The sequence below is a fragment of the Lygodium microphyllum genome, chromosome 26 (genome assembly GCF_053477565.2).
Source record: "Lygodium microphyllum isolate KBCC chromosome 26, Lygodium_microphyllum_v1.1.10, whole genome shotgun sequence".
Lineage (NCBI taxonomy): Eukaryota > Viridiplantae > Streptophyta > Polypodiopsida > Schizaeales > Lygodiaceae > Lygodium > Lygodium microphyllum.
The window spans coordinates 78,938,356-79,082,534 of NC_141160.1; the positions used below are offsets into that span (position 1 = coordinate 78,938,356).

General features: G+C 41.4%; 1 protein-coding gene across 1 annotated transcript; it reads left to right on the forward strand.

Moving 5' to 3' along the window:
* Positions 1 to 49,006: 49,006 nt before the first annotated feature.
* Positions 49,007 to 86,989, forward strand: LOC148013455 (villin-4-like). Its single transcript, XM_087667479.1, has 23 exons — positions 49,007 to 49,547; positions 49,704 to 49,838; positions 49,937 to 50,036; positions 50,417 to 50,485; positions 50,629 to 50,853; positions 50,948 to 51,125; positions 51,206 to 51,338; positions 58,917 to 59,079; positions 59,186 to 59,336; positions 59,434 to 59,531; positions 59,637 to 59,792; positions 59,876 to 59,944; positions 67,693 to 67,761; positions 67,834 to 67,917; positions 68,214 to 68,342; positions 76,886 to 77,033; positions 77,199 to 77,209; positions 77,304 to 77,444; positions 77,543 to 77,668; positions 84,972 to 85,028; positions 85,235 to 85,706; positions 86,162 to 86,412; positions 86,513 to 86,989. Exons 2-23 carry the CDS (start codon positions 49,783 to 49,785, stop codon positions 86,624 to 86,626), a joined length of 3,000 nt encoding a protein of 999 aa, XP_087523605.1. The 5' UTR covers positions 49,007 to 49,547; positions 49,704 to 49,782; the 3' UTR covers positions 86,627 to 86,989.
* The last annotated feature ends 57,190 nt before the right edge of the window (positions 86,990 to 144,179 follow it).

A 144,179-nucleotide genomic window follows, 5' to 3' on the forward strand; every position in this document is an offset into this window, starting at 1 on the left:
ATAACGATGCCAATAACAACGCATGCCGTAAATTTGCGATGCTAATAGCAATGGTAATAGGGGAAAAAAATTTGTGGTAGGGAAGCAAACTGCCTTGCCACAAATAGCACTATGTGCTTTATTTGGGCCATACAAAATAGTTTATGCACTGTGTACAATGCTCGTGTAAACAGAAACAAAGTATACTGAAATCATAACACTGATACATGAAATAAATACATGATCGCATAATGAAAGCAACTGGTACAATCATGACAAGATATCACTACTACATAGAAAATGTCTACACAGATCAGGGAACCAAAAAAGAAGGGTGTGTGAGCTCCAAGGATCCAAGGGCGAGCTACATATCCTCGCCATCCAAAAGCTCTTCCCGCCGTAAAGGAACATCCAACGGACTCTGCAAAAAAAGAAATAATAACACATCAGTCCACCATACAATAATGCATTCTAATTAAACATGGTAACTACGGACAAGAAAGATGAGTGACTCACAGGGCCGTCGCATCTATACAATCGGTCGATCAATGCAGTGAGACCATGCCTCTTTGCGTATCGAGTCTCAAGGCCGATCGGATCGCGATTTGTAATGGAGTACTACAAAGAAAACAAAATACTAACTTTTAGAAACATGATTGTTAGTACAAATGATATTGCAAAAAAATAAGCAAGCAAAACGAAAGAAAAACTTACAAAGTCCTCCAGATATGTCCTGTGGCTGCCACTCGCAAGATGATGGACCCCTCCAGCCTCTAATCGCGCCCTTGCCGCCTCGCGCTGCTGACTCCAATGTCCTGGAGAATCTGTAGCGTCGTCCCTCAGTCGGCACCAGTTGTCCACGTCTAGCCACTCGGACTTTGCAGCCCCACTCTTGAGTGCTTTGCATGTGTTCGATCGTCTGTATGACATATATGCACGAATGCAATCCATCATCCAGCCCGTAGAAAATCTATCTGCTAAGGCTAGAACCGGAAACTTCTCATGCAAGGATGCTACTATGTAGTCCTTACTCCCCTCCAATATGTTTTTCCAATGATCTAAGACGTTGTGCCGAAAAACTTGTTAGCACAACTCTCTCGTGCGAGCCACCACCCTCCTCCCCTCATCATTCATGATGATGGCTCCTGACCTATCATCGACAAGATAGGCATATCCCCCTGGGGTATGCCTAAGATGGGTCATCTCCCACCTACGTCCACGCTCCTGGGCATATCCAGGAGACCCCTATACATATGGTGTACTGACCGGGGTAATATCTATTGGAATGACACCTATAGGGGTGCCACCTTCTATAGACGGCTGACCAAAAGCCGAAGTAACTGGAGTAGACGTCCCCACAGGTACGACAAATCCTAGAGGTGACGCAACTCTAGTAGAACTACGAGGCGGAGACACAGCATCCGTGCCTCCACAGCATCCACCTGAGCTACGCTCCCTAAAACCACCACGAGAGTGAGGAGTCGCACATGTATCCCGTGCCGACTGCGGGCTCACTGCTTCCATATCTCTACAGCATCCCCCTGACCCTGAAGCACTCCCTTCCTCTGGCCCAAGTCTAGAGCATCGACCTCGTTTGCTCGAAGCTGAAGCATCTGATCGCGCTGAAGTAGATCTAGTAGAGCGGCCTGACGATGTCCAAGATAGCTCCTGGTCTGCCATGTCTTTGAATCTCGCGATCTGATCTGGAGACATGCGTGTGAAAATATCTTGTAACTCCTCATCGCTCATCCCTCGACTCATCTTGAAAATGTCACCTGCACAGACAAAAAATGATGTTAGCATAATCAATTTAAATCATACAAAGCATGGTAATATAAATCCTTAAAAAATGATCTCACTTAAAATGCATATCTTATGTACCCTTATAAGCGATTAGTCAATAAATTGAGTAAGTGGATGCTCCAAGTATGAAGTATCCTATGGGCCCATGTCAATCTCTTGACACAACTCCGCATACACTGGAAGGTCGATAGACATGTCACCACAAAAGGATGAGTCCACCTCATTCTCAAAGAATTCTTGGACTCTTGTATTTCCATCATTGTTAGTCAATGCTGGCTCCTCTACATGCTCCAAGCTTTCGGTGGCCTCCACCCCTTGCAATATCAACCCCTCTATTTGCATATTGTCCTCATCTATGCTCTGAACATCGCTTTGATCATATACTCTAGCACTTCAAGGAGCTGAAGGTATAACATACCACCATCGAGGTTGTCGGGGGTTTGGATAGAAGATTACTTGTTCCAACACCATGTATACGAGAGATTAAACTATTGTGACATGTACCATGTCATAATACAATTAACAAACAAATGAGTTCATGCACCTGTCACAATGGGCTGGCAACACAAAGGTGTCACGCAAATCTGTCCATTTTTTTTCAGAATCTATTTCGAGAAATCCAGATGAACCTCGTCGAACTATTGCTTCAGCTCCTTCAAGTACTACTTCGAACCACTGCACATCGAATAGTATCATGGAAAAGCTACGGTAATCCATCATAACAATACTTTGCAAGTTCCCAAAATACTCCATCTCATCTATAACCGTGTTTGGATCCGTTGCTCGTCGCCGACTCTCCTGATCGAACCTTGCCATGATACCACAATCCATTGTGGAGCACATTTTGTCAATACACTCCACGCGAAAATGCCATCCACACAATCATGTTGCACTATATATTTTGTACTGTATATTGAAACACTCAAATTAGTTGTCGCATATAAAATATATATACGACAAATGCTAAACACTTCATCACCTTTGGACTACATCCCCTCGAGAATTCCCACTCCTCCATTGAGACCTCTGCCCCTTTGCGAGACGCTGCAGTCAAAGTTCCATGCAACCATCGCGTTGACATGAACCGCGGCATCTCCTCCATGCCCTCGGGATATCGAATCGATCGATGGCACGTACTACATCGAAATTCCAGATCGCACTTCCTCTCAATCTTGCCTAGCGATCTGGTACTTGGCGAGCCACATCTCCATAGAGGTATGGTGCAACATACAAAAGCAATTCACCTTCTCCTCCATTGTAGCATCCATTCTTTTTTCTACCCCATTTCCAACCACCACATCTCCAGTTAGTCTATCATCGTCCTTCAGTGACCATAGCATTTTGTTGTCTGGATCCACTGTTGGTAGCCATTGTGAAATATGCACTAGTGCCTCAGACACCAACCAACCTTCAGCCATGCTACCTTTTGGCCGAGCTCATTGTCACACAAAGCCTTTCAGGGTTTTCATGAAGCGCTCCAAGAAGAACATCCATTGCATATGGACAGGTCCAGCAATCTCCACTTCATCGACAAGTGCACAAGAAGGTGGATTTGTATCGTGAGCATGCTGGTAGGCAGGTATTTCTCAAAGAGACAGACCGTCTCCACTGCTCCCCGCCTCGCGGATTCAATAGAGGATGTCTTAATCTCCTTCTGTGAGATCCATTGCACCAAATTCGACAACCTGTAAATGGCCCCGCATATTTCTGGAGTAAGGTATCCTGCGATCGCGATCGGTAGTACAAATTTCCACAAATGAGAAAGCATTATGAACAATGGCTACACTCCAAACAGTAAAATGTGCACTCCAATTACAATCCATTCATAGTATAAACCTGACATATCTTATGCCAGTCATAGGATTTTAGCCTTGATAATTGGTCATCTTTAGAAAATGCAGACCTGAGAGAATGCGCCATACCTGTCGGAGTGCGGATAGACTTGACTACTTGCTTTACAATGTGCTCTTCTTTAGTGGACAAAACCCAAGGAGCGCGAGGTAGCTGCACGTGACCATCAGCACTCGATTGCTGCCAAAGCACCTCCATCTTGCCTACCTCCTTCAACTCCATTCGTGCCCCTATAGTGTCTCTCTTTCCTGTGATGTGTTCCCATAGCAAGCTGCCCACATTCTTCAAAATATACATGGGATCCAACAAGTGGTTGACCTGTAAGTGGGTCCAATATGGCAACTTGTAGAAAACTGAGAACCGTTGCATTCCGTTTGGATGTGACTCCGTGTGGACCATTTTCAGCTCGTACAGCTTGCAGCATTCATACATGTTGGAGGTCGTTCAAGAAAACCTTCCCTGAGTTCATGACCCTCTAGCAAGAAAGCGGCGTGTCCTTGATATACCATCTTCTTCATGGTTCGTGACCTTCAAGAGTCTAATTTTGGCCCGCACAATGGACATGCATGATAACCTGAGGTAACTAGACATGTTCCAACACCACGACCAAGTGAATACAAGCTTGAATGAGATAAAATATAGATATTACCAACGAGAACGGAAGCCTATTTACCTGAGCACTCTCCGAATCCCGGAAAGTCATGCATCGTCCAAATGAGAATGGCTCGAATATTGGCAGACCATTGACCATCGTGCTTGCTTATATCTTGCACGGTGACCCCCTCCTCCCACAAAATCTTAAGCTCATCGACTAATGGATGAAGATACACGTCTATATTTTTGACTTTGTAGCGGCCGGGGACGAGTAAGCTAAGGATGAGATGTCCTTTCTTCGTAGAAAGCCATGGAGGGATATTGTAGTTGACAAGGACTATAGGCCACACACTGTAAGAAGTTGAGCGCAGACCGAATGGGTTCACGCCATCCATTGCAAGATCGAGCCGAAGATTCCTTGACTCTCGAGCAAAGCCTGGAAAGGTAGAGTCAATGTGGCTTCATGCACGTGAATCCGCTGATATTCATTGAACTATATCTGTGGACCTATTCTGTGCATGCCGCGTTGTCAAGCTCGCCATACCGGACGTACGAAACATGTGGTTTATACGGGGGATAAGCAAAAGCGTCTGAGAACTTTTTGAGGAATGGTTTGCCCTTGCAAGTCCTATCGATACCTGTGAGCACCACACTTTGGACATGTCTCCATAGTCTCGTATTCTCCTCGAAACAATATGCAATCGTTGGTACATGCATGGATGCTGTTGTAGTCCATGCCAAGCATTCGTAAAACATATCGTGCATCATCACGAGACTCGGGCATGGTATTTGTAGGTGGTAATATATGATATTTCAATAACCTGAAAAAAAACATAAAACACCTTGAAAAAGTACAAATGTTTTTAATAATAGTGCCGAAAAGAAATCAACAAAGCATATGTACAAGGTACCTGAACAACTCGGTCACACTCGCATCGCTCCACCTGTATTTTGCTTGCACACTTAAGAGTGCAAGCAGTGACTTTAGGCGAGATACTCAGCACCCATCATATAATGGTATGGATACTTCCTCTCTAAGTGGATCAGAAGTCTTGACATCCATGGGAATCAATGCATCGATCATTGCCTCCATCTCAGGCTCCAAGATTGTAGGTAGATCTGGAAGGCTGCATGTCTCCTCTGGCATTGACGGTATAGATTGGGTAGTGCGGTGGATTGGCTCATGCACTCCATCCATCGCACACCCAACTCTTCTAATTGGCCGCATAGGGTGCACTCCTCCTTGGGGCGAGATGTCACCTCCCTAGATAGAAAATTTGCTAGCCACACCCAATCTTCTTATATATGGTATTCAATTAGCTTGCGAGTACAATGCATGATTGATATTAGCTTTTCTTACCATTTGCTGAAAATCCGCAATCGCCTAATCAATGATCTCAGATTGAAACTCGTCGAATCTTCGTACATGTTCTATAGACAATCGACGTTTTCGTCTAATTGCCAGCTTGCATTGAGAGCAAGGACATGGGACACGCTGATTAAGATACGCCTCACGATCTTGAACAACAAGACCATCGTTTTCCATTTTGTCTATGTTACGATGTCGTATTGCTGCGCATTCGAGATGTGAAAACCACCCGAAAGTAGTGTGTGCGATTTCATACTTTATGCACACTTAGTTTTTGTGATTACATTTATGCTCTGCGTATTCAATCTATGTTGAACTGGGTCAAGGAGGGAAGACATTACAACTATTTGAATAAATGCATGAGGAGGATATCTCTCTGGATAATATCACACTTGTCTGTGCTTTAAAAGCTACAAAGAAAGTAATTATATTAGCACCTTTTGCAGATGCCCCAATGTTGTGATGGGTGTTAATGAGGAAAAATACAAACCAGAGATGCAAATTGTATCAAATGCCAGTTGTTCAACGAACTGTCTAGCTTCGTTTGCAAAGGTTATACGCCAAGAGTTTGGAATTATTGAGGGTCTGATGACTGAGGTCTATGTAACTACTGCAACTCAAAAGACAGTGGATGGTTCTTCTAGGAAGGACTGGGGAGGAGGCTCGTGCTGCACAGGCAGATATGTATGAAAAGGGAATGCGTGTCAATAGTAACATTTGGCAAGTTATAATTCAGTATATTATCAGTATTAAGTGCATGGAATCAGCTGAGGAGATTTGGAAGCTGGTTCAGGAAACTCAGTTTCAGCCCAATGCCTTCCTGGGCAGCCATCTGATCAGAATGTTCAACTTGTTAGGTAGTTACTAAAGCTACTGCTTCTGAGCTTCCATCTCTTCTATCTCTGCCAAAGGCTGCAGGTGAGCATAGACTCAGGTATGCTGGTGTTTTTGGGAATTTTCGGAAGTTAGTTGAAGAGAAAAAGTGGGAAGAAGAGCCGTGCTTTGAGGGGAGAATAACGACGGAAATAGCTGGGGGAAGAAAAGGAGCGAGGCTAATTGGGGGGATGAAGAGATATCAACGAAGAAGGCTGCTGGAACAGAGGGGAAAAAGGAGGAAGACGTGGCTGTGAAGGAGGTGAAGCCGAAGGTGACGAGAGGGGAAAGCAGAACAGAGTATAGGGGAGAAGGGGGAATACGCAGGTTTTACTGTTTGTTTTTTATGAACTTCATGAAGAAAGAAAGGCACATGGCAATTGAGGTCTGAAGGCTGCAGCCTCTCCGTAATCGATGGCATCCCAACATTCCCCTTGTGGTTCAAGTGGCAGCCGACGAGGATCTCTAATTCGAGGGTGATTCCTTGCTGTCGTCCAATATCAAAGCTGATCTGTACTATATTCATGTGGCGCAGTGCATTCAGCGACGGATGATAGGTCTTGCAAGTATATTGCCATGTCTCTCCACACGGCGCTGCATGTGTTTCATTCAACAGAACATTATTTACATGACACACATGATGTCTGATGGCGTTTCGACACGAGGGACGAGAAAGCAATACACACTCCTCAGCGTTCTCTTCACTCTCTGCGTTCTCTTCACTCTGTAGAGGAGGCATGAGGATGAATCAATGAATGAGAGAGAGAGAGAGAGAGAGAGAGAGACGCCTTGATGCATTGATGGGCTTTCATGCATCTGCTTCTTCTCGATTCCGTCTCAGACGTGAGAATTGCAGCTTGAGCTCTTAAGAAAATGAAGCTTTTGCAGACCTCTCCTGCAATGGAGTCTTCCACGACTGTTTCCTATCCGCAGAGGCCAGAGCAGCCGGATTGTGCATATTACCTACGTTGTGGTTCTTGTAAATACGGCGCAAATTGCCGCTTCAACCATCCTATTCTGGACAGAATGGTGGAAAAGTTGCACATCGCCTCTCCTTTGAGCGACAAGGGAGAACAACCATAATACGAAAGCAACCACTATGATCAAGCCCTCGTCAACACTCTTGACGTCTTCATGAAAGCAATTACGGTGGCACGGCATTAGTCAAGGAGATTGAGAATGCCAACGGATCGGGTTCGTGGTCTCCAATGCCTAAACGCCCCCTCTTCTACGTCAATCTTGCCGAGTGGCTTTTGATGCAATAGTACAATGAAGTGGAGTTTCTTGGAATATTTCTGACATCCTTAGAGAGCTTGACGAGTAGTGGACTTACTGCTGTGAAGGATAAGCTCAGCAATCATGATCATCAGCAATCTTACTCTTCAGAAGTGCTGAGTTGTTTGGATCAGTAGAAGTCCGTGATGCTGATGCATATTGATATGGCACTCTGATTTGCCTTAGAATATAAGTTTGTGTATTGTTGTTCTACAACAACACTTCTTCCTTATATGATGACAGTTCTATGACTTGCGTATTCTAATTTATAACATAAAGTGGTTTTCTTGCAAGGTTTTTGGTTGATCCGTCTTGTTACTTGTACTTGAACCAAAAATTGTAATACACCGAAACCCTGGCATCATATTCGCTTGATCTTTCATCTTGGAATTTCTCAAGAACCTCTGTGGTTGTGACTTTGCTTTCGAAAACCCTTCGACATCTTTGGTGAACCCGACGTGAAAGCGTCGCAGAAATTTCAGGATGGGAGATACTTCAGCCTCTATTTCAGCTTCCTCTACAACTCCAGCTGCGTCTACTTCAGCTCCATCAATGACTGCTGCGTCAAGTACTTCAACGGAGGATCTAAAACAGATTTTGCAGAATATGTCTATGTATATGCAGCTCCAAAATCAGCAAACACAAATGTATATGCAGTAGCAACAACAATTGCATCAACAGCAGTTGTCTCAGCAAAGGCAACTCTATTCGGAGCAGGAGAATGCAAACAGCGCGACTAAGGCTATTGAAGCAGTTGAGAGTGAGAAGAAGCTATTTGACGGGCGTAATGTTTCAGCATATTTGAAGACATATGAGATCAAGATGGGGTTTTTTGGAGTTCCTGCTGGACTTATGAGTAAGTACTTCCTTCGTCTTGTCACACCTGCTTTGAGAACAAAAGTGACTGATTTGTTTATTCAAAATACACATTGGCAAGATTTTAAGAAAGCCTTGAAAGAAGAATATTTCCTTGAGGATTTTGGTATGGCTACTCGGCGGTCATTCCGAGAGTGGGTCTACATGCCAAACAAAGGTCTTGCTGCTTCGGAGTTGATTCGAGAATTTGAGGAAAGGTATAGTCAGCTTGATGCCATTGAACAAAGAGCATTGGATGTTGAAAAAGTTGAGCTTTTCTTGCAAGCTGCAGATCCTGCTCTTCAAGAAGAATTGGGTGAGCTTCTTGAAGATCGCACGAAGCCTATGGGTCTTAAAACTGATTGGCAGGATGCTCAGGATGCAGTTTCGACTTTGACCAAGAGGAGGATATGGAAGACTCGCCTACAGAATGGTTCCATGACACCTACACCATCATCTGCTCCTATGCCTACTTCTATCCTTGTTATTTCTTCTCCTCCTCAGCCAGTTTCTTGGCCTATGCCAGTGCCTACTGTTTCTACTCCACCTATTCCTCATGTTCCACGTCCGATGCCTACACCTTCTGCTCCAAAACCATCCGCTCCATCGGTGCCTACTTCTCTTGATGATATAATCAAAGGAATCACAGATTTGACACTTGAGTCAGTCAAAGCGGAGTTGGTGGGTAAGTTGAAGGAGCAGTTTGCTTCGACTGCGCCTGCTACTTCTTCTAGTGCTCCTACTGCACCTAGGAGTGCTCCTATTGCTCCTAGGAGAAATCGGAGATGTATTTGGTGTGATAGTACGGAGCATCAGCATTGCAGGGATTGTGACTCTTTCCAGGATGCAAGGAGGCAGAATTTGGTATATTGGGGGCAAGATGGTAAGATTTGGTTGACTGAGACAGGAGCTCCACTTGCTACCAACTTTGGTAAAGGTGGAATGAAGAAGTTAGTGGAGGACATGGCTGCGCGTACTTCTTATGTGACGGCTAGAGGTGATGCTTCTGCATATGGAGTACAGATTGAGAAAGGATCGAAGACTCAGTCCGCACTATGGACTTATGCTATGGAGACTGCAAACAAGGGGAAAATTCAGCAAACTATTTTGACTAGCGCAGGCTCTAGCATCAGATCAGAGACAGGATGGGACTCGCCTGTTGACAGGTATTCTATTTATGCTTATTTGGCTAAATCTCATGGTGCAGATGTATTTGTTGAGGAGAAGCGTAAGAGGGATGAAGAAAATCCAAGTGCAGCTAAGAAGACTAGAGGGGGTGAGTTTGTTACTCCACCTACTGCAGGACCGTCTTCAAGACCAGGGCCAGATCGACAGATGGAGGATGCTCAAAAGAGGGAAAAGAGGCAAGAGCCTAGAGAGAGAAAGCAGCCAGGATTCAGATTGATGTCCGACATTGAGACATCTACAGACATGAAGAAAATCTTTAATGATAAGATACTTGGCAGTGAGGTGACTTTCACTATTTCTGAGATTTTGAGCATCTCGAAAAGAGAGTTTCAGGATCAGTTTCAGGAGGTCCTGAAGAGGAAAAGACATGCATTGGCTACTACTGATATACAGGGAGTTTTGATTGGAGAGTTGGATGATGATGATGATGAGGTTATGGTTGATAATGCTTCTGTTTTGCCGCAGGTAGAGAAGAGGGTTCAGCATATGCATTATGCTGAAATTGATGAGCCTGTTTTGATACCGCGTAGTCACTTTTCGCGGAGCCATTGGGCTAGGGCAACTACAGAGACGATGGTAAAGGTTGGAGAAAAACAGGTGCCTTATGTTGCATTGGTTGATCATGGTTCAGAGATTAATCTCATTGTTCGTGGAGTTTATGAGAGTAACAGATGGCCTATGGATGTAGAGCATGGGTGGCGTATGAGAGCCGCCAATAACACTGCAGGTGATTTATATGCTGCTTGCCCTAGTGTCAGGGTTTCTATTGGTGATGTAGAGGAGGATTTTCATTTCTTTGTGCAGGATTCATGCTCGTATCCCATAATTCTTGGACAGCCATTCATTACAGAGATGCGCATGGAGACAAAGGTCATGGATGATGGATCTGCTTATGCACGGATTCGCAGTAAAGATGGTATGAGAGCAGTTCAGTTTATGACTGTATGTGTGAACCATGTTAGAAACAGGGATACTCTCAGAGATGCACCCTTGCCCACTGTGAGGGATTCGGGTTTTCATTAGGTACCGCCGTTTCGCGAGACGACGGTGGTACAGAGGAGAAGAGATTGGAGTTCTCGCCTCCTGGCAGCGGTGTTTTCTCCTCCGGTTATGTTGGGATTTCAGCAAACAGTTCAATGAGTTATCAGAAGACTTCTAGGTTGCCTAGAGCTGCCAGGCAGTATATATGCAGGAAGGAGAAAAATTTGAAAAATGCAGGAATTTTGGAGGATGATGAGCACATAGATGGTATGTATGACAGTGTGATTTGTGCAGATACGATGACAGAGATGGGAGATATGCTGAAAACTGATATGCTGAATTGTCATGGTAATGTATTAGTGCAGTCCCTGGACATGTTTCATGAAATTGCAGATTTTGTGTCACAGATTGAGTCAGAGGCTGAGGTAACTCAGCAAAGAGTATTGAGTGCTGAAGAAATTCAGCAAACAGAGTTTCCAGCTGGTTATGATCAGCTTTCAGAGAGACAGAGGGCTGAAAATTTTCAGCCAACAGAGTTTACTGCTGAAATATTTCAGCATTCAGAGTTTGGGGCTGTTTCTATGCAGTCCATAGAGCAGAGGGCTGAGAATATTCAGCCATTGGAGTGCAGAATTGCTGATTTACAGCAAGGTTTATGTAATGCAGAAGAGCATAATGAAGCCAGGGTTGACACGAAATACAAGACTGTGGATAAGAAGGTGGATTTTATAGGCAAGATTATGGAGTATTGTTCTACCACTTCAGAGATACAGAGATTCATTGGAGCTTGTGTGTTTTATATGATTTGGATACCTCATTTTGCACACATAGCAGATTGTTTTTATCAGCTGTTTCGAAAGGGGCAGAAACTATTTTGGGATGAGAGCCACACTAGAACCATGCGGAAAATGAGGAAGTTATTGCAGATTTTTTGGAAGATGATGAAAAGATGGTTTGGGCCGTACATAGTCAGACATGTCTTTGATAATGCAACATATGAGCTGACAGAATTGGAAGGGACAGATGATATGGCTGAAAATCTTGTTGATCTACCGGAAATGCAAAACGAAGAGATTGATTTGTTTGTGGATCTTGATGATAATGATCATGGGTAAGTTGGCCCATCCGGAGGATGTGCAGGATTAGAGGGGGTGGATGTCGTATTGCTGCGCATTCGAGATGTGAAAACCACCCGAAAGTAGTGTGTGCGATTTCATACTTTATGCACACTTAGTTTTTGTGATTACATTTACGCTCTGCGTATTCAATCTATGTTGAACTGGGTCAAGGAGAGAAGACATTACAACTATTTGAATAAATGCATGAGGAGGATATCTCTCTGGATAATATCACACTTGTCTGTGCTTTAAAAGCTACAAAGAAAGTAATTATATTAGCACCTTTTGCAGATGCCCCAATGTTGTGATGGGTGTTAATGAGGAAAAATACAAACCAGAGATGCAAATTGTATCAAATGCCAGTTGTTCAACGAACTGTCTAGCTTCGTTTGCAAAGGTTATACGCCAAGAGTTTGGAATTATTGAGGGTCTGATGACTGAGGTCTATGTAACTACTGCAACTCAAAAGACAGTGGATGGTTCTTCTAGGAAGGACTGGGGAGGAGGCTCGTGCTGCACAGGCAGATATGTATGAAAAGGGAATGCGTGTCAATAGTAACATTTGGCAAGTTATAATTCAGTATATTATCAGTATTAAGTGCATGGAATCAGCTGAGGAGATTTGGAAGCTGGTTCAGGAAACTCAGTTTCAGCCCAATGCCTTCCTGGGCAGCCATCTGATCAGAATGTTCAACTTGTTAGGTAGTTACTAAAGCTACTGCTTCTGAGCTTCCATCTCTTCTATCTCTGCCAAAGGCTGCAGGTGAGCATAGACTCAGGTATGCTGGTGTTTTTGGGAATTTTCGGAAGTTAGTTGAAGAGAAAAAGTGGGAAGAAGAGCCGTGCTTTGAGGGGAGAATAACGACGGAAATAGCTGGGGGAAGAAAAGGAGCGAGGCTAATTGGGGGGATGAAGAGATATCAACGAAGAAGGCTGCTGGAACAGAGGGGAAAAAGGAGGAAGACGTGGCTGTGAAGGAGGTGAAGCCGAAGGTGACGAGAGGGGAAAGCAGAACAGAGTATAGGGGAGAAGGGGGAATACGCAGGTTTTACTGTTTGTTTTTTATGAACTTCATGAAGAAAGAAAGGCACATGGCAATTGAGGTCTGAAGGCTGCAGCCTCTCCGTAATCGATGGCATCCCAACATTCCCCTTGTGGTTCAAGTGGCAGCCGACGAGGATCTCTAATTCGAGGGTGATTCCTTGCTGTCGTCCAATATCAAAGCTGATCTGTACTATATTCATGTGGCGCAGTGCATTCAGCGACGGATGATAGGTCTTGCAAGTATATTGCCATGTCTCTCCACACGGCGCTGCATGTGTTTCATTCAACAGAACATTATTTACATGACACACATGATGTCTGATGGCGTTTCGACACGAGGGACGAGAAAGCAATACACACTCCTCAGCGTTCTCTTCACTCTCTGCGTTCTCTTCACTCTGTAGAGGAGGCATGAGGATGAATCAATGAATGAGAGAGAGAGAGAGAGAGAGAGAGACGCCTTGATGCATTGATGGGCTTTCATGCATCTGCTTCTTCTCGATTCCGTCTCAGACGTGAGAATTGCAGCTTGAGCTCTTAAGAAAATGAAGCTTTTGCAGACCTCTCCTGCAATGGAGTCTTCCACGACTGTTTCCTATCCGCAGAGGCCAGAGCAGCCGGATTGTGCATATTACCTACGTTGTGGTTCTTGTAAATACGGCGCAAATTGCCGCTTCAACCATCCTATTCTGGACAGAATGGTGGAAAAGTTGCACATCGCCTCTCCTTTGAGCGACAAGGGAGAACAACCATAATACGAAAGCAACCACTATGATCAAGCCCTCGTCAACACTCTTGACGTCTTCATGAAAGCAATTACGGTGGCACGGCATTAGTCAAGGAGATTGAGAATGCCAACGGATCGGGTTCGTGGTCTCCAATGCCTAAACGCCCCCTCTTCTACGTCAATCTTGCCGAGTGGCTTTTGATGCAATAGTACAATGAAGTGGAGTTTCTTGGAATATTTCTGACATCCTTAGAGAGCTTGACGAGTAGTGGACTTACTGCTGTGAAGGATAAGCTCAGCAATCATGATCATCAGCAATCTTACTCTTCAGAAGTGCTGAGTTGTTTGGATCAGTAGAAGTCCGTGATGCGGATGCATATTGATATGGCACTCTGATTTGCCTTAGAATATAAGTTTGTGTATTGTTGTTCTACAACAACACTTCTTCCTTATATGATGACAGTTCTATGACTTGCGTATTCTAATTTATAACATAAAGTGGTTTTCTTGCAAGGTTTTTGGTTGATCCGTCTTGTTACTTGTACTTGAACCAAAAATTGTAATACACCGAAACCCTGGCATCATATTCGCTTGATCTTTCATCTTGGAATTTCTCAAGAACCTCTGTGGTTGTGACTTTGCTTTCGAAAACCCTTCGACAACTATAAACAATTTATTTTTGTTATCATTCTTTTTTTCTTTCTGAAATTATTCTCCTCTCCTTCCATCTCTCTCTCTTTTTCTCTTTCTTTATTATGCTGTATGTATTTCCTCTCCCTCTCTCTCGTTCCTTCTTCTTTTTTCTCTTCCTCCCCCTCTCTCATTTTCTTTAATGATCACGGCTACGACTACGATGAAGACCATGATCACGACCACGACCACGACCACGACCACGATCACGACTACGACTACAACTACGACCACAACCATGACCACGACCACGACCACAACCATAACCACGACCACGACCACAACCACGACTACCACGACTACGACCATGACCACGACCACGACCATGAGCACGATCACGACCACCACGACCATGACTACGACTACGACCACGACCACGACCGTGACCATGACCACGACCACGACCACGACTACTTATATAGAGATGAAGAGAGAGACAAGAGTTAGGGAGAGAGTAAAGTTAGAGAAGAAGAGGAGAGAAGTGAGAGAGGTAGAAATAGAAAGAGAGATAGAGAGAGAAAAGAGATAGGGGAGAGATAAGGATTTTGCAAGAGTATAGGAAGAGAGAAAGAGGGAAGATTGAGGGAGAGAGAAGGGTTGAGAGAAGAGTGAGGAGAAAGAGAAAGAGATCCGACTAGAGCATTTGACACCCATAGTCAACACACCATGGAAAACACAAGCACAAATTGACATTGAATTATGGCAAGAAAATCCACCACAAAACAATAGCTAAATACTCGATGTAGGATTTCAAAGTCTTACTGATTTCAATCGGTCATGGATGCCATACTATGGGTTGGTTCCACTCACTAAGAATAGAATTGGTGATTCACCTCATCTTCTCTCCATCATCAATAGAATTCTCCTTTACCGTTTACAACTCACCCACCTTCTCTCCACACTATTGCACACTACAATCTCTATGAGGGCATGAGATTGGGATCTCCACAGATACCAAAGCGTGATCTCTAGCTTGATGGTTGCATATATACCACTACTACTCATGGAATAAACCTTAAAATAGTTATTATGCTCAAATATATGCTTGTTAGAGCAAAAATTTGTTCCTAAGACTATTCTAAGGAAGAAAGAGAGTTAATGATAAATTAGTATCCTTCCTTGCAAGTGATTTTATATTATATTTTTTAATTAAAATTGATAGTTGAATATGAGTTTCTTAAGAGATCTTGTGGTGATGTTGTTTTAGTTTTGTGAAGTATATGAATGATGCTGTTTTAGTTTTTTGTATTTGTCTTTTTAAGAAGAAATTGATTTTTATGGAATATCCAAAGTTATTTTTGGATTTACGTTATGAAAAATGAATGTTTTTCTAAGTGATAGGCTGATTGCCTTCGTTGTATACTTGCATGGTGGAGGCTAGGACAAGCCCCATGTATGAGAGGTCTCTTTGTAGAAAGAACATAATGCTAGGAGGCACAAGTGTACTAGGGTTCTCTAACCATATATCCCTTAGGTTTGTTGAGGATCAGCCTAACCCCTATGAGCTCAGGATGAGCTTATTGTAAGGTCTTATTTCCTTTTCTCTCTTTCTCTCCCTCTCTCATTTCCTCTCCCTCCCTCAACCTCACCCTCTCTTTCGCTCTCTCCCTATTAGGTTTAATGATTTTTCTCTCTTTTTCTCTCTCCTCTCCCTCTCTCATTTTCTTTTCTCTCTTCCTCTCCCTCCCTCACCCTCACCCTCTCCCTCTCTTTCTCTCTTTCTCTATTATGTTTAACATCTTTTCTCTCTTTTTCTCTCTCCTCTCATTCTCTCTTTTTTTCTCTCTCCTCTTCATCTTTCATTTCTTCTCCCTCCCTCACCCTCTCCCTCACCCTCTCCCTCTCCCTCTCTCATTTCCTCTCCCTCCCCTCCCTCTTCCTTTCCCATTTCCTCCCCCTCTCCCTCTCTCTCTCCCATTTCCTCCCTCTCCCTCTCCCTCTCTTTCTCTCTCTCTCCCTCCCTCTCCCTCTCCCTCTCTTTCTCTCTCTCTCTCTCTCTCCCTCCCTCTCCCTCTCTCATTTCCTCCCCCTCCCTCTCCCTCTCCCTCTCTCAATATACACAAATTATACAAAAAACAAGTAAAAGAGAGAGAGAAAACACAAAAGCAAAGCAAGAATGGACAATGCACTCACCGTAAAGACTCAAAGAAGGGTTTGGCGGCTCCTCTTCGTGACCTCGACTCCTCTTCGCCCTCCGTACACCTCCTCCTCTTCTTCGCGAACGATGGCGATGGCGGGGATAGCAGTGAAAAGCCTTCTTTCTCTCTTTCTCTCCCTCTTAGCAAGACTATCGCTCTCCCTCTCGCTCTCTTTCGTGAATGCGCGAAATGTAACATGCTCGGGTTTCGGCCCACGTTTTTTTGCTCTGGGTACCTCGCTATTTGCATCGCTATTAGTGTCGCAAATGTGACGCTAATAGCGACACCGCTATTTGTCGTCGCTAATCGGCATCACTATGGCCTGATATCCTTGTAGTGCTTCTAGCTCTATCATGGAAGAAGAAAAAGACATTGATTTTCAACTTGGAAAGGGTGAAGATTGCATGGATCTGGGGGCACCATTACTACTATTGGACATGAAGTAATCTTTCCATACCAAGCAGGAACCATAGGCAACAAACTCTGAAGAGAAATGGAACCATCAAAGCTTGATGTAGGAGAGTCTAGGGATGGGTTTTATACGTTGAAATAGAGCATGTCACTATTTTGATTCAAGGAATTTCAAGGTAGCCACACTGCTATTCATAATTTTAACAAATTTGAATGCTTCTCGATCATTCTATCAAGCATCTAATAGCGAGGTAGTAGGATCTCTCTCTCTCTCTCTCTCTCTCTCTCTCTCTCTCTCTCTCTCTCTCTCTCTCTCTCTCTCTCTCTCTCTCTCTCTCTCTCTCTCTCTCTCTCTCTCTCTCTCTCTCTCTCTCCGATCGTCTCTCTCTCTTCCTGACTAGCATGGCAGCAGTAGGAACTAGCATGATAATAGCAAGAACTAACATGGTGGACAACGTGGCAGACTGATGATGTGGCGGGAGGCAAGAGTTATTAATTGTTAATTAATTAAGTTAGTTAATTAGTTAATTAGATTAAAAGTTAATAGTTAATAGTTAAATTAAAGTTATTATTATTGTTGTTGTTTTTGTTGTTAAAATAATATTAAGATAGGATAAGATAAGATTATAAAATTATTCATTATTATTTTATTATATTGTTAGTTATTTTTATAGATTAGTAAGTTAGTTATATTATATTTTATTTAGTTATATCATTAATTAGTTAATAATTAATTAATAGTGGTATTAATTAATTAGTTATTTTTATAGATTAATTAGTTAATACCATGATGATGATGATATTATTATCATTATTATTATTATTATTATTATTATTATTAGTTTGTTAATTAATATTAATACATAAACTTTACATTGTTTTATTATAATAATAATATGATATAACTATAACTAACTAATAATAGGTTGAAGATTGATTGATTGATAATTAATTAGTTCATTGTTATTTTTTATTTTTTATTCCTTTCATTAGTTAGTTAGCTATGAATTAATTAATTGATTTATTGGTTAATAACTAGTTATTATCATTATATTATTAGTTATTACTTAGTTTATTGAAGTTAATAGTTAAAGTTAATTAGTTTATAGTTAATCATTAATGGTTATTATTATTAGTATTTTATTAAGTTACATTATAAGTTAGTTAATAATTAATTAATGGTGACATTGATTAGTTATTTTTATAGATTAGTTAGTTAATAATAATATGATGATATGATGATAATGATGATATTACTATTATTATTTAATAGTTTCTTATTTGATATTAATAAAATAAACTTAATATTTTTTTGTTATAATAATAAAGTAATATGATATAACTATAAGTAACTAATAATAGTTTGAAGATTGATTAATTGATAATTAATTAGTTAATTATTGTTTTTTATTTTTTTATTTTTTCATCTAACTAGTTAGTTATGAATTAATTAATTGGGGGGGTCTGTGTGTGTGTGTGTGTGTGTGTGTGCATGTGTGCGTGCGTGTAAAGTTAATTAGTTAATTTTAAATAGTTATTAGTTAAATTGAATTATTAGTATTAGCGCTATTATTATTAGTAGTAGTTATTTTTATTTAGTAGAGAGAGACTAGTTTTTATTATTAGGTTAAGATTATTTTATTAGTTTTATTTAGTTATTATTATTAAGATAAGATTGTTACTATTATTAGTTTGTTTAATTTAGATATATTATATTAGTTGATTAGTTGGTTATTATTATTATTAGTTAGTTAATGAAAGTTAATTACTTAATAGTTAATTGACAGCTATTATATTATTATTATATTATGATATAACTAAGCAAGTAAATAATGAATAGTTAGTTTATTATTATTAGTAATTAGTTGAGTGATTGACTATTTTTAAAATACTATGTGTGTGTGTAAAATTTATATTGTATTATGTTATTATTGATTAAATTTTAATTAATTAGTTAGTTAGTTAGTTATATGAATAATTAAATTTTTATTATTATTTTATATTTTTGGATTTTGGTTGCTTGGAGAGAGAGAGTGTGTGTGTGTGTGGTGGGGGGGGGGGGTGTTAGTAATTAGTTGATTGATTAACTATTTTGTGTGTGTGTGTGTGTGTGTGTGTGTACAATTTATATTATATTATATTATATTATAAATTAGTCAGTTATTTATGATAAATTATTATTTTTAGTATTTTTCTATTCCTTTATATATATGTGTATATAGTTATATATAGTTATTATTATTATTACAGTTACAATGGATGGCTATTTTATTATTTTATATTTTGGATTTTGGTTGCTTGGAGAGAGAGGGCGTGTGTGTGTTGTGGGGGGGGGGGGGGGGGGGGGGTTAGTGAGTGGGTTTTGCTTATGTTTATATATGTGTGTGTGCTTGGTGTTGGTTATGTTATTAAGTTGGTTTTGTTGGTAGGTTGGATATTATGTAGTTGGGTACATTGGTTAGAGAGAGAGAAAGAGAGAGAGGGGGGCAAGAGGAGGGAGAGAGTTTATATTTAATTAATTATAGATTTTAGTTGCTGAGAGAGAGAGAGAGAGAGAGAGAGAGAGAGAGAGGGTGTGTGCGTGTTAGTTTTATTCATGTTAGTTGTGTTAGTACATTTAGAGCTACTCTCCAAGGGAAGGGGGTGAAGGGGGTGTTTAAATTAACTATGGTGGAACGATGGAAGTGTGACCAAGTTGTTCAGGTATATTCTATGTACACTTCATTGATTTCTTTTCGGCACCATTATAAAAAATAATTGTGCTTTTTTTTATGATTTCTTTTCAAGTTGCTAAAGTATCACATATTACCACTTGGAAATACCATGCCTGAGTCTCGTGATGATGTGCAACATGTTTTACGAAATCTTGGCATGGACTATAACAGCATCCATGTATGTGTCAACGATTGCGTGTTGTTTCAAGGAGAGTACGGGACTATGGAGATATGTCCAAAGTGTGGTGCTCACAGGTATCGACAGGACTTGCAAGAGCAAACCATCCCTCAGAAAGTTCTTAGATACTTTCCACTTATCCCGCGCATACGTCACATGTTCCGTACATCAAGCATGGCAAGCTTGACAACATGGCATGCGAAGCAAATAGATCCACAGACGGAGTCCAACGAATATCAGTGGATTCACGTACATGGAGCCACATTGTCTCTACCTTTCCAAGCTTTGCACGAGAACCAAGGAATCTTTGGCTCGGTCTTGCTATGGATGGCATGAATCCATTCGATCTCCGCTCAACTTCTTACAGTGTGTGGCCTGTAGTCCTTGTTAACTACAATATCCTGCCATGGCTTTCTACGAAGAAAGGACACCTGATCCTTAGCTTACTCATTCCTGACCACTACAAAGTCAAGAATATGGACGTCTATCTCTGTCCATTAGTCGATGAGCTTAAGATTTTGTGAGAGGAGGGGGTCACCATGGAAGATATGAGCAAGCGTAATGGTCAATGGTCCGCCAATATACGAGCCATTCTCATGTGGACCATACGTGACTTTTCAGGATTCAAGGAGTGCTCAGGTAAGTAGGCTTTCGTTATCGTTGGTCATATCTATCATAGCTCGTTCAAGTTTGCGTTGACTAAAAAGGGGTGTTGGGATAGGTCTAGTTACCTCAGGTTATCATGCATGTCCATTGTGTAGGCCATAGTTAGACTCCCGAAGGTCACGAACCATGAAGAAGATGGTATATCAAGGGCACATCTTTTTCTTATCAAAGGGTCATGAACTGAGGGAAGGTTTTCTTGGACAACCTCCAACACAAATGAACGCCCAAAGCTGGTACGAGATGAAAATGATCCACACGGAGTCACATCCATATGGAATGCGACGATTCTCGATTTTCTACGAGCTGCCATATTGGACCCACTTATAGATCAACCACTTGTTGGGTCCTATGCATATTTTCAAGAATGTGGGCAACTTACTATGGGACCACATCATACGAAAGAGAGACACTGTAGGGGCATGAATGGATTTGAAGGAGGTAAGCAAGATGAAGGTGCTTTGGCCACAGTCGAGTACTGATGGTCACTTGTAACTACCTCGTGCTCCTTGGGTTTTGTCCACTAAAGAAAAGCGCATTGTGAAGCAAATTATCATGTCTATCTGCACTCCAACGGGTATGATGCGTTCTCTCAAAACCGCTTTTTCTAAAGACAATCAACTATCAGGGCTAAAATCCCATGATTGGCATAAGATATGTCAAGTTTATACTTGCCTCAATTGTAAGTGGCCTATGTATTTTGCTATTTGGAGTCTAGTAGGTGTTCATAATGCTTCTTCATTTGTGGTACTTTGTACTAAAATAGATTGCGATCGAAGGATGTCTCACTCCAGAAATACGCGGGGCGATTTATAGGTTGTCAAATTTAGTGCAATGGATCTCACAGAAGGAGATCAAGTCATCCTCATTGAATCCGCAATGTGGGCAGCAATGGAGACAATCTGTCTCTTTGAGAAGTACCCGCCCACTAGCATACTCACGATACAAACCCACCTCCTGGTGCATCTTGTAGATAAAGTGGAGATTGCAAGACCTATCCATACGTGATGGATATTCTTCTTGGAGCGCTTCATGAAAACCCTAAAAGGCTTTGTGCAACAATGAGCTCGACCAAAAGATAGCATGTCTGAAGGTTGGTTGGTGTCCGAGGCATTAGTGCATACAGTGGATTTAGACAACAATATACTACGGTCTCATTGAAGAATGATGATAGATTGACCGAAGATGTGGTGGTTGGAAATGGGGTAGAAAAAGAATGGATGCTACAATGGAGGAGAAAGTGAATCATTTTTGTATGTTGCACCATGCATCCATGGAGATGTGGCTCACTAGGTACGAGCAAGCCAAGAAAGATCAAGAAGAAGTGCGATCAGATTTTCAACGCAGTACGCACCATCGACCAATTCAATATCCTGAGGGCATGGAGGAGATGCCGTGGTTTATGTCTATACGATGGTTATATGGAGCTTTGATCACAGCCTCTCGCAAAGGGGTGGAGATCTCTAATGAGGAGTGGAAATTCTCGAGGGGATGTAGTCCAAAGGTGACCACATGTTTTATAAGCTGTCGTATCTAAATTTTATTTGTGACAACTAATCTAATTGTTTCCATGTATAGTATAAAATATACAGTGCGGGGTGGTCACACATGCAACATTTCTACATCAAGCGCATCGACAAAATGCGCTCCACAATGGATTTTGGTGTCATGACAAAGTTTGAGCAAGAGAGCCAAATGGCGAGCCACGGATCCAAACACCATTATAGATGAGATGGTGTATTTTGGGAACTTGCAAAGTGTTATCTCAATGGATTACCGTAGCTTCTCCATGATCATATTCAATGTGCAATGGTTCAAAGTGGTATTGTAAGGAGCCGGAGCAACCGTTTGACAAGGTTCATCTGGATTTCTCGAAATAGATTCCAAAAAAAGATGGATGGATCTATGTGACACGCTTATCTTGCCGGCCCATTGTGAACAGGTGCATGAACTGTTTTTTTTTAATTTTATTACAACACAGATATGTCACAAATATTGAATCTCTCTTATATGTTATTTTGAACATGTAATTTTCTATCCAAACCCCGAACAACCTCGATGGTGGTATGTTGTGCCTTCAACTCCCCGAAGTGCGAGAGTGTATGATGAAAGTAATGTTCCAAGCATAGATGAGGACAGTATGTAGATGGAGGGGTGGAGGTCAAAGATGGCTTGGAGCATGTAGAGAAGGCATAATCGAGTAACAATGAGATGGAAAGACAGGAGGCCAGGAATTCTTTGAGAATGAGGTGGACTCATCCTTTTGTGGTGACATGTCTATTGACCTTCCAATGTATACGGAGGTTTGCTAGGAGATTAACATGGGACCAAAGGCTACGTCATACTTGCAGCATCCGCCTACTCAATTCGTTGATGAATTGCTTATAAGGGTACTCTAGAATATGCATTTTAAGTAACATATTTTTTTTCAAAGTTATTTTACCATACTTTGCTTGAATCTTTATATTGATTATGCTAACATCACTTTTTGTCAATGCAGGTAACCTTTGATGATATTTGGATAGCAAGATGAGTCAAGGGATGAGTGACGAGGAGTTGCAGGAGATTTTTACACATGTGTCTCTAGATCATATGGCTTGATTAAGAGATATGGCAGACCAAAAGCTGCCTCGGATACCATCAAATCGTTCTGTTAGATGTCCTTCGGCATGCTCTGATGCTTTTATTTCCAATAGATGAGGTCGATGCTCCAAACTGGGCTCGGAGTGGTTTTGGGGGATGTTGCGGAGACGTGGATGCGGTGAGCCTACGGTTGGCTCAAGATACAGGTTCTACTCCTCGCTCTCATGTAGGTTCAAGAGAGGGTGGCGCAAGTGGTTGTTGTAGAGGCACCGATGCAGTGTCTCCGTCTCATCGTTCTGGTGGAGTTGCATCACTTGTAGGATTTGTCACACCTGTGAGGATGTCTACTCCAATGACTCCTTAGTCATCCACAGGTGGCACCCCTATGGCTGCTACTCCAAGAGATACCACCTCTATGGGTACACCAGATATACAGGGATCTCCTCGTTATACCCAGGAGCATGGTTATAGATGGGAGAGGACACATCTTAGACCTACCCCAGAGAATTATGGATACCTTGTAGATGACAGGATAGGATCCATGATCATAAATGATGAGGGGAGGAGGGTGATATCTCATATGAGAGAGTTGTGCCAGCAAGTTTTTCGGCACAATGTCTTGGACCATTGGAAGAACATACCCGAGAGAAGCAAGGGCTACATAGTAGCATCCTTGCATGATGAGTTTCTGGTACCCACCGCGGCAAAGAGGTTTTCCACATGCTGGATGATGGAGTGCATGCATGTGCATGTGTACATGTCACACAAATGATCGAACCCACACAAGGCACTCAAGAGTGGCATCTCAAAGCCCGAGTGGCAAGACACAGATAATTGGCGAAGACTCGGGGAGGAGGCTACAGATTCTCTAGGACATTGGAGACAGTAGTAGCGGGAGGCAACGAGGGTACAACTGGAGGCAGGGGTGGTCCATCATATTGGGAGTGGTGGACCACAGGAATTATTTGAAGGAATTTGTAAGTTTTTCTTTTGTTCTTCTTGCTTTCTTTTTCGCAATATCGCTTATACTAACAATTGTGTTTCTAACAGTTTTCTTTGCAACACTCCATTACAAACTGCGATTCCACGAGCCTAGAGACTCGATATGCAGAGAGACACGAGCATCGCAATATATGCATGCAAACCATCGCTATTGGCATCGGTATATGCATCGGTATTTGTGTCACAAAATCGATGCCCATACCGACGCCAATAGTGATAGTTTCATGGAGACACTAATATCGACGTGTTTAGCGACAACGGGGGTAAATTTTTTATGAATATTTTCATCGCTTTGAACGTCGGTATGAGGCATGTATCTTGTAGTGGTAATGCTTTGTAGTTTGTTGATACTTAACTTTGTGGTGTAAAGTTATTAGCACGATTTCCAGAACAAACTTTGGTTTCGAACTCTACTTCACCTATGTGTATTATTAATACTAAGAGTTTGTTTGTAGTGCTTGGTTACATGGACTTTTGTAGTGTATTTCATGTATCTTTCATTTATGGTTCATTTCAACATCAATGTTACTTCTAATTGTAACATCCAAGGATCATATAGAGCTACTTTTGACTGTTAAGCAGAGCAAGTATGGATACAAATTTACAAGTTCGGTGAGCATGGTCATTGCACATATATATGAGCCTCTATACACCTAGATACGAATACATGTGTAGCCTTTTATACATGCATATATGAGAGAGGGAGAGGGAGAGAGGGAGAGAGGGAGAGAGTGAGTGGGTGAGTGAGTGAGTGAGTATACGTAAAGTTTACAAGTTTGGTGTGTAAAAGGTATTGTATACATATATGAAATGCATGTCTATCCTTTTATGCGTGCACACACAAGAGAGAGAGAGAGAGAGAGAGAGAGTAAGATGAGAGGGGAGACATGTAAAAATGGTGTGAGAGAGAGGGGTCGCAAACAAAGGAGAGGGATAAACAAGGGGAGGGAGGGAGGGGAGAGAGAAAGTGATGGGTAATGCAAAGAGAGGAGAGAGAAAGGAAAGAGGGAGAGAAAGGGGAGAAGGTGAGAGAGAGATAACAAATATGTGGGAGAAAAATCACAAAGAGGAGAGGTGTGAAAAAGAGCAAGGAGAGAGAGATTCAAAAAAGAGAGAAAATAGTGAGCAAGCATATGATGTCTTACACTCAAGGATGCAAAAGAACAATATGCGTTCATGTTATTGTTGTGTAATGGAAGTGAAGCATGTGTTGTTTTTACACTCAAGAATGGTGAAGTTACTGTGTGATAGGCAAGCAAAGCTACCCTGCAATAGCACGGCAGTTGGCAGTCGGTAGCTTCGCTTCCCTTACAAAGCTGCTGCAAAGTGGGATAGCATTTCTTGCATGTTTCGCATCATGCAAGGAATGCTAGTGGTGCTTATTGATGTGAAAAACACCATAATATTCAAAAAATGGTGTTAATCTACTTGGCAACAAGAAGACTAAAGGTGCAAAGTGCATCAAGATATGCCTTAATCTACTCGAGACTCAACCTAATGCAAATAGGACCTCTTCAATTAGGAGCTCTTGTACTATCTCTCATGCTAGTAGATGTCCTAGAGGACACTACAAGCCAAAAACTTTTAGCACTCTATCTGACACCTTTTCTACTCAAGATTCTAGTAGATCCACTTCACAAAATCTCAAGAGAAAAGGTGTCAATCTCTAGGGTTGTAGCTCAATAATTAAGAGGTTACTCTTTGACTAATGTGCACAAGTGTTGATACATCATAGCATGGTCAATTCCATCTAATTGAAGAAAAGTCATATTCTCCAATTATCCATCTAGCTTTTTATAATGGGTTGCTGGAAAAAATCTATCCCAAATAAATCTTCGAGAAATTATTCTTTCTTATTAGGCAATGTTTGCCTTTACATAAATACTTGGAAGCATTTGTTTTGTTGAAAATTTCTTCCTTCCCTCAAATCCATAGTCTACAAGCCATGAGATACTTTTACTACTTTGCACTAATCATGTAAACGCCGCTGTTATTCTAAAACGATGTATTTTATTGAGTATGAACATGGTGGTACTACTAGTCTTAATATAATTTCAAATGAATAGTTAAAACATCTTACAAAAGGATTGAATCATATACCATCTCAACCTCATAATCCCATTATACCAAAGGACTACTAGTGTTAGTCTTCAAAGAGTTTTTTAAGATCCTTAGACTCAAGGAGCATAATTATGTTGCAAATTTTGAATGCTTCATTGATAAAAGATACAAAGCATTTTGATTATGTCATATTTTCTCATTAAGGTTGATAATTATGCACATAATCCCAAGCAACTAGTCAATGACTTTCATATCTCAAGGATTAATAAAGCGACAAACAAGCCTTCCTTCTTTTACTAAAAACTTCTTCTATATTGGGGTAAAGGCCAATGATGGCCGATATTAGCTGAACGAGCATCCCTTTATAAGTACACATTGTATAGTTATATAGAAGTAAATATAGCAAAGAATAAGGGTACCATTCATTGTAACCAGTAAACTCTCTTGTGTGCTTCTCTCTCTCTATCCTTTGGCACTCTATAGTATAGGGAGTGAAGCTTCGCTATGAAAGATTGACGGTTCAAGCTTCTTTTATGAGATTTGTGTGAAAGGATTTGATTTAGATATGCAACTGAAGGGAGATGGCACAAGATATGGAGGCTCAATGCATCTTCTTCTTCTTCTTCTTCTTCTTCTTCTTCTTCTTTCTTCTCTTTTCACAATACACACAATGAGTATCTCCCAAAGTTGATAGATACTTTGACTTTATGACACTTCACATACAACCTCTTTTCCACTTTAATACAACCATAGGATATGACTTGACCTATGTTATATTTCTCAACACTCCCCCTCAAGCTCAAAATGAGATTGTAGATATAAAACCCTAGTGCAATTCTGAAGTACTCCAACTTATCTTTACCTAGTGCTTTGGTAAAAGATATCCATAACTTGGTCATTGGTTTTGATGTATACCAAGTCTATCTCTCCATCTATGACTTTCTCTTTGATGAAATGATAGTGCACTTCAATGTGTTTTTGTTCTTGCATGATAGACTAGGTTCTTTGCAAGCATAATGTGACTAATATTATCATTATACATGATAACTCCACCATCTATCTCAATCCCCATATCACATAGAAGTAATCTCAACCATATCTACTCACATGTTATCGATGCTATTCCTCTATATTCTACTTCTGTGATGATTGACAAAGAAACTATGGGTTGTTTCCTACTGCTTCAACTTATCATGGTTGAACCAAATGAAAACTCATAACCACCTGTGGATCTCATATATCCATAATACTTATTGCCCAATCTACATATTTGTATCCAAACATGCTTAATCCATTTCTCATAGTACGAGCCATAGCTAACTATCTTCTTCACATACCTTAACACTCTTCTCTTTATATCCAAGTGTGAGTTACATGCCTTTGCATGAATTGTCTTATTATTCCCACTCAATAGGGCTCAAGTCTGGTCTTGTTATGGTTAAATAGATCAAGCTACCAATCATCTTCTTGAATATGAAAATCTCCTCAACATATTGTCCATCATCATCCATCTTTATGTTTTGATCCAATGGTGTACTAGCGAGCTTACATGCTATCATCCCATACTTCTCTAATATTTCCAATGAATATTCCCTTTGCACCAACAATATTCCATGTGGTGTATCAACTACATCAATACCCAAAAAAACCTCAATAATCCAAGATCGTTGATGTCAAACTCCTTATGCCACCCATGCTTTCATTAGGGGAAGTATGGACCCAAAAGGGGCCTTGTAAGAAATGGATTAGTGTAGGATTACTTTTGCTAATGCAAGAGGGATGTTGGGTCTCAAATCTCTTGATGCTATCTAACAATAGCTTTGTTTGGTACAAAGTGGTTTTCCATTTTAAAAATAAGAAAAATAGGCCATAGTTATTAGCTTATATTGTTAGTGCCTATGTCTTATGTCACAATTGGCCTTTGCCTTAGTGGTAAGGCCATAGCATGATGACCTAAAGGTTGTGGGGTCAAGTCCTACACCCATGAGGCTTGCATTTCAAGTTGCTTTTTGACAGCATGTTTGCGTGTCACGCACTAGTTGCACTTTCCTTTTCAGGTCTAAAAATTCCAAAATTTTTTGATAATGACAATCTACTTTGGCACGTGTAACTTGCCAATGAAGTTCAAAAATCCTTTCACATGGCATTCTATGGTTTGAGTCCACCTATGGAGCTTGCAAGTTGGCTATCAAATTATGGAAATTCGAAGATTTTTGTATTTTGAAACCACCTTTCTTTTCACCAAAACCACTCATCTCTCTACTAAAACTGGATAAAATGTGCACATCACCCCCTCTTCCATTGGTCCAACTCAAATTCCTTTTGTTTAAGAGGTGATTAACTACTAAGCTAAAGGGCCATTTTTTAGTTCATATTTCCCCTAATGACTTTATAAATTTCTCTCTCAAGATCAACTATTATGATAAGGTTATCAATGTAGATGACAACAACCACTGTTCCATCCTCCATGTGTCTAAAATACAATGAATAGTTAGCCATGCTTTGCTAAAATCCCATTTTGCGTAAAAACTTGTTAATCCTCTCACACTAAGCTATAGGTGCTTACTTTAATCCATGTAGTGCCTTCCTTAGCTTGCATACATAATGTGTATACTTAGGGTACATGCACCCTTTAGGCTATTCTGTATATACTTCCTCTTTCAATGTTCCATTCAAGAAAGCATTTTTGGCATCCATTTGATATAAATTATAGCCATAAATTGAAACCTACACAATCACTAATCTAACCATAGTCATCTTTACAACTAGATTAAATGTCTCCTCATAGTCCAATCCATATATTTGTGCATGACCCTTTGCAACCAATCTTACTTTGTATCTTTCCAATGAGCCATTCGACTTGTACTTGACTTGATACACCCACTTGCAACCAATTTCTTTCTTACCATAAGGCAACTCCACTAGATCCAAAGTCTTGTTCTTGGTCAAAGTATTTATTTTCTCATCCACTGCATTCTTCCAATTTTTGCTTTCAACTATTTCTTCAAAGCAACCAAACTCTACATGTTGCACATAAGATACCATATAAACATAATGCATCTTCATAAAGTCATTACATGTCAACCTATCAACTAGATGTCTTACTCTTTCCAATCTTCTCAATTGACGTGTATTAGACAATATCTCAACCATTCTTGCATGTGGTGGTACATACTTCCTTTCACTCTTTATACCTAGAGCTTTAATATGAGGTATCCTAGACTTATTATCCATGGACTCATCATCTGAACTCTCACCCATAGGCTTCCTTCCTTGTGCTATTTCTATCTTCTTTTGTGCATTGTTCAAGTTGCCTCTCCATGGGCTATAACGCTATTCCCATTGCTTAATTCATTGTCTTGAGGACCAGATATGTCCTCAATATGTTAATTTCCTTGACTATTATTTGCTATAGCTTTCTTCCCACGGCCATCAGCATCGTTACTCTCATAAGCATCCATCTAATTGCAACTTTAGGTCTATACTATGACTCATATTCATTGAACCTTATCCCTACTTATATACACCTCTTGACCGATAGGATCATAACATTTATAACCCTTCTTCTCATCATCTTTGACAAGCACTCAGCATAGTAAAGGCTAATAGAATCTAGCACCTCCTTGATCACTACTAATGCCTTGTCTAGGTCTCCTTGATCACTATTGGTAAATATTAATAGAATCTGGCACCTCCTTGATTGCTACTAGTGCATTGTCTAGGTCTCTTGAATGTGCAAAGAGATAAATCATGCGCATATAATGCTCTAAAGTTGGGGTTATTAGGTGATTGCACTTAGAGAGAGGTTCTTGAGCTGCATTTGTTTGAAAATAGTCAATGCTTCCTTACCATGCCCATATTGGACATATCTAGCTATTAATGTGGTCGGCAAGACCATATCTTGGGATGGAAGATTATCAATATATATTTTGTGCTCTTGCAAGTAAACCACATAAGGCATACATGTATACTAAAGAAGTGCCAATGGAAATATCATTTTCTAGTAGCCTTTTCCTAACAATTATAGCATCTAATTATTTTCTTTTGGCCACAGCTTTGATTCTACCACAAGCTCTCAAGATGCAAATAAAGGTAAGTGCATTTGGAGTAAATCCCTCAAATGGCATATACTCAAAACACTCCACGGCATGCTCATCATAACCATGCTAGACATACCCTTCCATAAGTGCACTTGATGACACAATAGTCTAAGCTAAAAGCTTGTTAATGACTTCTTTTGCTTTTCCAAGCAAGCCACACTTTGCATGCATATCCACCAATACAGCCTCAAGAACATCATCTTTTTTCAAAAATCCCTTTATAGCAATCTAGCATATATTTCTTTGCCCTTCTCTACATCTCTTATGTTGCCTCGCACATTTTTAAGATGCAAATATAGGTGACCACATTTGGAGGAAAACCTTGAAGTTGCATCTACTAAAAATACTTGAATACTTGCTTAGCATGCCCATGCTAAACATAACATGCAATCATTGTATTCTCCACGAAACCACATTCTGAATAGGAATCTTGTTAAACACCTCCTTTGCTTTTGCAAATGAGCCACATTTAGCATACATACTAAGGTGCTACCTAGATATAGATATTTTCTTGAAGCAACCTTGCTTTAACAATATTGGCATGTAGTTTGTTGCCTCCTCATAGGTCTTTTTGCCTTGCACACAGCTCCAACAAAGTCAAAAAGGTATGAGGATGCTAGCATCTTCAAGCATGTTTTATTGGTTGCTAAGGAAAAAGGCCTCCTCCTCCTCACCTTGTTGCCAACTTATCTTATTTCGTTGCACAATGATTGATGTATTCTTCTCCATAGAGTAGCCTTCTTCTTCTTCTTTTTCACTTGGTAACCTCACAAATGCTTATAGTCCTCTTCTTAGCTCTTCTTGACCACAGCATGAGGTGTACTAGCCATGGATCGATGATGACTATTTGCTAAGCTTGACCTTAAATTCTAGGGATCTTAAATTTTGTAAGGAAGAAATATAGAAAGAACATGCACTCTCATAAGTTTGTTACACGGATGCCCGACAATAAGTAAGCAAAATTAAGCTGAGAAGAAAGTGGAGCATGATTACGTTATAGCTTCTATGCTCCCACCATTGGAAGCAATCTATTCAAGCAATTTCATCATGTTCTCTATCTGATCCTAGCTTTTTCTTGTGCCTGTTGTGTGCAACAATCCATATCACGAATAAAAGGAACTTTCCTTGCAACAATTAACCATGGAAGGGTCTAATCAGTCTACTAAATAAATCCATTGCCACCATTGATTTCTTGAGAAGTCAATTGGCGATCATATTCGTTGGTTTTGTTAGCCAAATCAACCATTACTATAACTCTAGAAATGGCAAGCACTTTGCTCTGCAAAATTTCATCCATCTCTAAATGTGTGGCCATATCAACTACTAATAAAGTTGCATCTCATACATGTAATGGGACATGAATTCAAATTGTTGGACTAGCTAAAATAGTATAGAGTCTACCATTGTACATGATCATCTCAATTTCATTTTTGTCATTGCCTCAATACATAACAACTCCCTCACTCCTTTTATCCGACTTGTGAGTGCTATTGTAAATGCAACAAGCAACAAAAATGTTATCATATATGAACATGAAGTCTTCTCCTAGTATGAAAGGGTTTTGCAGATGCAAAAACCTCCATTCTTATCATTTCATGTTTCAATTGGATTGCTCCATTCACCTCGATGTCAATATAGTTGTTGGTCATGTAGGTGTGCATGTAAGTCATGTAGGTGTGCATGTAAATGGACATGAAGATGTAGCCCTTATGCCTAAAATGCAAAGAGAAGAGATCATGTACACACACGAGACCAAAGGCATACTGTTAGGAATCCTTGCACTCATGCAACACTCCTACACTACTTTTCTACTTGTGAAGTTATTGCTTGCATCAAATTAGCACCACAACAAGAACCATAGCGAGAGAGAGAGAGAGAGAGAGAGAGAGAGAGAGAGAGAGAGAGAGAGAGAGAGAGAGAGAGAGAGAGAGAGAGAGAGAGAGAGAGAGAGAGAGAGCTCTTTTTCTTTACTTTTCTAATTTAAAAAAGCCATTTGTTCCGTAAGAGCAAGATATCAACACACATAAGTCTAGAAGTGGGTCACTTAACTCAAGTAAACTATGGGTCATTTTTTAGGGGCAAACACCACCTTGCCACCGCACCATTATAATAGCATATGCCCTAAAGGGCAATGCTAATAAATTGATAACCAAATCAATAGAGACCTTATCCACTCAATTTGTGTGGAGACCAAAATGTTTGCTTTTAGAGTTTTTGGTCTTTCACATGTTAGCAACCGCCACTTGTACATCAAGCACATTGATAGGCTTTGCTTTCACTTGAACCACATAAGAGTCCAATTCCATATATCCATCCATACAATGCTTTAGCACCTTGAGATTTCCAATGCTCTCATGCAATTATTCATCTCCCAGTCTCTTCATCTACATGCACACCTATCGAAAATTAAGTATGGGCTCCATGAATTGGTTAATTGCAAAATTTTCATTGTTGCACATTGTTTTTGGCTCCAAATTCTTCCCACCCAAACCACTTTCCAATCCTTAAGACATGTTAAAGTTTAAGTAACACTGTAAAATTGCTACCATACCTAGATAATTCTAAGTATATATTACTACCACACCTAAATAATTTTAATTTTGTATGTTAATTAATATATAAGCAAGTGTTGCTAGGCATATATTATTTTGAAGGACCTCTAAAGAATAGGAATAAAAGTAGTTTGATCTATTAAAAAATCCTAATGCTACTAAACAATTGTCTGTAAGCTAACCTTTAAGTATAGATTTCAAGACACACATAATGTCTTTGTATGTAGCATTGTGATATGCAAATGTATAGCTATAGCTTACTAGTAGTAAACATGCTTATCAGTATGCATAATTGAAATATAAGTAGCTTATTGGATCTCCACTTGGTCTAGGTTTAAGCAAACATTTATTGCCTCTAATGACTCTATGATTAGATCTCCAACCACCAACTCTTAGATTAAAACAACCGAGCCTTCATGGATCACCCAAGACTTTTGTGATGCAAAACAATAGTCTACTTGAGACATTTGAATAAGTTGCACAATTCAAACTCTTCTTTTATAGTTATAATGGCAAAGAGTTAAACTTTCAATTCTTATACATGTTGAATTGGGAACTTAATAACAAACTTGCACCATACATCATGCATTTTGAAATAATAAATTTTGATTTGAAATGGTGCTCAAGGGTGGGTTTCTTTTAACATTAAAATGTTGATGCTTGTTGCTTCATTTTTTATATACAACACAATTTTTATGCTTGGTTTTTACAATAATACTCTTAAAGTCTTTCCAAGTCTTTGAGCTTTAGATATGTCCCAATTAAGCAAGATGAATGTGTTATTATTAGCATACTTTATCACCCTAGGGAAAAAAGTATCAATTTGATTTGCAAACTAAATGTAAACCATAGTTGGTATTGAAGTGCCATTACATGCACAAAAACATTCACAAGATTTACTTAAAACTACAATGACTTCATTTCCTTTACCCTCTATAATCCAAGTGATAAATCACATGGGAGACTTCATCAAAGTGTTGATGGCTAGATGAGAAATGTTTTGATTGCATTATCAAACACTCTATGGAGTTGTTGACTAGCTAATGGTTTCTATCCCAACAAGTAGGGTCAATGCATTGCCTACTTATGAAGCATTATCAATTCATGTGTTAAAATGTATTGATTTGACCTTTGGAAGAATATATTGAGAATTGTGCTCTAGATGGATAAGCATTATCCAAACACATTATCTAAAGGCAAATAATGTGGGCTTTTGCATAACATTACTCTTTGAAAGCTCTATATTTAAGGTTCTTAGCCTTGAAGATGGAGCAAATTGAAACTATTTAACTTAATTGTGATGATCTTAGGATATACTCTATTTATTAAATTTGAGGTGAACTTCTTATGTGCCTTTCAATTATTTTTAGAATAATTCCAGTTACCATCACTCTTATGTCCTCCATAAAGGCAAAAATGTGTTTCATGATTGTGATGCAAGAGAAAAGTTTAGAGATGGACTAGAGTAGGATATGATGTTGCAGCCTTCAACAAGTGCTCCTATAAGCCTTGAAACAATTCATGCAAGCATTTTAAAATTTAGATGTAGCCTATAGGTTTTCCAAGTTCAAGCTTCCTATAATGGAAATATGGATGAACATCAAGTAGCATCATAATCAATACTCCAAGTTGTCCAAAATCTTCCATATGCATTATGGCCATGAAAGCATATACTCCTTTGTCAAAATGACACATATAGAAGATGATATATATAATATATGGCATCCACACATGATTACAAGGGTTGGAGATTATAGCATTGTGCAAATCTCAACTCATAAACCAATTTATTCATAATGATATCTTAACAAGGGGCTTATTTGGTGTACATGAAACTTGTAAAATTATTGCTACCATAACTACTACACACCTTAAATAGAAGATGAACAAACTCTCATGCAACATTTGCAACTTCACATGCACTATCAAATATTAGATGATGTTAGACAAAGAAATATGCTTGTTCAAGCATTAATGTCACACCTTAAACCAAGGAGAGGCATACATACCAACAATTGTTGGAATTTTTGCATCTTCTCATCATTTAAGATCATAAATCTTTCCAAGTCTTATAAACAAGGCTTCATCCTATTATCTAAGGGAAGACACACAAATTTTTTAATGCTACTATACTTCCTAAAGATAAGAAAGGTGGAATTTACAATGTTCAAAATTTGAAAATAAGGGCATTTAAACTTTTGAAAATGTTAGTTTCATGTAATTGCAAAAAGATATGAAGTGTTAAATAAATAGGGTGTTGCCTTCCTCCTATTCATAGGGGTGGGGAGTCCTCATAAATGATAGATAGAGTATTATAAATGTACTATTTGCATGTAAGTAATCCATAAATTTTCAATGTATGCAAAGCCCCACTCAGCATGTAGTAAAAACTACATGCTTATATTACTAATCATAGAAGATGGCTTCAACTGTTCAATGGTGTTAAACTTGATTTGATCCAAGAATGAGAAATGTTGGCACACAATCAAAATAAATGAGCAGTTCCATAAATTTTAATATGTTGGGGCTTAGCCCTATGAGAGTTTTGCTAGCATCATTTCCTAAGGCTCACCCTAACTTCAAAGAATTCCAAGCATGTCTACTTTTAATGCACTAAAGCAACCCGTCAATATGCAAGCACATGTTAGTTGAAAAGCAAGGTTTGGGCTCCAACATAAGACCATGGCATAAACCCACAATACAATAACCAACAAACAAGAAGAGTTTTATGATCCCAATAACCTCATAGGACAACATTTTGATGTTTTTGATTTGGGTTTTCTCATCATGAAGGCATTTTTGAAATGTGAGTCAATGCCTATAGAAAAGCTTTCTTATGAACTTTATGTTAAAATCGTAAAAGTATACACATGCTTGAGAGTTCTCATCTTTAGTCCCACTCTAAGGTGCTAAAATACTCAAATGCGTCCACAACTTACTTTCATCTAAGGATGCCATGGCAATATAAAGTGGTTGAATGGATATTTGGAGTTTTAGAATCTTGCTTTGTCTAAAAGGTTTCCTCTTTTTCATAAATATAATTTCCATTTGCAACCTTTGTTTTAAGACAAGGCGGGGTATCTCTTTTACAACAATGCTTTGTCAGGTAAATCAAAATAACAAAATGATTATATTTTGAACCACCAAAAGCTCAAAGATCAGAATAACTTATTACATTCATCACTCTTTAATATTGATCACATGGAAACTAGGAACTAGAAGTTGGCAAACTTCTTGGAACTCGCAAAAAGTAGTAAGGAGATGCAAAAAAGTATAGTGCTAAGATGATTAGTGTTGTAGGATGAAGCAAGAAAATGTGCTTTGCTTGCTATTCTATGCACGTTTACTGTTGTAGTGTGCTATTATTCCCCTTTTCTAATATCTCAATGGAATTAGATTCACTTTTCTTTGACAATGAAAATGAGTTCCAAGCAATGTTTGTTTTAGACTAATCAGGATTTCCATAACTTGCTTAAAGATCATTGATACCACGCAACTTTGTAAGTGGTTGGCATTTATTTATGTAAATCTTTTGGCTTTAAACTCAAATGTTCTAAAGAATAAAATTCTATGGTGGTTTGAGTTTATTATATTTAAGATATGGAATGGTGTTAATCATTTTGATGATCAATATTTATAAATGAGGAGGAGAGGGAGGAATGCATGGCTATTTAGTATTGTGTGTTGTATGGATCATTCAAAATAAAATTCACAACAACAATGTTGAAGTATATTTTATTAGGGCTTGTATAAAGATAGGTGAGAACTTTGTCAAACATGATTTTGGGACTTGATTGGTATGAAAAATGAGCTTATTATTGTTGTACCTTCTCTCTCAATTTAGCAATTGACTTAATTGTTTATGACTTGGTTATCAATGGTCTAATTGTGCCTAATCCTTGCTCTAAAGCATAACTTTGCTAGCACTTGATATATAGCTCCTAGAGAGTTGACCCACATGATTATTCTCAACAAAGGCATCTTGGAAAAAACTACCACTATTGAGGGCATGGTTGAGCTACAATGTGTGTTTTCCTAAGAACACTTTTTCCTAAGAACACATCGCATGTTCCTTTGCCTTCTACAATGTGTGTTTTCCTACGAACACATTACATGTTCCTTTGCAACTTATAAATTTGAGATGACTTGAACTTAAGCATCATAAAGCTATACATAACTCCTCAAGGGAATGAGGATTTTTAGAGGCTTAGATGAAGCTCTCTAATTGTTACTAGCTAGAATTGATGTGATCATATAGAATTCAATGCATTTACCCAAGACTATGGTGAATGTTTTCCATCCCCACTTTAAAGTGGATATTCTTGTTTTCAAGAAAATGTTCAAACATGAAAAACATGTCATATGCAGTCATATATAACATGCTATTGCTCAACATGGAGGAGGAGGTTTGCGGGACGTTAGGAAGAACCCTTTAGAACAACTTTCCCATCTTGCGTTTGTGGGATAGATCACCACATGTGAATTGTTTCCCTACCTGCATGCATGCAAGAGGGACCATCTCAGGCAAGAGACAGAGGACTGTGGTCCTTGGCTCTGCTATGGGACATAGCGGCAATCTGGTGCACACGATTTCATGGAGAGCGTCCTTTCTCCCAAAGGGGTTCTCCTACATGAATGTCCGATATGGGTTACTTTTGCGGACCTCCCAGGCTAGCTTGATGATGAGGTTGAGAAGCTCGCCCAGGGCCTAGGCACCCTCTCTAGAAAACTTAAAGCAAAACTGCAAGTTTGTGTGCTATGGGACTATAGGAACGATGCCTCCTGACTTCCTCGAGATCATGGATTCATCGGGCTTTGAGGTGGTGGTAGAACTCAAATTTTCTGCCTTCCTAGATGCATGCTATAACTATTGTGAGAATGGGACAATAGGAACGATGCCTCCTGACTTCCTCGAGATCATGGATTCATCGGGCTTTGAGGTGGTGGTGGAACTCAAATTTTCTGCCTTCCTAAATGCATGCTATAACTATTGTGAGAATGGGCATTTTGCTCAAGATTGCCCCAAAAGAATGCTGTAACAAAACAATGGTCCCTCTATGGATGGTATCTCAATGTAGGACCAAGAAGCCAAAACCCCATCTGAACCACCTAAGGGCAAAGAGTATGAGAAGGAGAAGAAGCAACAAGCAGAGCCAGTGGTCAAGCCTCTCGACAAGTCCCCCCAAAGCACACAGAATGCTAGGAATGCCAAGGAGAAGACATTGGTTCAACAACCCACCGATTCCACACAGGCACAGAAGGAAAACATCCTACCAAAGAACCAATGGACTGTAGCAAAGGTAAAGAATAAGTAGACTATAATATCTTTCAAGAGGCTTGCTCACAAGCCTCTGGTTGATCGTAACATTTATGTGGCTATTGAGGGGTCTGGGGACATCAACATTGACCTTCATGAAAAGGCTTAATGTGAATAAGCAATCAATTAAGATGGCCATGATCCCTTGGAATGTAAGGGGTTTGGCTAGTGAGTCAAGATGGAAGCGATGCATGATGCTTATCAAAATCCACAAGCCTTTGGTCGTAGCTCTTCAAGAGGTCAAATTAAGTGAGGAGGATGTTGGCAAGATTTCTATCCCAAGATTCACCATTTACACTAACACTCTAGCACGAGGCAAAGGCGGACCATTCTAGCCGTCAAATATGAGCTCCGACCTCAGATAGCATGGAAAAAAGGGGATGGCACTACTGTGGCTGCTAGGGTTACCATTAGGGGTGAAGAGATAACCCTTGCATTCATATATGCTCCCAACATCTCATCTAGAGGAGACAATGTCTATGGGAATGGTTGAAGGGAAAGCTCGAACCCACCCCGACCTTGCTTGCAAGGGATTGGAATATGACTCTTTTGCCAAATGATTGATCTCATGGATCTAGATCTATGCTAGCATTAGAGAGAGCAGCGTGGGATGCCTTGTAGCTCACCCATGATCTAAGGGATCTAAATTTGGCCTTTCAGTAGGAGAATCTAATGCCCTTCACATGGCACAATAGACATGTGAGCCCCACTTGGAGAGCCAGTAGACTTGATAGGGTTTATGGCAATCTTGATGCCTAGCGGCTCAACAGTTGTACAAAGATAAGAATCTTAACTCAGGAGATAGCTTCTGATCACTTACCTGTCCCAATTTCTTTCAAGATGGTGCTCTTAGCTAGAACCCCCAATGGTCCCCCCCCCCCCCCTCCCCAAACCACCTTTAAGCTGAATACCTCATTCCTTAGAGACAAGACCTTTCTTCACCAAATGAAGCATGCCTGGACCCATGCTGTTGATGATTGCATCACACCTGATTATAAGTGGATCAAGTGCTTGCACTCAGTCACAAATGTAGCTAAACACTATGGCAAACAAAGAGTTGAACAAATAAGAAATTTTGATAAGCTTGCAACCAAGGCAGGAGAAGCACTTGTGAGCATGCTACATCATAACCCGGATGATAGCCATATGCAAGCTACTCTCCTCACTGTGGAATAAGCTTTGAGAGAGGCTAAGGAAGTTAAAGCTACTACTACAAAGGTGCAGCTCAAAGGGACATGGGAATTGCTTGGAGATGCACCCTCCTCGCTTTTCTTTGGTGCCCTCAAGTACAAACAAAAGAAAGAACTCATCACAAAAGTTGTTGACATTTATGGAACCAAGCACACTAGTGACTGGTCTATTTTGCAGATATTCAAAGAGCATCTCTTGTCCATTGTTGGTAGTGAGCCACTATCAAACAAGGACACATAACTTCCTCAGTGCTATGGTGAAGATGCCATTCACCTTGAAAGGCCATTTACCAAGGAGGAGGTCAAATACACACTTGATTTAATGAAGCATGGGAAGACTCCAGGGCTTGATGGCCTCCCGCCCAAGTTCTTCCAAATGTTTTGGGATTGCTGTTCAAAACAGCTAGTCCACCTCCTCAATTAGATCAAGAAAATAGGCATGATGCCGAAAGAATGCAATGTTGGCCTCATAAAGCTGGTGCCTAAAGCTTTGGATAAGTCAAAACCATCCAACTAGAGGCCTCCGACCATGCTTCCCTTCACCTATAAAATCCTAGCCAAGCTGCTCTCAGGAAGAATCTGATTCTTACTAGGCAAAGTCATACATCCTCGATAGTATGGCATTGTTTTCGAGAGGAAAATACATGATGATGTGCTCAATCTCATATTCTCCATTGACCATGCTTTGGGGCTTGACACTGAGTTTGTATTGGTCAACATGGACCTTGACAAAGCTTATGATAGAATCAGCTAGAAGCTTATCATGTCTACATTGCAAGTGCCCACCGACCTACTTTGGCATGGTTGGTGCACTATTTAGCAATGCTACGGCATGCGTAATGGTCAATGGAAAGCTTTTCCAGCCCTTCCCTCTGCGCAGATCCATCAGGCATGGCTATCCACTGGCACATGTCCTCTTTGCTCTAATTATCCACCCCTCTTGAGGCATGTTGACAAACAAGTGGCAGTAGGCACTATTAAAGGGCTATCCCTTCCTGATGGGTCTCACATGGCGGCCCAACTTTTTGTTGACAACAATGCCAGCATAGTCCAGGTTGAGAAGACCTCATTAGATAATTTGATGGGGCTTTATGAAGAATTTGCAAGCCTATCAGCTTCCAAGATTAACATTGTTAAGACAGAGCTTCTCCCCTTAACCTACAATGAACCCCATCCATGGTTACTGCAATATGGTTTGACGTTAATCAAATGTGGGGAGATTATAAGATAACTTGGATGTCTTGTAGGTGTAGGTCTCTCCACCAAACAACGCTTTCAATGGTTTAAGGGGAAAATTCAAGGTAAGTTTGAGAAATGGCAGAAAATTTCAACCTTCACTAACTGGGAAGTTAGTGGTATCCAAGGCGATCTTATCCTTCTTTATGGCCTTTATGGCCTCCTTAGTCCCATTTCATCGGACGTCCTAGGAGCAACTAGACCAGATGATTAGAGACTTCCTATGGAAGAAAGACGGCTCCAAAGGCTATGTACAGATACCATGGTCCATTCTTACTGTCGATAGATCAAATGGAGGTTATGGACTAGACTCCTTGTATCCTAAGGCTCAATGACTAGCACTCTTGACCCTCAGAAGAATCGACACTTATCAACCTTGGGCAAGTCTTCTCAAAGAATAGATTAGTGTAGCCAAACTTGATGGTAAAGAATGGCCTGAAGCATCCTGGCATGATATGCTAGGTGGGAATCTAAATATTAAAATCCCCCAGTCCAGGATGGCACATGACTTGGCGCAATTATGGGACTCTCTCTTAGAAATAAAGCTCCTTCCTGATCCCCAAATGAGAGAGGATGGCTCACTATTACTCAGCATCTAGCTCTCCCCCTTTCCCTATGATCCTCCATTTGCACCCTACCATGAGCAGCCGAGACTCTCAAGGAAGATGGCTCTAAAAGGCTTGAAGTCATGGGCAGATGTGTGGGATGCAATCTCTAGCTCTTGGAAGGATATGCCCACCATTAGGGACCAATTCAGACTCAGCAAGATGGAACTCTAGTGGTTCGTGAGATTGATGTCACACCTCAAGTCTGCCTTCCCACCAACGTGCAAGCCATAGCACACCCATCTCCTTAAATCTCTAGTCACACTGATGCAAGCATAAGAGCCTGGTCTGTCAAGAAGCCTAAATAGATCCATGGCTCATCTTCCCAGGTAGTAACCATGCAAACTTGGGCTACTTGGAAGAAGCAGTTTCCTCATTCTTGAATGCCTACCTGGAGGAGACGCTTAAGAAGGACTTGGAAAGCCACCAAATCTAACCTTTTAAATACCCTCGTGTGGAGGCTGGTACTTAACATGCTCCCTGTCCAAGCAAGACTCAATAAAGCACTTAAGCTTTCCCCTTCCCCCCCCCCCCCCCCCCTACATGTGGTGTAAAAAGGAAGAAGAGAATATCACCCACCTCTTCTAGGATTGTCCTGTTGGTAGACTAGTATGTAGAGTCATTAGGAAATGGCTAAGAGAGTCCAATCTTAAGGACGCAATCACTATGAAGCTTGCCCTGTTTGGTGATTCTAGACCACTTGACAAGACTTCACTATTGCTGTTGGATATCCTAAGAGCAATCACACTCAAGCACATCTGGTGTTTGAGAAACAGCACAGTCTTTAGATCAAGAAAGAGGATTACCCCCGCAAAGGACATACCTGCCTTGAAAGATCGGATCATAGTTTTCTTGAAATGTATCAGGAACACCCATTGGGTCTTCTAACTTTTTGTTAAAAACTAGTTGCTTTGGCCTGATGCCCTGATGCATATCCTTTGTATGCTATAAGTAATTTACTATTAATTGAAATTTATCAATACATTAAAAAAAAAGTAAAAAACAAAAGTCCATGTTGTCACATGTGCTATCTTGATGTTTAAATGAACAATAAAACCCATAGAAATACTTTCCATGCACCAAATGAAACTTCCAGCAAATTTAATCATCCACCCACATGCAAGCATTTTAACTTTGTCGACATAACATTCTAGGAAACATACTACATACTCTTGGATGTCCTTAAACATGTCACGTTATAGTCTCAATTATTTAAAAGAACCCATGTTCTCTATCTAACAAGATGTCGGGCACTAGGTCTCTCACGGCTTCAAATAAGAGGTGCCACTTGAGGTAATCTATGTTTAGGACTACTAACATATTTTTATGGAAAATGAATCATCACATCAACCATGCAATTGCTACACTTAAGGCCTTTCTCTCAATGGATCCATGCAATCTAGAAAAGTAACCTATATCACTCTTGGACTTTGGTTGGCTACTCTCAAGAGAGAACTCCTTATTTTGACACATGAAAGCAACTTGTTAATAAGAGTTTCTTACTAGCTCAAAGATACCTTCATTTGACTATAAGAAACAAATGGCTTATATTATAGTTACATGGTTGATGGAGTTTGTCACAATATTACCCTTTTCTTTTTGACACCTTAACTCAGAATCATCTTCTTTCAAGTTTTTGGAGCCCAATGAGTTCATCTACCTTGGAGATTTAATCTATTAGTCAACCACCTACTACTGCTCTCATGACCAATTAATATTAAACTAAATTGTAAATAGTACCATACAAACCCATCTCATGCACAACTTAAGTTTGTTAGGCACCATCTAACTTCTTGCTTGACTATTTTGCAATAACATCAAACCTGTTGTTTTATTGCTAGTATGATTCTTAGCCACACAAGGTTGATTCAGATCTGCAATTTGCAAGATAAGAGTTGTACAAATAGGGACCTTCATCTTTCAAAGACTAAACCTTTCAACCTAGCCCATGTTAAGCTGCTTCCCTTTCCATGAAGTTGATCACTCATGGTCCATGACACAAATGTTTGCTACTCTGAGAAAATACACCAGCATATAGTTTCAGAGTAGCAAACATTTGTGTCATGGACCATAATACAATTCTAAAACAATTGGTTAAAATGTTTGCTACTCTGAGAAAATACACTAGCATATAGTTTTATGTTGCCCAACCTACGTGGCTTGGATAGCATTTTAATTTTAAAGGCATCCATACACTCTGTAATGGCACTGATTATCTAGTTAACCAAGTCTCGCCTAAATCAAACATGTAGCAACTTAGACCACTATCCATGTACGTTTCCTAAGCAACCATTTACATGGAGCATTCTGCCTATTGGTAGTCACGCATATCATACACAGAGACATTTGTTATCTATGTGCCTTGTACTTGTGGCTGTCTCACATGTTGAGCTCTTCATGTCAAACCCATGGAAAGACCGTACACTTAATAATGATTTTTTGAATATTTTATTGCTTCCTAAATTTCTTTGCCTTCTTTACTCATTTACACATGTCAATATCGGTCAAGAATACTTGTGTGTAGTGTACAAACAGATCCACCATGCTACATTTTGAAGCTAGAGATTAGAAACAATAGATCATATATTAGCATTAGTGCATTCACTTTTAATTTACCCTCTAAACACTCATGTCTTGCTTTTTGCGTATTTGAATTTGACAATTCTTGTTTAAAAATTTTAGTTGCAATCCTATCAATGTGTTAAGCTTGTAGCTTTGATGAAGGGTTTGCATGACACTAATTGCCAAATACATAAGTTTGATTACAACCTATAAAACTTGTTTTGCCAAGACAAATGTTGCGTAGTTATAGAATCCCTCAAATCATATGGCTACAAATCTGTAGACCATTATGCATATGTATAGAGATTACTTTATGGACTTAGTTAGGCCCCAGCTACACGCATTTGAGAGGGTTGTGACTACTTGGCATATGTTTTAGGATTTGGTCAAGGATCAAGTTCCTCCACATGGAAGCCCTAGTTGGGATGGCCTCACAAATGAATTATTTACAAAGTATGCAAATGTTCTTGCATCAACTTTGACCTCTCTTTGTTAAGAAGTTTGAGAAATGGGAGTATGCCTACTTATAGGAAAGCGGGAGTTATCAAATTACTACATAAGGTCCCTTCCCCTTTGTCTCTCAAACATCGGCAAGCTATTCCTTTGATGGGTGGTATACTTACAACTTTTGTCAAGGTGCTAGCTAATAGATTACATAACCATCTCCCAAATATAGTGCACCCTACTCAATATGGGTTATCAAAGGATGAGATAGTTTGCATGATATTTTCAATGTACAAATGCAAATGGGTTATGTGTAGCATATAAATCAAGAGATAGTGATGGTTTAGCTAGACTTGGAGAATGATTTTGATCATTTGGATTGGTTTTTTATGGCCCAACTCATGCAAAATATAGGTTTTGGACCCAAAATCACAAATCTCCTCTACACTATTAGTTAGGGCTTGTCTATAGGAGTTTACAATCTTATCCCATTGGTAGAGAATGGTGAGGTGGTTGGCTTGTCTCTCCCTTTGCAACAATAATTAGTGGGCCAATGCTTGGCATGTGACACTTTTATGTTCTTAAAGTTTGGAAGGACAATATATGGATGAGCCATGGATGGAACGATTTGCTTTAGTTTCAAGGCTACGCATTACTACCCATAAATAATCTCTCACAAGTTATATGGAATGGACTTATTGGCATTGGGTTGGTAGGGCAAGGTGGGAACACAAGGCAATAGTGCGAGCATCTTAGGATGTCTTATAGACATACACATCCTATCCAAGCAAATGCTTGATTGGTTTTCAACTCATATTATGGGCTTAAAATCACAAGCATGGGCTTTCCATGGATGACTCAAAGTTTCCCAACTTAAAGACTACATTGCAAGAAGTCGCACAATTCATCCACTTCATGCTGTAGAAAAAATATGCTACACATTATGGAATTACTTAGATTTCTTAGGATCATATACATACATCTAAATGAATTGGGAGGGGGGGTTGCAAATTTAGTTGTGAAAATAAACATGATATCCTTTTGATGGACTTTGTTTAATGCCATATGTGTTGCAAATAACCTTAGGTTGCCATTACTAGATTTTTTCTTAAGACATGGGTATTTTGCATTGGCAACACTCAAACTCACACCTCATTATGGCATGCGCTTAATGTTGACCAACCCACATGATTGAATTCCTCACCACTTATTGACTCATCTTGTCTACTCTTGGCAAGTAGTCCTTAAGAAGCCCTCTTACCATCCCCTAAAAATTTGACTATTAATGAACTCCTTGCTAGCTAAAAGTTTGGCCACTTTTAGAGTTGTTCATTGGGATGCAAAATAATAAGCTTGCCCCTAGTTGATATGATCACTAGACTTGGCCCAATCTTTATTTAGTAATGTGGGGGATCCCTCAAACACTACTTTTTTGTCATTTCTATCTAGCTTGAAGGAACTTTCATGTGCCTAGAGGGTGCTGTGATAAATGGGAAACCATTTCAAATTCATTGCTTCTTTCGAAATCCTTCTATTCCCTAGATTTGGAACACCCTTAGTAGGATAGGAAAATTAATAATCAATTGATCTCAAAGCAACGTCTACAAGTCAAATATGTCATTTGCTTGTTAACGATCATGCATGGTTAATGGGTAAGGGTTTTTGCAAGGGTAGAGCTTGTTTGGAATTGATAGTGATGGTGGGTTGGCTCTATACAACCCCTTTAAAATGCAAATTCTTTATTTTGTGAATCTTTTTGAGTGGTCATCCCCCTTGTTCTGGCCCTCTTAAGACTCATAATTTCAAATGGCTCTTGCTTTTTTCGTGTTACAATCGAGGAGACCTCTCATCATAGGTTTCTAACTTGCTCAGTCACTCAGCACATATGTTCCTTCTTATCTCAAGTTTGATGTTCAATTTGTCAGAAGCTTTATGCATCTAGAGGATTAGATTTTTGGAAACCTCAAATTTAGAGGATCCATAAAGCCACATGTGTTGGTGGTTTTCCACTTTTTATGCTTTTGGGATGCTGGCATCATTAGATTACTCATAATTCTTTCATTTTTTATCTCTATTTTGGTGTGCATAGCGATGTTGATTATTTGTAAGGTCTTCTTCAATGATAGTCGATCAACATTGAGTATGTGAGTATTTTGACTAGGGATGATCTGGCTCCCTGGCATGCTGCCATATCTTCAACCACATTGTGTGATACTTCGTAGTTCATGTGACTCATGCATTCATCATCATAATTTATATGATTACCCATTGAGAGAGAGAGAGAGAGAGAGAGAGAGAGAGAGAGAGAGAGAGAGAGAGAGAGAGAGAGAGAGAGAGAGAGAGAGAGAGAGAGAGAGAGAGAGAGAGAGAGAGAGAGAGAGAGAGAGGATATTTTTGCAAGATAACCATCCCTCTCTACTCTCCTTAAAAATTTTTATTTCTCTTGGTTTTTCGAGTGATTTCCTTGGTAGTCATAGTAAATAATTGTGTATGCATTGAACTCCCTTGAACATATTTTTCATTTGCTTCAAAAATTTGATTGCACAACTATTTGTACATAGTTGCAAAGGTTGTTGTTAAGTATTTGATTCATTGAGTTTATATTATATGCCAAATGTTGTTGAGTTTAAAGTATATCAATAAGGAGGTGTGCCCATCTAGATATATAAAACTCAATAAAGGATGCATAATCAAGCAAAGTTGCCCCAACCATGTGTGTGACAAGAAAAGCCTTTCAAGTGGTACAATCATGTGCATATTTACTATATTGAAAACAATCCTCTCTCTTGTCACATAATGTCCAATTGAAATTATTTACCAAGATAATGTTATACCACCTTCATATAGGATGCATAAAACACATCATAAACAACACTTGTACTTCAATAAAAATAACTCATAGCACAACTAACTCTCCTTTCTCGCATCTCATGCATAGACCTACCAAAAAGTTTTAAAACACAATGAAGTCATCAAACAAAACCTTCAAATCTTTCTTCGAGAATGAGTAGTGTTGTAAGAGCAACAAGTGCACAAACAATGTGATAGTTGGAAACATTGACATATTTCAAGTGTGTAAGATAATTACATTAATAAGATAGTTGCTAAATCTTTTGGCATGAAGTTGTCATTTTATAGCTACCCAAATATCAAACAACATTGCATATATGCAATCCTAACTTATGAATGAGAGCTTAGATAAGAAGTTGTATCCATGAATTTCTCTTTTGTAGATTGGCAACAATATGATCTTGTACATATATAGACACATTTGGAATGATTTGCAATATGCTTCAATTAAATGTTTTGCTTTGTTAGAGTGTCCAATGGAGACATATGAGTCATATTTAGAGGTGCAACCATGTTACCAACAAATGTTGTTATGCCAAATCATCCCCACACCAAGAAGATTTGAAAAGTGGATGTATGCTTGTGCAAGAAAGTATTGCTTTCTTGTTGGAGTCTTGCTATAAAGAAGAAATACCTCATCCCTAACTCTTCTACATAATGCATCCAACAAAGAATCAAACTCCACTCTAGATTAACATCTCTTTCTACAAAGAAACCTTGACCCTAACCCTAGTTACAAACTACATTGATCAAAGACTGAAGCTTCATTGTACTTCATTGTAAACTAACAAGTTTTGATGTACATTCTCTTCTGTTGTGAAAAATGTTGATCTTTTGTAAGGCACATATGGATTGAAAGTTGCAAAGCATTTAGAGTGCCAAAATGGTTTATGCTTTCAATGCTATTCATATAAACACAATGATTTTGTCACAATTTTCACTAGTAATTACCACAAATAGTTCACATTGTGGTGATCGTGGATTGTAAACTATTTAAACATTCTACTTTACATCACCTATTTTGCTAACACAAAAGAAAAGTCTATACGAGTGCTAATGAAAAAACTTGTGGTAAAAAGAAAAGCTAACATATGGCCCTATCTCCTTTGGTATTTTGCCTTTAAAAAAAAAGGGAAACGATAATACATATTAAAAAGGAGAAGAAAATGAGTTTTGGTTACAATAGGCTTTTATTGAACGAAGCCTAACCCTTATCATAATATCATGAAGAGCATCATTTACATCAAAGGTATACGTAGTTAAAAAGCCTTCTCAAGCCCTCCTTGTTTTAATATCCATGAAGATAGCTACATACAATCTATCCAAAAGCTCAAAAGGAGAGTAGCTATTAACCACCATAATCAACTCTCTTGTTGTGAGTACTCTAAGCATGTATTCCTATTGTTTTTCGAAGGAAGCTGCATCCACCTCCACTTGCAATAAAACATCAACCTTAAAACTAAATATAGGATCTCCCATAACATTGTTAACTACATTGTTGTTTTTGTTGATCCAAATATTCCAAAGGTAAACCCTTCTTATCCAACTCCATATATGAGGGGGAATACCATAAATTTCTACTAGTAGTAACTCTAGATCAATTGATAGGGAAGGATTAAATCTTGCAAAAAGGCCAATATGTTAGACTTGGCTTTGCATTTGATAAAAAGGTGGGGAATGGTTACTATTTAAGTGTTACACCTAGGATAGCGACAAACTCCAATTCCAAATCTATGCGCTTTTTTGTTAGTCCATAAGGCTTCATAAGATTAGCAAGAGTAAACAAAGCGATCGTATTTCTAGTGGAGATATTTTTCTCAAATAGCGATTGTGTCCCATTTGACAAAAATGAAACAGCAATAATTTGGATTGTTTCCCATTTCGAAAAGATGATAAAAACAGGTTGAAATTTGAAAAGGAAAAGGAGACAATCCAAAGGCGAGATGCTGCTTCGTCGTCGTCGTCCCTCTCTCTCTTCTCCTCCCTCTATCTCGCTCTCGCGCGCGCACTTTTTATGAAGAGAGGTTGGAACGGAAGAAAAGATGGGTCCGTCACCTCACCGTCCCCAGCCCTACCAGGGGGACAGAGAGAGGGGCTTGCACACACCTACAGTACCAAAAACCAATGAAAAAGTTAGCGACAGACAGACAGGCACAGGCAGAGAGAGAGAGAGAGAGAGAGAGAGAGAGAGAATGAATGAATGATGCCGCATTCGCCTGTTAAACCAGCGATGCTGTCTTTCCTTTTTTCTTACAGTAGCTTTTCGCTCGATCAAAACAGCTATGCTCTAGAGAGAGAGAGAGAGAGAGAGAGAGAGAGAGAACTCTATTAGATTAAACTCGACCCCTTTCAATAGTATTCTAAACCGGGCCACAACCCCCCACCCACTCCCCCGGCTTCTCTCCTAATTAAGCTTCGGTGTACTCCTTGCCACGTTAGCTATTGTCATCATACTCTCTCTCCCCTCTCTAGAGCTCTCTCTCCAGATTTACCTGTCTCAATTTCCCCTCCATTGTAAGAGCACCATTTTTCAGCCTACCTCTTCTGCGTTTCATACTTGGGAACAGATCGCGCCTTCCTGAAGCTTTTAGCAGGTAATATTCTGTTTGATCCTTCTCCATTTTCGATCATTTTCTATCCCTATGAATACCTAGGCTAAGATAGACATTACCTGGTGCGATTACTTGTTATCCATTGCTTGTCCACTGGCTCTCATCTTATTGGATGTGGCTTCGATATTCAATCTGTAGGTTTTGGTCACTGTTGGAGCGATTGAAGATCGTCAAGCTAGGTTTTGGTCATCACTGGAACGATTGAAGACCGTTAAGCATGGCTGTCTCTATGAAAGATTTGGATCCAGCATTTCAGGGAGTTGGCAACAAGGCGTATCCTTTAGCTCGAAGTTTGGTTTCGATCCATGGTCTAGGATGCTCAGTTGTTGATATTTAGCTGGAAATCGCAGTTCATTCTTAACTGTTAACAGAGGAACGGAAATCTGGAGCATTGACAAGTCTCATCCAACACCGGTACCCAAGGCTTCGCATGGAAACTTGTTATCTGGACGCTCATACGTTCTTTTGCAGGTGGATAACTAGTTTGTACAAGGTTACACGCTTTGATCACTGTCTAAAATTGTAGCACAAGCTCGTCTTAACATTCATATGAATTACAGGATATTCGCTAGTTTGTGTCAGTTTCAAGTAGTTCAGATTTGGGCTTTCCTGTTGTTTGATTATAGGGAACTAAGTAGCCATTTTGGAGCATGAGCATGTGCTATGGTTGGGGATATTTGTGTCGTACACCAGCAAATGATTAGTTCTGACAGTATGGTGCCCTGGCATCAATCTATCACAATGTGGTTGTGGCCATCCTCAAGCGATCGAATGACTACTTCAGCTTGTTCATTACAGCTTTATAACACCGAGCTGATGATGGTTATGGTCTTTTGGTTGTGGTTTTGCAGAGCCGTCCCTTGAAAAGTGGGGTCTTTCACCACGATATTCATTACTGGTTGGGGTGCAAGACAAGCCCTGTGAGTCAAGTTGGCAACTTAGTCTGATCAAAGTTAACAAGATTTTTTGTCATAGAAATTGGTTTTGTACAAAATGTGATGAAAAGGAATGGCTCAGGTTTGTTCATGTAATATGCTTCTTCTTCATATCATATCTGATTCAGGATGAGGCTGCAGCAGCAGCTGCCAAGGCTGTGGAACTAGATGCTGCCCTTGGAGGCCGTGCAGTAATATCTAGGGAGGTTCAAGGATTTGAAACAGACAAGTTCTTGTCTTATTTCAAGCCTTGCTTTTTACCTATTGAAGATGTTTCTTCAAAGGCAGAAGTGGAAGATTTTCAAATACGTCTCTTTATGTGCAAGGGGAGGCACGTGGTTCATGTCAAAGAGGTATTCATTTGAAAAAAGCAACGGATCTTCAGACTTCTTAATGTACAGTGAGATTTGTTTAGCCAGGCTGCCTAATTTGAGATTTTCTTCTCAGGTTCCTTTCACCAGGACCTCCCTCAACCATGAAAATGTGTTTGTGCTTGACACTAAATTCAAGATTTTTCAATTCAATGGAGCTAATACAGACATCCATCAGCGGGCCAAAGCTCTGGATGTTGTGAAGTACTTGAAGGAAACTCTACATAAGAAAGACTGTCAACTCGCTGTCATTGGTAACGTAGATACTGTGACTGCTAGCACCAGAATTTTGTTTTTGTTGCTGTTTACAGTCTTTCATTGATATGCTTTACAGAGGATGGTAAATTTGTTGCTGATGCTGATAGTGGTGAATTCTGGGGGCTTTTTGGAGGCTTTGCTCCTCTTCCAAAGAAGCAGGATTATGGTAATGATAGTGAAATCACAGTTTCTGAACCGAGCTTTTTCAGGCAAGTTGTACTCTCAAACAGTTGTCGTTTGAGATCTTCACATAGAACATTTTCTACAGGCAAACAATGACTGCAAATTAAAGTACATGAAAGACCAAGGTTGCTACAGTGCATAAAAGAAAGCTTAAATTTTGTTGTTGTTGTAAGCCTGTGGTTGAAAGGAAACTTTGTTTATCACTAGACCATATGTAGCTTATGGCTAAGAAAAGTCCGGAAAATTAAAGTTATGGCCTTTCATGTCCAAGAAGACTTAAAAGATTTGGCAAGATTTGAAATGGTCTAGCAAAAGAAAATTATTGGGTTCCAGCAGGTACACTGATACATCACAGGGAAAGAAAATATCCCCCTGGGGGGTCCCCGGTGTTGGGGGGCGGGGGTGCGCTATCGATAATGGCTGACAAGCATGCAGATATCTGGCTAGAAATGAACACTGAATGCCTGTGCTAATATGATCACCAAGATTGTGTGAACAATAAGCCTCATGGAGGCTAAGAGGTTGACATGAGTTATCATACTTTAAGCAAAGTGAATGAGAGATTTCAATTTGTATTTTATGGAGACTCTAAGATCATCGTTTTAAGGCAACATCATGAAGATGTTGAAAACAGGTGGAAAATTACCTTGTAGAATAATTTCCATGATGCTTACACATGTCAGAGGGCCTTCTACAATGTAGGTTTTGTCCACACGGATCAAGTTTCATATTGAGGTTGTATGTGTTGTCCTTTGGCCTCTTTACCTGCTGTGATGGCTGGTCAAAGCTTAGTTGGCCTTTGACTTCTCAGCCTGTTCTGTGGTGCTGAACATTGGCTCATCATAAATAAGTTACCAAGTCTATTACCATCTTTGAGTAACTCACAAAGCTGTTAACAAATTGTTGTTTCAGTGACTTGTATGAAGACACACAGGATCTTTCTGTGTTAGTTTAGTATCTTGTAAGAATACTATGATTTGTTGTTATTGCAATAAAATGCCATATTGCAATATCAGCTAGAATATATTTTACAACTTTTGACCAACTTCTTATCACCTTGCTGTTACACGTGCTGCTGCCCATCAAGCCAGTTTTTTGGGTGTATGCAATTGCTTGCTAGTGCTGCTGGAAATTGCAGCTTCTGCACAATGATGTATGTGGGTATATGCATTCCTCATCACTTGGGGTTATGTCTACTTTGCTATATCTATTGATGTTTATATTTTTTATTCATGGGTCTTCGATCTTAAAGCAAAGTTTTATATATTTGCTTGTTTTTAGAATTTCTTTCGATGCAACAGAATACTAGTGGTTGCAAGTTGTTCACTTGGTCTCCCTCAATGTTAATTGGTTTCTCTTTTTCGGGTTTTGGTAGGTAGAAGTACATGTCACAACATTTTTATTACTTCCTTTCATATTGTGTGATTGTATTGTTAGATATGCTCAATGCCCAACCTTGTATGATGCCAACAATGATTCATGGTGCTCAAAGAGTAAGGCCCCCATTATGTGGAGAAGCCATGTGTGGGCTTGGACATTGGTTGGGGTCTTGACTTGGATGGTAGATGATGTCTATGCGATTGGATGTTAAAAAGGCGACCTATGTGGGTTTAGTCTATTGTCTACATGTTAGATGGAGTAGTTAAGCTGGTGGCAACTTAAGGTAGATTGCATTGAGTTGTGAAGTGGGGGAGCTTTTAGGGATCCCTATTTTGGGTCCATCTTGTGGGCCCTTGCTTGTCGCCTCTTGGCAGGTAGGAGTCCACAGGAAGCATCCTCGACATGATGGTAAAAGAAATATTCCTTGGACGATTAGCGAAGGTTAATAATATGGTATATTGGTCAAGTTGATCGACCAACTTTGTAGCCTATAAAAAGGAAACCTCAAAACCATGATCATTCATTTGTCCATTCAGACTTCATTGAGCTAGCTTTAAGCTCTTGATTTAGGATTTGTCTAGATTGCCATCTAAGCATTTGGAAGCGTATGGGTGGATAGAGCCTATCATTATATCACTTTGTTTGCAGTTAAAGAAATCCTAGTTTTTCTTTGTTTTGCTATGTAGTGTGGTACATATTCTCTATTCTGTTGAGATTTTGTTTGTTGCACATTACATGGTATCAAAATGTAGGGGGCTGTAGGGATTGAAGAGCTTCAATAACAAAAAGGAGTGATGTCTACTTTTGGAAGTGGTTATGACAGATGAGGAAGCAATATGGTTGTATTGGCGATTTGATCTTCACCAAAGGGAAGTTAGATGATACAAACTACACTTTGTGGGGAGTTTAAAATTACAAGTATCCTTGATTCTTGTGAGCTTTTAGAGACAGTGCTTGGGATTGACCTAGGTGCACAACCTAGCCTCGATCCATCAAGTCCGAGTGTAATGGTTGCCTCAAATGTTGATCTTGTACGAGCTTGGAAATAAAGGAATGTAGATTTGAAGGGGATGCAATGGTAGTGGAGAAGGAGAAGAGAAAGATGCGGGAGAGAAGAGCACACACAATGTAGGTGTTGTCCAACTGAACTGACAACCTTATTGCACTATCATATTATATATGAATAAAAAATGGGCAGTCAGTATACACGGGTAGGCCCAGAGGCCTTTTATCCCAACAACCTCCCACTTAAAGGCCAATGTGGCTAGGGAGTGAAAACAAAGAAAAGAGGAAAAAAAAAAGACAAGGTGAGGAATCATAACAGCTCACCCAACGCCCAATCGGAAAGCGAGCTGTGCAAGAAGTGTCAGGAACCTCTGCAGAAGAAGAGTCAAGCATCCCCGAGTCCATGACATCCAGGGGATAAGCGATCCCGCAGCTCCATACAACAGAGCAATCCAAGAATGCTTCTCATGAAGCAAGCGACAACTCATCAGTGCACGGCTGTAAAGCATCAGAGTTGCGCATAGCATCAGCGTGGCGCATATAAGACAGCGGAGAGCAGTCAAACTCTCCAGAGTCAATCATTGAAAGAGGGCCAATATCCCGGACACTCGTCCAACGGGGTTTGAAGACTACATGTGGCCTTAGCGTAGCGGAAGATTGACATATGGCTGGCTGTCTAGCCTGCAAAACTACAAGAAAACGGCTCTCATGAGCCTGCAAGGGGTCTAGCAACTGACCACCAACATCCTGACCCTGACTGCTATGGATAGCTATGTCATATGGGCCAATAAGTGCCTCATTTTCAGCATAAACAGCTTGCTGTAATGACACTGTAGCTGCTGTAAAATCAGCCATAAAGCGTACTGAACACTCATCAAGAGGGCTAAGAGGTGTCTGCGTCTCATAGAAGATAGCATGACGGCTGCATATGACTTGTTGGGCATCCAAATCCCCTAATTTGTAGGCCTTAAAGTCACCATCTCCATAACCAAGGAGGATACATCTACGTGACATAGGCTCATGTGGCATACATACAGATGCTTGGCAGCCAAATATCCTTAAGTAATCATAGGAGGGTTGCATGCCATTGCATGCCTCATGGGGTGTAATACCATCCAAGGTCAAGCACGACGTCAACAAATAGACTGCTGTCATAAGGGCCTCAGCCCAAAAGCCATAAGACAACCCAGTTGTGGTAAGCATAGAAGCAACCTTTGCCTGTAAGGTCAGACACATGCCATGAGCAATCCCATAATACCGTGGGCACAAGAAATCAATGCCATACTGCTGACAAGAGGTCCGAAAGCTAGGAGAGAGAGCATGACTCTCATAATCCATCTGTAAGCACCTAGGCTTGCTACCAGCAGAATCCATAAACTTGTCAAGCATAACTACAGCATCCTCAATCTGCACCAAGGGAAAAGCCCAAATACGTGGGGGATTTGCTGTCCCACGTGTCAACAATGGGGCCCAAAGGGGGCACAAATGGGGGCCAAAGAAGGCCTACACCAAGTCTCAGCAAGCCTTGATAGGTTGGAAGCAAGATCTAGGTGAAGGAAGCTCCAAGAGGTGTGAGCTATGGTTGCCCACAACCTGTGAAAACCCTGTTGAGCTGAAAACTGAGTGAGAATGAAGATCTCATACCTCGTGTGGAAGGTCGGGATGAGCTCTTGAAAACCCGCTCTGATACCAGTTGAAGGGGATGCAATGGCAGCGGAGAAGGAGAAGAGGAAGATGCGGGAGAGAAGAGCACACACAATGTAGGTTTTGTCCAACTGAACTGATAGCCTTATTGCACTATCATATTATATATGAATAAAGAATGGGCGGTCTCAATATACACGGGTAGGCCCAGAGGCCTTTTACCCCAACAAGATGTTCTGTGCATCTTAGTTACAAGCACTCCTAACAATGTTTTCACCTTGATTCAACATACAACTAAGGCGTTAGAGGCTTGGAATGTATTGAAGAGTTAGTATGACAGACAAAATCAAACAAGGATTTAGAACTCGGAGAATCAACTAGATGTAGAGAAGTTTGGTAAAGGAGAGACAATAGAAGCATTCATCACTTGGGTCAAGAAGTTGTGACAAAATAGTTGGTGTTGGCATACTAAAGACTAGGGCAGTGCCTGTGGACTTGTTCACCAAAGTTTGATGGATCTGTATGTTTGATAAATTTTATGTATTACTAATGGAGGATGGGTTGTGTTAAAGCTTGAGAAGGAAGCAACAACAAAGAAGATTGCATTCTTTGCCAAGGGATAACAAAGGTGATTCCTCCACCAAAATTGATGGTGACAAAAAGAAAAAGATTAATAAGGGGAAGTTTCAAGGAGAGTGTTTCTATTGTAAGAAGAAGGGACATGCAATTGCAAATTGTTGTTTCAAAGAAGGTAGATGAAAAAATGGTACCTTGCAAAGTAAAGGGGAGGAGACAACCAACATAGTTGAAGCAAAGTTGGAGTTATTGATGGCTACCGTTGAGAAAGTGTATTCCTTGGCTCAAGAAATATCAACCATTGAGTTGGATAGTAGTGGAGCCTCTATAAGAAACCATCATTGTGATGGTTAGTAACATTGTAAAATATCTTAACAAGGGTGTAGGTATTAGTGAAGTTAAAAAGCTTTCAATGTGTTGTTTGTTTCAAAGATTGAGAGAGAGATGTTATGCCTCTATAACTGATCTTGGCCATGAAGTGAGATTTGCCAAGATATATGCATAGTCAGCACAAGTAAACTTTGGTATGAAAATTTGGTTACATCGAATTGCAATATCAAAGGAGATGTGCAAGCAAGGTATGGTTGTTCATTTGTCTACATTGTCAGAAATGAAAGAACCATGTGAAGCTTGTATGATGGGCAAGTAGAAAAGAAAAGCATTTTTACAAGAAAGCAAGGTTAGAGAAAAAGGTTTTTCTAGAGTTGGTATTTGTTGACTTGTGTAATAGGATGCCTACAAGCCTTGGGCTGATCTTTCTATATTTTGTGGATTCTTGATGACTATAACAGGATAATGTGATATTTTTATTGTTATGAGGCTCAAGCTTTTGGTAAGTTTAAAGAATGGCTACAACCTTTACAAAATGAAGGAAGGAAAATTGTGAAGAAATTTAGAATAGATAAAAGGGATCAAGCATCAACTAATAATGCCTCTTTTTAGAATAGTGTTGTTGAATGGTGGAATCAAACCATTGTGGAAATGGCAAGGTGCATGCTTAAGGGCAAGGGATTGCTTAACTAGTCTTGGGCCAAAGCTGTTAACACAATAGTTTACATTTTAAATCAAAGTTGCACTAAGACTCTCAAGGGAAAAAACATTGCATGAGGTCTATAGTGGTAAGAAACCATTTGTTTTCCACTTTAGAACCTTTGGATGTAAATCTTATGCACATGTTCTATGTGAGAAAAGGAACAAGTTGCAATCAAAAAGCGCAAAATGTATTCTTTTAGGTTACTGTAATGAATAAAAGGTTTAGACATTGTATGACCAAGAGATGAAGAAAATTATAACGAGCTATGATACGTTGTTCAAGGAGTAGCCATATCTAGTGGAGGTAAAGGAAAGTTCTACATTATCTTCAAGTGAAGAGCTAATCCACTATGGATCCATTCCAAGAGCTATTCCTACTTCTCAAAGCATTGTCTTTGGATGAAAAAAAAGTTTTACTAACATGCTATTATTGAAATGGAGTTCGGAAAAGGCATTGCTGTGATGGGTAAAGTAGCTCTATGATTGGAATGATGTTTTGCCTATGTCTCTTGAGGAAAAGGTAGATGAACCAAGGAGCTCTTAGAGAATATAAGAGCGAAGGAAGGCTTTTGATAACATAATCAACATGGCCTTGATGACTAAGATTATGTGAGAAATAAAGGAGCCAATTGACTTTAAAGAAGCACTTGTAGATCTAGCATAGAGATCAATTATGCAAGTTGAGCATGATGCTGTAATGAAGAATGATACATGGGAGCTAGTAGATTGGCTAGCTAGGAGAAATATTATTGGCACCAAGTGGGTTTGATGAAACAATTGTAGTAATTGTCCTATATATGGAGGATCTTCTGAATATAGGTGACTATGAAGATATGATCTATCAAACTTGAAGAGCTTGGAGTATTGAATTTGAAATGACAAACTTAGGTTTAATGAGATTTTGTTTGGGTATTGAAGGTTGGCAAGAGCTTGGAAACATCTTCATCTCTCGGTAGAAGTATGAAGGGGATATCTTGAAAGCATTTGGCTTGATCAATTGCAATGAGGTATCTAAACCTATGGAGGTCAATGTGAAGTTATCCATCGAGGATACACCAGGAGACATTGGGGGGTTGTAGGAAGTTGGTTAGTAGTCTTGTCTATTTGTGCAATACCAAGCAATATATTAGTTTTGCTGTTGGTGTTTTCTTCAGTAGATTTTGGATGGATTGCATGATAGCTTGCTCTATGTTGCATCCATGGCCCACATAGAGACTGAATACAAGTACTTTTGTTAGTGATGCAATTGTTCAATGTTTGATCAAGTGGGAAAGAGTTATTGAAGGTTAGTGGAGTAAACACTCAAGGCACTTTGCATCAAGTGGGGATTTATTAGGGCCCCTTATTGTGGCCGGTGGTTAGTGGGTCTGTTGGACTGCGCAGATCACGAGCTGCTCATTTACCTTGCATGCTTCTAGGGTAATGAGTCTGCAAGTCTAATAAGCCATGGATGCATGCATTTCTGTGACTCAGTCACAGGAGCAAAGAAAAGCGAACAGTGGCTCCTCCGGACATGAAGCTGAATACATGGCAGCACTTACAACCACACTGCATAACAAACTGCCAGAGATGGTTATTCCACTGAATGGCATCATGGTATGGAAATCTGCACATTTGTGACAAGTAGCAGTCAATTTCAGCCTTAGGAATGGTGGGAATGCCAATTCCGCTTCTGTTCCATGTTCCCACATAGGTGCATAGTGATTGGAAATGGTCATTCTTTTCTTATTTCCAGAGAAGAGAAAGTTCTATTAATTACACCGTGAGTAAGTTGCCCCTAAGGTAAAAAATAAGTACAAAAAAGGCCCTATTTAACTTCCCTGTTCTTGTTTCTGCGTCCTATTTTATGTCATTGGTCTTTATGGTGTATGCTTCTTTGCATTTCTGTGCATACATTTTAAAAAAATATCTAATGGCTTATTGTTACAAAAAGAGTTTCATCTATCTGATATGTTGGGGTTTTACAGTGTCCATAAAGGGCAGGCTCAAAGACTGGAAGCAACAGTTCTGAAAAGGGAAATCCTGGATACAAAAAAGTGCTATCTACTCGATTTTGATGCAGAGTTGTATGCTTGGGTTGGCCGTGATACTACTTTAGAGGAAAGGAAAGCGACAATCTTGGTTGCAGAGGTGAGGCCAGATTTAATTGGCTGCATGAAAGCTTGCAAGACATAGTGGTTTGGAGATAGAAGCTGGTTCCATTTGGTTTGTAAAGTGTTGTCTATTACATCTGCAGGATTTTATTGCAAAGTGTAAAAACCCGAAAGGGGTTCACCTTACATGTGCAATTGAGGGTTTTGAATCGAGAGATTTTAAAGCCAAATTTGAATCTTGGCCAGTAAGTACTGCAGTATCAGTCTCTGAAGAAGGAAGAGGAAAGGTTGCAGGTTAGAAACTGTTGCTTGCAACAGCTCAGATAGTCTTTGGGTGTTGAGTTTTAATGCTTCACTTGCAATAACTTCTGTGGGTGACCTCTTTTTGCAGTTCTGCTAAAGCATAAGGGTTTCGATGTGAAAGGGTTATTGAAGGCAGCTCCAATAACAGAACGCTCTTTAGTGTTTGACGCTGCTGGAAAGCTCCAGGTAACGGTTAGGTCTCCTCTTTCTGTTTGAAACTGGGGGTTGATTTCACTATCTCTTGTAACAGGGGATCATTATTTAACATCACACTAAGGGAGTGTTGATCAGGTCTGGCGTATAAACTCAAACTCAAAAGAGGCTGTACCTTCAAGCGAGTATGGAAAGTTCTACAATGGCAACTGCTATATAGTCTTGTATTCCTATCCAGGAGAACAAAGAGAGGAACATCTTGTATTTGCTTGGTTGGGACACCAGAGCACTGTGGTAATCAATCACGTTTGTCTGGTGCAGTGGTGTGTATATTTGATTACTTTCTTTTTTCACAATTGCAACCTGTGTATTGACAGGAAACTCGTTCTTCAACAGCACAATATGCCAATGCAATTGCAGGTTCCATGCTTGAATCTGCAGTTCAGGTAATGCCTTTTGATAGAATACAGTGCTTCTAGATTGTCTGTTCACTATAATTGTGTGATTGTTAATGCTTACATCTCTTCAACTAATTGCAAGTCAGAGATTGGATGGTCCATGTTCATTGCTATTGCATAGTGGTGAGGCAGCTACTTCGTGTCTACATACCCCATGCATACAGTACAAACAAAAGATCATTTGTCAGCACCTGCTGGTGTGTTTCATGCCAGTGGATGGACGGGCAGCACCGCAGAACCTTAGATCCCAGGATCATGCAACATTGTCCCTCCATCTAAACATGGAACCCAAGATGATCCCAAGGATTGTTCAGAAGAAGAACATTATCACCTCTGTAGATGTGGTCTTATCAGAAGCAGATGTCCCTTTTCATATATTTAATCAACTCTGAGAAATTGCTTCTACAGGCCTCATAGTTGTGAGAAAGGGCAAAGACTAATCAGGTTCATCATCATAAGATTTTACTTCTATTTGAGTTGAGGACCATTGAAAAGCTGGCCCTATCATCTAGATACTTTCAGGACTTTCTAGTTATAGACTTTTCTATATCTGCCAGTCACAATTGGCTACACATGGAAGCTAGTATTTAGCCACTTCAAGATCCAGCTCCAGTTTCCTTAGTATTAAATTTGATAAGATAGTTTGCAGGATCAGATGACTATTTACCAGTATGGGTCAGTTGAAGTTTTGAGTATCTTGATATAGTATGTAATATATATTATCAGGATGTAGTGCTTTGGGGATAAGTATAATCTAGCTAGCAGTTTTATTCCAGGCATGTTAGTACAAGCTTGTAGAGGTTTGTGAGATAGGAGATGTCAGCTCTCAGCTGAAAGTACGTAGTAGATAGTAGATAAAGTGAGAGTGAAGACAACTCTCTACACACGATGCAATTCCCAAGTGTGTAAGTGAAAGTACAAAGTACAACCCTTAGACCTTAGGGTTGTTAAGGTGCGTTCACACCCAAAAGATGTAAAGTACAGTAAGTGACCGAACTGCGTAACATGAGCACACGAAATAGGAAATAATGTGATTGGGGTTAAAAACCTCTCATACGGAGAGTAAAAAGTGCCCCCGTGTCCTATTGTGGATCATCAATACTCCTTTGTGAGCGTAGGCATGAGTCAAATCCAACAAACCCCCCTGGAGTGAAAAGTGATCAGCATACAATGATCATCTACCAAAGGAGATCAAATTTAAAGCATCGCGGAATGCTTCAAATTTTTTGCGAGGAAGAGCTTTGGTGAAGATGTCTGTCACATTGTTGGCGGTAGGACAGTAGACAAGGCTAATATCTTTTGCATGTAGTCTCTCTTTGACAAAGTGATAGTGGATGTCTATGTGTTTCGTGCGGGCATGAAACATTGGATAGTAGACAAGGCTAATATCTCCTGCATGTAGCTTCTCTTTGACAAAGTGATAGTGGATCTCTATGTGTTTCGTGTGGGCGTGAAGCATTGGGTTTTGTGCCACTGTAATGGCACTTTTGACTTTCAGTAAACAAAGGAGTAGCCTTTGTGACAGATACATCAAGATCAGCCAACAAACGTCCCAGCCATACACATTCAAATGTAGTAGTGAAAGTTGCCCTGTATTTAGCTTCGCAAGATGATGTTGCAACAGTGGATTGTTTCTTGCTAAGCCAAGAAATACAAGATGAGCCAAGAAAGAAACATTTTTCACTTGTAGAGCAATGTGAATCAAAATCACCAGCCTAATCCAAATCACTATAAACATGTAATTACAATGGTCTCCCCTTGGCATAAAGCAATCCAAGAGTCCTAGTACCTTGCAAGTAACGAGAAACATGCTTCACAACTTGCCAATGTGACATGCGTGGGTTGTGTATATATCTGCTTAGGGATGAAACTGCAAATTGAATATCTGGCCTTGTGTTGCATAAATAAATGAGACATCCAACTATTGGAGCATATATATGAATGTCAAACAAATCAGTGTTATCATGCAAAGACGACTTGAGTCCAGTCTCCATTTGGTGTGCTAATTGGCTTGCAATTTAGAAGGCCAAATCTCTCAAGGAGTTTACCCCAATATATTTGGATTGTGATAATTCAATGCCTCTAGCATTATGAATCGATTGAATGCCCAAATGGTAATACAAAGGCCCCAAATCTAAACTTTTAGAAGTTTGCTGTAAAATTTTCTTGAATTCTGAAATCTGATCAGCATGTGTCTGTATGAGCAAAAGATTATCTATATAAAGACAAATGACCAGCAAAGATCTTCCCTCTTTGCATATGTAAAGAGTAGGCTTTGATGGGTTGTTAATGAACCCTTGGCTGACTAAAAAGACATCAATTTTTGCATACCAATCTCGTAGCTTGTTTCAAACCATGCAAAGCCTTTTTCAACTTGCATACCAAGTGTTTGGATTCTTCAATTGCAAAAACAATGGGTTGCTGTACATGCACTTCTTCTTGAAGTTCCCCATGTAAAAATGCAGCTTAATATCAAGCTGGTGCATAATCCAACCTTAATGGACAGCCAAATCAACCATACACGGAATGGTAGTCATACAGGATGTAGGAGCAAATGTCTCCTCATAATCAATGCCCTTCTTTTGTGCATAGCCTTTTGCCACAAGCTTGGCTTTGTACTTATCAATGGATCCATTCACTTTTCTCTTTAGCTTATAGACCCATTAGTACCAATGGTTTTCTTTTCAACAGGCAATGTTACTAAATCCCATGTTTTATTCTTCATGATAGAATCAAATTCAGCTTGCATTGCTACCATCCAATGCACACTCTGTTATGCATCCTTAAAATAAGCAAGCTCCTCATCATCAAGTGTGTGCTGCTATAACAAACTCCATTGTATTAGCATGATCATGTAGACGTGCTTGTTTTTTGAATCTAGCCTTTCTTCTGTGGATGGGTGGTAATTCCTTAATTACAACCTAGTTATAGCAGCAATATTTATTACAAAATTGAGAAATGCAAATTAACTTATAATCTTGGACAATGGACACCTTGTTGGTCCAAAATTGGCATCCCTTTTAGTATTTCTTTAACTTAATTGAAGAAGAAGTTGATGTACAATGGGATTTTTTCAATTGCTTTTGATATTTCAACTCTTCTTACTATTCCAGTCTTGAGTATCTTTGTGCCATCTCTGATCATCAAATTGGTTTTAGATACTATTAAACGCCACTTCTCTAGTGTCACCAATTGACACTTATGGCCAAATGGTTGGTCTAGAAAATACATGTTCTCGTGACATAGTGCGACCATCAAGAGGAGCATCCAAACGACTTTCTGTTATAGTCTGCAAGTGCCATCTAGGCATTTGTCTAACCTCCTGATTATGTACATGCTTTTGATGAACCTCAATTTTAGCATCTTGTTGAATATTTAATTTAGCCATAGGTTGAATTTCTATATTGCTTAATGGAGCAGTTGGTCGAACATTTTGTTCATTTATTGAAACTCTAGCTGTATCTCCAAAAGAAATAGACAATAGTCCTTCAAACACATCATTTGCAGCCTAATATGTGTCAAAACTGACAAGAGACAATTCTAAAATTTCATAAAAAATCACATTCCTATTGACAAAGCCTTTCTCGGAAACAAGATAATATAGTCTGTTCCCTTTGCTCTCATTGCTGTACCTTACAAAAATGCATTTGATAACCTTGTTGTCCAACTTCTTTCTCAATATTTTGGAAATATGAGCATATGCAAGACATCCAAAAGTACAAAAGTGGCCAACTGAAGGTTTCCAGTTGTTCCAAGACTCAAAAGGTGTGACATTTTTCAATGCCTTGGTAGGGCACCTATTTAAAATGTGACAAGCACACATAATTGCTTCCATTCAAAAGCCATGTGGCAGATTCTTAGTTTTCAGCATATCTAGCCATCTCCATGAGTGACCGATTCTTTCTTTCTGCAAACCCATTCTGTTGTGGAGTATATGCAGTAGTATACTGATGGGCAATGCCTTTGGGATTTAAAAAATTATTCAGCAAAGAAGACATGTATTTTCCCCTTGGTCCAAACGGAGAGTCCTAATCCTATAGCTAGATTGATTTTCACCAATGAGTAGACCTAACAAAAGCAAGTACAGTTATCAATGAAGGTGACAAAATAATATCATCCACCCAATGACTTTGTTTGCATAGATCTACATACATTTGAATGTGTAATCTGTAATGTGGCCGTTGCTGTAAAAGCAACATCATGAGGAAAAGAGAATTGATGCATTTTTTAAAAATGTATCCCTCACAAATATGCTCAAGAGGTCTCTCCAAGGGAGGTAAGCCAGTTAACATGTGAATGCACTGCATGTGAGTATGCCATAACTCTACTTGTGACATAGCATGAGTAATAGTAGATGCCAAATAGATTGATTGATCAATCGAAAAATCATCTAACTCATTGAGTCCATGACATAATGTGTTAGTCAATACCAAAGTTAAGAATTCCTTATGCTTGACCATGCATTTGTCATCATCAAATGTGACTTGCATACCATGCTTTGCTAAAGAAGAAACAGACAACAAATTCTTCTTTATCTCTAGCACATATAATGCATCTTGCAAATGGAGAGTTGAACCATCAATGGCTTTCAAGACAATCTCCCCAACACCTCTAATAGGGCAAGATGCATTGTTGGTACATTCCATAGATTTGCCAACAAGAGTTGTAATAAGAGGTAAACAAATCCATGGAGGATGTAATGTGCTTAGAAGCACCATTGTCAAAGAATCAAGTGCTAGCATCCTTCGTAGAGCTGAATGCTCTATCAGCCCGAGAAGAATCATAGTTGCAAGTGTGAAAATAGTAGTCACAGTCAACAACAAAAGATACAGACTTTGTAGTAGTAGAAGGTGTATCGGAAACAGATATCCTTGATTTCTTCTTCTCCTTGGCAATGCGCTTCTTACATTCTGTGGTGTAGTGACTTGGCTTCTTATAATAATGGCACTTGCTCTTCTTGGCTTGTGTGTCCCCCTGCTTCTTGTTGCTATGTGAAATACTTGAACTTTAAGAACTCTGTAGAGCATTTCTAGACTGTTTGCCCTTGTCCTTCTATCTCGACATAAAAGCCCGTTCAGAGGCTACAACATCCACTCCACAGTTCTTTCTTGTTTGCTCTTCTTCTAGGAGCAAACTGACCAATTGAAGAAAGGTGAGTGGTTGCGGAGAAACTCTCATGGTGAGATTCTAGGCCATGTAAAAGGCCAAATAAGAGGGTGACAAGGAATTCAAAGTAGTAGAGATCATATGTGCATCAGAATAATACTCATCTACATTTATTAACTGCTCATGCAAGTCTTCAATTTTGTTAAGATGATCTTGCACGGTATTACCTTTATCCATCTTCACATTCTCAAGCTCTTTTTTTAAGAAAGAGATGTGTGTCTCATTTTTTTCAGCAAACATCTACTCAAGTGTGAGCCATGCTACTCGTGAAGAAGTAGTAGACCGTATATGCAGGATTAGGGACCGCTGAATTGCCAATGCAATTAGTGATAATGCAATGAGTGACAATGCTTGGGCATCCCGAGTGTCCCAAACCTTTTGTGCAGTTATTCTTTGGGGAAGTGACCGAGTTGGAGTTGGCCTTTGATTTCGTTCTCCTTGGGGAGGAGTTGTAGGAGCTTAACTCTAGGATAGACTTCTTCACCACTAATATACTCCTAAAGATTTTTAGCAATGAGCACATTCTTTATCATGAAGGACCATAGAGAATAGTTATTGCCATCCAATCTATTTTCTTTAGATACATATGTGAATACATCACTTTGTCCTTGATTGGCCATGATAAATGTCACTTTCAAAAAGCACGAGAGCAAGAACCAAAGCTGGAATAACCTAGAAATCTGTAAATTTCCAAAAATTACAGCATACACCAAGCTGTAGTTAGCATAATTGTGTAACACTTGATCACAACTGTCCAATGTGCATGCTGTCCAATGCACAAACAATGCTCAACAGCACAAAAAATGCAAAAGCCCCAAAATTTAGCTGTCCAAAATGCACAATTTCATTCTATTTCAGACTAACTCTTTAGTAAATGTGCCAATGTCTGGTAAACATCCAAAAGCCCCAAAATTTTTGACCTAGATCTCAAGAATTTCTGCTGTGTGTGCGCCCAAAAGCACATCCAGGAGCAAAAATGCACTCCTCGGGCAAAAGCCCCTTGCTGTAGTTCGGATTTTTGAATAAAAAATAATTAAATGTACCTTTTACCTTCAATGTGAGCTGAGGTTGTGGTGGGAGAATGCTGGTGGCTTGGTGGAGCTGTGCAGAGCTCAGAAGGTGGTTGAGGTGGTGGTGGGCCTGTTGTTAGTTGGCGGAGCAGGGGACTAGGCAGCCCTGGTGGTGTAGGCAGCGCTGTGACAGGCTGGTGGGGCAATGCCAGGGTGCCGACGCCAGCGCTGGCTGCACTTGCGGCCTAGGGACCAAGGGGCAGTGGTCTGAGTAGTGGGCTGGCAGTGCCACAGGACCAGGTAGTGCGGCTGCAATAGATGGCGTAGCGGATGAGCTGGAGCAGGGGCAACAGCACTGGTGGTGCTGAAAAGGCAAAGGGCAGCAGCGCTGGAGGCGCTCTGCTGCTGCTGGCAGACTTGGCGAGCTTGCAGGGTGGTGACTGCAGTTGGGGGCAGCTGAGTTGCAACTGGACACATGTAGAGCTGACGAGTGGGGCTGAGAGAGCCTGAGCTCTAATACCAAATGTGAGATGGGAGATGGCAGCTCTCAGCTGAAAGTACACAGTAGATGTTAGAGAGAGTGAGAGTGAAGACACAGCTCTACACGATGCAATTCCAAAGTGTGTAAGTGAAAGTACAAAGTACAACCCTTAGACCCTAGGATTGTCAAGGTGCGTTCACACCTGAAAGGTGTAAACTACGGTAAGTGACTGAACTGTGTAACATGAACACACGAAATAGAAAATAATGTGACTGGGGCTAAAAACCTCTCGTATGGAGAGTAAAAAGTGCTCAAGTGTCCTACTATAGATCACCAACACTCCTTTGTGAGTGTAGGAGTCAAACCCAACAAGCTTCTTCAGTTCAGTGACTTATTTTAATAAAGATGGGTGTAAAGCTTTAAACAGTGATAGTTCAGTCAGTTAGCTGCTTTGATCATTTGTATTCTTGGTAAGTCATTTGGCAGATATATTAAGAGGAGTTTCTTATTCCCAGCATCACATACTTCTTTAAGGTTGCTGACTCTGTGCTCATGTCTGGGATGAGATGTGATGCCACCTGATTTAATGTTCCAGATTTGGGATGAGACTTGTAGTTGGCCAATCCTCATTAAATGTGGCATATGTTCAGCATACATGCTGGTATTTTAATTGAATGTTGTAATGTAAACATTGTCTGTTTTATTGCTTCTTGTAAGTAAAGCTATATGATGTTCTAAGAGAAGTTAGAAAACAAGTGTTCTAAGTATACCAGATGCACCCAGTATTGATACATCATATTGAGGGTGCCAGAGGGAACCTTTATTTTAGGAAGAATGACTATTTACCTAGGTAGCTTGCCAAATGGACATGATTTCCTGAATCTATTTTGCAAATATTTTGATATAGGTTTATGTACCTTATGTTGCTAGAAAGGAAATTGTGAATAAACTATTTTAATTGCACCAAATGCACCTAATACTAGATTTATCAGAATGAGGGTGCAGAGGGACCTTTATTTTATCACTGACTGTTTAGCTACTTGGCTTTTCTAATACATGGTTTCCCTCTCTGTTGGAAGGTTCGTATTTTTGAAGGCAAAGAACCCTCTCAATTCCTTTCACTTTTCAACTGTCTTCTAATTATCAAGGTAATGTGTTGTGGAATGTGCTTTTAGAGTCCGTCCCTTGATGAAGAAATTCTAACATCCATGATTCTATAGGGTAATGAGAACGATACTGGAACGAAATTGTTTGAAGTGCAACAGTCTGGTCCGCACACCTGGCAGGCCATCCAAGTTTCCTTGGTAATTAAGAATTTTATAAACTTTTTGAATATGCAAGGAGTGCATGCTGCGTACTCAATCAGTGTGTATGAAAGGAGCATTCAGTCTTTTGTTTCTTCCGAAGTCTTGGTTGCAGAAGCTATCAGCTATTTGACTTGAAAGCAAACTATATCACTACAAACCAATCAGTCTCTTGTTTTTTCTGAAGTTTAGGTTGCAGAAGCTATCAGCTCTTTGGCTTGAAAGCAAGCTATAGGATTCAAACAAAGTTGATCCTATTTTACGGATAATGACGTGCGCTTGCTTTGATTTTGCAGGATGCAATATCTTTGAATTCATCAGGCTGCTTTTTCTTGAAATTGGAAGATATGTTTCTAACATGGTATGGGAAGTTCAGTACTGTGCAGGAGCAAGAAGCAAGTGAAGCACTACTACAGTTTTTTGAGGTAGTAGTCACCCTAAGCTTAAAAAATATTGGGTTATGGGGTTTTTCTGATAAATGTCCATGTTGTAACAAGTGGTCATGTGATTCTGTAGCTTCGTAATGCAATCAGCATTTCACACATTTTATTATTACCATTGCCCTAAGGCAATGCTTAATGGATGGTGACAGTGGGGAATGGTGCCATTATTTTCTAATCAGACCATGTTAACTGAGGATTGAGGCCACTTCCATGTTGCCATGTGGCTCTGGAGTCTTCTTTTGGGTGGTAAAAAATTGATGCTATTTAATGTGCTAGCATCTAATTGTGAAAAGCAAAGTCAGAAAGCTTATGTATAAAGTAGTAACAGTGTCAGGGAACTCTAGCTCAAAGGGTCGTGCACATTCAGAAAAGGTTTTATGTTAGAGGGTGTGTTTTTGCAGTTGCCATGGAAACCTGGAGGAGCTGGACCTGCCATTTCCTTGTTGTGCACTCATAATCTGCTAGTTATCACTAGCTGCCGCTGCATGTCTTGTTCTTGTCTTCTTATCATCGTCTGCCTGCATTGCACAACCTCTTTCTCGTTCTTGTTGTTTTAGCGCCGACCCTTATCTCTATTGCAAGGAGGAGTTGCTGACTGTGCCAGACTTCCAGTGACTGTCCAATGCCAGGAAATGGAAGCTCTTTCATGACACAACAATATCCTCCATTAGAACTGAAGGCTTGTTGCAAGAGGTTAGTATCTAGTTCCCGTGTGCATCTTATGTGAAAACATCACCCCATCCTGGTAGCATCAGATTCATTTTATCTCAGAGCATTTGAGAGCTTCAAATCCTTTCGATGTTCCATTCCTGAGATGTGAGTATTTGGGTTTCAAGCCCTCTTTTTCAGTCTCTTTAGATGGAAGCTCCTAGTGCGAATGGCCTTGCCAATTGGCATGTGGTGACATTCAAATTGTAAAATTGTCATTCAGCTGCATCACAGAAAATCCTGCACAAACTGTGGAACAGTTTTTGATGAAGTGCTGAAGCTCATGGGAAAATCGAATGGAGATTTTCTGTGTAGTGGGAGTTGGTGTAGGGGCATGGGTTAGAGTCTTTGTGGCAATGCATCAAGAGGCCTGCAGACATCATAGAGATGAGTTTCAAGTTTGTATCTGGTGAAGACCAGGTAAATTAGTTGATAAGACATCTATAGAGCATCTGTTTGAGATTATTAATGGGAGAAAGGACGTGCTTAAGTGTCTTGTTTGCAAGTGACTGTTCTTGCAACGTGTGGATGGCAGAAACAGGTCTGTGGTAAAAATATTAAGGGCTGTACAGTGTAAAGATAACTTTAGCAATACATGTTTTAGCAAACACATGTATCATAATCAACATATCATCTAACAAACTCACAAAGGGACCTAGAATGCTCCTGCATGTGATCCATGACACATATTGGCCCCAAAAATGGATGTCCTTTATAATATTTCTTTCTTTTTTCCAAGAGTGCTACACAGTTTGGAATGACCAGCAAAAGATTAGACTTTATAATGTGGATTGTTGATGGCAAGTCCTCAATCCATCAAGCAATCCTCCCTGTTAACTCTAATCCTTGTTTTAACAAACCAGCTCTCAATCAACCAATGAATCCACAGTGTCAGCTCTTAAAAATGTCTAGCTTTGCCCATCAGCACTTTCTCTAAGTTGCTTTCACCACCTGTTTCAAGTGTGACAAACATGTGCATGCATCAAAATCCTTGCTATCAGCCTCAATGGTGATTTCACGTGTGAATAACACGGCATGCATTGCCTTCCACTGTTGTACCACACATGCAATGCCAACTACAGAAAAATCCAGCCCATATCTTCCCGGATCAGCTGTAAATATACATTCAAATCTCTGAATGGATGTCCAAGAGACATTGCATCCGTGCCCATAAGCTGCTATACATCCAAATGTAATAATCAACGTAGATGGAATCTGCCCTGATCAGAAAGGCCTCATTTCTGCACTGATCAGGAAGTTGTAGATTAGTGGAACATCGCTTTGACATCCACAATAGCACTCGTGCTGCTCAGCCACGCATGGTGCTTTCCAGCCAATTCTATTGCACCTTGCATTGTAAGACTTACCGAGACTTACCTAAGGCATTATCAGCTATACCTTGAAACACTAAACCCCTGCTATTGTACCTTGAAAGTGCTGAAGGTTGCGGGATAGTAGGTTGTCTGAACTGTGCATGCTGAATATGGTTGCCATGACCATGGAAATCAAAAAGTGGATTGTTGTCATGGGGCTCAATATGCATTTGGTATACTCACAGTCTGCCCGTAGAAACATGTTGTGCATTATTCCTCGGTGGACAAACATGCTGCTAAACTAGAAGGCCTTGTTCACTCGATGTTATTGGTCTAGGTGCATGCAATGCCTTCGATTGAGAATGAAACCTCCCCCTAGGATCCAACTTGCATATAAGACACGACACAAGCCATATCCACAAATGAAAGGCATTGGACATCAAACTCACCTCCCAGCCATAGAGCTAAATGGGCTCACCGCTGAGCTTGGGAGCTAGCACACTCTAGCTCGGGTGATGACCACATCCCTAGGGGTGGTGTTCTATACCACCAACCCACACTATCCTGGTGTACGGATGTGTTGGCCAATGGGCCAAGGGTCCAAGAGTGGCGATCACACGATGATGTGCACAATAGGGCCTTGAGTCCTATAAATAGGACTCGGCTGCCCTAACCCACCCGGACTGCTCTTAGTACATTTGTACTAAAGTCGCTTCATGACCATTGTGACCAATGCTAGTAGTGCCCATTTGGATGTCCAAGGATGTAACAAAGAAGATTGCCCATGAGCCTCACAAACATTTAGAAAGCAAAAAAAATTTTCCCCTTGTAATATTGGGAACTGGTTGCATGAAATCAGCAAACTGAGGTTGTTGAATCAGCTATTGTGATGTCATGATTGCGTCTGCCAATTGTCCCCTGAAGTTTGCTTCTTGAACATCTTGTACTGGAGGGGTTGCATGTGATTGAGTTGCATGCTCACCAAACACATTTGTTGCTTGCTGTCTTGAAGCATTTCAAGCATTGGATGACTTAGACAATGCATTGAGTGCTTTTAAAGAGGGGATTCTTATTCCTCAGTGTTGTTACCATTATTGAGTGATATGTTCTACTATTTTCCCTTGCTGTACATTACCTTCAACACACAAAAACCTTACTGTAATCAAACTGCAGCAAGCTGAAAAGTGTGTGTTCGCTCTTTGGGATGACTACAAGCTCACCTCATTAAGGAAAATGGTGATGTCTTGCCAATGAAACCATGGAATTGGCCCTTGGGCTCCCAATAGGTACTAAACTACAATAAAGCAAGCACTTAATTCAGCAAAATTGTAAATTCAAAAACTGTAAAACATACTCAATTGGAGCTAGAATGCTCATGGGCTACATGAGACACTTGTTGGCCCCAAGCTTGGTGCCCCTTGAAGAATGAGACTAAGGTGGTTTGTATACAAAGTGAGCCACGATATGTGAAAATCAAGAAGATAACATTGCATTACTAGTGCCTCTTTAAAAATGCAAATGCATACATGTAGTACATTGTATTTACACACTTGGATTGACTACTCATAATTCTTGTCCTTCCTTTTATGCATTCTCATCCTTCGATACTCTTAGTCATAGTTCACGTGGCCTTTCTATTTCTTTAAGGCACCACATACACATACATCAATAAGTTTTTCAACACCCCTTATAGTACTTTTTTATGATTATATTGGAAATCTTTGAATCAAGTACATACTATTGGACTTCTTGCTTCTTTTGTGACATAAATGATTACTAAGACTTTGCTACATCCATTGGTGGACTCCCACCAACAACACACTATCCAAAAGTCCCCCTTTAGAGTCCAGCTTTCTAAACCATAGAAAACATATCAAGCAAATAGGCTCAAATTCATAGAGCATTCTTCATGTAAATTTGTTGTGTGTGATTCCCATGCATGTCCACATTGTTCATTGCATAAATAGAGGGATTCGTCACCGATGAATTGTGAAAAATACACGATGAGCAAAAAAAAGTGTCCCAAAAGTGGATGAGGCTCAAGGTTTTAGAAAAGAGAAAATCTCAGCTTGAGGTGCTGTCTAAACCTGTTTTTGATGAGATTTATGGGAAAAACAGCAATTGTACCTGAGAATGAAGATTTATAGCCACTCAATGGAGTCTCGTGTCAGAAGATGACGTACCAACGAGACAGTAGGGTTTGCGGGGAGGAACACGGTGTGAACTCGGCAAACATGGAGAAGAGAAGAGAAGAGAGAAGAAACTCCGATGAATGGGATGATGAAGTTCGAAATCATGGAGTGAATGTGATACAAGGGAACAAGGGTGCCGTAGCACAAGGAAGATGATGAAGATAGCCACGAACCACGAACTGCAATGTCCTCCTGAAGGGGTGTGAGGGTAGTGGAGAGGTTGGAGAGAAGAGGTGACAGATTGAATGAATCAGCCGTAAGGAATGAATGAGAGAGTGGCCTATAAATAGGCAGAGTTAGTCTAGGATGGTGCCCCTTTTTGGGGCTGCAAACCCTAAACGCAATACGCAGAAATGCAAAAACGCAAACTGTGGGTGAAGGGTTTCTCAACATCCCAAGAGTGGAGAAGAAGATTGGTTGTTGTCTCAACTCCAATTCATATTGCCATTGTGCATTCTCCAGGCTGCAAGTTAGACAATTTGCAATCAAACTAAATGAAAAATTGTCGACCTGGGTGTGGGCCAACGCACGCATGTGCCCACCTGTGCGTGGTGCGCGCGCACACACACACACACACACACACACAGAGTTATGTTAACGTCTACCAATTTAAGGCCAAATCGACTTATGAGACCAAAATGTTACATATGAAAATTCAAGGAGATTTCCCAGGTCCCAAAATAGCTGACATCTAATGCTATGACTATCTAGGAAAATAAACAGTGAACAATACATAGCTGATGAATACAAAATGATGTCTAAGTGAAATACAATGTGGAATTGCTCAAGAAGCACTCTCATCTCAGGATATCTCTTACGGGTCTGTCTAGCATAGAAAGGCTCAAGCGGCGGGGTAGGGTCCCCTTGTGATGGTATAGTATCCTCTGTATTTGCAGATGGTGTCTCTTGCGAGGATGTGGACCTATTGGACGTGGGTAGCGGGCTCTGCATCTCTCTGTGGCTATGTCTAAGATGGTCCTCCTTCCAATTTAATAGAATTGTCATGTTGGATATCTTAATCTTATTCCTTTTGCCCTATCCTTGTGCCACATAGCCTGTATACTTGTTCTCTGTATGCCTAGTGTCAATTCCTTTATATTGCTACTGCAATGGTCACCATGCCGACATCTAGAGGCTCTTGAATTAGAACTAATTTTAATTAAAATTAGGTGAAGTTTGATCAAATTATTAAAGGTCTTCTAGATTTCTTATTTTGGTTACATTATTAACCTTCACTAGTTGGCTAGGAAATATTTCCTTCAATGTTGGGTCGGGGATGTTGCCCCTGAACATCGGCCAAGTTTGGTCCTAGTGGGATCCCCTAGCTAGGGGCTGCAAAGGCAGCCCTTCGGACCCAAAGTAGGGGTCGTTGGTAACTTCCATGCCTCCACAATTGAATGAAGTGTGCACTATGTTGCTACCAACTTAACTGCTCCCTCTAGCCCATAGGTTAGACCCACATAAGTCACCTTTTTACATTCCAGGCTCGTACATGGCTTCTCCTCACAATGGGAGCCTTACAACTTTGAACACCATGAATCCTTGGTGGCACCTTACAAGGGTGGGGCATTCAACATAGCTAACACAATATGGTGGAGGACTAACTTCTTCCCTTCTTTCACAAACTTTGATAGCATGACATGATTGCACACACATGCGAGTTAATTTGTTATTGCTAAAACAAAGGTTTCACTATTATCAAAACTTATGAAGGCCCCTAGAAGCCTCATGTGCAAGCCATCACTAAGGCGAGTATGCTTCAATGAATGGTGAAAGAATAGCTTGATACTTTGGGTCTCTTGTGTGGTAACTTTGAGGGTTTGTCTACTATATAAGCTGCTATATAAGCTTTCAAGGTGCCCACCTTCCTACTTTGTGGGAGAAGGGGGTTGAATGCTTGTTTTTGAGACACTTGAGCTTTTAAGCCTTAATCTTTTGAATTAGACCAATCTCAGTAAGGTAAGCTATCTGGCTTATGTTAGATGACATACACTAAAGAATTGTAATTATCATAGTCACAAGTGATAGGTGATGGTGATAGTGATGAGGATGAGGATGTGATGGGGGATGGCCAAAAGCAAGGGATGGGGATGGGGACGACATTAAAAATTTACATATGATATTCACATACAAATGCTTTAGAAAACAAAATTACCTGTGATTGTGAATAATTGTGTCATCAAAAACTTGGGGATAGCCAAAAGCAAGGGATGGGGATGGGGATGGCATTAAAAATATGCATTTGATACTCAAAACAAAATCAGTCTGAGATTGTGAATCCTTGTCATCAAAACCTGTGTATATGTATGTGTGTCTGTTGATGACTCTATTCACACTGTCCTGTGACAAATGTGTGTGTGCATTCGTGTTTAATGTGGGCTGTTTGAAGTCAAATTTTCTGGTTATGGGCTGTTTAATCAAAATTTCAGGTTGAGTTTGTGTGCATGTATATGGGGAGGCAACAAAATGGTACATTAAAATTGCCCAAAAAATCAAGAAAAATACTTATTTGGAAAAAAACATCCCGAGTTTGCCCCAAACAAGGGGACATGACAGGGTGATGGCTGTGAGGGACAGGATAGGGGATGTGCCACCATTTTGGGATGCATCCCACGATCCACCTGTTTTTTGGCATAAAGATACCGTTCCTGTGTCCCAAAGCACCATCCCACTTGTTACTTGTGACTATGATAAGTTTAGCTACCCTAAGGATGCTTTGGCTTCTTTTTTCTGCAAAGTTGTTGTTTGATGAATTTGTGTCCCTCAATACAATCCAAAGAATGTAGTCCTTTTAGATTTTCTTTGAAGGAATCTGCTTCTTGTTGGCAAAGGCAATGAAGAGCAATAGAGTTCGGGGAGTTTGACAGTAGGTAGTCTTCGTAGTTAGCAGGCCAGGAACACTGTAATGTGCTGATCATTTTGTTGAACCAGTAGGTGGTGGGTCTATTGCAGCTTTGGAGCGCACTGCTAATAACAGCGATGGATAGCATTTTAGTGTGAGCAGATCTGGTCAATTGCCATTGGCACGGGTCACACGCAGGCCGTGGAAGCAACAAATTTTCTTTCATCGCTTCTTAGTGTTGTCAACAACGGTGAAAACAGTCTTAATGGCTGTAGCTCTGGCTACTAAATTGTCTGATAAACAATTTAAGAGAGCAGATTGACAAGGAAATATGTAGCTAACCCTCCTAAAGAGAAATAACAATTGGTAGGATGAAGAAGGGAGACATGAAAGCACAAACATCTAATCCTATCAAGGGTTTATCTGATTAAGGATGATTGACTAAGGACTCTCCCTAGCCTAGCATGAGCTCACCATGGCTAATCTATGGTGGGTGGAAAGCCATAGATATGAGCAAAGCAAGATAAGATTGTATTGCTTGGTGTCTCTTTATATATGCAAATGGTTACAACTAATACATGGGATGTGGCCATTCTTTGGTGCCAACTCATCCATCCACTTTTCTATCCTTATCCTTCCACTTTTTGAAGCCTAGCTCCCATACATCAAATACGTTAACACCCTTGAACTGGAGTCTGGGAGAAGGGGGGGGGGGAGTTAGGCGGGAAATGTGAGATAAGGGAAGAAAGACCTTTCCCTGGGTCTTTGTGTGGAAGTGAAGAGTTGAAGTAAAAAAGAGCTTCTGGCCAGCGTATTCTTGGGTGGATCAAATAGAAAAATATCTCCAAGAGGGCCAATAGATTTATAATCTTTTCAAATCAGGATGGAGTTATGAATTTGCTAATCTAGGTTAAAAAGCAGTTTTAATCTAATGACTGATCTATGTAGGCTGTTGTTTCTGCAAAGTGTCTACCTGCACCCATGTATGCACTCCTTTAGCTTGTGACATGCTTTCGAATGCTTTACTCGTCCTTCATCCTCAAATAAACTACATTTATCTTTTCCTGGAAAAGCCATGCTTGTACTCTTGGTCATTGATGCAGATGTGAACAAGTTTCAATGGTCGTTTTGAAATCTCAAGCAAGCTGCTCGTTTCAAAGTTTTCTTAGAACATTTGGCTATTTCATTTGTTGGGATTCTTAAAGTTGAGGACTCAATGGAGATCCAGAATATGTGTAATTTGTGCTTCTAAATAGTCCACTACATTAAAGGATGAAATCCTACCTGTTTTGTGTTCTCAGCTACGCTACTGTTCATGAAAGTATGCATTTGAGTGAGCAAAAAGGGCAGACACTGGCTTGACAGAAAGGGAAAGAAATTTGCATGAGTAGTGACATCAGCTATTATAGATAAGTCAAAAGAATGGGTAAATTGATGTATTTGTTACTCATGGGCGTTTGTTTTTGTCAGCCGGGGGCATCATCAACAGCTTTAAAAGAGGGATCTGAACCAGAACACTTCTGGGCTGCATTAGGTGGTAGAAAAGTACACCCCAGTCATCGTGAACCAAAAGGAGATAGCAAAGATCCTCATTTGTTTTCAACTACTTTGGAGAAAGGTAGTTCTCACATTTCTGATTCAATGAGGGATCTCATTTGTATTGTTTGGGATTTGGATTGCTTGAACTTTTCCTTCCTTATGAAGAGAGGACCTACTTTTCTGACTGACTGCTATTTCATGTGATCCAAATGATCTTGTTGGGGTACCCACGTGCAATATACAGGTCAACTGAAGGTACTAATGCTGCACTAGTTTGTGAGCATTCGACTGTAGTCTTCAAATGTTCCAATGTTGCATGCTGATCCTTTTTCTATGTTTTTTGGTACAGACAAAGGAAGTGTTCAACTTTACACAAGAAGATCTGTTAAATGATGAAATCATGATATTAGGTTGTGGCAGCGATGTTTTTGTCTGGGTTGGTCAAGCTGTTGATCCCAAGCTCAAGTTAAGAGCAACAGATATTGGAGAGGTCTCTTGCTAGTTTGGACTTTGTTGAAGTTGTTTACAAAAAATTCTAATGTTGCTCTTTACGATGGTTTTTATCAAGCTTTGTTTTGTCACTACCAGAAATATATAGAATATGCTGCTAAATATGAAGGTCTTTCCATGGAAGCTCCATTATACAAAATAATGGAAGGAGGTGAACCATCTTTTTTCAAGGCATACTTTTCTTGGGATCTGGCACCTGTCATGGTAATGGTTCAGAAAATCTTTTCTATGCCTTTGTCATTACTCTCTCTCAATTCCTTACTGCATTTTGATCTTTCATTTTTGTACTTTACCTTAAAAGGTTATCTTGAGTAAAGCAATTTGCCTATAAAGAACTTGGCATATAAAGCAACTGGTTGATCCTTGCAAAGGGATTTTGATGGCTGACTAAATCTTTGACTCAGCTTGAGTGACTTCATATCATCAAGTAGTTACTGACCAAATCTTTGACTCAGCTTAAGAGACTCCATATCATGAGTTATACACAAGGCAACAGACTTTACAGTAGCAATTACAGGAGCATTCTCAGTGCATGAATTTGCACAATGCTTCTTGTTATTCCAATGGCCAGGGTTAGTTTTCAGGCGTCACTACAAGACACTCTGCCGCAGTTGTCGGCAGATATGCATGTGCCTTGAATATACTGTTTTGATTGTCCTGTCATTGGATGCGTGTGGTCAGAATCTAAAACCCCTTACTTCAGATCCTTCTCCATTTTGTGGCTGCAATACCACTTGTTGAGCACCTTCTTGGCTGGGCAAACCCCAGGCAAAATGCAAACAAGTCAAAGCAAATTCATGTCATGTTTACATGAGGTGCTCAGCCTTTGCACATGTAGGGAAATGTATTGCATTTTTATCATTGCAATGGTGATGTCACTTGGTATTTTTGAACTGAATGACACATGTGACCACAATAGTTGAGATGATCCTTTGTGTGCCAGATTGTATGATACAGGCTTTTGGTTGAGGTGATCCCTATGCGTACCATAATCCAAAAGCCCCTTCCCTGCCGTCACGCACACCTGCTCTCCTGCTCCCGACTGATCCCCTCACAGACACGCCGCTCCAGCAAGCCTCGCTGCTGGACCAGCTGTGGACTGTGGCCGTAGCCGGTGGCCCCCCCCCCCCCCCCAACAAGTTGCTCCCTCCCCTTGCAGCAACTCCCCCCCGGTAGCACAACAGTGTGATAGGTAGGTTCCTAGTAGGGACATGCAATGGAAACCTCTGGTCAGACGCCGACGCATTCTACGAGTGCCCCCCAGTTAAACACCTTGCGCATCATCCTCTTTGAAGAACAACTCTTAGTTGTTCGTGCCACAGAGCTGGAGTTGAAAGAAACAACAATCTTTGGTCAGGTCCTTGGACACTCCCTATCAAGGGCCCAGTTGCAGGATTGGCTCCACTCCACGCTGCGCATTGGCACAACACAGATCGTGGAGGTAGTCCTCATGGGCCGAGGGATCTTCGTGGTTTGACAGCTTCACACGGGTCCAAGACGACGATAGAGAGGGAGACGGCAGGGGGGGTCGCAAACAACTCCTTAGACGCAGCCTCGACAACAGGGACCAGGAGGGCGATCGATGCCCTCTCAGTAGAGCACTTCGTAGCCCCTCCCTGCTCGCCCCACCCGGCAAGCAGTCCTCCACATCCACCACCCGCGCCACAGACTACCTCACCTGAGATCCCACAGTCCCCACAACCAAAACCCCCCCCTTCCCTCTCATGGCCTCCCCCATTGACTGGCCCATAGCCTCCCCCTTCTAGGGCCACTAGCCCCCGCCCCCAACACCCGCCACGTACCTCCGACCATCCCACTATCCCTTGATCCTCTCTTCCCTCACCATCTCCCTTGTCGAGCATCCCCTCTAATCTGCACCCGGTTTAGGTGATCCCTCCCAAACCCACCCCCTCTCCTCCCATAGGAGGTGATGAGCCACATACGCCTACATCCTCCTTGCACCAACAGTTTTTCCCCTTCCACACAGCCACTTCCTCATCTGCCCCTGCTGCCCGTTACACTTTTTCGAGACATGCATAGCTGTTGTCACAGGAGTTCTTTCACAGTGGCCCATGGTCCTACCTGAGAGTTGCGGAGCGCGGAGAGTTTCCACTACCTCTAAAGGTGGGGATCTTCGTGGTTCGTAAGTCAAGGAGGGACAAGTCCATCTACTAGCACCATCGGATGGACCAAACTACACTTTTTTCCTTTAGTCCTCTCACTCAGGGGATTGGACGACGACATAGATAGAGGAGTTGAAGAGTCGGGTGGCGGATCACATCTCCCAGTGGATGGGAGAAGGACTAGCACTGTTTGTACAATAGTGGCCTAGCTGCATGATGGACATTAACTGGTGGGCTGGTGCCGAGGTTCCACACTTGAGCATTATCTTTCGAGCCCCTCCACAATGGAGAGCTCCGAGGGATGTGATCGAGTGGCCCCTGGCACAGACGGCCTGTTTCTACCAGTGTGCAGAGTCACGACTCTCAACATGGTTGATAAATGCATTGATAGTACCACTTGGAGCATCTATCACCCCTATGGTGCAGTTGAGGGCCACCATGGGAGACTGGAGTTCGCTGTCTAGACCTTTGGTAAAGCGTACTTTCATGCCCCATAGTTTTTCCTCCTCATCAGCAAAGCGTACTTGCATGCCGCAAAGCGTACTTGCATGCCCCATAGTTTTTCCTCCTCATCAGCAACCTCTATACCGAACAGATGCCTGTTCGGTCAGTCATAGGTTTTCCCATGAGTTTACACCTTGTATCTTGGAATGTGAATAGTCTCCACTACAGTGGGGCACATGGTTCCAAGAAGTTGATTGTTTGGTAGGAGCTGCAGTCTGCCCTTGCCGGATGGATCGACATCTTACTTCTACAGGAGCACAAGCTCACTCCTACCCAGGTCTAGCGGGTAAAAAAAGTACTCTCGAGCAGCTCGCACACTTATTGGGAGCACGCCATAGGTTCCCACGGCAAGAGTGGAGGCGTATGCACCTCTATTGGCTCGAGTCTCACTACTTGTGTACAAGACCATGGGATGATAGTGGCAGGGAGGGTTCTATGGATCGGATCGGATATTGGGGACTCGTGCCTTGGAGTCCTCAATGTCTATGCCCCTATAGAGGTTAGGGTGCGCAACAGGTTTTGGGTGGAGATCACAGATGGACTCCTAGAGGTGGACTCCTACATCGTTGGAGGAGACTTCAACAACCTAGAGGCTTTGGAGGACCAGTAGGAGGGCAGAGGTAGAAACTACCATAGCATGGCTGGGGAGGAGTAGGAGGCATGGGAGGTCTTTTTATTGGCAGTAGGAGCACGCGATGCCTGGAGAGACCTTGCCTTCCACAAGAGGGAGAGGTCGTTGGACTTCTCTTGGGGATACAGACAGCCAGGTGGAGTCCTGCTGGAGCGGTTGGACAAGTTTTATGTGGGAGAGTGGTGAGGCTCTCGTGGAGGCTAGATTGGGCAGTTGGTGGGCACCACATTGTCTGATCATTGCTTGGTTTTCTTGACACTTAATCCCCCAACATTTGCCCTAGACACACGATCCTGTCGGATTCTTGACTGGATCTATTAGAGAGGAGGTGACGAGACAGATAGAGCAGATTTGGACTAGGGAGTGGGGCAGGAGGGATCGGATTGTAGAGGAGGTTGCAGAGGTCCTAGCCCAATCGAGCAGTATTTGCCAAGAGGTAGCCATACATGCTAGGCAACAGAGCTGGGAGGAGAGAGCACTCTGGCGGGACCTTGCAGCCAGGCAGAGATTATTATAGGAGGCACCACGGGATCCCACTCTCCACGCACAGAAGGTGCGCGCGCGAGTAGCCATTGCTGGCCTAGAGCACAGGCGCTCGGAGTTCTCTTTTCATACCTTAGCAGCCTCTGGGCGCAGAAGGGGGACACGATGTGTAGGGAGTTTTTCCAGGTGTACTAGCCTCGCACCTTAGGAGAGCAGATACTCAGTCTTCGAGATCAGTGTGGGAGGACTCGTTCTAGCCCAGATGAGGTGATGGAGATTGCCACCGACTACTACAGACGCCTTTTTCAGCAGGAGACAGTCTTAGCTAGAGGACATCGATGTAGACAGCAGGTCTGGGATCACATTCCATCCCTCGTCACAAAGGATATGGGACGCTTCCTCCTAGCCCCCTTCACAGAGAAGGAACTAGAGAAGGCTTTCCATACACATGACAGACAGAAATGCTCGGGAGAGGATGGCCTCTCTAAGGCCTTCTTCACTACCTACTAGGAAGTGGTGAAGGACCCCCTACTGATGGCCTTTCAGGAGATTTTCACTTTAGGACAGATGCCAGGGAGTCTTTTGGCAGACCTTATTAGTCTTCTTCCCAAAGGGGGCGACGAGTTGGAGCTTTTCCAATGGAGACCGATCACCTTATTGTCAGTGGCCTATAAGGCACTGGCAAAGATGATTGGTAGGCGACTACGCCCCGTGCTTCCAGACATTATCCATGACACACAGACAAACTTTGTCCAGGATAGAAGTATCCTAGACAATATATTCACCTTCTTTGAGGTGACAAAGTGAGCTCAGTACAGTGGGCAGAGATTGGCCGTACAACTCTTGGATTTCGAGAAAGCTTATGACAGGGTGGGCTGGGATTTCCTAGAGGGCACCATGGTGAGGTTGGTTTTTCCCTAGGCTTGGATTCGCATGGTCTCCGCACTTTAGAGATCGGCCACCAGTAGGGTTCTCACAGGTGGTAGGCAAGGGGAGGAGTTTCAGTTGGAGAGATTGGTCCGGTAGGGCTGCCCCCTGGGCTCGTACCTATTCTTTCTCTTTGCAAAGGCAATGTCTCACTTCCTCAGGTCACGTGTAAGCGGATTACGCGGCCTCCGACTTCCAGTGAGAGGAGATTGAATTGTTAGGCTTAGAGTATGCAGATGATACAACACTCTACATAGAGGACGATGAGTTGATGCCGGAGAGATTGAGGTTGGCTCTTGAGGTGTTTTGTTGTGTGGCAGGAGCGAAAATCAACTTGCGAAAGCCGGTTGGTTTCCTCACAAACCTGGACTCTAGCACGGAGTGGGGCGTCCACCTGGGATTTAGATGGGTGAGTAGAGGGCAGACCGTCCGGCACATACGGTTCCAGGTGGGACTCGACATCACTCTCACCCAACAGTTTCTTCCAGTCCTCGATTCTATTTGGAGGAAGCTGACCTACTGGAGCACGGCTCGCCTCTCACTAGCCAGCCGAGCCTTGGTGGTTAATCGAGTCCTCCTAGTGACAGCATAGTACATCGCCTCGTGTTGGTGCTTCTCCTCATCCTGCGTAGTGCAGCTTTGCTGCCTAGTGCGAAACTTTCTTTGGTCCGGGTCAGATGGCTCCGGGGATTCCAGGGCCAAGGTGGCATGGGGACCATCATACGACATCAGTCAGAGGGAGGCCTTGGGATCATAGACCCAGAGTATTAGAGTATGGCTTTCTTGGGCAAGCTAGTTGTCCACGGCCTCATACCAAGCGGACAGACCTGGAAGGTGCTATTGCAGAAGGGTCTTTAGGATTGTAGACCGAGGCTTGGCGGTGAGTGGAGGCTGTCCTTGAGATGGATCTTCACATCAGCCCAGATCACCTTTCCTACACAACTTGCTCCGCGTGTGGTAGGGCCTCTGTAAGGCTCTAATCCAACGCTCCCTAGGCTGCCAGGAGGAGATAGATCGTCAGCCGGTGATCTGGAACCCCTAGGTAAGAGATGGGGAAGGGGCACAGATTGGCGAGCGCCCCCACATCCAGTGGGCTGGTTGGGAGGCTAGCCCGGCTCGTACCATTAGGACATGGCGGGAGGTGTATAGGATGGTGGACGAGGAGGTGCTGCAGCGAGTATCAGGCTGCCAGAGAGGAGTGGAGTTGAGGAGAAGGAAGATAGACGCAGCAATACCTCAGGAGTGGCTTGCTCCCCCGATACGAGAGCCAATAGAGCCCGGGGAGGTATGGGTTGCTAGGTTTCCACCAGCAGGCATCCCCTACAGGTGGCAGGTAGAGTGTGCGGTGCTCCATGTGGGACCTTCTTCACCATACAGGAGGGGGGGTGTTTGGCTCTTGACAGAGGGTAGCAGGATGAGGGGATAGCTGTCCTTTCATGGAAGAGGATCAGGGTGATTGGCCTTCAGGGAAGATATGGAGGTTGGACCTTTTTCTTCTGGCAGGAGCTTAGGGATTGGCGCCTTTGGATTTGGGAGGGCAGGCCACTTGATGAGCTGGAGTGGGATTTGGGAGAGTGGTTGTGGCCGGCCAGTGCGGTCACCAAGAAGCCACCGAGGTTTTTGGAGTATACCGCCAGGATTGGCAGACACGTACTGATACAGGAGGATATGGTTTGGGCGTCGTCATGTAGCAGGCATTGGGTGGAGCATTGCATCACGGAGCCTTTCCGATGGACCTTCTAGTGCCGCCTATGGGATAGCTGGAGGCCAAGGAGGGTATCATATTTTTTATGGCTGGTGGCACATGGCGGCTTGGCGGTGGGAAGCTGGCTTGCCCAGATGCAAGAGGGAGGTTGTAAGCATTGCACACAACAGCCTTTGGAAACCCCAAAGCACTGCCTTTGGTCGTTTGAGGCGGCGCAACTCGTGTGGAGAGGAGCATGCCGTAGCGTTTGCCATATAGCACCCAGCCTTGGATGTATCTCATGGGGAGCTTTCTATTGGTAGGCAGTCAGCCAGGGCCATCACCTTCTATGCGAGGTCGGGATGGAGGACATGATATTCATTATCGAGACAGGGTCATGCGCAGTGGTCGGTTAGGAGGCTCTACCCATCCGCCAGGTACTAGAGCCCACAGCAGACCGCTTTGAGGTATGGGAGATCATAGGGAGTCTTACTGGTTGGTATATTTGGAAGGTGCGGTGTCAAGAGGCTTTCGGCAGAGAGAGACTTTCAGTACAGGCGATCTTAGCAGAGCGTTGAACCTCCATCATCCACTCCATCTGCGGCCGATGGGATCAGGTGTAGGGCGAGTCCAGGGCTTGTCAGGAGCTCTGATGTCATGTCATGCGCACTTGGGGCGGCCAGGACCTGTTTTTCGTGATGCACGCAGGCAGTCCCAAATGGTGATACACCCCCCTTCCATGGCTTCTTGCCCCCATCCCCCCTAGACCGCCTTGAGAGGCTTGTATACATGATGTATTTGTGACTTTCATCAGCTCCAGCTAGTTTGTTGAGCATGAGCACTCCGTTGTAATCAGTTTTTTTGAGTAATATAATCAGCCACATTTTACTTGCAAAAAATAAAATAAAAATCCTTGTGTTTACCACATTATAACTTTTTAGTTGTATAGTTGATTGATTGATATATACAATTCTTTCACGAATGTTTTTTAAACATGAGCTGTTGTTATGAATGATATTGCACTGATGTTATGGCAATAAAGTTTGAGTGCAACAAATGTTTGTTGATGTTTGCTTTGGGAAGTTCATGTTGGTCTGATGCTGCTGCAAGTTATCTTATCTAACATAAATGAACCTCAATGCTTTGTTGTTGCAGCCACACCTGAATGCATTTCAGAGAAAGGTTGTGCTGTTGAAAGGGCAACCAGCTCAGGTGAGTGATAAGGAGAAAGTGTGCTATTACAAGCTGGGCATGCTCTTTAGCATGAATCTGGGCTTGAATGGTCAGCATTGTGACCCTAAGATGAGGGACAGGCAGACTTGGACATACTGCAGAAGGGACCTGCCCAGCTTGTAAAGGCCCTACGATTCTAGTTTGTTTATAGTGCTGCATGGGGGACTTATGTGCTATATTGACAGGTGACAGCAAGGCCAAGAAGGCGTGCATCATTGGATGGTAGTAGTCGACTGCCACCCTTCACTTCAGGATCTGTAGGGGATCCTTCAAGAAGCCGCTTCGGTCGGAGTCCTACATTCAGAAGTGCTGATCCTTCACCTGAAAAAGTCCGGCCTATGTCGGCTGGTGGAGGTCGTAGTGTCTCTACGGCAAAAGCATCTACACGCACTGTGTCAGCCTTGTCTTCCATGTTTGAGTTTTCGTCCCCGAGCAATGGAGGTGGCGAAGCAACAACACCACATCTCAAACTTGCTTCTGTCAAGATTAAGAAGAAAGAGCCCGGTGTCAACAAAGACTCACCCTCAGCACCTGCTTCTATTGCTCCTTCACCTCGTACGCCCAGACCGGTTGCATCCCCAAGGTCACCTGCCATAGCTGCATTGGCGTCTGTCTTCGAGTCTTACAGTGATAAGAGACATGATTTTGCCTGGCCAGGTATAATGCTTTTGGACACACCCACCAAAAAAAAACTGCAATACATAGATGTCCCAGAACTCGTACACATGCACATGCTGACACACATACATGTAGAGATCTCTCTGTGAGACCATTGTTCTGTATTGGATTATTGTAAAAATTTTGCACGTGTACTTAGTTTTGGAAGTCCAAGTTGATATAATACCTATTAGGATCATTCAAACTCATCTGGTACAAAATCATGATCTGCATCTAAAGATAAGGTCAAACATCGAATGTGACACAAAAAGAGCAAGTATTCTTTGCAAAGCTTGTCATAACTCTCTGAAAGATAAAGACAAACCTTACACCCATATGCACGGGTAGGCACAGCTGAGTTCATGCATGCATACGGGAATAGAGAATGAGATTCACCCATGCCATGAATTGCTGCTTTCTTGTGCACAATTTTGAGTTGGTCTTGTAAATCTCAGGGATACGGCCCAGGAGTGAGGAAAAGCCTTACACAAGAGAGACTGAGGATCGTGAATCTTCACCTGTAATTAAACATAATGGAAATGGGCAGCAATCAGCCACTGAGATACTGTCACCTCCAGCTCCATCCTCTACTGCTGCTGCGATTGCTAATGAGGAAGGTGGAGAGCTCAATCAAACGTATCCATATGAACGCCTCAAAGTGTCTTCCCCAGATCCTGTTGTGGGAATTGATAGGTCAAAACGAGAGGTCAGTGGTGTTTTTACCTTTACCTTACGACTGTTACATTCATTTGATGTAAATGATGTAAGTTCTTCCTTGAATGAGAATGTGTTGGTATAAATTGCAGAAGTATCTGTCTAGTGAGGACTTTCAAGAGACATTCCGCATGGACAGGGACACATTTTACAAGCTTCCCAAGTGGAAGCAAGACAAGTACAAAATTATTGCAGACCTGTTTTAATATGAAGTATATCCTCTCTTTCTCGGACCTTCCATTCATGGTTTGTAGCATCTCCTGTACTGTAGTTCCTGTAATCCTTACACACAATTCACAAGAATTCTTTGCATGTTAGAGAGAGAACATAAGAAATTATATTGAGGCATTTTGCTTCTCCTAGGCTTTTGTAATCTTTAAACACACCACCACATTTTTTGCACATCCTAGAAAAAAAAGAACCAGGATTCACATTCTCCTCATACTCAATAGAAGAACAAGATGGCCCATGGGGATCTTTCCCCCTTCATCCTTCACCTTGTAATATGTATTTGTATAAAAAGGTAAATAGAGGAAAAAAAGGCAAAAAAGGTTTTATTGGTCTCTTAATCTGGTGTCAGTACCTTTCCGCTTCTTTGCAGACTTATTGCCAACAGTCCACAGGGGCAAATTTTCCAATGTTATCTGTTGTCCTGATGTTCAAGTGAGGGGCTTGTGGTGTTCCTCCTGTACATCTTTTGATTTGAAACGTATTGTGGTTCAAGTGCTTCCATATACAGAGTGATTGACCAGGATTGTGGAACATGACCTTCGAGGCTTGATGCAACAGTCTTGACATTTTAATGCAAATCTCTTGAAAGCAAAAATCCAGATTAAATGCGAAGTTAACAACATTCCAACCAACAATGTGAGTCTAGTAAATTATCGTACAAGTGGTGTCCAAATTTTAACATAAAATTTGTGCGAGGACCCTCCGAGCTTATGCTAAATCTCACCAAAATAGGTAGAATTTTTGAAAGTGAGTCCCGCTTTATGTTGGTATATTCTCATGTGCTTCCTGGGGCATCCCAGTTATTGAGACATCAGGCATTTTGTATGGGACAGAACAACACTGAATTTGCCATGCAATGCTTTTCCTGGAATAAGACGTCTGTTCTCTTCCCTTTTCTAAATAAGGACTTGAAGTCCTTTACGTTGATGATAGAAGCTTGTGTATCGATCGGAGCTTTACTCACCCATGATTTTTTGGGATCGTGTTTTTGTAGGCCTCATTGTGCTTATTTTTCATGTGTGGTACATTGGGAAGAGATTCCTAGGATCCTTAATGGGTTTCTTGTCATGTGGGGGCCTTCTATCATTGTATCTTCAAGTTGTGATGGTTTATTGTTTAGCTCTTGTTGGCTGTTGGAAAGAGTAGTTAGCTTGCAAGGGAGTTTATTTGTTAAGAATTTGGAATGATGTGTATCTCAAATGGAAACTCCTTGTTCAAGGGGTGTGTTTGTTTCTCCAAAGTTGATCAAGCACTTCAAATGGTTTGATATTGTAGTTTTGGTCAGATATAATATTTGTACTAATTTATGAAATAAAAACTCATAGCAAACCTATTGATAGATTTTCTTACATGTGTACAATCAATATCCAACTTCAAATTTTGAATGTAAGTTCTAGTTGGAACTTGGCGAAAAAGCCCTTAGTCTTGCCAATGTTGTGAGACTTACGAGGTAAGTTCTAGACCGGTTCAAGTCTTGTATCCTATCTAGTTTGTCTTGTATGGTTTTGTATCGAAGTCAAGTGGTCTCCAATCTTGTAGTCAATCTTGTTATAATAACATTCAAGTTCTTGTTGAGTTATTGTCTTGTAAGTTGTGAGAGTGATGATCCTAGCTCTCAAAGAGCACCTTTCATGCTAATAGTTGTACTCATAATAGTTTGCTAAAGCCGCCATTTCTTGATCTTACCTAGTCTTAATGGAGTCAATGATGCAAGGTGGCATTGTTGCCCTCCAAAGCATTCAACAACATATTGAATAGCTCTATGACATTCAGCAATACATTGAACAACTCTATGAGAGCAACATGTAGTTACAAGCCAAGAGATTGGTTGAACCAATTCAAGCCTCTCTTAGCACAAAGGAGGATGTTTGAACTGATGTCACTTGCTCTCTTGGCAAGCTAGAGTTCTTCTTGGGGTGATTGAGGCTACCATTTGAATCATTGGCACTATGTTCCATATGATTGCTTAAAAGGGGCACTCGATTACTTAGGAGGCCATTTGAATCAAACATGGGAAAAGCATTTGATTGCTTTTGTGCTGGCAAATACTTCGAAGGCCATTCGAATTGCAAAAGAGCACCTCTCTTTTATCATTGTTGCCTTTACCATTGAGTTTATCATGTCACATTATCGTTTCATCATTAGCCCCATCCTAATGTTGCATCACCCTTGTGCAGCATTTTGTGTTTTTGTGCTCCACTCCATGTAAACCCTTCCTCATGAAAAAGAAAATTCAATTGTGTATGCTTTGTGTGATGTTAGTCCACATTGGGGAAAAGCCCTCATACGTTGAAACAACTGCCTTGTCTATTGTGGAACACTCCAGCTTCATTTTCAAAGCTTCCATATAAGCCATTATAACTACTAATGTTAAGTGACATTTTGATGATGGTCAATGGCCATATTCATATGTGGTCCATCTCTGTGTCCTTGATAACCCCATGCTTGCCAACATAATCGTAAAGCCCATAACATCTGTCAATGTGGACATCCCCAAGCATTCTAACCCAATTGACTTGATAGCCTTAAGTTATGACACGAACACTTGTTCTACTTACCTTAAATAGCCACTTGGATGAAGGTTACCACATAGTGATAAGTTGATAAGAGATTCCAAGCATCAATAAATTGTTGACATTTCTTGGATAGGTTGTTCCATTGCTGTACAAAGGGCAAGGATGCATTTCCTTCCATCAAAGCCTATTGAGAATGTTGGTTAAAAATGCTATTAGGGGTAATGGTAAAAAAAATTCCATTGCTTGTGCATTGCAAGAGCATGACTTTCATAGGGCACAAACAATCAGCAACTTAGGTTTATCTCATCACGTATCTTAGGTACTTCATCACGACCAAACACTTCATTGGTGCATCGGTAGGCTAGAGATGCCTCATTCATACACCTCCTTTAGGCACAAACCTTAGAGTCAAGTCCTTGGATAATAGAAGCATGATGTCCTTGAAGTTCTAATTTGGACATGCACCTTACAATTGCACTAGTGATAGGCACTACATGTCTAGGCCTCCATAGACACACATCAACGGTGTTGATGTTCATGGTAGAGTTGCATCCCTTGCCTTGAGCCACACCTTATGCACCTAATTCAAGCACATTTCTTCTACACAAAATAAGTCGTAGGCACCTAACCACCTTTATATAATAGGCCTACCTCCTAGGCATACCCACATCAATAACAGTGTAACTTCTATTAGGTGGCCTTTCAGCCATGCCAACTAACTCATCTCATCCTCCCAAGCTTACCTAAGAGTAGATCCTATCAAGTGCACTTTTTTTTAGGTTGTCTAGTCCTTAGAATGATTTCCTAGACCCAACCTTCATAGACTTACACCACATTTAGGCACATAGCCCACTTAGGCATAGAACACCTAGGATCTTATTCACAATGTATCACAATGCATTGATTAGGCACTACTAGTCAAGTCACCAACAAGTACTAAACTCATATCATAACAAGGGACACAACCAAGGAAGTAGCACCTCTAACTAAGAACAAGGAACATTGTGTTGAGTTAATCGACATTGCAACAACACACTCAAGAATACAACAAGACTAGAGGACTGTGCAAAGAGCTAACACTCAAGACCAACAAGGACCTCCAACCTGATTAAGGACTTGGAAGCCATTCTCATCTTATAATTAGTTGGCCTAACCCACCATGAGTTGGTTGGCTAAGACCCATTTACACCTTGCCTTGGTAGACCAAACCCAAGAGAGTTCACTTCAACCCAAATTGATAATTGGCTTCTCCTAGAACATAATACTGAAACTCTACCTCCGATCCATGCCAAGGGAGATTACTGAACTTAATTGGTGTGCTATGAAAGGGAACAAATGCTTCTAGCATCCTACTTAGAGGGATGGCCATCAAGCCATGGCAAGGAATATAAGACTGCTCGAGCAGTTGAGAAATACAGGCAACCTTACCACCTCAAATGAAGCAAGGGCTATGCCCAAACGAGAAATCAATAACATGGCTGGCCAACCTCAAGACCTTCAAGGAATCCACTCTTGGTACTCTCAAGGACCTTCTCATTGCCAAAACTAGACTAGTATATGGGACAATCACCATGAGGGATTTTCAAAGAGACAACTCCAAAGGACACCTAGGAGCTCCTTAGAAGCCTTAGAGAGGCCTCAAAGCTTGATAATAGTCATGTGACCAAGGGATTCATGGTAGACAAGCTAATGACACTACAAACTCAATCTAGTGACATTCTTAGAAATGGGTTAGAATCGAGCCATGCCATGCAACAAAGGGACAAACTCACTTATATTTGAGTATCCGTGATACACCTGCAAGATCTATTGCATGCAAGCTATGATGGAGACCTTGGTTGCCAAAATTTGAGGGTATGCAATGCTTAGAACCACTATCAACTACTCACGAAGTCTATAGTCTCCAATCCTTGGCACCCATGCCATTAGTGAGAATTTTGTGCATTCAGATAGCAAAGGGTAACATTATGGACAAGATAATGCCATCTTCAAGAAGAAAATGTGCAAAAGGAGACAATGAACACTTCAACCCGATGACTTTGATATCCCCTATTTTTCAATCTGCATTCCCATCAACATTGACTTCCATGACGAAGAGCTTATACCACGTGCTTATATTAGGGTCATACTAATCACAAAATGAGAGCATGTGATCAATGCTCTCATTGACAAAGGAGGAGATTATAACAACTTATATGTATGGACTATAATTTTTTTTAAAAAAAAGAAGAAAAACATATTATAATGATTAAGGTGGGGGGATTTACATGAAGGAGGAAGAGAACTTAGGAAGCCTTAAAGGAGGGGGTGGTAGCCTATTCAGGCTATCATCAATGGCCGGTGCTCCCAACACCATCCTTCACAAGCCAAGCCCTAGTGGGGGCATCAAACGCTCCCCCTCGACTCGATAGTTGATAATAAAAATGATAAGAAAAGCATGGAAAAATTAATGATTAATGTTTATGGAGCCCAAAATGGGCTAGAAAACACACCTTTTTTATGTCACTAGGACAAGAACATGCTTTTGGAGCAAATGCCATCATCTCCTCTCTCTCTCTCTCTCATCCAATAAACCAATCAAACTCTTTCTCACATTGATCTTTGGCATCTCTTTTGCCACTACACTGATTCTGAAGCATCCTAAGATATCTCTTGACTGATTATTAGTGATCAAAATATAAAACGATTGGTGTTAATAAGAGTATACAATAGTAAATCAAGAGTTCCAACCAATCACAACCATTCACTTCTTAGAAAGAATGATCTCAGATTAGTTCTACTCCCTGTGAATTGATCTACAGGCCTAAAGTTGGGATTGGCCACCTCTATATAAGTGAGTAGAAGCTACCATAGTAGCATAAGACTTGTGCAAGAAACTTACACACTATTAGAATCTGCATACACCCCTCTCCCAACCTCAAATCAACCCTTACATTGGTTTTCTAGCTTGAAACTAGCCCAAAACTAGCACCCTTTAAGCTAGTTTGGTACCTATTCTACTAAGAGGCAAATTTGGATTGCTCTGGACTCTCATTTGGCTCAGTTCATAGCAGAAATAATCACTATAGATGCTTCTCTAATCAGCCTCAAAAGAGCCCCTAAATTCCCACCCGTACACTATTTATTACTACTAGACTTATTTGCCGACTATCGCTAAATTATGCACTGATTTCTTGACCTGTTTTAGAGGTATATAGTAAGGATTTTGAGTGACAGTTCCCTAATTCACTTTAGTATAAAGTATACACTCCAGAATTCACAGATTCATTGGTGATCGTACATGGAGAAATTGGGATGGACTATAACTGGCCAACACATGCGAGCAAGATGGTGAATGAAATGTATTCAAAGATGGCACCCAACTGTCGTGCAACTGGAGAGAAGCATATCCGTCCCTAGTGGGAACAAAGCAAATGGTTGTAACCACGAGCGCAACCCTGTCACTGCCCTTGTCTCCCATGTATCAGATGCATGAAGCGATAGCATAAAGTTGAGCAACAATGCAATAGTTTTAAATGTAGATTCAGGAATAGTAGCAATCAATAATCTCATTTTGATACAACAAGAATTACGATAATTAATATTTAATTACTAAGTCAATTATGCACTCAATTCGGTGTAATTTCTACTATTCTTGCAATTTGGTCAAAATTTCTTTGAACTATAAATTTTATCGAGTTCTATTGATAACTCGCCATTGAACTACTATCGTTATTATATAGCAAATTGTAGTTTAACAAAGTGTTCTACTTAATGATACCAAATTAGTTGATAAATATGTAATATGATTCGATCTTACACGAATCCTCTCGGTAAATTGCCTTGCAAGGTGAGATATTTAGGTTAAATTGTACCGTAAAATTAGATATCTAAACGTTGAAATATGGCAAATTGAGGTCTACCTAGACCAATCAACAAGATCTTAGACAAAAACACACTTAACATATAAAATATAGGCTTATAAATAAGTCCACCTCTTCAACTCTTTAAAAAGAAACCTCAAGAAATTGTTTTAAGTTATTCCAACTTGAAAGGATGACTTTTAGTTAATCATGGAAATCCTTGTTGAAATGATCATTCCTGAATTTGTAAGGAATTGCTTATAAAGGGTTGCTTGAAAACTTATCTCCTTAAGAAAAAGATAGAATATTGGTCAAAACAAGTGTTCTCAAATGACTATTGATTGGAAGGATTTGTAAAGGGTTGTTTGGAAACTTATCTCCTTAAGAAAAGGATAGAATATTGGTCAAAACATTAGTATTCTCAAATGAGTATTGATTGTAAGGATTTGTATATATGGCACGGTGATTAAGAATATCTATCTCCAACTGTTCCATTAGCTCTTTCATTGAAGTGGTGCTATTTCGGGCACTAGAATTGGCCCCATAGATGAGAGTTCTCTCCACTTTAACATCTGTCTTCCAAAGATTCATAGCAACTAATGAGACTTTAGGGAGATTGCTATGAGGACTAGAAAGGGGTTGGTGCAGTATGAACCTGGATGTGGATCGAAAGATCCCCATACTAGTTAGGGGATGGATAGTGAATGCTCAACTATTTGGGTTAGTTTTTGGCCTAGTTTTGGTATGGTTTGATTCACTTTGGGAAGATTTAATGCTTGATTTCGGATAGGATTGAACTTCGCTGATGGCTAGATGAGTAAATTGTACTATTCGCATTGAAAATCTATTTTGAAAGAATTGTTTTCCTTGTTTTTATATATGTACACAAAGTTTTGTGTAAGAAACCTATCCCTAACAAATTAATTAAGATGATTGTATATGTATGTACTAAATTTGTGAGGCTAATTAGATAACTAGAGAATACCCATGGGTGTGTACATGGGAAGCATGTGGATGACTTTCCCAACATAAGTTGTCCTATGTATGTGGTCTTAGATCTTGGTAAAGCACCATTTTAGAGGGCCAGTGTGAGACTATACCCTATGCGTAGAGGGGTTGATATCCTCTTCTCCCTTGTTTCTCACTCTCATTGAACCAAGTGTGGCGCTTGCCACTTGAAGTTTTGATCATCTACACAAGTAGCCTTCTTAACTTGATGCTAGACTTTCATTTAAGTGACATCACTTAAGTCTAGGAACCCCATGTCGATCCTCATGGGTCAAGCCCAATGCTTTCCCTATGAGATAGACCCATAATCCTTCTAATAGACTAAGCACGTGTGTTTCGAGGGATCTAGGTGATATCATGTAGGATATTTGGTGACTACCAAACATTGCTCCCCTTATTTTCTAGGTGGGTACATCTCAAGTGAATTAGGTGATTGAGGACACATTGAGGGCCTATCACAATAGAGTATTGAAGAGATGAATTGAGTGAGTTTGCGTACAATGCCTCCTATCATTAGAGCATTGGGATGATTCCATTCCAAACACTTAGTGGCAAAGATTGTCAGTCTCCTCTAAAATTCTCAAATTCTACTCTCAAGGTAGAAGCATCCAAGATAATGCTTGCAGAAATGTAGGAGCAAGTAGTAGTAATATGCCAAGACATTAGAGCCACTCAAGATCACTAGAAAGTATATGCAGATCCAAAGAGATCAAAGTAGATATTCAAGGGGGAGATATGATATTCTTAAGGGTTCACCCTAAGAATAGTTCTCTACCATTAAGAAAATTCAAGAAACTAAGCCCAAGGTGGTGCTCTGATTCTTACAAGATTGTTAAGTGTCTAAGAAGACATGCGTACAGGGTGCAACTCCCACAATATCCCAAGGTTCATGATGTATTTTATGTCAATATCCTCAAGGCACATGCCCCTAACCTTAATCATGTGGTAGATGGTAGCCAAATTGTAATGCCCAGGTAAGGGATTCTTGAAGTAAGACTTTAAAAAATTCTTGACACTTTAAAAAAAGCCTTTAGAAATCGAACTATGTAGAGCATCTTGTACAATTGAAATATTTTCCAAAGAAGATACCATTGGATAGATGAAGCCTTTCCACTCAAAGTCTACCCAATTTTCTCTCAAGATGAAGACATCTCGATTCCTCTAACAGAGAGAGGATATAATGTACTTTCAAGATTATTTTATTCAATGAAACTAACTCATTTAAACTCATCTCAACTATTAAATCGATCCCATGAATTTACTTTAGTCTCCATATAACTAAATTATATTAGATTTACTCTACTTTATTGAAAATTGATAGCATATTTAAGTTTTTTGACAAGAATTAGTGATGTACTCGTACTCAAAGTCACTTAATAAAATATTTCCATAATTATGTTAATCCATCTAAACTAGCCTATCTAGACATAAAATAATCACCTTCAAGACAAAAAAATGGTTTTTGGCAACTCACTTATATTTGAACCCTAGTAGAGCTGATATAGCACCCATAAGTCCAATTTATAGCGGAAAATTGATGGAAAATGGGCAAAGAGTCCACGTTTTTATAGGATAAAGCCTCCTAGCATGCACGGTTTGCATTTGAACCATCTTCTCACTCACTCACTCACTCCTCCCTCTCTCAATGATCTAATTGATTAGAATCACTTTTTAGACCTATCCAAATGTGCCTATAGCTATCCATTGCTTTCCAAAGGACAGTTTTTAATGAGTTAGGAATAAACTCATAAAGACTAATGTGTGCAACATTATACAATAGGAAATCAAGAAACTGGGTCAATCACATCTCTCCACCATTGCAAAAGAGTGATCCTAATTAGTCCTAGTAGCATTATAACTAATGTAGAGGCCAAAAAGAGGATTGAATACCTCTATATAAGTGAGTAGAAGCTCCCATGGTTGTATACACTTCAGTTGTCAGAGAAGATTAAATACTATGTGATCAACTTACACCTTGTTTTCTACCTCTACTTAGCCTCTACCTTGCTCCATAGCTCGAAATAGTCCCCCTCCCCCCATAGTGCCGATTTGGTACCCATCTCATCCAAATTCATTGGGAAGCAAGCTGGTCAAATTTTGGGCTGAATTGATCCCTATTCTATCCCTGCTTATGGCATGGTTATGTTTGGAGACTCCCCCTAAATTAGCCCCAAAACAACCCCTTTTATCTACCTGTAATGTACCAACTACTACTAGAATCCATTCGACCTGATTCTTGATCCATGTGGAGAGCCTGATAGGTTACGATCTTTTGTCTTGACACAACTCTCATTAAACCATGTTTGGTGCTTGTTGCTCTGACTATACAAGTAAAATTTTTAGCTCAATGCTAGAGTGCTAGTTTAAGTGACCTCATTTGAGTTTAGGGAGCTTAGGTCAATCATTGTGGGTCAAGCTAGGCACTTCCCTTACAAGGTAGACCCAAAAGATACCTAACCAACTAAGCCCATGCATTTCGTAGGATATGGGTGGTGTTGCTTAGAACATGCAAGTCGATGACTACCAAATGTTACTCATGTGGTTTTCTAGAGGCGAGTACATATCAAGTGAACATAAACTTACACTGCACACAATATTTCAATTTAGCAAAGGTAATAAGTGACAAAAAGAGCCAAAGAGTTAGAGTGCTCTTGCACACTATAGAATACTAGATTGGAACTTAAGGTGAATGCTTGTTACAATATTTCTTCAATATTGAAAATGAGGCAGACTTTATAAGGACTAGTTATGGTCCACTCATGTGATGAATATGCCTATCACAGAGCAACAATCTCTCTGCTAATGTTTCTTGATGTGCTTGGATCTTCAATGGACCATATACACTCCAATTGCTATGTCCTGAGTTGTTTTCACCAATCTTGATCAATGAACTTTGAATGTCTCAATGACACACTCGAACTAGTGTATCTTCAAGCACATGTAGTTGTGATCACCCCAACTTTGTGACCAACATGACATTGAAAAATGCATCCATAGTCTCTCAATATTACCATACTACAATCACTGAGGAATTTGGGCAAATCTTAGTCCCAGTCCATGATTCATTAAATTGAGAATCATCCCTAATTTTCCAATAGTCTTGAATTTCTTTCCTAACCAATGCACTTTCAATTTGTTGCCAAATTAAAATAAATTAGACTTGTAAACTTGTTGTTGATAAATCATAATATTTGACATGCATTTTCCCTAAGATTGGATGCTCAATTTGATCCTTTCAATGGTTGCATATCACATCTCATGTTTGTAAAGATTTTCAAAACAAGGGGCAAAGTAGAGGTTTTGGTTGAAATGTCTTTAACAAACAAATCTACACCCAAAATGACCAATTTCTACACCACCTGTTTGTTGTGAACAACAAATCCTAATCATGATCTATTATAAAACAAAAATTTCACAACAAATCATAACTAATTTTTCATAAAACTAAATTTGCAGAGAACAAGAGAGAGAAAGAAGAAGATAGTAGGGTTGCCCTAACTATGAGGTTTATAGCTTCTTGATAGTTGTATCAGCCTATGTGACTTGCTGCTTTACTAGTTGGACACTTCTCAATGGCTATCAAACATTCTTTTCTTATGGTAATTATGGCAACTTCATGGTGAACTTTATAGCTTCTTGATGGTTATATCAGCCTATGTAACTTGCTACTCTACTAGTTGGAGACCTGACAATGGCTACTAAACACTCTTTTCTTATTGTTCATAGCATAAACAAGCAAGCATGCATCTCCTCCTACTGTTATAACTCTCTAACCACACTAGAGTTGAAGAGAGAACATAAAATGGAACAAACACTTGCACATAAGATAGAATTGACCAAAACTTAACACAACAAATTTACATTTTCACTAGGTCCTTCACATAAAAATTTGACCTAGATAGCCTTTTTGGTCCTCCCTACACTAAAATTACATTACATGTTGTCCAAAATTTAATGTCACATTAAACATGTCTAAGCCCTTTGAAACATTAAAGGTTTCAATGTGCATTCAAAAGGTTTAGATTGCATAACTTAAAGGGAAAATAATAGTTCCATGGCCCATTGGTTGGCATGGCTTTAAAGGTATGAGACATTGCCCATGCACAATCCCACATGCCTAAACTTTATGATTGCATTGACATGAATGCCACTGATATACCCCCTAAAAACACGGAAATTGACCTCAATTGCATGCATGTGTAAGCCAAAGGCATATCAAAATAAATCCATTGGCATGTAATATAAAAATAACTCAAGCAATGTGCACTTGCTACTGCCATTTATATGTCTACAAGTATAATCCAAATCATAGTTGGCCAAAAAGTATGATCCTGAGTGCCATGGTAAGCATCCATATACAATCGCATAATAATATGCATAATGCCTAGAACATTGGTCATAGAAGTTCCCAAAGCATATATACTATTAGCATATGGTACCTTGGATGGACATAAAGTCATCACTGAGTGACCACTAGATATCTAAGCATAATTGACTAGAATAGTGAAATGCTATCCCCCTCTTAAGCATCATGAAATGCTCCAAATCTAACTATACTGAGCTAATGGAGCTACAACTAAGGTTGTTTCCAATTGAAATGCCTCAAGGTAAAGCTACAACAATTGAGGGGTATCTACTAAGTCACCTACTTCCATCATCCACTTTGCATCTAATGATGCATGATTTTTAAAATTCATTAGATAATAGGAAAATTTACATTTAACCTTTTCTTATGTGCCAAAATTTATTAAAGAATGAGGATCCAATTCCTCAACTTTTAGCTAAATTTCATCAATAGCATCCATAGGCACATCCATGTAGAAAGGTCTCCATAGACTCACATGGAATGCATTGTGAATCCTCCTATGGCTAAGAATCTTGAAGGTGTAAGCCACCTTATTAAACTTCTACTATCCTAAAAAGCACAATAATAATGAATGCTTAACATATGAACTTTTTTTAAATGCATTTTCTTTGTCGTACCCGGGCTACTTTGAAAAGACCCCAATCACCCTTTGCAAGCTCTAGGGCCTTGTGGTGATGGTCCACTTCTTCTTTCTTTTCCTTTGCCTGAGTACTTTGGAGAGCTTACTTAACACCCTTGTAGGTATGATCCGAATTCTCTAATACTCTTTTGATTCAAAGATCTTGTCCCTAGTATGCAAAATGGGTGGAACTTTCTTTCGTCTTTGCATAATCTCAAGTGGCACCTTGCAAAAACCAAACCGTAAAAGCACAAATGCCAAGCTAGTCATGAGTTATGATGGGAGGAGGGCACATGTGGTGGTAGGTAGCAAGACTTGTATTTGACTCATCTAGGTAGGCTACGGTAGTGTGGCCTCTCAGGCTAAGGTAGGTTTCACTAATGACTAGCAACACATCATAGAAATATATCAACTTGTGGCCTACCTTGAATATTATGCAAAAATGACAAACATTAAACATAACAAAATGTCCCTTAGGAAGGTTGTGCCTACCTAGGTTGCATTAATATGAATGAGTTTTATGTTATATAGGAAATACATGACTATGATATGATGGCCTAGTAAAATATGGGATACAATATGTGAATAAGTTAGGAAATATGTGGATTACTATATTGGATTAAGAAAAAAATTAATGGCAAACTTCTTTCATAAAAAATACTATTTCATACAAGCTACTGTTTTGTACCAAATTATTATTTGCATGAAAATATTATTTTGTACAAAAAGTATTTTTCCCTATAAAAATAGGGTGATCAACACCATAACTTTCAAGTTTGAATGCTATTTGGTTTGAGGGATTATTAAGACAAAGTTAAAGATAATTATAAAATTTCTCCAATTCTAATAACTTAATATAAAGTAAGCTTTGCCTTACAAATGGATGCAAAGGCCTAAGTTGAAAAATAAGGAAAAAATATTTAGATAACAATTTATAAATAAAAATTAAATAAATTTTATATATTTATTGAAATATTAATTTATAGATCTAAATTTATGTAATTTATCAAAATTTAATAATAATTTTAACATTTGTTATAGTTTAAAAACATGATTCATTTGGATGATGCTACCTCTTTATTCCATAGCATTGAAATAAATAACATTAAAGGACTAAGGCTACAACAAAAATATGAATCTCATGAAAAATTTCCATTAAGTTTTTCTAGTGCTATAAATGCTTTCAATCATTTTGTAAATCCTATATTTATTCGTGCCAGAAGATTTAATTAGAGGCCTTGCAAAAGAATGGAAATTCTTTACAAGATAACATTACAAACAATATAAAATCTCCTAATTTGTCTAAACCTAATGATGTAAAGAATGGGTTAGTCACAATAAATGCTTTTGCTAGAGTTTCCACAATCATTTGTTATAGATATGATTAGTTAGGTCATATTGCTCATAATTGCAACTCTTCCAACAATTGGAAAAAGCCACTACACAAGTGGATTCTTGAGAGTTGACAATTATGATGACAATCCATATTATATGTCTAATCTCAACAAAGAGGCTCTTGAATCTAAGCTATTAGATGCAATAATGGATCAAAATCTAGATACATTCTCTCACCATTCTTTGCCTAACTTAAATTATTTGGTCCACGGTCAATCAATGCTTATATTAGATGATGGTGGTACGCATGATTTAATCTTGGAACGTTGTTAGAAAATTAAACCTAGGAATTGTACCTTTCAAGGCTACATTTGTAGGCTATAATTGGATTAAAGAAGTGAAAGGACTAGAAATTTGGTGGTATACATGATTTTATATTGGAAAGTTTGTTAGGAAATTAAACCTAGATAATTTTACATTCTAATTATAAAATGAAAGCTATAGTTGTAGGCTATAATGGGACTAAAGAAGTAAAAGGACTAGAAATTTTCATGGGGTTTTATGTAAAAAGAGTGACATTTTTAATGTGATTTTGCAGTCTAATGATTTTATTTTAGGGGGTGCCATATGGTGTCATCAATTTAAATCACAAATTGTTTAAATATGTACATCAGAAGGAAGTATGCAATAAGGAAGGGCTAAAAAAACATAGTTGATTTTAATCAATGAAATCTAAGCGAAGTAATCTCACATCACACCTCCATAACAACAATTTCTCAGTAGATCTTTCAATTGTTTTGTTGATGACCTACCACCTAGTTTACCCCCATCTACACCCAAATATCATGCAATAAACTTAATTCTAGGAAGTGAGCTACATTTTAAGATTCGCTCATAGACCTTTCCAATATGAAGTTGAAGAGTTGATCAATCAATGACTTATTAGACATAGTAGTTCACTTTTTGGAGCTCCTCTCGTAGTAGTAAAAAAAATAAAATAAAATCTATTTCATGTGTATTAACTATAGTGCTCTTAATAAGATAACTATTAGGAAATGTTACCCTATACCTTGAGTTGATGATCTTCTAGGTAAACTTCAAGTTGTTGGTATTAATACAATTGACTATAAATTAACCTCTCACCCAACCTATAAGATCACTCATGACATCTATAAGACCACTTTTGAAACCCGATTTGGCCACTATAAATTCTCTGTCATACCCTTTGTTTAACAAATATCCCAGTTACTTTTAGCTTATAACGAATCATGTTTTCTCAAAATTTTTTGCATTGCGTAATTGTTTTCTTTGACAACATTATTGGCTTTAGTAAGAACAAAGAGTACCCTAAAGAATATATAATTTAAATCTTCAAATTAGTAAAACAAACCAATTGTATGTGAATCAATATAAGAGCTCGATAAGAGTAACTTCTTTCAATAAAAAATTGAGTATATAGGTAACATAGTTTCAGGAGAAGGGAATAAAGTTAATCCTAAAAATGTAGGAAATATTTCAAATTAGCCAATACCTAAATCATACCAAGTGGTTTCAAAAGAAGAAAAGATTAAAATACTACTATTACATATTTCTTACATATAGAAGGGTACCATATAAAGGAGTTATTCATAGATCGAATAGAAAAGAGATGTGCTTTATTTAGGCAAAATTCATAGATAAGGATATTTTTAAATAGTCCTTGAATGCACATCATATAGAGGATTTATATAGTGAAACCCCATAGCTTTTCTTTGAGAAATAACTTTATATAACCCATCCTTTTTGATCTCTTGTTCTTCATGAAGTTCATAATCCTCCTTATGTGGGCAATTGATCTATTATTTCTACTCTTTGTAATTTTTAAGATAAATTTTGTTTTCCTGATATGGATAAAGAAGGATAAAATGACACCACTAGAAACTAGATGGGGATCTTCACCCTCTTTCAATTCCTAATCTATCTTTTAAACAAGTTTTAATGGATTTAATTATTGATTTTCCAACTAACTCTTCTTTAGAAAAAGGTATTGTTGATTGTTTTAGTAAATAAGCTTATTTTTATGTTGCAAGAAAACTTTGACTACCTCTCAAGTTGCTCATCTTCTTCTTAAGACTATCTTTGTACATCATGGTTCACCTAAAAGGTATAATTTTTAATCATATTTCATATTTTTGCAATAAATTTTGGATTACCTTGTTTACTAATTTAGGTACTAAAATTGATTTCATTTTTGCATTTTATATTGAATGGACGAGATGAAGCTACTAATAGCATAATTTTTGTTTATTATGTATATATACTATTTCATGTTCAAGTACTTTGGATATGTATAATCACCTACTTCAATTTTCATACAAAAATATATCTCACATTGCTTTTAAAAAAGGCACCGTTTTCAATTGTTTATGGTAGAAGAATACCTATACCTATATTTGATTTGTCTAGCTGATGTTGATGTTTTGATTCAAGATAATTGTACTATTTTTGAGCAAGTAACAAAAGCGATTACTAAAGCCAAATAATTTTATATGGCTCAAGCCAATAAGCAAAGGCAAGCTATCAAAATTAAAGAAGGTGATTTTGTAGAGAGTGTTAAGAAAAACTTTAGGGTCAAGCTTGCATCTAGATTTCCTGGACCCCTTAGAATTTCTAGAAAAATAAGTGATAATGTATTTAAATGTTGTTGCGCTAGTGGTGAGGAGAGAGAACCCTAGACACAAGTTGATGAGAAGAGACAAGGAATGTTGGTAAGGGTGTTGTGGCTTGGTGCTATAATTCAATCAATGCATGCATTGGTAGGCACGAGCCTTGGAGAAATCTTAGTAGTGTAACAAAACAAGTCAATCCAGAAAAACCGCATTCAGACCACCACCCGGTTATCCAAGCAAGGCATCGAAACTCACACTAACCTCCAAGATCCAAGTTTATCAAGTCATCATTCAGGCCATGTCTCCATGCTATCAAATAATGAAGAAAATCTTGTTTTCTAATAATTTTTTAAAGTGAAATAATAAATCAATAAAGGACTTGGATATGGTTATATACCCCATGATCATTAATACATTCAAGGATGTGTTTGCCGTAGTTTCTAAATGAGAGTTGTTCATGATATAGGATAGGAAAGCTATAGTTACTTGTTTGTTATACCGATATGTGACATGATTTCCTTATCTAAGTAGAAGTTCTAGTTTATGTAGGATAGATTTTTGTTTTCTAGAAAATGCATAACACATTTAGCCCTTCCTGTCCCTGACCTAAAATGGCCCCAATACTAGCTCTATGGCACTAGTCGGGCTTCTAGTACTCACCTCAAACCAACCCACATGGCCTTGCAGGCCAGGAGCATCTAAGGGGGATACTACCCTAACCTTGAATATAGAACTTTGCGTTTGTAAGGTTTTTTAGTCCAACGGATACCCTTCCCCACCCTTCTCAGAGGGAGTCCCTAAACATATTGGTTTTATACACCATGTAAGCACACACAAAGGGAGAACCCCTCGATTGATCACTATGGCTCTCCTACACCTCGGGAACTGGCCCCAAGATGCACCGTGAACATATAGAACACATTCACTTGAAACAAGCTGCACTCTTTTGATTGAATCGATATAGGAGATAATAGATAATCCTCATTGAATATCCCCTAAGGAACCAAATCCCAAACCCTATAGCTTAGGATATCTCACACTCTCAACGTAGGTCATTGCTCATAAAAATAGTTGCTATGCATCTAGGATGATACCATATGGTGTGTGCAATGCAATTGTGTATGAGTACCATGCTCAAAAAATTTTATTAATTAACAATCAGCATCGTGAAAGTGCAAAAATAGTTCTTTTCATGTTTTTCTTCTAATGCACGATTGCTCCGTTGCTTAGGGCTAGTACCGTCGAGCATTCTTGTATTACTAGACCTTTTTAATTTTAGACAACAACATACCCTACATGACATGTATCATATAATATCAGAATTCAACGCATTTTAAACACTCAACAACCCCCTTCTCCCTACTGTTTAAAGTTATGCATTCGTTGGTAGATTTAAGGTATATTTTTCATGTATTTTTCTTTTATGAAAGTAATAAAAATCCACTTTGACATAGAGATAGGGATGAATTGAGGCTAAACCTCATGCTTAAGCTCTATCATACATTCACAAACATAAATATTTATTTTTCTTATTTTTTTAGATGCAATTTTTTTTAATTTTTTGCTATTTACTTATAGATAATTACTCATTTAAATTGATTAATCATACTGCGAATGATTTTCTTATCATATTTCAACCCATAAGAACAACATACGCACGACAAAACCCCCAAAACACATAATTTTTCTTAAACCGCATAGTCTCGGGTTTTGTGTGTTTAATATAAAATTATTATACGACTGATTCTTCTTGATTACTTCAACATCACTGATAAATCAGAACATTGGCAACAAATACAATCATTTCCAACCATTTCCAATCAAAATTTGTCATAAAACAATGAAATCTATGACTTACTCATGAAATTGCGCCTTATGACACACACATTTCGAAATTGGAGGCCTGTTGATGCTCTTCAATAGCCATTGATGATCCATCCAACCCTGATCTACATCCCTTTGCACTCCCGCATCATCGGACAATCAAAATATTTCATCTCAGCCCACCCCCTTTTCTCATACACTAATCTAGGAGAACATATAACAAGAGGAGAGAGGAGACAGAAAGACTAAAATCGGATCTTTTTATTCAATCTATTGATTTTCGATCAGTTTGTCGCAATGGAGGGCAAGAAATCAAAGATCTCATGGCCCGAACTTATCAGAGGCAAGAAATCAAAGATCTCATGGCCCGAACTTACCTCTGATCATCAGCAACAAGAAAATCATAAAAACATGACATTTTTGGGGGCACCGAAAAAATGACATCTCCTCCTCCCCCCCCCCCCCCCCAAACGTTTCATGAATTTCATGGCCTTTCATTTCTCCACTAAACTAGGCTTATTAAGTTTAAAACCAAAAAAATCTAGTTCATGCACTTGTGTTCACACCATTTGGCAAAGTGGTTTTTTCGTCAACTGGACGACTGACTTTGTGGAGTCGAAATCTATAAAGCTGGCATTTGTCATACACTTTGCGGCTCCCGAATCACGCAACTACTTTATAACGCAAAACCTTGCAGGGATTAAATGGGGGGTCGAATGGACTCCGATCGATGAATCGAGACTTGCGTTGGGTTCATGGCATGGAAGTACATTTAGGAAAATTTTAGCTCATTGATCTGCAATCGTTTCATTTTGCATGAAAATTTGGTCTTTTATGGCCTCCTGGGCTCTTTTCTGCTTCAAAAAGAGCTCTAAAAATCAACTCTCACTCCCCCTAGTTTGCAAACATTCATGTGCAACAACTAGCATGGATCAAGTATACAAATAATTCCACTCTCATTGACATGATAATCTGCTTAAAAAACTTGTGGCTTTGCTCGGTCAAACACATAAATAATATCTCCTTCATCCCATGTAAAAGACATAAGCACGGTTGAAGAAAGTATAGAAGTAGCCTTTAAATGATAGGACCATGAGTTCTCTACTTTTTCTTTCTAGTTGCATTGCTTTGGCTAAGTTATGCTTTCGTTAAAAAAATTCTTCATCATATTGAGACATATACATGTCTCTAAACTCCTTTGCATGCCTTTCAAGAACTTCAAGAGCTATTGGAATTTCAACCATCCAAAACTCTTCAAAGTACCAAAGTGCATATATGGACCAACAATTGCTAGTGCTTCCTTTGAGCTTTTTTCAACAAAATCATAGGGCTAATCACATACATCTTGTAACAACTCTTTCTCATCACACAGTAAGTTGCTTTGATTTGCTATGTACCCTTCCTTTATGCCTTGTCTATCATTTTGTCAACCACATATTTTTGCATGAAATTGCCCAATATAAGTGCTTTGACAATCATGAGAAAACAACAATGTGTATGACATACCTTGATTTCCTTTAGAGACATCCTTTAGTGCCTTTTTTTATGATTATTTTACTAGCATTGTCTTTGACATTCTCTTTTGCATGTTCCATATAAGCCATATTTTCATCGAGTGTTGCATGTCCATGCAAGCTCATATGGATGCTTTTGAGTTCCTTTCCATCATTCTCATGACTTGCAATCACGCGCATACATCCAAATACTGAAACCATAGAGGTTGTGTCATACCTTTGCATTTTCATAAGCACATAGAGGTTGTGTCAAACCTTTGGATTTTCATAAGTGCATATAAAACACTTATTGCCACTTTTGATGTTGATTGTACCATAGAGGTTGTGTCATACCTTTGCATTTTCATAAGCACATATGAAGCACTTAGTGCCACTTTTGCTATTGATTGTATTTGATCATGATGATCATACCTTAGTTGCAAGATTTCTTTTGAATCAAACATCAAACTCCCTTGTTGCATTGCATGTGCTTTCTTGAAACCATAGTTATCACACATTTTTACTTTCAAATGCCTTGCAAAAAAATATTGCTCCACTTTAGGAAAGGAACATCAACTTTCCATACCTTGCATCTCCTTTACAACAACATCCTTTGTTGTAGTTTCTAGCACGACCATAGTACCAACATCCTCTTCAACTCCCTCTAATGTATGCTCCATAATTGTAGTAGCAAGAGCCAACTTTGTAGTGATTTCTATTTTCACTCCAAGGAGGCTAACTCTATGATCATCATCTTTGAGATCTAGATGAGTGCCCTCATAAGAGATGTCTAATAAAGGTTCTTACATACATGGCTCATGAGAAAAAATATATTCAAAAGTAGAAGAGATCATGGGTGCTTCCTCACGCTCACAGCCTTGTGCTTGACTTCCTCGACATGCATCAATCCTTACTATTCTTGCCACATCATGAATGTATGCGTCCTTGAAATTTTGGCTATCAAACATATCCCTAAACACAAAAAGCATAATCCAAAGTACCCACATCTTCTTGCATATAGGATTGGTATTCAACTTTGCTTTTGTTAGCCACACAAACATTATCAACTAATTCAATAACTAGCTTAACATGACCAAACTCAACAACAACACTGCCACAATAACCAAGAAAAATTACATAAGCATCATAGAAACCATCACCAAACTCACAAGAGGCATATAAACCCTCTTCAGAAGACAATGACCTTAAATCAAATTCATCATCAGCAAGAAAAACACTTGAAAATCCTACAATAATATAAGATAAATGGGACTTAGAAGAGCCCTCTCCCTTGTCTTCATCACTACAAAAAGCAATAACACTTACAACTATCTTTCTCCTTTTTGGGAGAAGCATCCATTGATGTACATTCATCTATCTCTTTTGCAAGCATGCATGTCTTCTTCTCTACATATAGGATATTGCTGCAACTTAAACATATATGATAAGCCAAATCTTATACCTTTTGCCACTCTAGATGACTAATCTCATTGAGATGCACTTGATATATGTTGGAAAGGCCACACTTGCTAGAGAAAACCAGCTCACTATTAGTGCAATGGTGATGTGTTGAAATCAAGTTTAAATAATAGGCCAAATGGAGAAAAATTTCCATAATTACATGGATTAGGGGTCATCCATTACCTTAAGGTTTTGGAGGTATATGGCTAGTCCAATCATGGGAATCTTCTAGTTAAACTCTCATTGGCATGACCAATAATGGGATGGGTGACCTCCCATGAAGGGGAGGTGTGGTTTAGTCCACCTAGTCTCTAACTTGGCATCAGAGCTTAGGTTATTGAGATTGGGTAACACTAGAATCTCAACCAAGGTATGGCTTGAGGGGGGTGGTGGAAATGCAATTGAAGGGGATCTACAAGCTCTACCTCGAGACCTACGGACCATTTATTGCTCAAGTGTTTCGAACTGAGCCGCCATGGCTACCTCTCACATAGCCGACGCGCAATGCCTACCTTACGGGTGTAGTGAGCTTACCTTGATGCTCGATTGAGTACCCTCCTCTTTCTTGCACACCGGTAGCTCCATGATCCTTGAGGCAAGCTCAAGCAACCTCAATCCCTCTCCCATGAGCTTCATCCTCCATAGCCACGTGCGAGACAAGAGAAGAGAAGAGAGGAGGGGAAGATGAAGAGAGAAGATGGAGAGCTTCTTCTCCAAGATCCCTCACTCTCACACAATCACTCCCTCACTCCCTCACACTCTCTCAATCCCTCTCTCAAGCACAAGCAAGAAGGCAAGAAACAAGAGAAGAAGAAGAAGAAGCTTTGGCCACACACAAGAATGATCTTCTCATTCACTTTTTGAACTTTATATACATGCCCTACTTTTCATGGGCAGTCATCCCCTTTTTTACATGGCCGGCCATTAGCCTAGGCCCATTTCTCATTTCCCACCATTCTAATCTATCCTATTCCCAACTAATGCATACAATTTGCACAGGAGTGAGCGTGGCGCTCTTTTACAAGGATTCGGGAGTGCTTTCACACTTAATGGTGCACTTTTTACTCTTTTACTTTCCTTGGGCAACTCTAAGACTTCCTGAGGGTCGTGCCCGTGCTTTTAATTTTTTCAGGGTCTGGTTACTGGTAAAGGCGTCTTTTTCTTCCTTTTGTCCTACGCCTTTTGCTATTTCTTTTTTTTCCATTTCCCGCTCCTCTGTGCTGCGGTAAACATTACCCCCCCCTAGCCAAGTGCCAGTCCCATGGCACTGTGGTGGGAAGTAGTGGAATAGATGATGCTGTTGCTAGGTGGAACTGGTGGGTAGATGACACCGATGCTTGTGAATGAGAGGTGATGGAGTTTGATGACGATGACCAGGAGAGATACCGGCGTGCTTTAGACTTCATGAAAATGCTCGGGATTTCACACACAGTTGTGGCTCCCATTCTGCGACGGTGGATAGAGGTTCCAATTGGCTGGTGGAAAATAGGTAGCCGGTTATCCTTTGGTCAACAGAATCGCTTGATCAATAAGCAATCCCTTAGGAGAATGGTGTTGGAGGGATTTATCCTGGAGAAACCCCCCTGAACTCTATCTTGACAAAGGTTTGCTTTGTCTTCCATGGAAGATCTTTGTCTTTGTTTTGAAGATCTTGTTATCCTGAGGATCCTTGTCTTCAATTTGAAGATCTTCAGGTTTGATTTCAAGATCTTCAGGTTTGATTTCAAGATCTTCAGTGTTGAGCTGAAGATCTTGAACCTTGCATTGAAAATCTTTAGGCTTGTGGAATCAATAAGCGATCCGTAGATCTTGAGGCGGTAGGCATGCATCTTTGGAAGATGAGGTCCCAAAATCTAAGCCAATGGTAGATCCATCATTGGGTTTTCCTTCTGCTTGATTTGGTTCAGTCATGGCAGCTATCAGTAGGCGGATGATTGGCAACATGAAATCTGTTGAGCCATTTAAACCTTCGCAGCGAAGCTCATGAAGTTGTAGTAATGGAGTCATGTGCGACTCATGGAAAAATTCCTTGTCATTGGAGGATGTAGTGGGTGACCTTCTTCAGCCAAGCAGCCAGTTCTTGAAACACGAACATAACCTACAAGAAAAGTTGTGCATTTCCTAGGGGGTGTGTCTGTCTCACTGTGTAGTGCATGGTGCCCGTGCCAGTGGAACTGGGAGATGGGTCTAACCTTGGGCAAGCCCTTGGTAATGTCCCACACTTGAGGACCCAATTCGTGCGTCGTTGGAGATGCGGTGCAAAACTTAGGGTGACAGGCCTGAAAGTCCTGCCCTTGATGTGCCCTAAGTGTGAAGTGGGGAAGGGGCTAGGGAGAACCCTAGATGCAGTGAGTGTGGTGCACAATAACAATGAAGGGAGACCACAAGCACATGTGAAGTGTTCTCCTTGTTAACTTGCTTAGTAGTAGATTCATCTTTCAGCTTTGCTATTTTTTGCTCTTGTCTTTCTCTCCAGCCACCTTGTCTTTGTTTCCTTGTGGCTTTTTCTCTCTTTGCTTTTTTTTTTTTTGAGAATGAGAGAGGGAGTACAATTGTCAAGGCATATCACACCCATTTAATCACGGGGCAGTCTCAGGCATTGAGATAAGAATGCGCGACTTTGTAGGTATTCTTTAATATCGGCCTTAGCTCTCAGAGGAGTGGTTGACAAGAAAGGGTGATTACACCTTGTGAAGCAGGTGTCACTCATATTTTCTAAGAGCTCTAGACAGAAGGAAGGAAGGAGAGTAGCCCACATTATTAACCTAGTCATAGCTCTACTATTTATTCCTAGGTTGATATCAAAGAAGAGTGGGGGGAGATGGGCTTCCTCTGCTGTGGGTTTTTGGAGTAACAGGAATTTGATAAGTCGGAGGTAATTACAAGTGGTCAAAAACGCTGGATTTGGGCAGGAAGAGAAGTCTGCAAGGAAACGATTTATAGAAGGAAGTATATCTTCTAACCTAAACACTAAGCATTCCTCAGGGCTCCTAGCATTTTACATTATATATTTTTGGGAAGTCGTAATCCCCATGCAAGTCTCTATCATAGTCCACTCCATGCCTACGGGGGTAGGGGATGTAGATAGGATCATTGCGCTCTTCGGGGAGTGAATTGCAAAAGGCGGTCCATGCATCAAAATTGGTGTCCCAAATCCTCCTCCGCCATTTCGGCTGTGCCTCGTAGCCTTGGATGGTTTTGGGAACCTGATTGACCTTATCTTCCCAGTAATCCTGTGGTTCTTACCGCCATCTAGTTATTATCAGGCTCCTCTCTTTAGTCCACCTGTTTGCAAGTTCATTAGCTAGATCCTTGATCTTGGCTAAGACTCCTAGAAGTAGGGCCCGGTCCAGAGAGCGTGGGAAGGAAAATGAGAGCTCAAATGGCCTTTTCTGAAACTCTCGCTGACGCCAGATGACCAACTCCTGGGGCCAGTCTACAGGATGTGCATCCCCTCTTAGTGGCATGGGCTCTTCAGGGAGTTGTCTTGGAATTGTGCGTGCTCGGCGTTGGGCCTCCTCAGCTAATTCTTGTGTTCTCCTCCTTGCTGCAACTATATGCTTAGGCAGATGGGCATCGGCAGCTTCTTCCTGTGGGAGATCGGGCTGAGGCGGACTCGGCATTCTTTGTTGCTCTTCTTCATCACCTTGCTCGAAATACGGACCCTCTTCGACATGTCGCTCAACCACAGATGGGATGATTGGCAGTGGTAGTGGTGGCTGTTCATGCTCCTCAAATCCTAGCTCCTTGAGCTCAGCAGTGGAAAGGCCCGTACAACGTAAGTAGTGGAATTGTTGCTCCTTAGTGATCCCTGTACTCGTTGGGAGCTCCCGCTCTTGAAGACCATATCTTAGAGCTCGGGTGGTCAGCTCCAACTTTCTTTTCACCTTTTCCACTTGATCATTGCCCTCAGCTTGTGTGACATGGAGTACCGTGTTGAGAAAGGCATGCCGCTGTGTTTTAGTAGTTATTTGGGCAGCTTCAACCCTGGCTTTTGCAAGCACCCTTTTGCATTCTACCACTGCCAAGCATTCGGTCAAGTCTCTCACCCTGTCAAAATTATTCCTTTCCCAATCCATAGCTCTTTCTTCCATCCTTTTTCTCTCTTTCTCCAGTTGGCTCGCCAGGGTGGTCACTACCTGTTGCTGCTCATTTGTTAAAAACCACAACTGGTTCCTTTCTCTTGACTTCTGAGCCAGCTGCTCTTCAGCAATCCCTTTGGCTTGATCTACAATGCTGAGCCTTTGTTGCACCTCGGCTAGTACTTTTGATTTTTCCTGCACCAGCTACTCTTGGCTTTGGATCTTAGCAAGGAATAGCCTTTTTTGATTGCAAGCCATGGCCATGAGGGCCTCTACATCTTCCTGGGAGGTCTCCAACGCATCTTGTAAACTTTGCGCTTCATCTTGTAGCCGTTTTGCTTCTGGCTGCTGAGACTCCTAGCCCTTCACTCTTCAGAAACTTGATTTCACTTATTAATCTGTTTTGTTCTTCTAGCTCCTGCCACAAACGGAGCTCCATGGTATGTTCTTGTGGTGTACTGGCTTTGCCTTCCTGATCTTAGCGTTTCCACTTGAGCAACCTTTTGCTGTAGATCATTGTATTGCTGCACTAGTAGCTTTAGACTCCTTTGCTCTGCCACCAGGTTCTGCTCTTCGTCTTCCAGCCTTTGTTTAAGGCAGCTTTCGTTGTCCTAGGCTTCCTTTGCTTTTGCTACTAGCTGGTCCTGCAGGGCCTTCATTTCTCTTCGTCGGTCGGCTCCCTGCCTTGAGACTTCTAGCGTAAGAGCAGCTAACGTTTCTTTTTCTTTTTCTAGCTCCATCAAGGCCACTTTCTTCTCTTCATTCACCTTGTCTAGTTGTGCCAGTAGCTCAGCCACATATGCATCATAGTCAGTGTTGGCAGGCATGGGAGTATGGGGTGTGGTGGTTGATGCCTCTAGCCTTTGTCTTTTAGGGTCTTGCCGTGACTCTGCATATGTGGCAGCGGGCCTTTTCAATCCGGTTTCTGGCACGATCTCGGCCACTTTGCTCACTAGCATTTGCATCATGTTCATTAGCTGTGCTGTGTCGAGGGGAGGTGTGGGTTGTGTGGTGGTTGTGGTCGTGGTTTCAGTCTCGTTGCAGGTACAAAAGAGGAAGGAAGTGGATGTAGTAGGGACTTGCCCTTGCCTATAGCTGGAGCTGCTTCCACACTTGAACTAGCTTCGGATTTATGACGGCGGCTCACAGGTTTGAGCTCTCCACCCCCGTGGGTCTCTTCCACAGATCTTCGTGTAGCCTCTGCCAACTTGGCCAGCTCCTTTAGTCTCTGCTCTTTAGCTTCTTCTTTCACCCTTCTTTTCCTGTCCTCTTCTGCCTTCTTTGAATTTTCTCTTATCTTTGCAAGCTCTTCCTTCTCTTTCCTCCTTCTTTCTTCCTCAGCCCTCCTAGACTCTCTTTGAGCCCTCTTGATTTCAGCTCGTTCTTCTTTGCTTAATTCCTCTTTCCTTCCCTTCTGTCTCCTGTCCCCTTTCTTTTGTCCTTCTGGTTTGGTTGCTTGTGTAGGCGGCACCTCCTATTCTCCCTTGTCACTTATCGTTCTTTCACTTGATTCTTCTCCTTCGTGGTGAGGTGGGCTTTGATGTGCAGCTTGCTCTTTCATGACTCCAGCATCCTTCATTGCTTCATTTATGATGGCTATCAAAACACCACCATATTTAATTGTGGCCACCTTTGAGGCAGGTTTCTTCCTTGTGGAGCATGCTGTTGAGGCACGAGATTCTCCTCTTGCTAGTGCTTCCGCTGGAGTGAGAAGGGCAGCTAAGCTTTGAATGGTTTTCTGCACGAACCCATTCCAGTCTACCTCCTCAGGGACTCCTGCTGCGATGCTTTCTAACAACGGGACCCCGATCCTGTTCATCAATGCGTTGTACCTTTGGCCCGAGAAGAGTGTGTGGATCATCTTCACTTGCACCTTCACTGCTGGATCCGGGATGTCAGCCAAGCTGATTCCATCCACTGTGTGCACCTTTTCTTTCTTTACCCCCAGCATGGCGTAAACATCCCTTCTCGGCTGCCTTTCTTTCTTGGATACGAGCCCCAAGGCCTTCTCTACGATTGCCACATTGAGGGGCACTTCAACTCTTCTTTCCTGCTCCCCTGTCCTCAGTGTGACAGTGCCATAGTTCCTGCCCTTGTCAAAGTTCCTCAGAAATTCAGCACACATGCCGTAATCCATGGCCTGCCCCACCTTTTCCACATGCTTGTGGAGGTGGCATCTGTCCACCAATTCTTTGACTGCAGGTTCCTCCAAGATGGCCTCATCCAGGTTCAGCGTGTGCTTGAAGGTGAATTGACTGAATCCTCGTGTCTCGACGCTGATGCCGAGCTTGGTCATCTCTTCTTCAGAAAATGGGAGTTTGTCCCCTTTGTCTTGTCCTGCCATGGTGGTTACCTGTCAACACACCATGCTAACATTAATGCTTAAAAATCGGCTTATTTCTAACAAAAATCAATTTTGAGAGAAAAATGTATGTGTAAAAAATTGGTATACTTGCTTAGAGGCTTGAATTTTAGAGACAGGCTCACAGCAGCAATTGCTATTGTTTTCCCTTTGCAGTATCTTCCATTGAAACTCAATTAATCATAACATTCTGCTAGATAGTATGACTCTCATTTTGCTCTGATCTTGCTCACATTGCTCTCCCCCGTCTTGGATCTTTCAAGGAATCCTTCCTAGGATTAGCACAGGAAGTATGAGGCAAATGCTGTTTTTCGTGGATTGACTTACTTAGCCAATAACCAATCATAGAAGCTTGGATTGTATTCGAGTTGGGCATGACAATCAAGAGCAGATGGTTGGATGGAGACTTGGGAGATGTAGGTCAAGACAATGTGAAAGAGATCTCCAGTATTAAGACGGCTTGCAACATGTAATTCCTCTTCCGTAAGGAATTGGTCAATGTAAGGGTGAGCGAGCACATGGTCGTCTAAATGCTGGTTGCGGGTGATGGCCAAAACCCTAAACGAGATAGGTGCCACATAAGTAGGGTCATATTCGATGGTTTTAACTACCCTGCGTTGATCATCATTGGTCATTATTTGGCAACCTTTTTTCTCCCATTGGATTCTCAAAGCAAACCATTGCTGCAAGAATGTGGAAGGCGAGCTTGCCATCTGCGTGAGCTCTTGCAACTCGTGCTCAGGAACAGAACGAGGAGGCTTACGATATGAAGTGATTAGTCTTCTGAGGGTAGCTTGCTCCTTTGAGATTTCATCGTTCGCTATCAGTTCAGCAGCAATTTTGGGGAATTTACTGGTCATAAGTTCGTATTCTTCCCAAGTGCATGGTAATGCACGAACATCCGAAGCAAGTGTCTTGTCAAGAAGACCTAGGTCTAGCCTCTCATAACTTCTAGCAAATGTAGTGAAAGTTTTGTCCAACATCTTGATCCAGGTTACTAAGTCATCCCTAGAAGTCGCAGTGAGGTCTTTAGCCAAGGAAAGGAAAGGTCGTACCGCGTAGGAAGGTTTAAGACCTGCTGGTGGGAATGGTGCAAATGGACTGGATAGTGGTGACTCCATCATTGGTGTCATAGGTGCGGCTTTGCACTCCGAAGCACTTTGAGGTGCTGTAGGAAGCTCTAGCGGCATGGGAGTTGTGATGGGTTCTGAGTGAGCAGTCATGGGGGTATTTAAGTTCTCTGGATTAGGTAAATCTAAGGCTTGTGGTGTTTGTTTTGGTCGATAGATGAGCTGGGGCTTACTAGCCATAGTGGGCAATGGTTTGCTGACTATGCCCTGGGCACCATGTGTGCAAGCCTCCCTCATTGGGGTGAGATTGCTTGTAAATGAGCTTTTAAACTTGCCATTTTTACGCACCCAAATCCAAGGGTTGCCCTCGTAATATCCTTGTGCTCGCAAGAGATTTTTGGGGATCCATCGCGGCGTGGTTGTGTGTCTATGTCGATAGCATCTAGATTGCCTCTTAGGCCGTGATGGTTGATTATTTTGGCATTTAGAATCACGTTTGGGTGGTCTACTCGGATGTGGTCTTTGCCGTTTTGGCACCCATATAAGCTTGGACTCCTTGGCCTTGTGAGCACTCTTGGTGGGTTTGGGCCTAGGGTCGAGAGCTTGGCATGAGGCCTTAGTTTTCTTCTGTTTAGACTTGGACTGAAGCGTGGTCGTAGGGGTTTCTACCGGTGGCTTTGTAATGGTGGAGGAGTTAGGACAGCCCTTGCTGAAAGTCATCACTATACGCACATTGCCTATAGCGAGATGAATGCAGTTTAGGTTGTAATCCACATTACAGTTCATTTGCTTCTTGAAAGTACGACCTAATAGTGACATATTACCGGCTCCTTTAGTATCAGGCAACACATGGAAGAAAGTTGGTAAACTTTCAGACTCGATAGAAACGACTACCTTGCACTTCCCTAGGAGTGAATAAGCATTACCCCCAAACGGGGTGAGTTTGGCATTAGTGGGCTATAGTTTCGGTTGACCAATGCGTGTCCAATGGTCATGCGTCAAGATGATGTAGTCGGCACCTTCATCAATCAAGGCATCGAAAGAATACGTCGCTCCTGCTGTGACTGTGATTCGTAGATACGCCGGTGCCACTGCTTCTTTGTCCTGATCTGTAAGGTCGGTTATAGTAGCCATGCAAACGTTCATTGGGGGTTCTAGTATGGGTGGATCATGTAATGGATGGGAAGGAGGATAGTACTTCTTTATGCGACTGCCATTAAAAAATCCTATTCCTTCGCCTTCAAGTGTCTCTAACTCAATATTCCCTGTTCTACCAATCATGCGTACTCTGAAAGGCCCTAGCCCCCGAAACTTCATCTTCTGTTTATGTCCTTTTACAGATTATAGCAAAACAAGGTGCCCTTGTTCAAAGTCTTGCTGGACATGCTTGTCAAACCAAATCTTTCATCGAGTCTTCTCACAAATCAGAGAGTGAGTGGCGAGGAGTCGGGTCTCCGTTAGGCGCTCTAACTCCACTAAGCGATTGGTCCAAGCCTCTCTTCCCTCCCAACGCTCCTGGACTGCTATCCTTAAGCTAGGGATGAAGAATTCTAAGGGTAAAATGGCTTCAGTTTTGTACGTCAGCCTAAAAGGCATTTGTCCTACATCAATTTTATAAGCTGTGTGATAGGCCCACAAGGCCACCATTAGCTTGTTGTCCCAGTCACTTCTTGAAGTAGACACTACCTTTGTAACCACGTTGACTAAGATTTTATTCGTGGATTTGGCTTGGCCATTAGACTGAGGGTAATAGAGAGATGACTTCCGATGAATTATTAGGAAGGTAGAGAGCAGCTGGGAAATCACCTCATTAATGAAGTGCGTGCCTTGGTCACTTACAAGTTCGATTGGATAGCCAAACCCTGAAATGACCTGCTCCCACAAGAACTTTGCAGTGATTCTAGCATCATTCTTCCTCGTGGCTCGTGCCTCTGTCCACTTTGTTAGATAATCGGTTGCCATTATGATGTAGCGAGATTGGGAATATTGTGCCGTAGGACTGATAGGTCCAATAAAATCGATGCCCCATTTTTCAAAGGGTTGTCAGGCTATAACAGGGGTCAACTCCATCTTGTCTTTCTGCACAGGCACTTTGGTCCTTTGGCACTCATCGCAGTGCTTTACGAATTTAGTTGCATCGTGGAGAAGGGTGGGCCACCATAGTTGGGATTGAAGCACCTTTCGGGCTATTGTGTCCCCGCTAAAGTGTCCTCCAGTGATTCTGCCATGTGCTTCTTTCAATGCATCGTGCATCTCGTGCTCACATATGCATCTGCACAATAAACCGTCTTGTCCCAACCTGTAGAGTTGGCCGGCTATCAGTTGGTATGGCTGAATTTTCAGGATAAGTCTTCTCAGCCTGGCCTTCTCAATGGTTCTCTCAGGTAGTCCGCTCTCTGGCACTTGCACTATGTCATCGGCCCAATACGGCATCAGATCAGCTTTAAACAATTCTCTCTTGCTAGATAGGTTAAAGAGATGAGCATTCGGTAAATCGTCAGGTATGCCTTGTCCAATGGCTTCTCCTGTGGGTATGCGGGACATGTGGTCAGCCATGTAATATTGCTTTCCTTTGCGTACAACCACATAGAAGTCAAACTCCAGTAGAAGGAGTAACCATCTAGCTATGCGTCCCGTAGTGCAAGGCTTGTTCACAAGATATAGCAAGGCTTGATGGTCAACAAAGAAGACAAAGGGAGTGGCCAACAGGTAATGCCTAAATTTCTTTACCGCAAATAGCATGGCCAACCCCTCCCTTTCTGTCATGGAATAGTTCATCTCGGTCTCTGTCAGCTGCCTGTTGGCAAAACTCATAGGGTAATCTAAGTTATGTTCACCAGGTTGGCATAGCATGGCTCCAATAGCGAACTTAGAGGCGTCTATGTATACATGAAATGTTATGTTCCAGTCTGGGGCTCGTAAGATTGGTGCAGTAGTAAGAGCCTTTTTCAACTCCTCATATGCGCGCTGGCATTCCTCAGTCCACTCGAACACTATCAACAGCTTGTACAATGGTCTAGCAATTAGTGCGTAATTTAGTACAAAGCGTCGATAATATCCAGTGTGTCCTAAGAAGCACTGAACTCCCTTGTAGTTATCGGGTGGTGGTAAGTCAACAATGACTCTGACTTTAGAAAAGTCAGTGGCAATGCCGTTCCTTGATACTACGTGCCCTAAGATGCATCCGTGTTTCACCCAAAACTGGCACTTTAAGGGGTTCAACGAGAGGTGGTACAACCTACACCTTTCAAAGACAGCTCTCAATTTCTCTAAGTGTTCGGCCCAACTAGAGTGTACGCATAAGTTGTCTACAAACACTTCCAGTTCGCGCCTAAGCATGTCCTTAAAGATAGTGCACATTAGGCATTGAAAAGTCGCAGGTGCATTCATCAGCCCAAAAGGCATGACAATGCAGGTGAATACACCCCATTCCGTGGCAAAGGTAGTCTTGTGCCTGTCGTCGGGGTGCACTTGCACTTGATTATAGCCCGAGAAACCATCCAAAAAACTGCAGGCTTCTTTACCTGCTACCCTCTCAAGCATGTGCTCGGTGTAAGGTAAAGGATAGTTATCCCTCTTTGTAGCGGCATTCACTTTCTTGTAGTTCACACACACTCGGATTTTTCCATTTTTCTTCATGACAATCACGATAAGTGATACCCAATCCGTGTGCTCGATCTCATATATGAATCTTGCCCTCATGAGTTTATCAATCTCCTCTTTTACTGCATGGGCGTGTTTGGGTTTCATGGGGTAAGGTCGTTGTTTTGTTGGCACTGCATCAGGGACCATTGGGATATTATGAGTCACAACCCTAGGGTCGACTCCCTTAAGTTCATCCAATGTCCAGGTAGATACGTCAATGTACTCTTGCAAGAGTGCAACAAGTTTGGTCTCCTCATCCTCCGTCAAGTCATCTGCAATGAATACAGGTCTTGGCTTTTCACCTTCCCCAGCCAAGTTAACTTCCTTGACTTTGGCGGGTCCCTCGATCGGTTCACTAGTTTGGCCTTGTCTTTTTGCACCTAGCAGAATCACCACTCTCTCACCCTTTTTAAATTTTGTAAACCATTTGGGTAGATCCTGCGGTTTCTTTTGCCTTTCTGCTTTTGAGTCCTTTGCTTGCTTCCTGGCCTCCTCCTTTAGCCTCTTGCGCCTTAGGTGGACTGGCAAGTCTCCCTTGGTGCATTTGACTTTAGAAGGTTGTGGTATCTTGGGATCACTCTTAGTGCTGACTTTCGACTCTGAATTAAACTCGCATCCCTCACTTGAGGAAGGTGTTTCCCAGGGGGTCGCAGTTTAGTAGGTGCATCCGTCTTGAGCACTGGGATTACCCATGGTCGTGCCACTCCGGCTTGCTCGTAATCCACGGCTTCTATGTGTTCTAGCCAGGATCTATCACACTCCATTCACATGACTCCTTTTTCGTTCTGACTGGTCCTTCCTCTCCTAGGCCTCGAGTCTGCCCTGATTTGTTCTATCACTTTTCCTTTCGTGTCGTACTCTATTGTGTCTATCTCTTCTTCACTCTCCTCTCCTGTAGAGCGACAGTCCTCATACTCCTCGTCATCAGAGTCTTGTCCTTCTGACTGCTCATCATCACCTAAGCTTTCATCTCCAGTCTCCTTGTCATCAGTAACTAAAGCCCAGTTATATAACAAATTCAGGTCGTGGACCTTGGTCCATTTCCATTCTGGCTTAGCTAATAGATCACGTAGAGATTTTAAGTTAGTAGCCAAGTTGCCTTCCAATTTATTGGTCAGATACTCTACGATTTCCTGAAGCTCTAGTTTGTTGTTGGGGATGTGGAACGAGGCTGGTTGGCCTGGGTTGAGTGAGCTTCCTGCCATCATGCAGAGTGGCACAATTGGCTCCTCAATTGGCATGGTTGCGGCTTTAGCAGCCTGTCGATATAGTTCTTCCTCATTCGAGAATGGTAGGTCAATGGTTGCCAAAACAAGCATCCAATCCCTCTCATCTTCAGGGCAAGGAATATATTTAGTGAGTGATCCATAGGGTTTGGTCGTTTGAGTATTGCCTTTCAGCATAGCTGAGATGGCATCTAGGTCAACAGGGGTCGTCTTCCAAGTGTCCATCTCTACCGTTACTGCACTAGTTCTGTTCCCTAGGAAAATCAAACCATTTCCCCAGTTCTCAATGACACGCGCATTCCTCATCCAAGGTCGGCCTAATAGTATGTCGTAATCCACTCCCTTCATGACAATGAAGTTTACGAAAAACTGCACACCGGAAATCTTTACTGGCCAATTCTTTAAGACCCCGAATGGTCTTACCTTCATTCCATTTGCTAACGTGACGTTAAACCTGGCAGTCTCTACAGGAGGGTTTCCCCATGCCTCTAAGACTGCATGGCTTAGTACACTAACACCTGCGCCTGTGTCTACAATTCCTTTTCGCGTCATATCTCCTTAGGCTAGGACGGGTAAAACTGCATGCATTTCACTGTCTTCCTAAAAAGCATTGATGTGCAAAGACTTAGGAGTTGAGTGTAGAGTTAGACTTGGGATCTGTGTAACCGCATCATGATCTTGTGGATCAGCACCCCCAAGTCCTGTGTGTCCCTCCATCAAGTCTTTTAACTCCTGCCATAAGGAATGATTCTGCCTAAGCAGGTCTTCCAAGCTTAGAGTTACTGGAGTAGACAATAAGGTTGTGAGGAGGCTATTGGGCTCTTGTCTTCCCTTGAGGCTAGCATTTCTAGGCCATGCTAGCAAGTTTCCCCTTGGCCTTGGTGCTGAGTTGCCCCCAGTGGTGCAGGTATGCTCGCAGCTTGTGGTTTTGAAGGTGAGACTGGTGTGCTCACGCTGGAGAAATCATCAATAGGATCTTCTAATATGGGTTCAGCATCCTTGAGGTGCTTTTGGGCGTCCTTGACCCACTCCTTGACCTTAGCTATAGCCTCGAGCTACCGTTTGGGATGGGGATATTTCCCTACCTTGGCACTCCCTAGCTCGGCTCTCTTAGGAGCTAAGGTCCTTTGCATTTGTGTAAAAATTACACGGCGTAGCGAACATAATATGAGAAAGAGATAGAGAGTACACAACAGATAAGAGGAGAATCAGTAAATTCTTTAACTCCAAACAATTGATACAAAGATGGCTCTGTCCACCCGTGCGCTTCCACTGTGTGAAGCTTAGATGGCGATCTAGACAGAAGATAGGTGAAGAGCTTAAGGCTAGCTGGAACAACAACTCTGACTGGGTGAAAGATGAGTGATGGATGGATGTGAAGGGGTTTATCTTTTATAGCTTGCGAAGGTCGTTAGGTTGGCCTGCTAACCGACCTACCATATGAGCCTCCACTAGTCGGCCAAGGAATATTCCAGGGAATATTTCCTTTAATAAGGGCCCCTTTTAACTCCCTTTCCCTGTAACTCGATGCAATGCGCCTCGAGTTGCTACCGGCTTAACCACTCCGTCTAACCCAAAGATTAGACCCACAATGATCACCTTTTTGCCATCTGGTCACATAGACCTCATCTGATATACAAGTCAAGACTCAACCAATGTCCGAGCTCACATTTGGCTTCTCCTCATAATGGGGGCCTTACAACTTTGAGCACCATGGATCATTGGTAGCACCTAATGAGGGTGGGGCATTGATCATATCTAACACCCCCCTCAATGTCCACCCATAGGTGAACTATCTCCTCGGCCCAATGCCGAGTCTCTGAAGATGAACTTGAAGTAGATCCTTCGTAAGTGCTTTGGTGAAGATATCTGCTCCATTCTCTCTATTAGACAGTAGACCAGTTCCATATCCCATCCTCCATCAAATCACACACATAGTGATACTAGATCTCTATATGTTTGGTGCGTGCATGAAACACTGGATTTTTGGCAATGGTGATACAACTCTAATTGTCACATCTCAGCACAGTTAGTTCTTCATCCTGCACTCCCATATGCCATAGAATCCTTCTCAATCATACTGCTTCATGTCAAGATTGTGGGAGAGAAGGAAGGAGTCTCACTTGTAGCTTTCTTGCTTGCACAATGGGGGAATTTCACACAGAGGTGGAGGCTGAAAACAGTTTTCCTCTTCTTAGTTGTGTAAGCCAAAAGAACTCTAGTACAAAGAAATAGAAGAACCCTATATATGGGTCTCAAACCAAACTCAACTAACTAAGGTGGCATACTAACAGAGCCACGAACTAGAGTAGATAAGGATAGCTATCATGTAGCTATTATTCATGGACGGTGTACCAACCGCATCTGCAACTGACAAGTCGGTGAAATAAATACACAACGGTCACCCTGGCGTATCACGAGTGGAGCTCGATATCTCAACACTCCCCCTCGAGCTCAATCCCAATTCCTGCACACCAAGCAGGTCTCTGAACTTGCGCAGCTTCTCTGTGCCCAATGCCTTCGTAAATATGTCAGCTACCTGATCCTCTGTGCTGACATAAACTAGATCAATAAGACCTAGTAAAACTCTCTCCTGCACATAGTGATAATGTACCTCAATGTGCTTTGTTCTAGCATGATAGACTGGGTTATTTGCCAAGTGTATACTACTCATGTTGTCACAATAAATGACAACTGGCCCATCTGTAGACTGATGCATATCATAAAGTAGCTTATGCAACCAAGCTACCTCACATGCAGCCATTGCTGCACCCGTGTACTCAGCCTTTGTGCTCGACAAGGCAACTGTAGGCTGTTTCTTGCTGCTCCAAGTGACTGCAGCACTCCCAAAAGAGAACACATATCCACTGGTAGATTGTCTATCAGAAATACTACCAGCCCAATCAGCATCAGTATATCCATGCAACTGTATTTGAACCCCAGTCTCATAAAATAGTCCATACTGCAATGTGGACTTCACATACCTGAGTATGCGTCTAGCCGCATCCAAATGTGGTTTCCTTGGAGCCTGCATAAACTGACTTACCAATCCAACAGCATAGCTCAAATCTGGCCTGGTAATAGTCATATAAATCAAACTTCCTACTATGCGTCTGTACATAGTAGGGTCTTCTAGAAGCTCACCTGCATCTGTGCTCAGCTTCACATTCTGCTCCAAAGGAACTGAAATAGGCTTACAGCCTGTCATCCCATATTTGGACAGCATGTCCAATCCATACTGCCTCTGCAAGAGCTGTATCCCACTTGGTGATCTAATCACCTCAATGCCCAAGAAATAACGCAGCTCTCCCAAATCCTTCATCTCAAACTTCTGCTTCAATAGCATTTTCACATGAAGGATATCTTCATCACTGTCACCTGTCATAATCAAATCATCAACATAAATGACAAGTAGCATAATACCTTTCTGTGTTTTCCTCACATAAAGTGAAAAATCTGCCTTGGAAATCTGAAAGCCAATAGTGACAAGATACTGTCCTATCTTGTCAGACCATGCTCTAGGTGCTTGCTTCAAGCCATACAAGGCTTTCTTCAACCTGCAAACAAACTCAGGATGAACAGCATGCACATAACCTGGTGGCTGCTCCATATATACCTCTTCTTGCAAATCACCATGCAAGAAGGCATTCTTTACATCCATCTGATGTAAAGACCATCCCTTTGATGCAGCCATAGCAATGACTGCTCTTACGGTTGCCATCCTTGCAACCGGACTGAATGTTTCTTCATAGTCAATGCCATATGTTTGTGCATACCCCTTGACTACTAATCTTGCCTTGTATCTGTTCACAGAACCATCTGCATTGTGCTTCACCTTATAAACCCACTTACAGCCAATTGCATTTTTACCTTTAGGCAAAGGTACCAATTCCCATGTAGCATTTGCTTCCAAGGCATCCATTTCTTCATCCATGGCTTTCTCCCATTTTTCTTTTCCCATGGCTTGCTCAAAAGATGTGGGTTCTGGTTCCTGTATCACTTTGACCATATATGCATAGTGAATGGCTGTAAATCCATCATATTTCAGCCTATCCACAGGATACCTAGCTCTCGTAGACCTGCGCAAAGTAGATTCACTCCCAGGTGCTCTCAAAACATCCCTGGTCTTTCTTACTCCAGGTGTAACAATAGAAGGAATACCCAACTCATCATCAATGCTCTATTCTGAGCCACTGGATTCACCATCCACATAAGAGTGACCTGCATTCATATCAAACATGGGCTGATCAACCTTCTCTTTTCCTTTTCGTGATACCTGCATACCACTATCCGCATTGCTTTGAGAAGATTCTCCTGATCTCAATCTGCCTGTCCATGGTGAAGAATGTGAACCACTGCTAGAGGACGCTCCAGGTCCACTAATATTTTGTGACTGCTGCTGTGAATTCTGTGCAGCATTACCATTTTGTGCATCTACATCATCAATCACATTTACTAGTTTATACTAGCTACTCATCTCATAAAAAACAACATCTCTGCTCACTGTAAACTTACGAGTAGAAGGGTTATAGCATCTATACCCTTTTTGCTGCAGAGAATAACCAATAAAGATGCACTTCTCAGCTTTTGGATCCAACTTGGATCTCAGCTCATCTGGCACATGTACATAGGCAATGCAACCAAAAATTTTCAAATGAGAAATATCTGGTTTCCTACCAGTATACCTCTCCTCTGGAGTCATTCCATGTATTGCTGCAGTGGGAGTCCTGTTCATTATGTAGACTGCTGTAGCAACTGCTTTAGCCCAATAAAAATCTGGCAAGTCTTTTTCATTGAGCATGGCACGAGATACCTCTCCAATATGCCTGTTTTTCCTTTCTGCAATTCCATTTTGTTGTGGGGTATAACTACATGAATATTGCTGCTTTATGCCATGCTCCTGCAAGAACTTTGCAAACTCATTTGAGAGGTACTCTCCCCCTCCATCTGACCTTAGGCATTTTATTTGCAGACCTGTTTCTTTTTCAGCCATAGCTTTAAGGGTTTTGAAATGCCCAAAAACTTCACTTTTCTTTTTCATAAAATACACCCAAACTTTTCTGCTATAGTCATCAATAAAAGTGACAAAATAATGACAGCCTCCAAGAGATGCAGCTTTAGTAGTCCACACATCAGAGTGGATTAATTCCAATGGCTTCTCACTCTCTTGAACATGTCTAGGAAATGGTTTCCTTGCCTGTTTTCCAAACTGACAGGCTTCACATACCTTATGCATTTCTGCAACCTTAAATTTTGGCAATCCTGCAACAATATTTTGGGCCTGCATTGATTTAAGTCGCTGTACATTAACATGACCAATGCGTTTATGCCAGATATCAATATCTGCAACTACACCGGTCCCATGTGCAAACATTGCTGCACTTAGTTCAGACATGTCTGCATCCAACGTAAACATTCTGCCCTTCTTCTTTCCTTTTGCTATCAAGCGACCTTTATTTTTCATATCCTCAACAAAGCATCCATGAGGATTAAATCTGACCTGCAAGCCCTACTCAACCATTTGACCGACAGAAACCAGATTCTTGGTGATATTCGGGACATGAAATACATCGGACAGGTATTTCTTTTTCCCATCCTGCATAGACAAGGGAATTTTTCCAATCTGCACAATAGGATGTGCAGTATCATCACCAGTCTCCACAAATCCTGGTTTTTCCATTTTCCTTGCATCCTCCATCCATTCTGCATGACCTGTCATGTGGTTTGATGCACCTGAGTCAACATACCATACATCATTGCTTTCTTCTGCACTTGTCACAGAATTGTTCATGTGCTGCACCATGAACAAATGCTCATTTCTGTCATCACCCTGTCTACTAGAAGATGCATAATTTCCTTGTTGCAGTTTTCCATTCATGATGTCATTCTGCTTTTTATAGCAGTCTTTAGCCATATGACCCATTTTACCACAGTAGTAGCATTCAACATTATTGTTTGCATTTTGGCCTCTTTGCCATCCACCACGACCTCTTTGGCTCCCCCTGCCTCTAGAGTTACCACGTCCTCCTCCATAGGACTGGTTTTCTTGAGCTTGCTGCATATTCTGATTTCTACCACGGCCTCCAAATCGGCCTCCTCTACCTCTGCCTCTACCTCTTCCAGCATTTGAGTAGAAGACAGCTTCTTTTGAAGTTCCTCCTGAAGAAGATGCACCACCATTTCTCTGCTCCTCAGAAATTAGAAGAGCAATCAACTCCTCAAAATCAGGAAATCTTTCACGAACTGAAATGGATGTCCGAAACTGTGCATAATCCTTTCCTAGACCATTCAAGGTCACAGAAACTAAATCATCATCTTCCACTGGTGACCCAATGGAAGCAAGTGCATCTGCAATCTTCTTCACCTTCATGTGGTAGTCATTGATGCTCATATTTTCTCTTTGCACATTATGCAACTCTTGCTTGAGCTGCATTTTCCTGGCTTGAGTATTTGTGCTATACATTTTTGACAAAGTATCCCATGCCTCCTTTGGCGTACTTGCATCCTGAATATGCACAATCATAGAGTCTGAAATACTGATAGACAGCCAGTACATAACTTTCCTGGCTCTCTCATGCCATGCTTTAAATGTATGCATTTGCTGTTGATTGGGAACATCAGGAAGAACTGGTTCTTCTTCATTTTCTGCAACAAATTCCCAATATCCTTTTCTCATAAGGAAATTTGTTATTCTAAACTTCCATGCTTGGAAGTTGTTCTTGTCAAGCTTTTCAGTGACAATCTGTGAAAGAGAATCAGATGCCATTACAGAAGACTGCAAAAAATTCTGTCACTGCAAAAACCACAACTTCACCCTCACAAGGGAAAATCTGCAAAACTGGCGAAAGTGGTATTTGACCACACAGCCACTTCCTAGTGACGATTTTGCATCAACAGGCAACAGGGATGATTCTGTAACTCCCAATGTCTCTGCGCACAAGCATACAATGCAATTTTTACAGTAACTATTCACCGACCTGTAGAACAGTGGCTGCACAGCATAAAACTGGGCCTTTTCTTGAGTGCGTGCAGAAAAATTCCGCCTCCAAAACAGGCCCCGAAATGGCCTCAAATAAAAAAAACAAGGTCGCCAAGGGCAAAAGCCCTTTCCCGCAGCATATACTGCCCTCTTGCTTCACCGCGAAGGGCGTCTCAACCTGAGACAATGCACTCCTGTACTTTCCGGCTGTGCTACCTGCAGAGATCTGCTCCCAAAACAGAAAATGAAAGCAACACTGCTCCTCTTACCAGAACACCGCGAGCTTGGCTTGCTTTCTTGAGCTCCTTACCACGAACAAGGCTCTGATACCATGTCAAGATTGTGGGAGAGAAGGAAGGAGTCTCACTTGTAGCTTTCTTGCTTGCACAATGGGGGAATTTCACACAGAGGTGGAGGCTGAAAACAGTTTTCCTCTTCTTAGTTGTGTAAGCCAAAAGAACTCTAGTACAAAGAAATAGAAGAACCCTACATATGGGTCTCAAACCAAACTCAACTAACTAAGGTGGCATACTAACAGAGCCACGAACTAGAGTAGATAAGGATAGCTATCATGTAGCTATTATTCATGGGCGGTGTACCAACCGCATCTGCAACTGACAAGTCGGTGACATAAATACACAACGGTCACCCTGGTGTATCACGAGTGGAGCTCGATATCTCAACACTTCACATGCAGCAAAACAAGCTGCCTTGTACTCTGCTTCAGTAGAAGACAATGCCACTGTTGGCTGCTTCTTACTAATCCAAGAGAAAATTTCTGAACCCAAAGAGAAACAATAACCAGAAACTGACTTCCTGGAATCACTGTGTCCTGCCCAATCTGAGTCACAGTTCCCCACAAGAGAAGTTTTGAAACTGTATGTGATACCATAGTCAAGAGTTTCCTTCAAGTATCTGAGCACCCGCATCCCAGCCTTCCAATGACTCTCATGAGGTTTGTTTGAGAAACTGCTCAAAACACCAACAACAAAACTGATATCTGGTCTGGTGTTACACAAGTAGATCAGATTGCTGACCAACCTCCTATACCTCCCAATGTCAGCTAGTGCTGATGTATCCTCAACGGATAACTTTGCATTCACCTCCATAGGTGTAGCTATCTCCTTGCACTCGGTCATGCCAAATGCCTTCAAGATCTCCCATGCATACTTCTTCTGAGAGATGAAGATCTTTCCTGGCTCTTGCCAGACTTCAATCCCCAAACAATAGTGCAGCAAGCCCAAGTCTGTCATTTCAAACTCAGAACTCAAAGCCTTTCGAGTTTGGTTGATCATATCTTCATAGTCACCTATAATAAGAAGGTCGTCCACATATAGGACAATCACTACAGACTTTTTACCATCCCTGTAAACATATAAGTTAGCATCTAAGGCACATCTTTTGAAGTTTAGGTTTAAAAAGAACTTATCTATCCGCTGGTACCATGCTCTGGGGGCTTGTTTCAGCCCATACAATGCCTTCTTCAACTTACACACTTTGTTCTCTGAATGGGGGGCCTCAAACCTTGGTGTGGCTGAGCCACGTACACCTCCTCCTTGAGGTCACCATTTAAGAACGCTAACTTAACATCCATTTGGTACACTGGCCACTTCTTGTGGGCAGCCACTGCAAGTACCATGCGAATAGTGATCATTCTGGTAGTTGGGGCAAATGACTCTTGAAAATCAAACCCTTCAACTTGTGAAAATCCTTGGGCAACCAGTCTAGCTTTGTACTTTTCTAAGGTACCATCAGCCTTGTACTTTACCTCCAAATCCACTTGGTGCCAATAACCTTTTGCTTTGCTGGTCGATCCACTAGCTCCCAAGTGTCATTCTTCATTATGCTGTCATACTCCGCCTGCATAGCAGCCTTCCATGATGGATCTGCAAGTGCTTCTTCTAAGCCAGTTGGCTCCTTTACTTCTCTCATAATCTCAACCATCAAGGCCATATTGACTATGTGAGCAGAAGCCCTCCTTTGCTCCTCTATTCTCTGAGACCTCCTTGGTCCGTCTGCCTTCTCCTCAACAGATGCATGCATAGGATTATTGTGGTCATAGAGCTGCTTCACCCAGCGTGGCAATGGCTTTTCCAGTGGGGTGATGTCAGGTTGGTGAACTTTTTCCTCATCATCTGAAGATGATGCTTCCTCCTCCTTAAGGATAGGGACATCTCTCGGGACAGGTTCATAGTGGGCTACTTCTTCGCTTGATGATAAAGTGGAAGAAATTGCCTTCTCCTCCTCCACTGTATGCAGCTCCTCCTTGAATGCCACATCACGGCTCGCGATGATCTTCTTTGCCTCTTGGTCATATAATTTGTAAGCCTTTTGCTCATCACTATAACCCAAGAAGATACATTTTCTGCTTTTTGGTTTTAACTTGTTTCTCTTCTCATCTGGAGCATGTGCATGACATTCACATCCAAAAATTCTGAAATGTGAGATAGATGGTTTCTTACCAGTGTAAGCCTCATGAGGTGTTTTTCCCTTGAGAGCCTTTGTGTAGCTCTGATTTAGAATGTAGACTGCAGTATTAACAGCTTCAGCCCAAAAATGGTTAGGCAATGCCTTGCCCTTTAGCATGCATCTTGCCATCTCCACAATGGTGCGATTCCTGCGTTCCACAACACTATTCTGCTGAGGTGTGTGAGGCGTCGTCAATTGACGCTTGATCCCTTTGCTCTTGCAAAAGCCTTCAAACTCCTTTGAGTTGAACTCACCACCACCATCTGTTTTAAATTTCTTCACACTTTTCCCTGTTTCATTCTCAACAAGTTTTAGCCATTCTTTAAACTTACCAAAAGCTTGAGCCTTATCACGAAGGAAGTACACCCACATCTTCCTACTGTAGTCGTCGACAATCAACATAAAATAAGAAGATCCCCCCAAGGCCTGTGTAGGCATCTTACCACACAAGTCAGCATACACCAACTCTAGAGGAGCCTGTGCTATATTCTTGCTTTCTTGTGGAAATGCCTTTCTTTTTTGCTTGCCCATCATACAAGCTTCACATGGTTCCTTCAATTCAGTTATTGTAGGTAGGTGAGCAACCATACCTTGCTTTTGCATCTCCTTCAACACTGCAAATCCGATGTGTCCAAACCTTTCATGCCAAAGCTTACTTGTACCCACTCCACCGGTGGCTATAAGAGCACTTAGCTCATACAAGTTGTTCCTTCTTTCTCCTTTGCCAACAATTGTGCCAGCACTATCAAGAATTTCTGCACCTGTCTTCTTGAACCTCACTTCATGACCAAGATCAGTTATGGCAGCAACTGATAACAGATTTCTCCTGATTTCGGGAACATATAACACATTTGAAAGCTTTTTGACTTCACCATTTGCAGCAACAAAAGAAATAGTACCTATGCCCGCAGTAGGGCATTTAGCATCATTTCCAACTGTCACAGTGATGGATTCTTGTAGAGGCTGCGTAGAACTGTATAGATCTTTCTTGTTGGTCATGTGACGGGAGGCCCCACTATCCAACACCCATGAGTCAGTGGTAGATTCTTCTTGCGCCGAGGAGCACACTTCCTCAATGGTCGCCATGAATAATTCCAACTTTGCTTCATCTGTATTGGCTGTCTCTTTCCCTTTACTTTTAAGGGTACCATTCTTTTCATCTGCCTTCTTGACACGACAATTTGCAATTGCATGTCCTTTCTTCTTGCAGTAGAAGCACTCTCCTTGAGACTTCTTCTTGTTGCCCTTCTTCTTTTTGTCACCATCATTTTTGGTGGAGGAACCACCTTTGCCTTTTGCATTGGTAGAGAATGTAGCATCTCCATTGTTGCTTCCTTCTCGGGCTTTTAACCTCAACTCCTCCTCCATCAATAATGCATAAAACTCCTCAAAATTCAAAGCTTGAGGTCTCACATGAGTATCAAGGGCAGTTACTAGTCCATAAAACTTTTGTGGACAAATTCGAAGACACCTCCGAGCTAGCTCTTCGCTAGTCTTTTGTATCCTAGCGCCAGCCATCTAGTCGCGCAGAATCTCAATCCGAGTGATGAATGCTTCAACCGTCTCTCCTTCAGCAAACTTCTCCGCTGCTAGTTGATTCTCTAAGTGTTGAATCCTTGTTTGGTTTCGTGTTTCATACAGACTCCTTAGTACATTCCAAGCCTCTGACGCTTTGGTTGTATGCTGAATCAAAGTCAGAACACTGTCAGAACAGCTTGTAACTAAGGCACACAATGCATCTGCATTCCTTCGTTTCCAAGCTCGTAGAAGATCTGCATTTGGAGGAATCATCACACTAGGATTTGATGGGTCGGGGGTAGGCTGTGGTTCTGCGTCAGTCCCCAGCACACTGTCCAGAAGCTCATAAGAATCAAGGAAAGTTGTAATTTTGAATTTCCATAAGGTGTAGTTTGTACTATCTAACTTGCCTTTGCTGAAGGTTGGTGGATGAATCCTCAGTGTTTGAATAGCCGGTACAGCAGCACCACCTCCTGCACCGCTTCCTGATGCGCCAGAACCGCTTCCAGAAGTCGAGATAGTTTCTATTTGCTGTTGAAGCCTTTGCCTCTTGCACACTCTCTGATCTCTAGAGCCCCCTGGGCTTTGATACCATGTAAAAATTACACGGCGCAGCGAACAGAATCTGAGAAAGAGATAGAGAGTACACAATAGATAAGAGGAGAATCAGTAAATTCTTTAACTCCAAACAACTGATACAAAGATGGCTCTGTCCACCCGTGCACTTCCATTGTGTGAAGCTTAGATGGCGATCTAGATAGAAGATATGTGAAGAGCTTAAGGCTAGCTGAAACAACAACTCTGACTGGGTGAAAGATGAGTGATGGATGGATGTGAAGGGGTTTATCTTTTATAGCCGGCGAAGGTCGTTAGGTCGGACCTACCATATGAGCCTCCACAAGTCGGCCAGGGAATATTCCCTTTACCATCAGGCCGAGGGCGCTGCCCCCGGACCGCCGCTAGGGGGGCCGTTGGACCCCCTGGGACCCCTCAGTCTTGCAACTCGATGCAATGTGCCTCGAGTTGCTACCAGCTTAACCACTCCGTCTAACCCAAAGATTAGACCCACAATGGTCGCCTTTTTGCCATCCAGTCACATAGACCTCATCTGATATACAAGTCAGGACTCAACCAATGTCCGGGCTCACATTTGGCTTCTCCTCATAATGGGGGCCTTACAACTTTGAGCACCATGGATCATTGGTAGCACCTAATGAGGGTGGGGCATTGATCATATCTAACAGTCTGTGACCCTCTTTCCCGTTACTAACGTAGTTCGCTTCCTCGGTTTTAAGAGTTATCTTTGCATCGGTTCTCTTTTTCTGTCCCCTCTGACTTTTCTTTCCTATTGAGGTCGCGTCAAGGTTACTTGGCCCTGGCAAAGAGATGCCTGTCTGTTTTTTTTGAGCTCGCGTCATAACATGTAGTGGGATGGGTGTATCCTAACTGTCAAAGGTTTCCACTCCAAAAAGCCCCAAAGGCACTCTCATTTCTTACCAGCTCTTGCAACCGTGCAATCTCCATTCTCATTTCTGCCATCCCCTGGTCGTGGTCTACACTCTTTCCCTTATCCTGCACACTAGCAGTTGCTTTTCCCCCCGAAGTAGTTGATCTCTCAAGGTCCCTCTGACTTGCACTCTCTTGGTTGGTAGTCCTCATGCTGTGTTCCCTAAGTTGATCATCTACGCGTATTGCCTCGAAAACTCTAGCTAGCACGTCTCATTGCAAGGTGGAGTTACTGGCCAAAGCCTTGTAGAGCTCCTCACTCCGAATCCCGTTCATGAACACTGTAGACACTGCCCTCTCGGTAGGTCACTCATTGGCAGGGATTCTCTTGTAGAGGCTACGCACTTGAGTGACGTAATCCCTAACGTCTTCCTTCTTCCTTTGACTGATATTCATCAACCTAACGATGAGGTTATTCGAATACCCTGCCTCCGAAAACCTCTTGATGAAGAGGCCCTTAAGGTGAACAAAGTTCGTACGTTCTGCGTCATCTAGACTAGAATACCAGGTCCTCCCCTTATGGCCTAAGCACAGGCCGAAAGCTTGAGCTCGCTGTGCAGGGTCAATAAGACCGTTTGCCTCACATACTTGCTCGAACTGCTCCATGAAGCTGTACGGATCACTACTAGGTTTGTATCTAGCTAGTTATTTTGCTACAATGGGGATTCTAGCCTGCCTTTTAGCCCCTTGCATGACTCCCAATCCTGATAGTAGCGTGGTGGCTAGGGCAGTAGCGCTCTGTTCAACGGATGTATTGTCCAAGAGTCGCTTTGCTACCAGTTCACTCAATGTCATGTCAGCCTCTGCTGCCCGTTCCCTCTCTACATTCGGTCCAGATTTGGCCGCTCCAGCTAGGTCTAGCACTCGTCTAGCCTCGTACATATCTACGTCTTGCTATAGCCTTCTAGCCCTTTGCTCATGGTTGTAGGCAATTATGGCTTCTAGTGCTCTCTTGATTGCTCTTCTCTCTTCTTCCAGGTTTGCTACCACTTCCTCTATAGGTCTGCCTTGGATAACGATCCTAGTGAGTAGATCGTAATTGTGGACCAGTTCCTGGACTGAGGTTGGAAATTCTCCCAAGTCTAATTGGTCCTCTCCTCATTCGCCTCTTGATCCCGAAATTGTTTCTACTTCCAGCTCCATGAGGTTGTCAATAAATCCAAGCAGTTCCAGCAGCGTCCAATCCTCTATATTGTTGCTTTCCGTGTCTTCGTGTCTTCTCCAGGTCCTACTAGTAGGGCATTCAGGCACCTGTCTAAGTCTTGGGATCTTCTCCTACTAGTGGGTTCCTTAATGTTATTAGATATCCTGATGTGTTTCTTGTTATTTGAAAGCAGCTACAATCCTTATTGACACGTTATGCTTAGTGCTTTCGTGATGCTTGGTGCGAAAACAGGCTTTTCTCTTTTCTTGCAGTGCAAACTTAGTGGGACACAAGAGTGAAGTGCTGATGCAGAAAGCGTTTAATGCGAACTCCACTTTGTTTCTCTCCACATTCTTAGCTTGATTTGAGTTCTAAGCTCGGTTCGCGACTATTCTATGGTCTTTCTGAAGGTCTGTGCTGCGTTTTCTATTCTACTCTAAGTTCGATTGGTCTCTGAGGTTCTAATGGTCAAACTGGGTCTTGGAGGTGTTCAGGGTTGTGTCCTGGGGGTCAGGTCTGTGGTGGCGGGGTAAACTAAAGATCCTTATTTTTTGTTCTGGCAGGATGGTCCGATTTTGGGAATTGGATAGGGCTAGTCCGACTCTAGTAGTCGGACGGTCCGATTCTTGCAGTCGGATAGAGTGGTTCGAGTCCAGCAGTAGGACAGGGCTAGTCCGACTCTAGTAGTCGGACGGTCCGATTCTTGCAGTCGGACAGAGTGGTCCGAGTCCAGCAATAGGAGAGGGCTGGTCTGACTCTAGTAGTCAGACGGTTCGATTCTTGCAGTCATACAGAGCGGTCCGAGTGTCACGTGGCACGTCCGATCGGACTGTCCGATCCGGTAGTGGGGTCCAATTCTAAAATTGTTTGGTCCGATCCGAATGTTGGGTTGTCCGACTAGCACGCAGTCCGACTCCCTTAGTCGGATAGTCCGATTCTTGGAATCGGACGGTTTGACTCCAAGACTCGGGTGGTCCGATTCTGGGAATCGGACCACTGAGACCTGGTCCGACTGCATCTGGTGGCAAGCACGATTTCGATGCGTTTCGATCCCACTTGACGCCTGCTACACACAATCACAAGAGACTTTCCAGATATGATTAGGGCACTACTAAGAAGCACCAGACTCACCTGGAGTAGCACAAATCGATGACACCTAGAATCGTTGAATTTGGTCCCCTGTTTCCCTGTTTCCAGCAGTAGCCAAAACCTTATGTTTTCTCTTTTCTTAACCTAATCTAACCTTAATCTAGTGCAGCCAAAATGCAAAACAGAGATGCAGAATGGTAGTCCTACACTAATGCTTCCAACAAACCAAAACACTTACTTGTTTCACGGATTAAAACCTCCTAAATCTCCTAGCTATCTCGAGCACCAGTTTAGGCTGCAAACCCTACTTCCATGCTCAATTTGATGCGCGCGGTGCTCAAGGCTCAATTTCATCAGTCCCGGCAACGGAACCAAAATGAAGGGGATCTACAAGCTCTACCCCGAGACCTACGGACCACTTATTGCTCAAGTGTTTCAAACCGAGCGGCCATGGCTACCTCTCACATAGCCAACGCGCAATGCCTACCTTACGGGTGTAGTGAGCTTACCTTGATGCTCCATCAAGTACCCTCCTCTTTCTTGCACACCGGTAGCTCCACGATCCTTGAGGCAAGCTCAAGCAACCTCAATCCCTCTCCCATGAGCTTGATCCTCCATAGCCACGCGCGAGACAAGAGAAGAGAAGAGAGAAGGGGAAGATGAAGAGAGAAGATGGAGAGCTTCTTCTCCAAGATCCCTCACTCTCACACAATCACTCCCTCACTCCCTCACACTCTCTCAATCCCTCTCTCAAGCACAAGCAAGAAGGCAAAAAACAAGAGAAGAAGAAGAAGAAGCTTTGGCCACACACAAGAATGATCTTCTCATTCACTTTTTGAACTTTATATACATGCCCTACTTTTCATGGGAGGTCATCCCCTTTTTTACATGGCCGGCCATTAGCCTAGGCCCATTTCTCATTTCCCACCGTTTTAATCTATCCTATTCCCAACTAATGCATACAATTTGCACAAGAGTGAGCCTGGCGCTCTTTTACAAGGATTCGGGAGCGCTTTTACACTTAATGGTGCGCTTTTTACTCTTTTACTTTCCTTGGGCGACTCTAAGACTTCCTTAGGGTCGTGCCCGTGCTTTTAATTTTTTCAGAGTCTGGTTATCGGTTAAGGCGCCTTTTTCTTCCTTTTGTCCTGCGCCTTTTGCTATTTCCTTTTTTCCATTTCCCGCTCCTCTGTGCTGCGGTAAACAACAATCCACATGGTTGCTAGAGAAAATCAACTCACTATTGGTGCATTGGTGATGTGTTGAGACATGGTTTGAATCCTAGGTCAAATGGAGGAAGATTTTCATAATTGGATAGATCGCAGGTCATCCATCACCTCAAGGTTTTGGAAGCTAGATGGCTAGTCTAATTATGGAAATATTCTAGTTAAGCATCGATTGGCATGAACAATACTTGGATGGTGATCTCTGAGGAAGGGAGGTGTATTTCACCCCACCTACCAATTTCTAACTAACCTTAAAAATCCATGTATACATGATCAATCATAGTAGAATCTAGAGGTTGAAGAAAGAAGCTCTTTAGAAACTCTCACATGTTTGACCAACTGTGGACAATAGCATCTAGTACAACTCATCACTTCCTCTACGTAGCCTTGCAATCCTTGGATGGAAAAATCTTCCTTTGTCTCATCACTTCCTCACTTGAGCCTCACTTTCCAAATTTACATTACTTTAATAGAGGATAACACTTTTGAATTGAGCTAGTATAGAGAGACTGAAACTCCCAAGTCTCACTTGATCGCCTAAAAGCTAGTTATTTAGTGTGGTAGTTTCACAATATAATCCCAATTCTATTTATCATAAAGGTTGGAGGAGTTGAGGAGATAAAACACTAGAAGTAAGCGGTCATTGTAACTTAGATTAGAGATTAGTGACTTGTCATGTTATAGCATGATAATTAGCAACAACAATAGGTTATTATGAACTTGGAAAAGAAGGCTAGAGAGATGAGAGAGGAGGGAAAAATGATTAGGAATGCTTAATGACAGAATGCTGACAAATTAGTGATAGATTATGAATGATTAATGATATATCAATGACAAATTAGGAAGGCAAGAGATGGATGGAGAGAGAAAAACAAAGAGAGAAGATGTAGGTTAAAGGAGAGAGACATATAGAGAAAATCTAGTGTAGTTTGGAGGAAGGAGAGAGACAAACACACCAATTAGTAACTAGATTGGAGGAGAGACAAATGGAGAGAAATGTACATGTTTACTATAGCACAGAGGAGCGGGAAATGGAAAAAAGGAAATAGCAAAAGGCGCAGGACAAAAGGAAGAAAAAGGCACCTTAACCGGTAACCAGGCCTTAAAAAAATTAAAAGCACGGACACGACCCTCATGAAGTCTTAGAGTCGCCCAAGGAAAGTAAAAGAGTAAAAAGTGCACCGTTAAGTGTGAAAGCGCTCCCGAATCCTTGTAAAAGAGCGCTAGGCTCACTCCTATGCAAATTGTATGCATTAGTTGGAAATAGAATAGATTAGAACAGTGGGAAATGAGAAATGGGCCTAGGCTAATGGCCGACCATGTAAAAAAGGGGATGACCGCCCATGAAAAGTAGGGCATGTATATAAAGTTCAAAAAGTGAATGAGAAGATCATTCTTGTATGTGGCCAAAGCTTCTTCTTCTTCTTCTCTTGTTTCTTACCTTCTTGCTTGTGCTTGAGAGAGGGATTGAGAGAGTGTGAGGGAGTGAGGGAGTGATTGTGTGAGAGCGAGGGATCTTGGAGAAGAAGCTCTCCATCTTCTCTCTTCATCTTCCCCTCCTCTCTTCTCTTCTCTTGTCTCGCACGTGGCTATGGAGGATGAAGCTCATGGGAGAGGGATTGAGGTTTCTTGAGCTTACCTCAAGGATCATGGAGCTATCGGTGTGCAAGAAAGAGGAGGGTACTCGATCGAGCATCAAGGTAAGCTCACTACACCCGTAAGGTAGGCATTGCACGTCGGCTATGTGAGAGGTAGCCATGGCCGCTCAGTTCAAAACACTTGAGCAATAAGTGGTCCGTAGGTCTCGTGGTAGAGCTTGTAGATCCCCTTGATTTTGGTTCCATTGTCGGGACCGACAGAATCGAGCCTTGAGTGCCGGATGCATCAAATCGAGCATAGAAATAGGGTTTGTAGCCCGAACCGGTGCTCGAGATAGCTAGGAGATTTAGGAGGTTTTAATCCGTGAAACAAGTAAGTGTTTTGGTTTGTTGAAAGCATTAGTGTAGGACTACCATTCTGCATCTCTGTTTTGCATTTTGGCTGCACTAGATTAAGGTTAGGTTAGGTTAAGAAAAGAGAAAATAGAAGGTTTTGGCTGCTACTGGAAATAGGGGACCAGATTCAACGATTTTGGATGTCATCGATTTGTGCTACTCCAGGTGAGTCTAGTGGTTCTTAGTAGTGCCCTAATCATATCTGGAAAGTCTCTTGTGATTGTGTGTAGCAGGCGTCAAGTGGGATCGAAACGCGTCGAAATCGTGCCTGTCGCCAGACGCAGTTGGACCAAGTGTCCCAGTGGTTTGATTCCCAGAATTGAACCACTCGAGTCCTGGAGTCGGACCGTCCGACTGCAAGAATCTGGCTGTCCGACTACTAGAGTCGGACCAGCCCAGTCCGATTCCCAGAATCGAACAGTCTGATCGGACGTGCCACCTGGCACTCGGACCGCCCATCATAGTCAGACCATTAGACTTTAGGAATCGGACCTGACCTGTCCTACTGCTGGACTCGGACCAACCCTGTCCGATTGCAAGAATCGGACTGTCCGACTACTAGAGTCGGACTAGCCCTATCCGATTGCAAGAATCGAACCATCCGACTACTAGAGTCAGACCAGCCTTGTCCTATTGCAAGAATCGGACCGTTCGACTACTAGAGTCGGACCAGCCCTATCCGATTGCAAGAATCAAACCATCCGACTACTAGAGTCGGACCAGCCCTGTCCGATTGCAAGAATCGGACCGTTCGACTACTAGAGTCGGACCAGCCCTGTCCGATTTTGGGAATCAGACAATCTTGCCAGAAGAAAAAATAAGGATCTTTAGTTGACCCTGCCACAGACCGGACCCCCATTCTTTTTTTTTAGATACAACCCTGAACACCCCCAAGACCCAGTTTGACCATTAGAACCTCAGAGACCAATCGAACTTAGAGCAGAATAGAAAATGCAGCACAGACCTTCAGAAAGACCATAGAATAGCCGGGAACTGAGCTTAGAACTCAAATCAGGCTAAGAATGTGGAGAGAAACAGAGTGGAGTTCACATTAAATGCTTTCTACATCAGCACTTCACTCTTGTGTTCCACTAAGTTTGCACTGCAAGAAAAGAGAAAAGCTTGTTTTCACACCAAGCACCACGAAAGCACTAAGCATAACGTGTGAATAGGGATTGCAGCTGCTTTCAAATAACAAGGAACACATCAGGATATCTAATAACATTAAGGAACCCACTAGTAGGAGAAGACCCCAAGACTTAGACAGGTGCCTGAGTGCCCTACTAGTAGGACCTCGAGAAGACACGAAGACATGGAAAGCAACAATATAGAGGATTGGATGCTGCCGGAGCTGCTTGGATTTATTGATAACCTCGTGGAGCTGGAAGCAGAAACAATGTCGGGATCAAGAGGCGAACGAGGAGAGGACCAATTAGACTTAGGAGAATTTCCAACCTCAGTCCAGGAACTGGTCCACAACTACGATCTACTCACTAGGACCGTGATCCAGGGCAGACCTGTAGAGGAAGTGGTAGCAAACCTAGAAGAAAAGAGAAGAGCAATCAAGAGAGTGCTAGAAGGCATAATTGCCTACAACCATCAGCAAAGGGCTAGAAGGCTACAGCAAGACATAGATATGTACGAGGCTAGACGAGTGCTAGACCTAGCTGGAATGGCCAAATCTGGACCGAATGTAGAGAGGGAACGGGCAGCAAAGGCTGACATGACATTGAGCAAACTGGTAGCAAAGCGACTCTTGGACAATACATCCATTGAACAGAGCACTACTGCCCTAGCCACCGCGCTACTATCGGGATTGGGAGTCACGCAAGGGGCTAAAGGGCAGGCTAGAATCCCCATCGTAGCAAAACAACTAGCTAGATACGAACCTAGCAATGACCCGTACAGCTTCATGGAGCAGTTTGAGCAAGTATGTGAGGCAAACGGTCTTACTGACCCTGCGTAGCGAGCTCAAGCTTTCGGCTTGTGCTTAGGCGATAAGGGGAGGACCTGGTATTCTAGTCTAGATGACACAGAACGTACGAACTTTGTTCGCCTTAAGGGCCTCTTCATCAAGAGGTTTTCGGAGGCAGGGTATTCGGATAACCTCATCGTTAGGTTGATGAATATCAGTCAAAGGGAGAAGGAAGATGTTAGGGATTACGTCACTTAGGTGCGTAGCCTCTACAAGAGAATCCCTGCCAATGAGCAACCTACCGAGAGGGCAGTGTCTACAGTGTTCATGAACGGGATTCGGAGTGAGGAGCTCTACAAGGATTTGGCCAGTAACTCCACCTTGCAATGAGACGTGCTAGCTAGAGTTTTCAAGGAGGCCATACGTGTAGATGATCAACTCAGGGAATGCAGCATGAGGACTACCAACCGAGAGAGTGCAAGCCAGAGGGACCCTGAGAGATCAACTACTTCAGGGGAAAAGGCAACTGTTAGTGTGCAAGATGTTGGCTCTAAACAAATCCCTTTCACTGGAAAAGCTGAATGCATTTGGCAGTTTGTGTCTATAATGCCTTGCCCAACGAATTCTCCTAAGGGGAAGCGAGACATATGATCAACCATATAGTGCTGCTTCCCTTTATGTACCACCACAGAGAAGTCAAATTCTAAAAGCAGAAGTAGCAATCGAGCAATGCATCTTGTAGCACAAGGTTTATTAACAAGATATAACAAGGCTTGATGGTCAACAAAGAAGGTAAAAGGCATAGCCGAAAGATAATGCCAAAATTTCTTTACATCAAATACCATAGCCAAATCATCTGTCTCCATTGTTGAGTAATTGATTTCGGTCCCACTGAGTTGTCCACTAGAAAATCTCACTGGGTAATCTAGGTTGTGTTCACCAGGTTGGCACAAAACAATTCCTATGGCGAATTTCAAAGCATCAATGTGCACATGGAGCATGTGTCCAATCTGGGGCTCATAGATTTAGTGTCATGGTCAGAGCCTTTTTCAATTCCTCATATGCACGTTGGCATTGCTTGCTTCATTCGAATATGATCAGCAACTTGTACAGAGGTCTAGCAATCAATGTGTAGTTCAACACAAACCGCCGATAATACCCTGTATGGCCTAAGAAGCATCACGGGGGATTCACTAGTAGTAATAAGGAGATGTCACCTGCATGCAAGAAATAGATGAAAATACCCCTTATCTACCCCCTATTTATGGGACCTTACCTTATAAAATGTACATTCCTTCCCTTAAATAACCCCCTCCCTTACACTCACGTGATACCATACGGTAAACCCTAGTGGACCCCCCAGGAGAAGCATTTCCCTTGTAATCAGTTGGAGGTGGAAGATCGAGAATTATCCTAACCTTTGAGAAGTTTGTGGCAATGTCATTCTTTGACACTATGTGCCCTAAATGTATCCATGCCTTTCCCATAACTGGCACTTTAAGCTGTTCAACAAGAGATGATATAGTCGACATCATTCAAAGACTGCTCGAAGTTTGCTTAAGTGTTCCGTCCAAGTAGAGTGAACACACAGGTCATCTACAAAGACCTCTAACTCCTTTCTAAGCATGTCTTTGAATATAGTACGCATAAGTTGTTGGAAAGTAGCTGGCATGTTAGTCAACCCGAAAGGCATGACTATGTAGGCAAAGACGTCCCACTCAGTGGCAAATGTAGTCTTATGCCTATCATTAGGATGCACTTGCACCTGATTGTATCTAGAGAAGCCGTCCAAAAAACTATAGGCCTCTTTGCCAGCCACTCTCTTGAGCATGTGCTCGGTGTACGGCAATGGATAGTTATCTCTCTTCATAACAACGTTTACCTTTTTGTAATTGACGCACACTCTAATCTTTCCATTCTTCTTTAATATGATGACTATGGACAAAACCCAATCCGTGTGCTCAATTTCGTAGATGAATCTTGCTGTCATTATCTTGTCAATTTCTTCCTTGACGGTGTGGGTGTGCCTTGGTTTCATGGGATACGGTCATTTCTTGACCAACGTTGTGTCAGGTGTCATGGGTATGTTGTGAGTCACACACTTGGGTCTACCTCTTTGAGCTCTTCTAGGGACCAAGCAAAGACATCTATATACTCTCATAAGAGAGCAATGAGACTTTCTTTCTCTTCCTCAGTCAAGTCATTGGCTATGAAGACAGGTCGGTTTGTCTCTCCTTCCCTAGCTAAATTGACCTCCTTGACCTTGGCAGGCCCTTTGATTGGTTCGCTTGCTTGCGTTTGTCATTGGATCCAAGAAAGATCACTAGCCTACCTGCTTTTTTGAATTTCATGAATCGCTTTGGTAGGTCTTGCGATTTTTGCTGCTTCTTTGCCTGTGTTTCCTTAGGCAGCTTTCATCCTTCCTCCCTTAGCCTTAGGTGGATGGGTAAGTCCCCCTTGGTGCATCTAGTCCTGGAAGGTTGAGGAATCTTAAGATCACTATGTAAGCTGACTTCTGACTTAGAATTAAACTCTTCGTTTTTGCTAGAAAAGGGAGCCTCTCCTAGTGGTTGCAGCTCAGAAGGCGAGTCCATTGTTAGTAGTGGTGCGGCACTTGGTTGGGCTAGGCTTGCCTACTCGTAGTCAATCGCACCTATGTGTTCTAACTAGGTTTGATCGCAATCCATGCACATGACCCATCTCTCAAATCTAAAGGCATTCTACGTGCATGGTCTTAAGTCACCTCGTATTTGTTTGATTACATGTCTAACAGTGTCGTATTCTATAGTATCTATTTCCCTTTCGCTCTCATAATTGAAGGAACAACAATCTTCATATTCGTGGTTAGAGGTATCTTGATCCGACTGCTCATCATCTCCCAAGTCTTGATACGTCTCTTCTCATTGGTCGGGGACTAAGGCCCAATTGTACATCAAGTTTAAATCATGCACCTTGGACCACCGCCATTCAGGCTCATCTAAGAGGTCTTGGAGTGGCTTGATATTCGTTTGCTGGATTGCCAACCAACTTGTCGGTTAGATATCCTAGGATCTCTAGGAGCTCTCGTCTATTGTTTGGGACTTGGAATGTGACAAGGTTGGGTTTTTTGCGTAAGCTTCCAGCTATCATGTATACTGGTATTGAGGGTGTGTCCTTGGGCTTGCCAATCGTCTTGATGGCTTGTTTGTACTCCTCATTGTCAGAGAACAACAGGTCGATGGTAGCAAGAATATGCATCCAGTATAGCTTGTCCTCAAGTCACGGGATATATTTGGTTAAGGGCCCATAGGATTTCCTAATCTTGCTGTTGTCACCCTTCAGTATGGTGGAGATGGCATCTAGGTCAACATGCGTGGTCTTCTAGGTGTCCATCTCTACCCTTACAGCCTCTGTTCAATTACCTAGGAAGATGAGACTATTGCCCCAGTTTTCTATGACTCTTGCGCTGTGCATCCAAGGTCAACCTAACAGGATGTCATATTCCACTCCCTTTATGCCTATAAAGTCAATAGAGAATTGGACTCCTGTGATCGTCTCTGGCCAACTCTTTAACATACCGGATGGTTTCACCTTCATTCCATTAACCAGTGTGACATTGAACCTAGCAGTCTCGACCAGTGGGTTACCCCAAGTTTGAAGTATTGCATGGCTTAGCACACTCACTCCTATCCCCCATATCTACGATTCCCTTTCTTGTGTTATCTCCAAGAGCTAAGACTAGCATGACTACATGCATCTCTGTGCCTTCCCAAAAAGCATTGACGTGCAAGGATTTAGGCATGGAGTGCAACGTTAGGCTCGGTATTTGCATTTTTGCATCGTGCTTGTGCAAGCTTGCGGTGTCTTGCTCATTTGATTCTTCGACCCATTGCTTCAGCTCTTGCCATAGCGTTCGATGCTGCCTAAGTAGGTCTCCTAAGCTTATAGTCACAGGGTGGTTGCGGTGCATTTTTTGCCAAAATGACGTAAAATTCGTCGGGCTGAGTGATTCAGAGCTTTGTATTTTTCAAGCACTTCTAGATTCTATCTATTCATGAAGGAGAAAGTGTGGGTATACCTGTAATGTGGGCAACAAACTTGTTGGCGGCAAGATCGAAGTGAATCCACACAATGGAGCTCTCTCTCTCTCTCTTTCTCTCTCACAACCAAGGTTTCAAATGAGGTCTCCCTTGGCCTCTTGGCTCTTAAACC

Excerpts from the sequence above, each read along its gene's own strand:
- LOC148013455 (XM_087667479.1), top strand. The coding sequence starts at position 49,783 with ATGGCTGTCTCTATGAAAGATTTGGATCCAGCATTTCAGGGAGTTGGC. Across the intron at positions 49,839-49,936 it reads CAGGGAGTTGGCAACAAGGC|AGGAACGGAAATCTGGAGCA; the intron begins GTATCCTTTAGC and ends AACTGTTAACAG. Across the intron at positions 51,126-51,205 it reads CTGTCAACTCGCTGTCATTG|AGGATGGTAAATTTGTTGCT; the intron begins GTAACGTAGATA and ends TATGCTTTACAG.